General features: G+C 44.6%; 6 protein-coding genes, 2 long non-coding RNA genes and 2 pseudogenes across 13 annotated transcripts in view; 2 read left to right on the top strand and 8 right to left on the bottom strand.

Moving 5' to 3' along the window:
* The window catches only part of LOC130200862 (histone H4-like), a 5,219-nt gene extending 4,937 nt beyond the window's left edge, over nucleotides 1-282 (bottom strand). The window contains exon 1 of the mRNA XM_056425437.1: nucleotides 3-282. Coding sequence (XP_056281412.1) covers nucleotides 3-282 — 280 coding nt within the window. The remainder of the gene's footprint in view (nucleotides 1-2) is intronic.
* Nucleotides 283-2,142: 1,860 nt separating this feature from the next.
* Nucleotides 2,143-2,517, bottom strand: LOC130200804 (histone H2B). Its single transcript, XM_056425346.1, has one exon. It carries the CDS (start codon nucleotides 2,515-2,517, stop codon nucleotides 2,143-2,145), a length of 375 nt encoding a protein of 124 aa, XP_056281321.1.
* A 14,601-nt stretch (nucleotides 2,518-17,118) lies between these two features.
* On the top strand, nucleotides 17,119-18,800 carry LOC130200664 (uncharacterized). Its single transcript, XR_008833056.1, has 3 exons — nucleotides 17,119-18,011; nucleotides 18,218-18,311; nucleotides 18,737-18,800. It is a non-coding gene; the product is annotated as an uncharacterized LOC130200664 (long non-coding RNA).
* Nucleotides 18,801-22,658: 3,858 nt separating this feature from the next.
* On the bottom strand, nucleotides 22,659-24,335 carry LOC130200567 (potassium voltage-gated channel subfamily A member 1). The gene has a single exon (XM_056424960.1). It carries the CDS (start codon nucleotides 24,333-24,335, stop codon nucleotides 22,659-22,661), a length of 1,677 nt encoding a protein of 558 aa, XP_056280935.1.
* Nucleotides 24,336-33,014: 8,679 nt separating this feature from the next.
* Nucleotides 33,015-34,499, bottom strand: LOC130200561 (potassium voltage-gated channel subfamily A member 1-like). Its single transcript, XM_056424952.1, has one exon. The coding sequence runs from the start codon at nucleotides 34,497-34,499 to the stop codon at nucleotides 33,015-33,017; it is 1,485 nt and encodes a 494-aa protein (XP_056280927.1).
* A 3,680-nt stretch (nucleotides 34,500-38,179) lies between these two features.
* Nucleotides 38,180-40,044, bottom strand: LOC130200861 (potassium voltage-gated channel subfamily A member 1-like; annotated as a pseudogene).
* Nucleotides 40,045-51,691: 11,647 nt separating this feature from the next.
* LOC130200859 (potassium voltage-gated channel subfamily A member 1-like) lies at nucleotides 51,692-52,982 on the bottom strand (annotated as a pseudogene).
* Nucleotides 52,983-63,037: 10,055 nt separating this feature from the next.
* Nucleotides 63,038-67,492, top strand: LOC130200245 (rho GTPase-activating protein 8-like). The gene is given in 12 exon segments (XM_056424319.1): nucleotides 63,038-63,194; nucleotides 63,389-63,430; nucleotides 64,003-64,122; nucleotides 64,269-64,356; nucleotides 64,496-64,828; nucleotides 65,628-65,726; nucleotides 65,829-65,939; nucleotides 66,124-66,197; nucleotides 66,316-66,393; nucleotides 66,485-66,613; nucleotides 66,684-66,787; nucleotides 66,994-67,492. Coding segments are annotated over 11 exon segments (1,398 nt in total). The 5' UTR covers nucleotides 63,038-63,194; nucleotides 63,389-63,390; the 3' UTR covers nucleotides 67,216-67,492.
* Nucleotides 67,493-67,582: 90 nt separating this feature from the next.
* On the bottom strand, nucleotides 67,583-124,491 carry phf21b (PHD finger protein 21B). Of its 6 annotated transcripts, none has more exons than XM_056424312.1 (15): nucleotides 123,250-124,465; nucleotides 122,591-122,650; nucleotides 95,532-95,576; nucleotides 92,292-92,507; nucleotides 90,460-90,564; nucleotides 74,366-74,692; nucleotides 74,117-74,224; nucleotides 73,989-74,040; nucleotides 73,787-73,863; nucleotides 73,637-73,691; nucleotides 73,458-73,480; nucleotides 71,814-71,972; nucleotides 71,550-71,616; nucleotides 70,902-71,005; nucleotides 67,583-70,081 (listed from the first exon to the last, which is right to left on the bottom strand). In XM_056424312.1, exons 1-15 carry the CDS (start codon nucleotides 123,301-123,303, stop codon nucleotides 69,818-69,820), a joined length of 1,716 nt encoding a protein of 571 aa, XP_056280287.1. In that variant the 5' UTR covers nucleotides 123,304-124,465; the 3' UTR covers nucleotides 67,583-69,817. The 6 variants fall into 6 exon arrangements, with proteins under 6 accessions (XP_056280287.1, XP_056280288.1, XP_056280289.1 ...); XM_056424313.1 differs by having other exon boundaries at nucleotides 90,472-90,564; XM_056424314.1 differs by lacking the exon at nucleotides 123,250-124,465 and adding an exon at nucleotides 122,807-123,241.
* On the bottom strand, nucleotides 110,843-111,791 carry LOC130200246 (uncharacterized). The gene is made up of 2 exons (XR_008832966.1): nucleotides 111,541-111,791; nucleotides 110,843-111,187 (listed from the first exon to the last, which is right to left on the bottom strand). It is a non-coding gene; the product is annotated as an uncharacterized LOC130200246 (long non-coding RNA).
* Nucleotides 124,492-128,912: the final 4,421 nt, after the last annotated feature.

Raw genomic sequence — 128,912 nt, 5'->3', positions numbered from 1 at the left:
CTGCCTCTTCAGAGCGTACACCACGTCCATGGCGGTCACAGTCTTCCTCTTGGCGTGCTCGGTGTACGTGACGGCGTCCCGGATCACGTTCTCCAAGAAGACCTTGAGCACCCCGCGGGTCTCCTCGTAGATCAGACCGGAGATACGCTTCACTCCGCCGCGGCGAGCCAGACGGCGAATCGCAGGCTTGGTGATGCCCTGGATGTTATCACGGAGAACCTTCCGGTGGCGCTTGGCGCCTCCTTTCCCGAGTCCTTTGCCTCCTTTGCCGCGTCCACTCATGTTGTCAGAGTCTAGTTGGGTAAACTAATGATCAAGGAGCGCAGAGCGTCGGATTTTAAAGATCACATGCGGACGTAGTTGAAGACAGCCCGCCCTTTTCACGATCCCTTTCCTCCGTGCTGCTGCATTTCCGGTTACGATAAAACCCTTTAAAATGAAATAAAACACTTATTGTATGCATTTGCCTCTGATTTCATTACATTGCCATTAACAATGTCTAATTCTCAAGTATTTATTATTACAGCTGGTACTTTGTATTTGAATAAATTATTTTTAATAAAACTGTTTTATTCTTCACACAATGTAAAGAGAACCGTTTCATGTTTCACAATAAATAAACATGATTATTTACATTACAATAATGTCTAATACTGATACTCTCTGATAGTTTAAATACACCATATTAAAAACACGCCTCCAGCTCTTAACTCTATATATTCTGTTACTATTATAATAAATATAGTAAGTATTATTATTCATTTGAGTATTACAATCACACATGTTGTCTCCTTCCCATTTCCAACACTTGGTCTACTTAGTATTATAAGGTCTGTTGGCTCAGTTAGGCGAAATAAAACAACAATAACTGCTATATTATATAAACCCCGGTTCGTATGGATGTGAATGAATGTTGGTGGTGGTCGGAGGGGATTTAGGCGCTGAATGGCAGCCACGCTTCCGTCAGTCTGCCCCAGGGCAGCTGTGGCTACTGATGTAGCTTACCACCACCGGTATGACTGTGTGTATGACTACTGGACTCTGGACTGTAAAGCGACTTTGGGTATTTAGAAAAGCGCTATATAAAATTGAATGTTATTATTATTATTATTAAGTTGCCTCATGTAAACGAAATTAAAACCTAGCTTACTGCTAATATTTATATATGGGCATCCAGTGCATGCGCTTTCAACTTTACCCAAAATATTCATTAAACTATTGATGAACAAAGATACCAAGAACAACCACACACTTTATCCTATTGGAAATTCTCTTTAGTCACTGCCTTGTGTATAGATTTGGTTTTGTCTGTATATTTTCTATTTTAGTATTAGTATTGTTATTGTGTTTTATTTTTATCTTTTATTCATGCTCTAATGTGCTGTGATCCTGAAATGTACCTGGACTAATAAAGCAATATCTAATCTAAAAACACCGGGCCAATCAAGGTACTCACATTCTTACACGAATCTAGTTCCTGGTTACTAAACTAAATAAAACAACTTATTCATTTACAACATTTCATTCAACTTGGACTTCCGATCCACCCACCTGCAAACTGCACAAACACATGGGACATCAGGTTGTTCTTTCTTGGCATAAAGAATGTTCATTCAACAGATTATGAGAGCTCTATCTTCTGTTAATAAATCCATTTTTATCGAAGGACACAATAGATGGCAAAGCACGTCCACAAATCACTCGTCTTAATGTCTGGTTCATTGTAAAATAAGACTCAACGCCGCCCTCTGCTGGTTAGAAAACAGAATGGTATGGCCCGTCAGTCAGTTATCAGTGCGCATGCGTAATAACATGTATGCTACAATTCATCACGCAATTGTTGGGCGTCACACAATATATTATGAATACTATAGACTCAATAGCAAGAAGTGCAAATATTTCTGCTGCCAACCATAGAAACATAAATCATCTTTATGAATTATTTAATTGTACTTATGAATTAAGAGCCGTTGTCTCGCGTCAGTAAGTTCATACAGACAAGTACTACTGAAACCACCCTGAGAAACATGGCGGGAGGAGAGTTTCTCTAACAGGAAATGGGATTAGAATCAGTTTTTTCAGAATAAAGTGCGTGGCTCTTAAAAGAGCCGTTGGATTGTTGAATGTCGGCAGCGGGACGTTTTACTTGGAGCTCGTGTACTTGGTCACGGCCTTGGTGCCCTCGGACACGGCGTGCTTGGCCAGCTCCCCGGGCAGCAGCAGGCGGACGGCGGTCTGGATCTCCCTGGAGGTGATGGTGGAGCGCTTGTTGTAGTGAGCCAGACGGGAGGCCTCGCCGGCGATGCGCTCAAAGATGTCGCTCACGAAGCAATTCATGATGCCCATGGCCTTGGAGGAGATGCCGGTGTCGGGGTGGACCTGCTTCATCACCTTGTACACGTAGATTGCGTAGCTCTCCTTCCTGGACTTGCGCCTCTTCTTACCGGTCTTTCCGGCGATCTTGGTTACCGCTTTCTTGGAGCCCTTCTTGGGCGCTGGTTTGGCGGTTTCAGGCATTTTTACGGTTCTGAAGTCTTCAGAGGGAATGAGGACTGACTGGAGGCGGCGCTGCTTTCTGTTAAACCCAGCGGCATGCAAATGAGGCTGCGCTGTCCCCCCTCTGCCATTGGCTGATCGTCAGTGAAGTCGGTACATGCTACTCTTCCAGATTTTAAACTTGTTCTGTTTAAATTCTCATTCGTACATTGATTTATTAACCCTCATTACGAGTTACATAATAAATATGTACTATATGACGCCTCTCATTCAGGTATGATCACCTTTTTATGTTTATTTATGATGACAGTTTAATTATAGGACATTCTACCAAGTGAACTCAACACAATATTAATGTTTTATAGATGTATTCAGTTATGGCAAAATAAGAACATTGTTCTCACACCTCATACCCTGTAGATATACCTGTATTTGTGAATGTATTTATTTATATTTTCTACTTAGTTTCTTTTATTTATCTATTTAAAATCTTCCTAATTTTACATTTAGCTACAAACTTAAATTAAACAATTTTTGAACCTAAACTGAAACTAACCCTGTCATATTAATTATTTTATTATATTTCTGAATTTGGAGAAGTGACAACAGAACACTTTGAACACAACAATCATGTTTTACCAGAATAAATAGTGTATTCATTCATCTTTACCATGTACATGTTTAAGCATGTCAACTTAATTTGCATTAAATTGATTAAACACACATTTATTTACAAAGATACACCATGTGTGTGAAATATCAACTAATTTAATTAACAGTTTTATACTCTATTGGGCTAAATTTCCAAATGTTTACGGAGGGAAATTTACATTATTTTTATTTTCTCTAAAGATCCAAAAACTGACTTTAAAAATAAACATTTTGACCACTGTAATGTTATTTTGTTATCTGCTTTACACTCACATTAAGATTAAAATGCAATTAATAAAATCACTTTTTTTCCTCCTGAAAGATTTTATATATATTATTTTTAGAAGAAAATTATATATATAAATATATATAAAATAATGTTTTGTTTTTTAGGCTTTCTTTTAATTGTTGACATTTTTCTTATGAATTGCTGTATACTTTGATTTCCTCAGGTTGAATGAAACAAAAGAAAATTAAGAAATGTATATTATTTTGATAGAATTCAACTGATAAATGAATATAATTAATAATAATTTCACGGTATATTGTAATAAAGCGTTTGTGACATAATGAAGGTGCATATAAGTAAATACTGTAATAGATTTAAAGTAGGGCTGTCAATCAATTAAAAAAAATTTAACTAATTAATCGCACATTTTGAAATTCGTGAATCGCGATTAAAAGTTTTTTTTCCTTCTTTTTCAAGATAAAACTTCACACAGAGCTGTGTTTTCAAAGAGGCTCCTACCTATAAAGTGCCAGCGAGGTATTTAATATTGTGGATGATAAATTGTTTCTTCAGTGAAACATCCAGATTAGTAAAAAAAAAATATATATTGAGACACATTGGTCCTGTCATCTTTAACACTGAACAGCAGAACCAGTGGCCTTGGGAACTGACTGACATTCACATATGTCCTGTTAACCCTCTGGAGGCTGGGCTCATGTCTCCATTTTACAAAAAAATTAGGGCTGGGCACGTTAACGCGTTAATCTTGTGTTAACGCAGCACTTAATTAACACCGACAATTATTTTATCGCGCATTAACGCTGTTTTTTTTTTTTTTTTTTACTAATTTTTTTAGACAAAAGACAATACATAGACATAACACCTGGAGGACTATAAACAATGCAGACGACAAAACAATGGACATAACATCATAAAGTCAGAGTATTTGTGGGGGAAAAAGAATCTCAACAAATGACGGCAGGTATGAGACGCCCTCAAGACACACGTCACACGGAGAATACACGAGTTGTATGAAAAGGAGAGGACTGCAAAAGCGACAGCTTCACAACGTGCACCCTGTTGCTCTCATGGGGACGACTGGACATCGGGTGACCAGACGTCCAGTTTTCCCCGGACATGTCCTGCTTTTGAGCCCTAAAAAATGCGTCCGGCAGGGATTCCAAAAACGTCCGGGATTTTGCTTCGTCGGATATTTGTTTTTCTCTGGGTTTTCATAAACTCGTATTTACCCCTGACAAGTTTTGGAAATGGTATCTCCCTTCTTACGTGAGCTCTGACTGTAGAGAGGACAGTCATTGGTCGACTGATCTCAGGGTTGCCAGATACACGATAATTATCCTCCAAATACAACCATTTTGAGCCTTTGGTACGATACTTCACCATCTCCAATCTGGCAACACGGAGCACCTCGCCGCCTCCACTAGTTCATTGTTGTTTGTGCGGCATGCTATACACTACAACCAGCGTCGCCGCTCCCATAATGCACTACGCGCTGTGGTAGGGCACAAAGTCCTGAGGGGGCTCCACAAATTAGGCAACTAAAAAATCCTCATAGTTATAATAATTATAATGCCGATATTATTTCAGTCTAGAAATATTAGGCACCTTTTAGGCATGTATATCACAAAACAGGCAGAACAAGAGAGATGTTTAATCTCAGCCCCCGCCCCCCCCCCCAAGACGAAGTGTCCTCTTTTTCACAAACTCAAATCTGGTCACCCTACTGGACATCACTCTGTAACCACAATGACCTCGGAGTGACTGTGCATTATATTGATGAGAAGTGGGCGCTGCATTCACACGCCCTGACTGATGAAAACAGAGGAGACACATGATGCTGAAACGTGCGCGGGACACTTTACTGAAGTTGCACAGCAGTGGAATGTGTCAGATAAAGTCACCACACTGAGCAGATAGAGCACCAGAGATGATCGCTGCTGCGAGACGACTGCCTTTGATCATGTCCCTGCTTCAGTCTCCAGCGTTCTGTCACAGTGTCTCTGCATAACAGTGCATTTGACAATGTCCTGACAGATTTTATGGCACTTTAGTTCATATGGCAGAACATTTAAAATAAGTGTCAAGTTCTAGGAATTGACAAACTGCACTGAAAGTGTTTTCTGGTGTCTCACTCTAACAGGGACAACACATGTTATGGCACTTTCATTCATATGGCAGAACATTTCAAATAGAAGTGCGCTATACACTACTTTTGAATGAATTATTGGATTTTGCGTATACAAATGCGATTAATCGCGATTAATCGTGATTAATCAGGGAAATCATGCGATTAATCGCGATTAAAAATTGTAATCGTTGCCCAGCCCTAAAAAAAATGTTAATTCACCTTTTAAAGGCGTTTGCATATGACACATCCCCACGTGTTCTACATCAAACATTCCAGAACAATCTCAGCTCTATATAATGAGGCTCAATTGTCCTCCTTCTTCTTCTTCTTCAATTGTCCTCGCGTCGTGTTCTCTGGTTCTCTGACTGACAGGCTGCTCATGAGCCTGACCTGTGAGGTGGGAGGTCCTTTGTGATTTACTGAGTGTTCATTGGTTGTTTTTTCGCAAAATGTTGACAGACAAACGGATTGACCAATCACGGTGAAGGTTTCGTGTGACGAGTTCTTTCCGCGCCGCGTCACCCGACACGTCGCCCCTCGGTTCCTCTGTGTATCAGAGGAGGAGACGGAGGAAGGAGGAGCAGGAGGAAACCCGACTGATTCATCCACGAGTTAAACTGATTTATGATCCTTATTTTCGCGGAGAAATAATTGTTTTAAAAACGGAAACAGTGTTAAACCGTACTGCCGCGGTTTGACACTCAGGGGAGTGAAAAAACTTCAACGCACACCGGAAGTAAACAAAGTTGCTTTAATTGCGTTAACGCGGCCAAATTAATCGCATAGATTAACGCGTTAACGCTGACAGCCCTAATTTAAAGATAAATGGCAACAAACGAAACGCAACCAGCTGACATCTGAGTATGTTTCAGTTTATTTCATAACTCTTCTGCATATATTATCAACAGTTTAACAAACAGGATTTATTTTCTGTTAAAAACACAATGTAACATTGAGGGGATGAGGTTTAACATGTGAAACACTTAAACCACGATACACGGACACTTTTGGCTTCGTCAGACCAATTTGGCAGCGTTGTTTTGGGGTCAGGGAGAAGGGAAGAGCTTCACGACTGTTGGCAGAACACAGCACCCTGAGGATGGATATGAACGTCCACTCAAAACCATGCATTTACAAAGGAAATATATATATTTTATAAATATACACTCTGACGTTTTCAAGAAAAACTTGTTTGATTTGGTTCAAACAAAAAGGACCACGAGCTTCAGTTTGTGCCTCTGAGGTAAACAGATTCCATGAAGAACAGTTCAAGAAATACAACTCTACATCTACTGAAAGCCACCACGAGGAACTTGGTTCTGCTGCCCCCTGTGGACTAAAGTGGTAGTGTTGGTTCTTCCCCCTGTGGACGAAAGTGGTACTGTTGGTTCTGGCGCCCCCTGTGGACTAAAGTGGTACTGTTGGTTCTGGTGCCCCCTGTGGACTAAGGTGGTAGTGTTGGTTCTGCTGCCCCCTGTGGACTAAAGTGGTAGTGTTGGTTCTGCCCCCTGTGGACTAAAGTGGTAGTGTTGGTTCTGCCCCCTGTGGACTAAAGTGGTAGTGTTGGTTCTGGTGCCCCCTGTGGACTAAAGTGGTAGTGATGTTCTGGTGCCCCCAGTGGACTAAAGTGGTAGTGTTGGTTCTGGTGCCCCCTGTGGACTAAAGTGGTAGTGATGGTTCTGGCGCCCCCTGTGGACTAAAGTGGTAGTGTTGGTTCTGGTGCCCCCTGTGGACTAAAGTGGTAGTGTTGGTTCTGGCGCCCCCTGTGGACTAAAGTGGTAGTGTTGGTTCTGGCGCCCCCTGTGGACTAAAGTGGTAGTGTTGGTTCTGGTGCCCCCTGTGGACTAAAGTGGTAGTCTTGGTTCTGGCGCCCCCTGTGGACTAAAGTGGTAGTGTTGGTTCTGCTCCCTGTGGACTTAAGTGGTAGTGTTGGTTCTGGTGCCCCCTGTGGACTAAAGTGGTAGTGTTGGTTCTGCCCCCTGTGGACTAAAGTGGTAGTGTTGGTTCTGCCCCCTGTGGACTAAAGTGGTAGTATCTCTGAGCACCAGGGTCCCTTTAGAAAATCTCATTTTACTCCACAGTGGACTCTGCTGGATCTGGGTCTGTCAGCGGTGGACTGATCTTTGGAGGCCCCGCTGGAGTCTGTGCTGAAGAGGTTCTGGTGAACCTGAATGACGTCATCTGGTTTCACCAGAACCCGACCCGTTGGCTCCGATGGAGAAGAACTTTATAGAACCAGACCATCGACTATCAAGGACCAGGACGACCTGGAGGTCTCTAGAGGACCAGGATTACACTGAGGTCTATAGAGGACCAGGACTAGACTGAGGTCTATAGAGGACCAGGACTAGACTGAGGTCTATAGAGGACCAGGACTACACTGAGGTCTATAGAGGACCAGGACTACACTGAGGTCTCTAGAGGACCAGGACTACACTGAGGTCTATAGAGGACCAGGACTACACTGAGGTCTATAGAGGACCAGGACCAGGTAAAGTTCCTCATGGTGACTGGACAGTTCCAAAGAGCCCGTTGGTTCCCCCAGAGGCCCAAGAAGCTGTGAGGTTGAGCTCAAGGAGGTTCTGAGGCCTCCAGGATAGAATAGAATATACACTTTTATTAATCCCCAAGGGGAAATTAGTTCTCTGCATTTAACCCATCCTTAGTTATTAAGGAGCAGGGGGCTGCGGTGAAGCGCCCGGGAAGCAACTGGGGGTTCAGTGCCTTGCTCAAGGACACTTCGACTTGCAACTAATGGGGAGAGCGGGGATCGAACCCACAACCCTGCGGTTGCAGGACGGCCCTCTTACCCCACTGAGCTAAAGCCGCCCCAAGATAAGGCAGGAGGTCTCCGGTCTGCACGGGGCAGCAGCTTCAAGGGGACACCAAACATTTCACAGGACGGAAACACTGAAGACGCTCCAACAGCAGCCCGAGTTTAGAAGTAAATAAAGTTATTTGATTGTTTCAGTCACAAGTTTTCCTCTCTTGTTCTTTCACATTAAAAGCCTTCCAGTTGTCCAGCGATCAGAACCACTTCAACTTCCATTCAAAGGCTTTTATTGTGAAATATGGAGTTTTCGTTTTTTATTACCAGCAGCGATAAAAGCACAAAATGATTAAGTATAAATATATATTTTTTACTTTTGCATCAGTCTTCCATCTTAAAGTGTATTCACTTTATCTCGTTTCCAAAAGTTCAAGATAATTTCTTACGTTTCCATTTTTTTCTCACAAGTTTGTGAACGACGGCTACACTAGATCTTCCGTTAGCTAAGCTACTAGCATCTGCTATTAGCATCCGCTAACAAGGCACAAATCTAACGTTGAATTATTAGACGGGTAAATGCTTCCTTCTCGTCGCCCAACGATTGGACGGTGAAGACGGTAAAGACCTACGACTTCTTCGTAACGTAAACCTAACGAATGTGTTTTAACCAGTGACTTCATACAGGAAGTGGACGTCTTCACGGGGAAGTCGCTCGTCGGTTTGTGAACCGATATTAGGAAGACGGGTTTGGTGGTTTTTGCCGTCGCCATCTTGGATTACAGCCGGCGCCGAGTTGTCTTCTTTTTTTTTTGCATCCGAAGAACAGGAAGTGACCAGGTGGACTGAGGAGGAGTCGCTGGTGTCTACAGGGCAGTAGCGGCGGTAACTCCCACTGGACTGTGAAGGCATCACATGATATCCACGGCCCAACGATTGGTGGAAAATACAAAATTCATTTGGCGTCAGAAACCTCGAGTCATGGAGTCAGAGGGAGTTCTCAGCGGGCTTCCGTTTGGACGCCTAACCTCTACGGCCTTCTCTGTCCTCTCCGGTAGGTCCCTGAAGACTCATTCAGGCTTCTACTTGAGCGTCCACAGTGTTCCCACACACACACACACACACACACACACACAATGTTCTCACGTTCTCATGTAGCTCGAGTCGCTTGATATGTAGAGGTACAAAAGAACAAAAGAACCGCAGCAAACACTTCCTGAACAACAGCTGAGACGTCGGCCCGGGCGGTGAGACCCTGAATGCATCGTGCTGAGATAGACTATGGCTTTGGCTCCGTCAGAGCTGGGGGGGGGGGGGGGGGGTAGTCCAGGGGAAACTAAAGGTAGACGAAGTCAGCAGCAACCAAGCGTCCTCTTTCCTTTGAAAGTAGTGTGTCCTTAGTTCTTGTTTCCTCCGCTCATCTGTGCTTCATCGTTTTAGAAAAATAGAAATCAGGAAAAAAAACATTGTTACAAAAATAAACCCAAAAGTTGGTCCAAAGTCTAAATCCACGGGACAACTTCACGTACAGGAGGACGGATATTGCACAGAGAGGGATTTCCTTCTGATGTGAAGTGAAATCAGAACACACGTTGTAGAAAAACAAAAAGTCACAACGTTAAGATCCTCAGTTTGTATTTCCTGGCCGCAGCTCGATGAGGAGGCCCGCTGCTGAGTCCTGGTGAAGGCACAGAGCGCCAACAAGAGGAGGCGGATGCTGATTGGTTGAGGTGTGTGTGTGTGAGTCCTGGAGGGCGGAGACTCTCCTGATGATGGGAGTCGACTCTGTGGGGACACAAAAAAACGATTACTGACAGCAACGTGTCTTTGTACAACGTGTCTTTGTACAATGTGTCTTTGTACAACGTGTCTTTGTACAACGTGTCTGTGTACAACGTGTCTTTGTACAACGTGTCTGTGTACAACGTGTCTGTGTACAACGTGTCTTTGTACAACGTGTCTGTGTACAACGTGTCTGTGTACAACGTGTCTTTGTACAACGTGTCTTTGTACAACGTGTCTGTGTACAACGTGTCTTTGTACAACGTGTCTTTGTACAACGTGTCTTTGTACAACGTGTCTTTGTACAACGTGTCTTTGTACAACGTGTCTGTGTACAACGTGTCTTTGTACAACGTGTCTGTGTACAACGTGTCTTTGTACAACGTGTCTTTGTACAACGTGTCTTTGTACAACGTGTCTGTGTACAACGTGTCTTTGTACAACGTGTCTGTGTACAACGTGTCTTTGTACAACGTGTCTTTGTACAACGTGTCTTTGTACAATGTGTCTGTGTACAACGTGTCTTTGTACAACGTGTCTGTGTACAACGTGTCTTTGTACAACGTGTCTGTGTACAACGTGTCTTTGTACAACGTGTCTTTGTACAACGTGTCTTTGTACAACGTGTCTGTGTACAACGTGTCTTTGTACAACGTGTCTTTGTACAACGTGTCTTTGTACAACGTGTCTTTGTACAACGTGTCTTTGTACAACGTGTCTTTGTACAACGTGTCTTTGTACATCGTGTCTTTGTACAACGTGTCTGTGTACAACGTGTCTTTGTACAACGTGTCTTTGTACATCGTGTCTTTGTACAACGTGTCTTTGTACAACGTGTCTGTGTACAACGTGTCTGTGTACAACGTGTCTTTGTACAACGTGTCTTTGTACAACGTGTCTTTGTACATCGTGTCTTTGTACAACGTGTCTTTGTACAACGTGTCTTTGTACAACGTGTCTTTGTACAACGTGTCTGTGTACAACGTGTCTTTGTACAACGTGTCTTTGTACAACGTGTCTGTGTACAACGTGTCTGTGTACAACGTGTCTGTGTACAACGTGTCTTTGTACAACGTGTCTGTGTACAACGTGTCTTTGTACAACGTGTCTGTGTACAACGTGTCTGTGTACAACGTGTCTTTGTACAACGTGTCTGTGTACAACGTGTCTGTGTACAACGTGTCTGTGTACAACGTGTCTGTGTACAACGTGTCTTTGTACAACGTGTCTGTGTACAACGTGTCTGTGTACAACGTGTCTTTGTACAACGTGTCTGTGTACAACGTGTCTTTGTACGTCGACCTGCTGAATACGAGCTGAAGTTGAGACGTGAGTTCGATCCCTTTTAAAGGAGCAGTGCAACATCTTCCCGAGGTTAATCCCGCGTGGCAGATGGCCGCTGCTGAACGATTGCGTGGCAGCATGACGGGATCAGCATACGGACGCCACGGCGGCAGGAGAACGTCCTGCTTCACTTCCCGCCAGACGCCCTGTGAGGACGCCACGAGGGGAGGACGTTGTGACGCACACACACAATGTGTGTGAAGTACACAAAGAGCTACACAGGACCTGCTCCCGCTGCGTCCTCATCAGAATTCCAACAGGAAGGACTCTTAGAGCACGAGCACTTCCTGTTCCGTCGTGTGGACGTCGAGGTGTTTTACGTGTTTGGTGGAATGAGGTCCGAGCTCAACAACACGGTTAGGGTCCTCTGTGACATGAGCCCCACAGAGACCCTTTATTCACATCAAAGAGATCACCATGGAGAATATATACAAGTCCCATTGCAGCATGAGAACCATGAGAACCACGAGGACCATTACACCACGAGAACCATGAGAACCACGAGGACCATTACACCACGAGAACCATGAGAACCACGAGGACCATTACACTATGAGAACCATGAGGACCATTACACCATGAGAACCACGAGGACCATTACACCACGAGGACCATTACACCATGAGAACCATGAGAACCACGAGGACCATTACACCATGAGAACCACGAGGAACATTACACCATGAGAACCACGAGAACCACTACACCATGAGAACCACGAGGACCATTACACCATGAGAACCACGAGGACCATTACACCATGAGAACCACGAGAACCACAAGGACCATTACACCATGAGAACCACGAGGACCATTACACCATGAGAACCACGAGGACCATTACACCATGAGAACCACGAGGACCATTACACCATGAGAACCACGAGGACCATTACACCATGAGAACCAAAAGGACCATTACACCATGAGAACCACGAGGACCATTACACCATGAGAACCACGAGGACCATTACACCATGAGAACCACGAGGACCATTACACCATGAGAACCACGAGGACCATTACACCATGAGAACCAAAAGGACCATTACACCATGAGAACCACGAGGACCATTACACCATGAGAACCACGAGGACCATTACACCATGAGAACCATGAGGACCATGAGAACCATTAGAGACAATCGCAAACACCCGAATAGCCCACTGAACTAGATGAGTAGAGTTGTGCTGGTTGTAGGAGGGGGGTCAGTTGATGGTCAGTGGGGGGTCAGTTGGGGGTCAGTTGGGGGTCAGTTGATGGTCAGTTGGGGGTCAGTTGGGGGTCAGTTGATGGTCAGTGGGGGGTCAGTTGCAGTTGGGGGTCAGTGGGGGGTCAGTTGCAGTTGATGGTCAGTTGGGGGTCAGTTGATGGTCAGTGGGGGGTCAGTTGATGGTCAGTTGATGGTCAGTTGGGGGTCAGTTGATGGTCAGTGGGGGGTCAGTTGCAGTTGATGGTCAGTTGATGGTCAGTGGGGGGTCAGTTGCAGTTGATGGTCAGTGGGGGTCAGTTGGGGGTCAGTTGATGGTCAGTGGGGGGGTCAGTTGGGGGTCAGTTGCAGTTGATGGTCAGTTGGGGGTCAGTTGATGGTCAGTGGAGGATCAGTTGATGGTCAGTTGGGGGTCAGTTGATGGTCAGTTGATGGTCAGTGGAGGGTCAGTTGGGGGTCAGTTGATGGTCAGTTGATGGTCAGTTGCAGTTGATGGTCAGTGGGGGTCAGTTGATGGTCAGTTGGGGGTCAGTTGAGGGTCAGTCTCAGGACCGTCTCTACTTGGACTGAAGACAACCGTCCATGTGACCCACAGTGCAGACTGTCAACATGTGTGGATCGTGTATATAGTGTGTATATATAGTGTGTACATATAGTGTATGTATAGTGTTTATATATATAGTGTGTACATAGTGTGTATATCATACCTGCAAACTTGTCACCATTCGGTGAAATTCACCATTTTGAAATCAAAATAGGTCATCCACGTGAATCGTGTAGATCCGAAGAGTTTTTGTTTTGGGGTAGGGGGGGGGGGGTCAACTGGGGGGGGGGGTCCAATGCGCGCAGACCGGCGTCGGAGCTCTGCAGCGGAACAATCGATCGGCGTATTGAGCACCCCTGCATTCAAGCATTAAATAGCCGAGAGGTTTTTTCAGCGTGAGGAATTCGATGTGTGGCGGGAGTGCGTGAGATAAGACCGAAATGCGTGAGTCTCACGCTCAATGCGTGAGACTTGAGAGCCCTGGTATGAAGCGACAGAAGGAGCTGTTTGCCGAGCTTAGCATAACAACTAATAACACATAAACAACCCTCGCCCACTTAAAAGTTGTTTCTTGGTGTAAAAAATATGAACGATGAAGCTTCAGTAAGCTAGCGGAGCACGAAGATTTGAGGCGGGGAGAAACAGCTGTAGAGAGAGAAGGTATTAATGTAACGTCCGCTCGCTTTGGGGTGCTGTGTGTTGATAGTTATTACGTGTGTAGGAGTTAAACAGAAAACAGTTCAGGCTCGCGCCGTTTAGCTGGCGGATGTCGCGCGCTCGCGGACAAGACATTCTCCGTGACGTCACTGAGTCACCATGGAAACATTGTCTGCGCTTTGATGCCGTGACGTCGCTCGTAGTCGTGACGTCACGGAGCAGAGTTAGTGTAAATAGCAGTGATTTCCAGCAGAGCAGCACCGTGATGTGACGCCCTCAGGAGGAGTGGGGGGGTGGTCCCCTCATACCAGCGGAGTAAAACTGAGTAAGTCTTGTGGCGAGTCACCTCGTGTGACTCTCCGACACTCAGCTGCATCGCTTGGATGGGGGGGATCCTGGCGGGTTACTCACAGAAAGCGGTGGGAATGACTTGTGGATCCCACAGAAGGAGCGGGGGGGGTCGGCCCCCCCTCCCGGGATGGGGCGGTTTGGTGGGAGTCACCTCGTGTGATTCTCCTACACCTCATCCCGGGGTGGGGTTCACAGAAGAGGGCGGATCGGCAGAGCCGATCATTCAACAAAAGCAGCCTGAACCCAGATTATATATATATATAATATATATGTGTGTATGTATGTATATATATATAGTGTGTGTGTGTGTGTGTGTGTGTGTGTGTGTGTGTGTGTGTGTGTGTGTGTGTGTGTGTGTGTGTGTGTGTGTGTGTGTGTGTGTGTGTGTGTGTGTGTGTGTGTGTGTGTGTGTGAAAGCCAAGGGGGTTTCACCTCAAACACACATCTTTAAAGTGATGTAACTCTATAATTGCTCACACTGAATTCTGGTCTCGTGGTAGTATCATGATATGGCAGGTATTGTGTCAAAGATCGTGACAACAACCAGGTGGAGGCAGAACAGACTCAAGGAACAGACTCGAGGAACAGACTCAAGGAACAGACTCAAGGAACAGACTCGAGGCTCAGCAGAGCACAAGACTTGAAGACTTGTTCAGGCCAAAAAGTTGGTTCATGAATCACCATATTATATATAATGACAATTTGTATGTATTACTATTATTATAGGGCCCGATCACTGACTTAGTGAGAATGGTGGACCTATTGTTCTCTTAAAATGTTTATTTTTATGTAGATTTGTGGTCAGAACAATCAAATGACCGTAGTTCATACATGTGGCGACAAAAAAGTCACCAGCACACTCTCCCCCCCCCCCCCCCCTTGTCACCTTTTTCACTCCTCGTGAGTTTGCAGGCATGGTATATAGTGTGGATCTTCACAGCGGGGTGAGGTGTGGGTCTTCAGGGTGTAAAGCTTTGTTGCCTCATGCACTGTAAACCCGAACGTCCAAATTAATCAAATAGATTAAGTAGTGTATACTCAAAGTTTTAGAGAAAGTTCTACTAACTTAAATATGTCAAGTTGGTGTAACATGTTCTTCTTTTTGAGTAATTTTAACTAATATTTTTTTATTAAATGGAACTATTTTGTAAAACATAACGTACGCCCAACGTAATAGAATTTAGTAATTATATGCTGCTAATGATAAAGTCCTGTTATTTCTATTGTTTTAAATATGGATGATTTAAAAATAAACCTAAATCACATGCTAAAATACAATAAAAGTGTAAAATACACAGTAAAATGTGCTTTTAGTTGTTTTTTAGTCAGTATCATAAAAGACTATTGAAGTTGTCATGATAATACAAAATAACTAGTAACATATCAATGACAAATAAAATGTTACGCTGAAAATTCACATTCAACTTGTAGTGTAAATCAACTTGGAGTCATCATGTGTTTTGGCCGTTATCAAAGTGCATTATGGGGATTTCGCGGGAGTCGTTACTTTACTTTCGCACGAGGCTGTGGTGTCATCGTCGACTCGGACTGTTTTCAAGGTGAGTGAGATCTTAAGTGTTTTTATATATACGTTGATATGTGTAATGTGTTTAGTTACATGATGTTACAATCAGCCAGTTGCCAAACCTCGAAAAACTAAAACTTTAAATAATTTCCTAGACTTTGCGAGAGACATTACGAGCTAGCTACGTCTGCTTCACCCCGAGACTCCAGTCCTCTCCCGAGTCTGTCTCTCAACTTCAGCAGTGGCTGGTTTGAGCTCAGAGACACAAGTGGCGGCTAACGTTGGCTAACGTACGCTCCTCGTGTACTAAGGTACTATAGCTAACGCACGTCGGTTCGCGCAAGCTAACGTAACTTTTCGTACCAGCGGTGGAGCACGAGGTGTTCCACTAAACTACCTTGTTCGACTGAGAACATCGTGGCTAACGTCGCTAGCTAACGTAACTTGACAGTGATCTCGGTGCTTCTCTGTTGGTTCACGGGCAGCGCTGTTTATGCTTGACTATTCACGTCACTCGCATCTCTGGCATTTCTTTTGTTTTTGTGCACGTCAAATAAAAACCACGTTATTGTTAGACCCTGTATGGCAAATCCTAGATAGATAGTGTTTTACGGTGGTGTTATTGAGACTTGCATGTAAGCTGCATAAATGAAATGTTTAGATATGCCACCAACAAATTATGTATTGACAACTATGTTTGTCAGTGCATTATACCAGCGGTTCCTAACCTGGGTGTCAGGACCTCACAGGCTGTAGCATGGGAATCACAACGTGTTGTGGGAAGAGTCCTTAAGAAAGAAATATCAAAGAACAGCACAGAAAAATCTTGTTTGAAGAAATAAAATGAAATAATTGACAGTAATTGTACTATGGCAGAGCATTTGCATCAACATATCTCCACTAAAAAAAAGTCTTCCTGAAAAGGTGGCCAACCAGTAAAATATTTTTGGACTCATTTAAAGGTTGAGAACCACACATTATATATTTTTAGAATGAGAAAAATTGTACAAAGAATGTGTTTGTAATAGCATTCAAAACTCAGTCTTTCCTTTTCTTCTCTTCTCTGATGAATAGGGTAACAGTTACCGGTCCTTTTTTAGTCAGTGTTCTTTCAAATCAAATATTTACTTTTAGTTTTACATCGCATACAAAAATGGAAAACATGCAATTTTAAAGCAGTGTTAGCTGTAGTCCATGATCATGTTTTGGTAAGCTAATAGTAATTAACTTGTTATATTAATTAGTAAGTAATAGTAATTCTGTTTTTAAAGTTTTAGATGTTGGTCTAAACTTTGTCATTTTTCTTTGCCTTTTAGGTTGCTGGTTCCAAAATAATCTGGAAGTGTAAGTGCGCAGCTTCTTGCACCTCCAGAATACAGTTATTTAGACACTGTAGGCTGCAGTACAGCCACTTTTCCAGAATCAGCCCTCTTCCATGCCTCTACACCGATTGCATTTGCACGTTTCAGACACTTAATTCACTGAGTACTCATTTATCAAGATATCATACAGCACAACCTAGCAGTTGTACAGAGCAGAGTCAGGGGCCTGTGTTATTCAAATGCCCCTTATGCACATTTCAGCAACCCTTTTCTAATTCAGCCGTTTTCAGTCATCTCAGAAAGCATTTGAAAAATCATGAAACGGTGACATGCCCATATAAGGATTGTAGCTATATCACAAATGTGTACTCCTCGTTCAATTCTCATAAAAGTAGAGAACACCAAGCAGGTCTTGCATCTGACTTTCAAACTGATATTGTCAGTGAGGATCCCCATATACTTCAAGCCAGTATTTCTGAGGAAACTAGTGATTCGCATGAAGAATGCCCAGACCAGAGCAGAGAAGTGGGGAACGGTGATCAGTGTGACACTGGCAGTCTAAGAAATCAACTTAAAACAAATTTACAAATTTAGCTTCTTTATTTCTAAAGATGCAGGCTATCCTTCATGTCTCGAACACAGCTATTCAGGAAATAGTAGACCACTTGAATCAGATCTTCTGAGGTAATATGGATCATCTCTCTTTAAGTGAAAATTGTGATTCTTATTCATTTGACCGCTATTGTCGGCTTAATAAATGTGCTAGATTCTTCAAATTGAATGTTTTTTTATTTGTTGCTGTTATTTCAATGTAGTTGTATGCAGAGTTCCAGAGGATAACCAATCAGAACCTGCCCAACCGATTCTATGCTGAGCTTGACCGCCATCTTCCACGACTAATGACTTTATTTAGGCAGAAGGCATCAAGAACTGGAAAGACAGCAGATGCTCTGGCTGAAATTTTAAAAATCCACGATGAACAGGTAAATAGATTATTACACACTTCATAGGTTTAACTGGTGGAACTTCGAACAGGTTCAATGACTCAAATGAGCTTTGTGAATTTTGCAATGAGTCCACTTTGTGTTTGACGTTTGTTTGATTGCATTAAAGATGTGAACAGGTTATTTGTGGCCATATGTTCTGAATGGATTATTTTAAATGTACAAATGTGTTTTTATCTGAATAGGAAAACCAGGACATACACACCAAACGTACGACTGTTCTCCACGGCCTTCCTGTCTATCTGCGAGGATGTATCTGGATTCTTCAGAACCTGCACAGTGAGTCTTCTTAAGTCACTAACAGATTCTACGTGTGCATGATGTAAACAGTTCATCAAAATACTAATATCTTTTAGGACTTACCTTTGTTTAGTCTACCCATACACTTTTCGGGTATAGTCTGTTTTCGCCTCACTACAAAGGAACTGTATTGGCAAGTGAGAAGATGTTCAGTAAAACATGTTCCTGTAAATGTCCTTTAGCTTGGTTTCAGTCTCTCACCACTTGGATTCTCTGGTAATTTGGTTGATTTGTGTGTGCAGAACATGGATCTTATGTTGTTCCCCTCTTACAATGAGACACAGGTCTCCCTTGTAAAAGAGGCCTTGGTTTTCATTAGGACTTGGTTAAAGAAAGAAACGTATGTCATATGTTCTATTCCGTGTGTTAGTTTGTGATGAGCGTCTCGTTTTTCATTCATTCAGGATGAGTCTGATGAGCCAGAGCTCGATGGTGTTGCAGTGGGCCTCCTGACCGTCATCAGTGACCATGACACAAGTCCAGTTCACTACCTCCTGAGCATCTTCGTCGTCATTGAATGTGATGCCACGGTCAGATTTGGCGATGCCTTCCTGGTAATCTTTGGACTAATCTATGCACAACACCTCAGCTATCCCAAAGTACTGACCAACACTTTTGAATTCACTCAAAAGATTTCACTTTACTGTTCTACAAAGTGGTAAACTGTCACCCAAGTTGCAGACCCTCAAGAATGACTTGATGATGTATAATGTCATCTTAATGAAGGCTGCAGGGTAAAGCATTATAAAAGGTTCAAACTTTGAAGTGAAAGTATTCTTACAGTCTATTGCTTTTTTGTATTTAATCTGAATTGCTGCCCTGTTGTCTTACTCAGGAAGCCCAAAGTGTTTTTTCTTTTATAGCTGTATAATAATTCCATTTTGTTTTTTTATTACACCGATTACTATTTGTTTTAAGCTCTACAATTTATTAAAGTATATTTTCAATTTTTTTCTTTTTTCTATTTATTATTTCTATTCAATTTTAATATTGCAGTGTGCTAAAAGGGAGCATGCAAGAAAATACTGCGGATGTTCATGACTTTTAAATGCATTGAGTTTGTTGAACTCAATGTAATTGAGGCAATCGATTGCCTCAAACATTTTACGTTTTGAGTCGCATCTTTTTAAGTAAACTAATTCAATATTTTTGACCAATGTGTACTTAAAACAATGACAATGCAAACTAATAAACATTGAGTTTGGTTAACATGAAATGGTGTGGTTGTGTACTTTATTTTTTTAAGTTCTGTGAACTTATTCCAGTTGTTTGAAAACTAGAACATTTTAAGTACTAATAACTGAAAACAATTGAGTTGAGCTAAATGAACACTTTAATTTAGCTGTAATCAAAAGGTACAAGTAGCAAGTCATCAAACTTTTTAAGTTCTGCAAAATCAAATAAAAAAGTTCATTAACTCAAAAAATTTGAGGCAATATATTGCCTCAAATTTTTTGAGTTCTGTTGACTTATTCGGGTTTACAGTGTGTATGAACGCTATAAATACCCCAGTGCATTGTGGGCCTTAGTTTCACGGCCCTCTGCTGCCACGGGCCACGTCTGACATACATCACGGTCACATCTGCCTCTCCTGCAGGAGCCGGGCTGAGGGCCGGGAGTCGCACCCTCCACGCGCCCCGCTCCACGCCCCCCGCTCCACGCCCCCCGCTCCACGCCCCCCTTTCCACTCCTCCACGCGCCCCGCTCCACGCCCCCTTTCCACTCCCCCCCGCTCCACGCCCTCCGCTCCACGCTCCCCGCCCCCTTTATCTGAATATAAAAAGTTGTTCCTGGTTTACGATGCATTAAATTAAATGTCTGTACACCAGGGTGTCCGCGGGTCCTTAAAAAGTCTTAAAAGGTCTTAAATTGCTTTTCCTAAAAATAAGGCCTTAAAAAGTCTTAAATTGTCTTAAATTTAGATTGGATTGGTCTTCAATTTTTTGGGTGTCATGTCATTACGAATATGAGGCAATCTGTTCCGCCAGGTCCGTATTTTGCTCCGGTCGCTCTGCGGTGTCTCTGGTGTCACCGGGGCCACGCCCCTTCTCTTAAAGGGGCCCCGCGTATTCGGTCCCATCAATCCCCTACAACGTGAAGCATCGGCTAGTTTAGAAAACATGTGGGGGATGCAAGTTCAACAACGGCTTGAAAAGAACGAGTGTTTCTGGTCACGGTGGGTGAAATGCTTCTGAAGCTGCGTTATGTGTCGGGAGACTTTCCAGCGGTGGAATCTCACGAGCAGAGCAAGAAGCACAGAGACTAGCGAAGGCCGCCAGCAGCCTGCGGGGCTAGCTCCTGCTCTGCCTCGAGCTCCTGCTCCGCCGCAACGACGTCAACTACAACGATGGAGGTCACCGGAGGAAATCCAGCGCCGTGAAACGAAGAGCTCATCACCAAAGTCCAACAGGGCGCCGTGTTCTTCATTCTGTTCCACGAGACTCTGGACCAGACCACCGCGAGCAGACAGCTGGACTTCATGTGCGCTCTTGGTGAAATGACCACGTCCCGTCAGGATCCTGTGGAGCTCATGGGCCATGACACCAGGACCTACTTCAGCACCTCAAAGTAAGTCTAACATAAATATATGTATTAACTAACCTCTTGTATATGAGTATGTGTTTCATATAGTTAAGCTTTACTCATGTGTCAAGTTAATAACAGCTATGCATAGGCGCACTACACATTAATTAGACTAATTAAAAATAGTTTTAGAATGGTAGTAAGTAGAGTGGTGTTTACCTGTCAATATGTCTACATAGTGTTCACTAGGCTCAAGGGATGGCTCACGTTGCTTAATTTGTAAAAATAGTATTCATTCCTATTTATCCAGTCTGACATTAATCTGAAGTGGTGGTGTCATAAGAGATGTGGTGACTGTTGTTTGGCTAATGTCTGCCTTTTTTCTTTCTTTTTTCCAGGAGAATGGACCAAATGTCAACTGGAAGTTTTTGTATTCATATAGTGTGAAAAGGATTGTTTTCCTAGTATATTCACAAAAGCTCAGGAGTAGACATGAACCTGTGACAAACATCCATCACATAGAGACATGAGAACTCACTCACTCACTCACACACACACACACACACACACACACACATATATTATGTAAATGTTTTTGCATTTTAAAAGCAGCTGGAAATGTTATTTATGTTATTTTATAGATTTTTTTGTTCAAAAGGAACTATGTTCCACGTATTTTAAAAATATATTTACTTGATTTTATAGACATTTGTTCATGGGACCTAAATGTTCTGAAAATGTTGTATTAATAAATATAATTTACAACAGCAATGACATTTGTGTTATCCTTTTGCATTACACCATACTGTTAATTTTGAACAGACATCAGTGTGTTTACTTTGAATTAATTATTTTAGATTAATGTATATTTCCTTCGTACGTTAGGTCTTAAATTTTATTTAGACGTGGTCTTAAAAAGTCTTAAAAAGTCTTAAATTTCACTGGTTTATTCCTGTAGACACCCTGGTACACACACACAATGTAAAGGAGGAAAGCACGTTATAAGCTGCTTTGAAAGATTCCCACTTGTCATCCGGTCAAAGGTCAAAGACGAGACCAGACACGTTGACCAGCGCTGAGGGTCAAAGGTCAAATGTGGTGTGCAACCTGAACACAACCAGACCCCGAGCGGAGGGTCAGCGTCTCGTTTGAGGACTGCAAACTTCACACCAGGAGCTTTAGTGCTTTGTGTGCTTTGTTATTTTGACGTGTGTAGAATGTAAAAAAACAAGTAAACGACTCGTCACTGTGACACATGAGCTCAAAGTGTTGTGTTCAGGACCGATTCATGTGCACGCTGCTCACGGGGAATTGAAGCTGCAATGTACGTGTTCCACAAACGCACCACTTCATTCACATAGACATCACTGGGAGAATGTGTGTGCGTGCGTGTGCGTGTGTGTGTGTGTGTGGAGGAGCTGTTCTTTCAGCACCTCCTCACTGACCTGGGGTCTGCTGCTGGTCCTCCAGACGCTCTCTGATTGGCTGTCGCTCCTCTGTACTTTGTTGTTCGTCTTCTGTGGTCCCGTGTCATCTGAGGCAGGCGGACCTGTCCCGGCCCCCTGGACACCTCGTAAACATCATGACGCGTTTCTCACTACAGAAGACGGACTGTTTGTTGTTGTTGTTGTGCAGCGTTAATCCTGCTGGTCGTTATTGCTGCTCGTCACGTGACCCGCTGCTCTTAAAGTCCAGAGGAGCTCGTGAGGATTAAAATGTGCTTTTTATAAACCAACTTTTCAGGACTGAAAGTGTTGATCCTCCAACTGTCTGGTGGACGCCTGATGGAGGTCTGGGGGGGGTCTAGAGGTCCGTCTCGCGCGTGTCCAGGCAGAACGCGTAGAGGCTCCTCTTGAAGTCCAGGCGGCTGTTCGCCTTCATGTTGGCCTTCTCCAGCGGAGCGGGCGCCTCGCCGCTCTCTGGCGGCTCCGGGCTCTCGCGCGGCGGCTCATCCTTCAGCGAGGACTGGTCCTGGTCCGTCTCGCGGTGGTAGAAGTAGTTGAAGTTGGACACGATGACCGGCACCGGCAGCGCGATGGTGAGCACGCCGGCGATGGCGCACAGCGAGCCCACGATCTTCCCCCCCACGGTCACCGGCCTCATGTCTCCGTAGCCCACCGTCGTCATGGTAACCACGGCCCACCAGAACGCGTCCGGGATGCTGGAGAAGTGGGACTCCGGTTCGTCGGCCTCCGCGAAGAACACGGCGCTGGAGAAGAGGATGACTCCGATGAAGAGGAAGAAGATGAGCAGGCCCAGCTCCCGCATGCTGGCCTTGAGGGTCTGCCCGAGGATCTGGAGCCCCTTGGAGTGCCGCGACAGCTTGAAGATCCGGAAGACCCGCACCAGGCGGATGACGCGCAGGATGGCCAGCGACGTGGCCTGCTCGCCGTTCTGCTGCTCCGCCAGCTCCAGGCCCAGCGTGATGAAGTACGGCATGATGGACATGATGTCGATGATGTTCATCACCGTCTTGGAGAACTCCGACTTGCTCGGGCACGCGAAGAAGCGCACGAACAGCTCGAAGGTGAACCAGATGACGCACGTGGTCTCGATGATGAAGAAGGGGTCCGTGAAGGTGAGCGAGGGCCGCGGCGCCGTGCTGTTGGCCGCCCGGTTGCTCGCCGGAAGCTCCCGCTCGTCCCTGAACTCCGGCAGCGTCTCCAGGCAGAAGGTGATGATGGAGATGAGGATGACGATCACGGACACGATGGCGATGCCGCGCGCCGGGATGGAGCTCTCCGGGTACTGGAAGATAAGCCAGACCTGCTTCTGGAACTCGTTCTGGGGCAGCGGCTTCTCCTCCTCCTTGATGAAGCCCTCGTCCTCGCGGAACCGCTCCATGGCCTCCTCCCCCAGCTGGTAGAACCGGATCTCGTCCGCGAACACGTCGATGGACACGTTGACGGGCCGGCGCACCTTGCCGCCGGACTGGTAGAAGTACAGGATCCCGTCGAAGCTCGGCCGGTTGCGGTCGAAGAAGTACTCGTTCCGGAGCGGGTCGAAGTACTTGATCCTCTTGTCGGGGTCCCCCAGCAGGGTGTCCGGGAACTGGTTCAGGGTCGCCAGCTGCGTCTCGTACCGGAGCCCCGCGATGTTGATGAGCACGCGCTCGCCGCCGTCCGCGTCGGCGTCCAGCTGCTCCTCGTCGAACAGGTGCGGGCTGTAGTCCGTGCGTAAAAGCGCGTCCATGGTGTTCTCGCTGCAGCTCAGCGTGTTGTTCATGTCGTTGATTCTCCAGGAGCTCTGTTGATGAAGAGGAGGAGGATGAAGATGAGGAGGAGGAGGATGAGGGCTCCCCCGGGTGTTCAGCTCTTTCCCGAAGTCCTCTCCAAGTCCGGTTTGAACGAAGCCCGGCTGAGGGACATCCAGCGCGTTCCGGCAGCTCTCCTCGGCATAGTTTCCTCCTCCTCCTCCTCCACCACCTCCTCCGCTCCCTTTGGCGTTGCCGTTATCAAAGCTCACCAAGGCTATCTCCATCCCGCGGCCATCCGGTTAACGGGAGAACCCCCGGTGCGCCGCGTCGAACATCTCCCCGTCGCACAGGAAGTTGAAGCGGATGAAATCCGGAGAGCTGAGTGCGCGTGGCTGCTCTGCGCGTGCACGCTCCTGGTGTTGCCGCCGCCGTCGTCAGGGCTCTAAGCCGCGGCTGCTGTGGATGGAGTATATATTAAAGCCCCCAGAGAGGAGAGCGAGAGGACCCGGATGAGAGAGAGAGAGAGAGAGAGAATCACTGACGTCAAAAGAGTCTCTGTGCGCGTAAAACAGGCAGTCAGAGGTACAATATATATATATATATATATATATATAAACTAGGGCTGTCAATCGATTACAAAAAAATTACTAATTAATCGCACATTTTTAAATTCATTAATCGCGATTAATTAATTATTTTTCTTCTTCTTTTTAAAGACCAAACTTCACACAGCTGTGTTTTCAAAAAGGCTCCTACCTATAAAGTGCCAGCAAGGTATTTAATATTGTGGATGATAAATTGTTTCTTCAGTGAAACATCCAGATTAGTAAAAAAATAAGCAAAACATCCTAACATTACATTCCGTGACTCAACAACAACAGTATTTATAAAAAGTCAACCGTCAGTGGTTTATTTTCTCCTCCGCTATTGTTTCCGGTTGCTGGTGAAATGCATTCTGGGATATCTGCTGGTCAGAGTACACACAAGTCTCCTCTGATGCATTCTGGGTAAAGTGGGAGGATCAAGTCACATCCGGGTGTTTTGACCGTGCTTTGCGAGAAGCGAACTTTGAATGTGAACATGTACCCGGGCTGCGACTGATGACGAGACACGAGGACAGAAGTAGAGGCAAGTACACACAAGTACGCATATTGAGAAACGCCGTCTGTGAATCGGAGGAGCAGACGGGAGGAAGGAGGAGCAGATGGGAGGAAGGAGGAGCAGACGGGAGGAAGGAGGAGCAGACGGGAGGAAGGAGGAGCAGGAGGAAACCCGACTGATTCATCCACGAGTTAAACTCATTTCTGCTCCTTATTTTCGTGGAGAAATAATTGTTTTAAAAACGGAAACAGTGTTAAACCGTACTGCCGCGGTTTGACACTCGGTTTGAGTGTAAAAACTTCAACGAACACCGGAAGTAAACAAAGTTGCGTTAATTTCGTTAAAATATTTTAGTGCGTTAACGCGGCCAAATTAATCGCATAGATTAACGCGTTAACGCTGACAGCCGTCCTGTCGTCACTCGTCACATGACTCACTTCCTGGTGTTGCGTAATGTCTAGGAGGGTCACAAAGAGCTTCACATGAAGACCCCATGGTCCTCTCGTGGCCCCGGGGCCTGCTCTGGGCCTCTGTTGGGCGTGTCTCTGGCGTCACGGCTCCGCCTCCTCCATGTGCACATGTTCTCTGAGCACATCAACCACACCTTCTTATTCTGATTGAAGTCACAATAAATGAGTTTATTATTGAACTGATTGTTCTGGACGAACTGGATTTACTTGTTTTAAATGAATTAAATATGATTGTGTTAAAAATCCAACTGGTGCTGAGCTTCAGCTTTATGTGGTTAGCCTAGCGTAGCATAGCATAGCTAACGACGCACTTTCTACTTCCTGTTTGGTGATTTCTTTATTTGAGTGACTGAACCACAACTCAGACCGGCTCGCACAAAAGGACAACACACACACTCATACTCACACACACACACACAAACACACACACACACACCCTCACACAGCTAGTGGACACGGCGTGGTCTAAAAGAAGGTGACCTATTCAAAGGTTACTCTTCTCCCTGAGGCTCCTCGTGTAACGACGGAGCAGCTCGCCACCAAGGAAGGAGGAGACAAGGGAGCAAGTGTTGGTTCAGAGATGGAGATTCTTTATATGTTCGTATATATAGAGATATATATATATATTCTCTGGTTGTATAGAAGTCTATGCTTCATGTGCATTCTCTCTCCTGGCCATCAGGGGGCGACTCCTCTGGTTGTATAGAAGATGATGTCAGTTCATCAATCACTTAACAAACAAATGTAGAAAGAGTTCAGATAAAGTGTGTGTGTGTGTGTGTTTCTAGTTACACAGGGAGACGGTAACCATAACAACAGCATCCACAACGACGTGGCTCACAGATGTGTTTAATGAGCTCGTTAACGATCAGCTGATCAACAACATGAAGCCTCCAGATAACAAGGCACGCTTCTAGTGGTTGTTGTTGTTGTCACAGTTTAGTTTTTTTATCTAAGCAAAATAAACACGAGTACAAAGATGTTGAGGCTCTTAGGTCAAAGTTACAGGATGAAAATGATACGTCTGTTGTTCATAGAGAGGACCAGAAGCCACAGAGCCAGGCTAGCTGTTTGCACCCATTCCCAGTGACTATGCTAAGCTACGCTAACGACACGAGAGTGGCGTCCATCTGACTCATCTTTCAGACAAAATGATGTCTGAGATCTTCTCTGTGTTGTTGTGTGTGTGTGTGTGTGTGTGTACAGTCGCATTAAAACGTTAGATTTAGTGCATGTGAGGAGACAAGCTGACAGGAGGCCTGAGTCAGACCCTCAACACCTGAGGGACATCGTGTGTGTGTGTGTGTGTGTGTGTGTGTGTGTGTGTGTGTGTGTGTGTGTGTGTGTGTGTGTGTGTGTGTGTGTGTGTGTGTGTGTGTGTGTGTGTGTGTGTGTGTGTGTGTGTGTGTGTGTGTGTGTGTGTGTGTGTGTGTGTGTGTGTGTGTGTGTGTGTGTGTGTGGGCTCAGGGCTGTGTGGAGTTTAAGAAGTCTTGACAGCAGATGCCTGCATAATAACACACAGGTATGTGACACCATGTCATGTGACACTCACTTACAGCAACAGTTCCCTCACAAAGATTAGAAAACAGGCAGATTGTGCGGACAAAAGGCTGCAGATGATAAATGGATTTAAGAACGAGCGAAATATAGACAAGGATTTAAAAGTGTTTGGAGGAGGAGGAGGAGGAGCAAACACACATTCACACAATCTGATGTTCAGCTCGTTAAAAATTCACATTCTCCTTCTCATTGCAACTTTGTTGTGTGTGTGTGTGTGTGTAGGTGTGTGTGTGTGTGTGTGTGTGTACTAAATGAGCACTGAACTGGAAAATAATTGCAACTGGAGGAACCGTGAGCCAATCATTGGCCTCCACTGGTCACGAATCAAACCTCCAGCTTTAACATGCATCCCCACACACAAACACACACACAGACACAAACACACACACAGACACACACCTCCTCCATCCGTGTGTGTGTGTGTGTGTGTGTGTGTGTGTGTGTGTGTGTGTGTGTGTGTGTGTGTGTGTGTGTGTGTGTGTGTGTGTGTGTGTGTGTGTGTGTGTGTGTGTGTGTGTGCCCTCAGGAACCCAGATCACCAGAAAAAAAATCTCTGCTTGTTCACAGTGGCCTACAGAGGATATTAACAACACACTCTCACACACACATAAACACTCACACACACACACACACTCACACGCACACAATAACTGAACGGAGACTGAAGGGGGAGAGAGGGGATTACAGCCTCGGAGAAATAAAAACAGCTCTGTTCTCAACACACACACACACACACACACACTGTGGGGGAGGGGGGTGCAGGTGGGGGAGGTAGAGAGTGAATGTGCAGGGGAGGGATGTCGTCTGATGAGAGGTGGATTGTGTCGAGGGATTGTAATTGACAGCTGTTCAAATCTCCAGACAGATCATCTCTCTGTCTGTCTGCCTGTCTGTCTCTCTTTATATTTTATATTTTATATTTTACATTTTACATTTTACATTTTAAATTTTAGATTTTATTATATTTATATTTCATATTTCATATTAAGATTTCATATTTCTCTATAATATGTTATACCTTTTATATATTATTTTACTTTAATTGTATTTAATAGTATTTAATTTAATTTCATAATATAATCACATAAAACAATGTGACACGCGAGCTTCCGGCTCATAAACGTGACGTCATCAGCGCTTGGAGAACTCTACACTCTCGGATGTTGTGTTCGAGACCGTCGTGAAGTTTATTTATACGCACTAACACTGCTCATCACGGTGCCGCCTTCGGGGGGTCCCAGTGGGTATATCCAGCGCCCCCCGGGGCCTCGGGAGCTTGCCCTACTTCCTCTCTCGCCGGCTCACGCGTCACGTGACTCACCGTCTGAGGACCAGTGATTCCATCCCATAATCATCTCTGAACAGGGATCAAAAAATCTGAAGGGTGACGTCATCGTGGCCCATGTTCTCATGTATTTATTTTCTCACATCTCTTCACCGGTTGCCGTGGCGACGTGGTGTAGTACTGCTGTGTGGCCACCAGGTGGAGCCAGAGGCCCGTTAATGACATCAGGGTTGTGAGAAAGAAAGAAAGAAAGTGCGTGTGTGTGGGGGGGGGGGGCGTGTGTGCGTGCGTGTGTGTGCGTGTGTGTTCCATCCATCATTTAACGGGCTGCTTTGTTTGGTATCAATCATTCTGTCGACTTTCCTCTTCCTGAAAACAGACCAGGACTCTGCTGCTGGACTCATGAGGAGGACTCTGCTGCTGGACTCATGAGGAGGACTCTGCTGGCGGAACATCTTTTCCTCTCCTGTCTCCCTGTGGCCCAGAAGAGGCGGGGCTAAGAAGCAGTTTAGCCGATTACAGATGAAAGATATAAATGAGTGAGATACAATTCAGCCAATCAGTGGCCTCCAATAGGTTCAGCTCTGCGCCGACATGACGACTGCGTGGCTACTTTAATAATAACGTACTTTAATAATAACGTACTTTAATACTAACGTACTTTAAAAATAACATACTTTAATAATAACGTACTTTAATAATAACGTACTTTAATAATAACGTACTTTAATAATAACATACTTTAATAATAACGTACTTTATTAATAACGTACTTTAATACTAACGTACTTTCATAATAACGTACTTTAATAATAACATCCTTTAATAATAACGTACTTTAATGCTAACACACCTCGTTATCTCCTAATACGTTAATGATGACAACCACACAGTACCTCTCAGAGTTTATTGGCTGTGACATGATGACCTCTGACCTCGTGGCCCTGCAGAGGTCTGAAGAGAACATTGAATATTGTTGTTGTTGTTGTTGTTTATCTCTTGAGATGACGTTAGTCTGAACACCGTGGCTCTATGGATTCACGTATCACAGGTACTACTGAATGTTCATGTCATGTGGCATTCCCCTTCCTCTTCATCATCCTCATCGTCACACTGTGAAACAATGCAGAATTTCTCACCTCGTTCTATTCTCATCTTCCTGTAACATGACTCCTCGGGACCAGAATAGATTCAACTAATCGGCTGGAACTCCGATGTCTTCACTAATGTTCAGACAGAACCCCTCAGAACCACTCAGAACCACTCAGAAACGCTCAGAACCCCTCAGAACACTCTGGATCCCTCAGAACCACTCAGAACCGCTCAGAACCCCTCAGAACACTCTGGACCCCTCAGAACCGCTCAGAACCACTCAGAACACTCTGGACCCCTCAGAACCACTCAGAATCACTCAGAACACTCTGGACCGGGCCAACATGTGTGACCTCAAACTAGTTCAGAACTGGTCATTACATCTCGTTCTTCATCTTGTTTGTATCAAAATGTAATGTAAACATTACATTATGTAATGTTATGTAATGTTAAAAATGTTACAAAATGTAGCATTACATAAGGTAATGGAACGGAATGTAAAGTTAATGATACATTTTGTTACATTTTGTTACATAGTGTAACGTAATGTAACATTTATGTAACGTTACAATATGTAACGTTGAATTACGTAATCTAACGTAAATAATGTTACATTTATTTAACATTACATTATGTTACATTTATATAACATAATGTAACGTTACATAAATGTTACATTTATTTAACAGTACATTATGTAGCATTATGCAACTATACGGATATTTAAAATGTAGTCATTTACTGTGAAGAGCTCACCGCCCTCCTGGACTGTGAGATATTTAAATCTAAAGCTGAACATTTCATATCTTGATATTTAAAGTGTGTACAATGACTCAGCAGATCTCTGCAGGTCAGATTTATTTAGAACAACAATCAGTAGAGAAGTTATAAGATGCGTCCTGGAGGCTGAGGAACTCTTTCCATGTCACAAATCATTTGAGATGCAGCTCCGTCTGTAAATTAACTTCTTTTGGCAGTTTGAAGCTCCGAACAATAAACTATAAAAGTGACTTGCGTCCTCGTCGCTGCTTATCGAACAAAAAGATTAAACCGTAACAAACGTCCACAAAGACGTTTATTGATCCGATGAAATGAAAACTAGAAAACCTCCTTTTGGTCCCTTGGGTGCAGAACGTGTTCCACCAGCTGCCCTGAAGAGTAACATTATACTATTCTCTGTTGTTTTAGGGGATTCATCCTTCAAAATAAAGGCGCATGAGGTTATAATAACTCCCTCCGTGTTTCTGTGTGACTGAAGCGCTGTGGCCACGCCTCCATGATGACGCACGGCTGCAACCCACACACATGGAGGTATTCACCTCCCCAGACCCTCGAGAGCACACGCTGCTGGGTGTTTTACTCGAAGCGGGAACATTAGCTGGATATTAATGAGCCTCGTAAACAGAAGGAACAAGATTCAACCGTTTCCCCTGAATGCGTCTCGCTGGTTCATTCAGGGCCTCCACGGCGTCATGTGACCAGGAGGACCATGAGGACCAGGAGGACCAGGAGGACCTGAGCTTGTGGTCCTCCTGGTCCCATGAGGACTTCGAAACTCAACACGAGGGAAGACGCGCAGGACTCATCGGGTTTACAGGAAGCGACCGTAGAGGACGGATTGGGTTCAGACCGGCAGTGTTTGAGTCCTCTGACATGTTGGATGCTGCATTCAGCGACAATCGGAGGGGTCGTGACCTTGGTCGGTTCCAAACCGTGTTGTACTTTATTGTGACATCCTGTCTTCTAAACTTTGTAAAGAAGGAGTCACCCGTGACTGCGTTGGAGATGTTTCTATCGGTTGGCTTTAAAGGGGAAATCGTGTCAAAGGAACTTGTTGGTTTGCTAGTTTAGCTAACGCAACATGTTCCGTTAGCCGCAGCAGATCAAAAGCGCCAGAACACTGAAGCCCGTCAGCGTGTCGGTCCATTGAGCGCTGCAGCCGCGTGTCATGTGACCCAAAGTGTGGCCCCGGATTGCGTAATAGCTGCCGATCCAACGGGTCTGGCCCTCTGGAGCGTCTTTATGGCAGGAGGAGACGAGCTCTGGGCTCTGCATCGCATCGGGAGGCACTTCAGTCAGATCCAGAATGAGACGGGTTCAAGGCACTAGAAACACTAATGTCAGTTATTATATGAAATGTGTTTAAATACTTCCCTTCTTCAAACTCCCGATGCGAAGAGAGAAATGATCCAGTGCACTCGCCATCGAGGTCCAAGCTTCAGAGGACGAGACGCGTTGCTTCTGAAGGTCATCAGAAACGTCTCTTTGAGCTTTTTTACCCCTTTTAGTTTTAGTTTTTTTAGCAGATTTGTCCCCTCTGGTAGTTATCACCGTCATGCACCGCATCCATGACGATAATGAGGACCACCATCATCATCACCATCATCATCATCACCAGCAGCAGCAGCAGCTCCTCCCCCACATAAGCACTGTAACACGAGTCATGCATTGAGTCTACGTCGCCGGCCCGTTGCGGCGGAGCGCTCCAGTATTTTGGACATGCCGAGATCGTCCTGTTCCCTTAAAGCGTAACATTCAACACGCTAATGCTTCAACATGATCATAAATCATAGTAATTAATAGCCAGTGCACTTTTGGTGAAAACAAATGAGAGAAAATATTCCAGGAGGAGAGAAAGCAAATGTAAAATGTGAAAGTGAAGATGAGGTAACGTCTGGCGCATGCCGAGAGAGAAGAGCCTCCGCATGCTGTTTGGTACAAAGGAGCTGGCGTCATACGGGAACCTGCACCGCGGAGCACCCAGTCCTCCACGAGGCGGATCCTTAGGGTGCCCAGAGCACCCAGTCCTCCACGAGGCGGATCCTTAGGGTGCCTGGAAAACATCCCTTGAGTTCCAAATAAAAAGTAAATCCTGGACGTGCCGCAAAGGAACGAATAAAAGCCACAAACTTGTAATCCAGTCGTGAAAGGTGACGTTCTCCTCAGAGTTCCTCTGGTTCTAGGTGTCAGTGAGTCGATCGTTCCCTCGTGCTCTACAAATACATCGCTCTGAATTGACATATTCAACAGTTTGGACCTTTCCTTCAAACTGTTTAATCTTTTGAGGCATATTACTTCCCTCTAATTTACTAAATCTTGCTCTTGTGTCCATGAAAAAGCCCCAAAATCTTGATTGATTTCATCTCAATTCCATAAGTTCCTCTGAGGGGAGGGAGGGTTTAGTTTAGTGTCGCCCTTCTGTGAGGAATGAGCAAGAGATATTCTCATTAAAGAACCTCGGGGGGCCGGAGACGCTGAGGCGACTTCCTGGTAGGGGCCGTTGGCGACTTCCTGTCTGGTGAACGTCTCGCAAACTACAAATCTCCCAGAAACGAGTGAATGAAGTATGAAAACCTTTCCCCCCCGACGCCCGGCCACGAGTCCGCCCTTGCCTCCTGAGCTCTTCGAGTCTCACGCGCCGAATGAATCCGATAACGATGGGTACGTGACGGAGTTCACACGTCGGTGAGCAGCTTCCCCGTGTTCACGCAGTTCTGGACGGGCGGCGTGCAGTTGGCGGTCCGGAGGTTGGCCTCCCTGAAGTTGTCGATGCTGTTGTTCAAGTCCTCGTCGATCTCCATGTACTCCGACTTGCTGACGGCCGACGAGCTGCGGCGGCTGGAGTCGGACTCGGACGCCAGGTTCTGGTTGCTGACGTTCAGCAGCTGCGCCTGCTCCTCGCCCTCCGTCTCGCGGTGGTAGAAGTAGTTGAAGTTGGACACGATGACCGGCACCGGCAGCGCGATGGTGAGCACGCCGGCGATGGCGCACAGCGAGCCCACGATCTTCCCCCCGATGGTCACGGGGTACATGTCCCCGTAGCCCACCGTCGTCATGGAGACCACGGCCCACCAGAACGCGTCCGGGATGCTGGTGAAGAACGACTCCTTCTCCTCGACCTCGGCGAAGTAGACGGCGCTGGAGAAGAGGATGACTCCGATGAAGAGGAAGAAGATGAGCAGGCCCAGCTCCCGCATGCTGGCCTTGAGGGTCTGCCCGAGGATCTGGAGCCCCTTGGAGTGCCGCGACAGCTTGAAGATCCGGAAGACCCGCACCAGGCGGATGACGCGCAGGATGGCCAGCGACGTGGCCTGCTCGCCGCCCCCCTTGCTCTCCTTGCCGTCCTGGTCGTCGGCCAGCTCCGTGCCCAGCGTGATGAAGTACGGGATGATGGCCACGATGTCGATGGAGTTCATCATGTTCTTGAAGAACGCCGCCTTGCTGGGACAAGCGAAGAACCGGACGATCAACTCGAAGGAGAACCAGATGATGCAGAGCGTCTCCACCAGGAAGAAGGGGTCGGTGAGGACGTTGGGCTTGTAGTACACCGTGACGTTCCCCACCACGCGCATCCGCTGGTTGGGGTCCTCCTTCAGCTCCGGCAGCGTCTCCAGACAGAAGATGACGATGGAGATGAGGATGACCATCACCGAGACGATGGCGATGCCCCGGGCCGGCCCCGAGCTCTCCGGGTGCTCGAAGAGGAGCCAGATCTGCCGCTGGAACTCCTTCTCCGGTAAGGGGCGCTCCTCCTCGCGGATGAACCCTTCGTCCTCGCGGAACTTCTCCATGGCCTCCGCGCCCAGCTCGTAGAACTTGATCTCCTCCGAGAACATGTCCAGCGGCACGTTGACCGGCCGCCTCAGCCGCCCGCCGGACTGGTAGTAGTACAAGATGGCGTCGAAACTCGGCCGGTTGCGGTCGAAGAAGTACTCGTTCCTCAGCGGGTCGAAGTAGCGCATCCTCTTCTTGGGGTTCCCGAGGAGGGTCTCCGGGAACTGGGCCAGGGTCTTCAGCTGGGTCTCAAAGCGCAGCCCCGAGATGTTGATGACCACCCGCTCGCAGCAGTCGTGGTCGGCGGCGTCGGGCGGGTACGGGTCCTGCGGGTGCCCCGGCAGGCCGGAGGCGTCGTCCATGTTCTCCGTGGACACCACGGTCATCCTGCCTGGAGGGCGGCGCTGGGCGGGAAGAGGGAGCGGCGTGAAGGAGAAGGACAGCAGGTCGAAGGAGGAGGAGCCTCTAGTGAGGCCGCGCGCTGTGCAGAGCCTTCTCCTTCATCGTCACCATCATCATCATCACCATCATCTTCTTCTCTCGCCTCGTCACCTGAGAGCAGAAACACGTCTCAGCGGCTTCCTCAGAAAAGATTCAGCCCCGAAGATTCACTTCCGACCAGAGACACCAGTGTTCAGGTCTACTGCTGCCTCCTCTCCCGCTCTCACTCTCTTTTCTCCTCCCTCTTTCTCTCTCTCTCTCCCTCTCTGTCTCTCTCTCTCCCATCCTCACCCTCTTTCTCTCTCTCTCCCTCTCTCTTTCTCTCTCTCTCCCTCCCTCTCTCTCTTTTTCTCCCTCCCTCTCTTTCTTTCTCTCTCTCTCTCCCTCTCTGTCTCTCTCTCTCTCCCTTCCTCACCCTATTTCTCTCTCTCCCTCTCTTTCTCTCTCTCCTTCCTCACCCTCTTTCTCTCTCCCTCTCTCTCTCTCTCCCTCTCTCTCTTTCTCCCACCCTCTCTTTCTTTCTCTCTCTCTTTCTCTCTCTCTCCCTTCCTCTCCCTCTCTCTCTTTCTCCCTCCCTCTCTTTCTCTCTCTCTCTCTCTCTCTCTTTCTCCCTCCCTCTCTTTCTCTCTCTCTCCCTCTCTCTCCCCCTCTCTCTCCCTCTCCCTCTCTCTCTCTCTGCACCACTACCAGTTCTTAACATTTAACACGTTATAACAACATGAATGAGAACATTAATATTAATAAACATATGAAGCAGCAGATGGAGATGACCCCCCCCCCCCCCACACACACACACACACACACACCTTTCCCCAACTTGGGGATCAGGACCGACCTCCGCAGAACGAGTCCACTATGTGGTCCTGGTCCACATCCGGATCCTCGTGGAGGCTCCAGACGGTTCCGACCCGCGGCTCCGAGGCAAGAATCGAGAGTGAGCCTTCAGGAGCATGACGGAGACCACAGGGGGAACCAAGGTCCGAGGCGCGCTCAGGGACGACTGGAGGACTGGACCCTGCAGCATCAGCGTCTCTCTCGTGTCTTGTTGTATGCTGCCGTGAAAAAGGAAAACCCACCGCGGAGGAGAACCCGGTCCAGGGTCCCGGTTCAGGGTCCCGCGCTGAAAAGGACGCGTCTCCGGTAATTTGGAAGCGTATTGCAGGATTCCATGGAGAGGGGGGGGGGGCAGGGAGGGGTTAGGAGAGAGGGAGTGAGGGGAGAGGATAGGAGAGGAGGAGGGGGGGGGGGGGGTTCGACGCAATGCAGACTGTGAAATACCGGATCTGCACACCAGCAGCTCCGGTACCGACCGGCAGGTCCACACTGCTCCGGTCCTCCCGGCTCTGGATCAACACGTTGTAAAGCCCGTTACATAACAGCGTGCTGGTCCTGGTCCTGGTCCTGGTCCCGGTCCTCCTGACTGGAGGAATCCGCAGGAAGCGGCTGAAGGAGCTTTTTTTTTTTTTTACGTTTCATATGCACGTAATTGGCTGCTGAGCTGCTCGCGTGCGTCGGTGTAAATACCCGGTGTTGCCATGGCAACAGGGTGAAGCGGCTTCATGTTATTATTCATTTATAATAAACCACATCAGTCTTCAATGTTATGTTTTCCTGTGTTATCAATGTGTTTGAATACAATCACGATTATTAATTATTATTGGGTAAAACATTTAGTTAAAATAGTTTAATAGAGTTTTTACTAAGTCAAAATAAAGATTTATTATTTAAGAAGGATTACGAGATGCCAATTTAACATGAAATGTAAGATGTGAGACAATAAAATAATAATGTAATATGATGACTCTGAATTAAATATACAAAATCCAAATTAAAATCAAATAATTCAACAAAACGTTTTTTATTCAAAACATTTAAAGTTTATTCGCAAAATTAAGAAATTATTAATTATTCTAAATTAAATATATTCAATAAATCAATTATGATGTTTACTTTTTTTTTTTAATCTAATAACTCTGATAAATCAATTCAACTAAATAATTGTAAGATAATGAATCAGAATGAATAGAAAGCTCCAAATATGTTGTATATATATATTATACATATATGTTCTATTTATATGTTGTGCCTAAATAAATAAAAGTTAGTTATTAAGATAGAATTGTGTTGCTTTTTTCAAAATAAAACAATGCAAATCATCAAAATGCAAAATACAAATAAAAAGCCACCACAAGAGCAACAAAATCAAACTCATGAGCACAGACCCAGATGAAGAGCTGCAGGTGTGTTGATCCCTCTCACAGGAAGGTGAGCAGCTCCTGTGAGTCCTGACTGAGGGATCACCGACACGCAGGGCTGCATCCGACACGAGACACGTCATGTGTACGAGAGGCCTGTGACCTTTGACCCCGGAGAGGACCGTAGTCCAGCGTGACTGAACACCACTTTCATCAGGCAGGTCCATGTTCTACTGTAAAGATGCTGGTGAAGTGCATTGTGGGATTTGTAGGATCCAGTGCTTTGACGGGGAGTTAAAGTCGGGACGTCTCCGTCTAGATCTAACCATTTTATTTTGGACTGAAATGTGTGTGACGCAACAGAGTGACATCATCAAAGTGACGTCATCAAAGTATTTCAGTTCCTTTGTTTGGGACGGCCATGTTGGAAACAAGCTAAGCCCCGCCCCCCCGGACTGAGCCTCTTGTATCTCAGATTGATGTAAACAAACGGAAACCAGAAGCACACACACACACAGACACACACACAGACACAGAGACACACACACAGACACAGAGACACACACACACACACACTGACACACACACACAGACACAGACACAGAGACACACACACAGAGACACACACACACAGACACAGAGACACACACACAGACACAGAGACACACACACAGACACAGAGACACACACACAGACACACAGACACACACAGACACAGAGACACACACACAGACACAGACACACAGACACACACACACAGACACAGAGACACACTATGGGTGAGTGGGTAGCAGGTCCGTCTTTCCATCAGGGGGTTGGAGGTTCAATCCCCACCCTAGTCAATGTGTCCTTGAGCAAGGCACTTAACCCTGAGTGTCTCCCTGTAGCTGCTCTACAGTGAATGAATGTAACAGGACTGTAAGTCGCTTTGGATAAAAGCGTCAGCCAAATGACATGTAATGTAATGTAACACACACACACAGACACACACACGTTGACAGATGCCAGTCTCATGATTTCATCCTCTGCTGTTAGTCGACACCGGCGGGCACAAAGGACTAAAACCGGCCCGGCGGGTTTCCACCGCTTCACTGAAACTGAAGATGGAAGACTCCCCCCCCCCCGCCCCCCCGCCCACCATCCTTCTCTGGAAAAAGTTGAATGTGCACTTGAACTTCTGAGGATGTTCGTCCTCTGTGAGTCGGGGTCGCTGCGTTCTGCAGTGTGAGGCGACCGGGAGGAAGAGGTCACTAGAGGTCACTGGAGGTCACTAGAGGTCTAGTCTAGTTTCTCATGACCTCCCACCTCGCCTTCATCTACGTATTTGATTCAGGATGTATTCTAAAAGTGGACACACCTGTACTGAGCTGTCAGACGCTCTGCAGCGGTGAGTCACGAGGCGACGCCATCTTGTCTGTCTCGTGAGGTCTTCAGGAGCCCGAGATAGCAGGGATGTAGGACGGGGGGGGGGGGGCTCCATCCCTCCTCCTGCTGTTGGGAAGAGGCTGGAGAATTACATCTCATACTTATTCACTTTTTCTCAGTGGTGGAAACAAAAGCTGCATTCTCTCCTCCGACCACCAGGGGGCGACTCCTCTGGTTGATAGAAGTCTACGAGAACATTACTCTTACTTCTCTCAGATTTCATGTTTATATGAACATGAAATCATCTCTCCATCATCCAGTCACTAGAATACAAACACAGTATCATGTTTACACACATATATATATATATATATATATGTGTATATATGTATGTGTGTGTGTTTATGAAGACACGCCCCTCTAAATGACGCTCATGAACGTAAACAGACAACATGGCCGCTTTAGTCCACAGAGTCATAACTAATAATAACTTGTGTATTAATAGAGTTTTAGATAACTGGACTATTTGTATCTTCTTCATGTAAAATCTCAACATGTTCAGTGAAGAGTGAACAGCAGCTGCAGTGAGGATATGAATGAGTACCCCCCCATTCATAAACACACAGGAAGCTTACTGTCATGATCTGGAGTTTGTGTCTCGTTTTGTGCCTTGTTTTGAAGTCCTTGTGTCGTCTGTCTCCCTGTGATTGGCTGCCCTGGCCCTGATTGTTTCCTTCTATGTGATTGCTGGCCCCGCCCTCATTGTGTCCACCTGTGTCTCGTTCCCCGTTGTCCAATAAACCTCTTCCTGCCTGTGTATGTAAACCCTGTTCGCCTCATTCCCAGTGTGGCTTCGTACTGTTTGGTCTGCGTTTTTGTTGTTCCTGTCTGGTCTGGTCTGGTCTGTGATTTTGGGAATTAAATATTAGTTTGTGCAGTAATGTCGGCATTTGGGTCCTGCTTTTTGAGTCGTGACACTTACATAATGACCCGAGGATCTGGAGCCCTTGGAGTGCCGCGACAGCTTGAAGATCCGGAAGACCCGCACCAGGCGGATGACGCGCAGGATGGCCAGCGACGCGGCCTGCTCGCCGCCCCTTGCTCTCCTTGCCGCCCTGGTCGCCGGCCAGCTCCGTGCCCAGCGTGATGAAGTACGGGATGATGGCCACGATGTCGATGGAGTTCATCATGTTCTTGAAGAACGCCGCCTTGCTGGGACAAGCGAAGAACCGGACGATCAACTCCAAGGAGAACCAGATGATGCAGAGCGTCTCCACCAGGAAGAAGGGGTCGGTGAGGACGTTGGGCTTGTAGTACACCGTGACGTTCCCCACCACGCGCATCCGCTGGTTGGGGTCCTCCTTCAGCTCCGGCAGCGTCTCCAGACAGAAGATGACGATGGAGATGAGGATGACCATCACCGAGACGATGGCGATGCCCCGGGCCGGCCCCGAGCTCTCCGGGTGCTCGAAGAGGAGCCAGATCTGCCGCTGGAACTCCTTCTCCGGTAAGGGGCGCTCCTCCTCGCGGATGAACCCTTCGTCCTCGCGGAACTTCTCCATGGCCTCCGCGCCCAGCTCGTAGAACTTGATCTCCTCCGAGAACATGTCCAGCGGCACGTTGACCGGCCGCCTCAGCCGCCCGCCGGACTGGTAGTAGTACAAGATGGCGTCGAAACTCGGCCGGTTGCGGTCGAAGAAGTACTGCTCCTCAGCGGGTCGAAGTAGCGCATCCTCTTCTTGAGGTTCCCGAGGAGGGTCTCCGGGAACTGGGCCAGGGTCTTCAGCTGGGTCTCAAAGCGCAGCCCCGAGATGTTGATGACCACCCGCTCGCAGCAGTCGTGGTCGGCGGCGTCGGGCGGGTACGGGTCCTGCGGGTGCCCCGGCAGGCCGGAGGCGTCGTCCATGTTCTCCGTGGACACCACGGTCATCCTGCCTGGAGGGCGGCGCTGGGCGGGAAGAGGGAGCGGCGTGAAGGAGAAGGACAGCAGGTCGAAGGAGGAGGAGCCTCTAGTGAGGCCGCGCGCTGTGCAGAGCCTTCTCCTTCATCGTCACCATCATCATCATCACCATCATCTTCTTCTCTCGCCTCGTCACCTGAGAGCAGAAACACGTCTCAGCGGCTTCCTCAGAAAAGATTCAGCCCCGAAGATTCACTTCCGACCAGAGACACCAGTGTTCAGGTCTACTGCTGCCTCCTCTCCCGCTCTCACTCTCTCTCTTTTTCTCCCTCCCTCTCTTTCTTTCTCTCTCTCTCTCCCTCTCTGTCTCTCTCTCTCCCATCCTCACCCTCTTTCTCTCTCTCTCTCTCTCTCTCTCTCCCTCCCTCTTTTTCTCCCTCCCTCTCTTTCTTTCTCTCTCTCTCTCCCTCTCTGTCTCTCTCTCTCCCTTCCTCACCCTCTTTCTCTCTCTCTCCCTCTCTCTCTCTCTCTCTCCCTTCCTCACCCTCTTTCTCTCTCCCTCTCTCTCTCTTTCTCCCTCTCTCCCCACCTCTCTTTCTTTCTCTCTCCCTCTATCTCTCCTTCCTCCTCTCTCTCTTCTCCTCCCTCTCTTCTCTCTCTCTCTCTCTCCTCCTCTCTCTCTCTCTCTCCTCTCTCTCTCCCTCTCTCCCTCTCCTCTCTCTCTGCACCACTACCAGTTCTTAACATTTAACACGTTATAACAACATGAATGAGAACATTAATATTAATAAACATATGAAGCAGCAGATGGAGATGAGCCCCCACACACACACACACACACACCTTTCCCCAACTTGGGGATCAGGACCGACCTCCGCAGAACGAGTCCACTATGTGGTCCTGGTCCACATCCGATCCTCGTGGAGGCTCCAGACGGTTCCGACCCGCGGCTCCGAGGCAAGAATCGAGTGAGCCTTCAGGAGCATGACGGAGACCACAGGGGAACCAAGGTCCGAGGCGCGCTCAGGGACGACTGAGGACTGGACCCTGCAGCATCAGCGTCTCTCTCGTGTCTTGTTGTATGCTGCCGTGAAAAGGAAAACCCACTGCGGAGGAGAACCCGGTCCAGGGTCCCGGTTCAGGGTCCCGCGCTGAAAAGGACGCGTCTCCGGTAATTTGGAAGCGTATTGCAGGATTCCATGGAGAGGGGGGGGGGGCAGGGAGGGGTTAGGAGAGAGGGAGTGAGGGGAGAGGATAGGAGAGGAGGAGGGGGGGGGGGGGGGGTTCGACGCAATGCAGACTGTGAAATACCGGATCTGCACACCAGCAGCTCCGGTACCGACCGGCAGGTCCACACTGCTCCGGTCCTCCCGGCTCTGGATCAACACGTTGTAAAGCCCGTTACATAACAGCGTGCTGGTCCTGGTCCTGGTCCTGGTCCCGGTCCTGGTCCTGGTCCCGGTCCTCCTGACTGGAGGAATCCGCAGGAAGCGGCTGAAGGAGCTTTTTTTTTTTTTTACGTTTCATATGCACGTAATTGGCTGCTGAGCTGCTCGCGTGCGTCGGTGTAAATACCCGGTGTTGCCATGGCAACAGGGTGAAGCGGCTTCATGTTATTATTCATTTATAATAAACCACATCAGTCTTCAATGTTATGTTTTCCTGTGTTATCAATGTGTTTGAATACAATCACGATTATTAATTATTATTGGGTAAAACATTTAGTTAAAATAGTTTAATAGAGTTTTTACTAAGTCAAAATAAAGATTTATTATTTAAGAAGGATTACGAGATGCCAATTTAACATGAAATGTAAGATGTGAGACAATAAAATAATAATGTAATATGATGACTCTGAATTAAATATACAAAATCCAAATTAAAATCAAATAATTCAACAAAACGTTTTTTATTCAAAACATTTAAAGTTTATTCGCAAAATTAAGAAATTATTAATTATTCTAAATTAAATATATTCAATAAATCAATTATGATGTTTACTTTTTTTTTTTTTATCTAATAACTCTGATAAATCAATTCAACTAAATAATTGTAAGATAATGAATCAGAATGAATAGAAAGCTCCAAATATGTTGTATATATATATTATACATATATGTTCTATTTATATGTTGTGCCTAAATAAATAAAAGTTAGTTATTAAGATAGAATTGTGTTGCTTTTTTCAAAATAAAACAATGCAAATCATCAAAATGCAAAATACAAATAAAAAGCCACCACAAGAGCAACAAAATCAAACTCATGAGCACAGACCCAGATGAAGAGCTGCAGGTGTGTTGATCCCTCTCACAGGAAGGTGAGCAGCTCCTGTGAGTCCTGACTGAGGGATCATCGACACGCAGGGCTGCATCCGACACGAGACACGTCATGTGTACGAGAGGCCTGTGACCTTTGACCCCGGAGAGGACCGTAGTCCAGCGTGACTGAACACCACTTTCATCAGGCAGGTCCATGTTCTACTGTAAAGATGCTGGTGAAGTGCATTGTGGGATTTGTAGGATCCAGTGCTTTGACGGGGAGTTAAAGTCGGGACGTCTCCGTCTAGATCTAACCATTTTATTTTGGACTGAAATGTGTGACGCAACAGAGTGACATCATCAAAGTGACGTCATCAAAGTATTTCAGTTCCTTTGTTTGGGACGGCCATGTTGGAAACAAGCTAAGCCCCGCCCCCCCGGACTGAGCCTCTTGTATCTCAGATTGATGTAAACAAACGGAAACCAGAAGCACACACACACACAGACACACACACAGACACAGAGACACACACACAGACACAGAGACACACACACACACACACACACTGACACACACACACAGACACACACACAGACACAGAGACACACACACACAGACACAGAGACACACACAGACACAGAGACACACACAGAGACAGACACACACACAGACACAGAGACACACACAGACACAGAGACACACACACAGACACACAGACACACACAGACACAGACACACACAGACAGACACACACACACAGACACAGAGACACACTATGGGTGAGTGGGTAGCAGGTCCGTCTTTCCATCAGGGGGTTGGAGGTTCAATCCCCACCCTAGTCAATGTGTCCTTGAGCAAGGCACTTAACCCTGAGTGTCTCCCTGTAGCTGCTCTACAGTGAATGAATGTAACAGGACTGTAAGTCGCTTTGGATAAAAGCGTCAGCCAAATGACATGTAATGTAATGTAACACACACACACAGACACACACACGTTGACAGATGCCAGTCTCATGATTTCATCCTCTGCTGTTAGTCGACACCGGCGGGCACAAAGGACTAAAACCGGCCCGGCGTTGGGTTTCCACCGCTTCACTGAAACTGAAGATGGAAGACTCCCCCCCCCCCGCCCCCCCGCCCACCATCCTTCTCTGGAAAAAGTTGAATGTGCACTTGAACTTCTGAGGATGTTCGTCCTCTGTGAGTCGGGGTCGCTGCGTTCTGCAGTGTGAGGCGACCGGGAGGAAGAGGTCACTAGAGGTCACTGGAGGTCACTAGAGGTCTAGTCTAGTTTCTCATGACCTCCCACCTCGCCTTCATCTACGTATTTGATTCAGGATGTATTCTAAAAGTGGACACACCTGTACTGAGCTGTCAGACGCTCTGCAGCGGTGAGTCACGAGGCGACGCCATCTTGTCTGTCTCGTGAGGTCTTCAGGAGCCCGAGATAGCAGGGATGTAGGACGGGGGGGGGGGCTCCATCCCTCCTCCTGCTGTTGGGAAGAGGCTGGAGAATTACATCTCATACTTATTCACTTTTTCTCAGTGGTGGAAACAAAAGCTGCATTCTCTCCTCCGACCACCAGGGGGCGACTCCTCTGGTTGATAGAAGTCTACGAGAACATTACTCTTACTTCTCTCAGATTTCATGTTTATATGAACATGAAATCATCTCTCCATCATCCAGTCACTAGAATACAAACACAGTATCATGTTTACACACATATATATATATATATATATATGTGTATATATGTATGTGTGTGTGTTTATGAAGACACGCCCCTCTAAATGACGCTCATGAACGTAAACAGACAACATGGCCGCTTTAGTCCACAGAGTCATAACTAATAATAACTTGTGTATTAATAGAGTTTTAGATAACTGGACTATTTGTATCTTCTTCATGTAAAATCTCAACATGTTCAGTGAAGAGTGAACAGCAGCTGCAGTGAGGATATGAATGAGTACCCCCCCATTCATAAACACACAGGAAGCTTACTGTCATGATCTGGAGTTTGTGTCTCGTTTTGTGCCTTGTTTTGAAGTCCTTGTGTCGTCTGTCTCCCTGTGATTGGCTGCCCTGGCCCTGATTGTTTCCTTCTATGTGATTGCTGGCCCCGCCCTCATTGTGTCCACCTGTGTCTCGTTCCCCGTTGTCCAATCACCTCTTCCTGCCTGTGTATGTAAACCCTGTTCGCCTCATTCCCAGTGTGGCTTCGTACTGTTTGGTCCGCGTTTTTGTCGTTCCTGTCTGGTCTGGTCTGGTCTGTGATTTTTGGAATTAAATATTAGTTTGTGCAGTAATGTCGGCATTTGGGTCCTGCTTTTTGAGTCGTGACACTTACATAATGACCCCCCCCCTCTCCGTCCAGAGCTATTTATAAGCCCGATAGCATGCTGGGAAAAGAGTGTGACCTTCAAGACCAATAATATATATATATATATATATATATTAATGTCTGCAAAATAAACATTCAGAAATAAAAATTAATGAACAAAAATCTCAAACATGTTCTGCTCCTCCACGTGTTGATTTCATCACCTTCAGGGAATCCCAGCATGCATCATGTGTGTGTGTGTGCGTGTGTGTGTGTGTGTGTGTGTGAGCTATTTTTAGAACGCTCCTCTTTCTTTGAGGTTTCTGGCTGAAGGTCTGTCAGTCTGCACCACTACCCACCCAGAGGGGCGGCACGGTCTCCCAATAAATATACGTCATTAATGTCTTTATATGAGCACCCTAACATCATTAATGTCTTTATATGAGCACCTTAACATCATTAATGTCTTTATATGAGCACCCTAACATCATTGTCTTTATATGAGCACCTTAACATCATTAATGTCTTTATATGAGCACCCTAACATCATTAATGTCTATATATGAGCACCTTAACATCATTAATGTCTTTATATGAGCACCCTAACATCATTAATGTCTATATATGAGCACCTTAACATCATTAATGTCTTTATATGAGCACCCTAACATCATTAATGTCTATATATGAGCACCTTAACATCATTAATGTCTATATGAGCACCTTAACATCATTAATGTCTTTATATGAGCACCCTAACATCATTAATGTCTATATATGAGCACCCTAACATCATTAATGTCTATATATGAGCACCTTAACATCATTAATGTCTTTATATGAGCACCTTAACATCATTAATGTCTTTATATGAGCACCCTAACATCATTAATGTCTATATATGAGCACCTTAACATCATTATTGTCTTTATATGAGCACCCTAACATCATTAATGTCTATATATGAGCACCTTAACATCATTAATGTCTTTATATGAGCACCTTAACATCATTAATGTCTTTATATGAGCACCCTAACATCATTAATGTCTTTATATGAGCACCTTAACATCATTAATGTCTTTATATGAGCACCCTAACATCATTAATGTCTTTATATGAGCACCCTAACATCATTAATGTCTATATATGAGCACCTTAACATCATTAATGTCTTTTATGAGCACCTTAACATCATTAATGTCTTTATATGAGCACCCTAACATCATTAATGTCTTTATATGAGCACCCTAACATCATTAATGTCTATATATGAGCACCTTAACATCATTAATGTCTTTATATGAGCACCTTAACATCATTAATGTCTTTATATGAGCACCTTAACATCATTAATGTCTTTATGAGCACCCTAACATCATTAATGTCTTTATTTGAGCACCTTAACATCATTAATGTCTTTATATGAGCACCTTAACATCATTAATGTCTTTATATGAGCACCCTAACATCATTAATGTCTATATATGAGCACATTAACATCATTAATGTCTTTATATGAGCACCCTAACATCATTAATGTCTTTATATGAGCACCCTAACATCATTAATGTCTTTATATAAGCACCTTAACATCATTAATGTCTTTATATGAGCACCCTAACATCATTAATGTCTTTATATGAGCACCTTAACATCATTAATGTCTTTATATGAGCACCCTAACATCATTAATGTCTTTATATGAGCACCTTAACATCATTAATGTCTTTATATGAGCACCTTAACATCATTAATGTCTTTATATGAGCACCTTAACATCATTAATGTCTTTATATGAGCACCCTAACATCATTAATGTCTATATATGAGCACCTTAACATCATTAATGTCTTTATATGAGCACCTTAACATCATTAATGTCTTTATATGATGTTCTTCTGTTCATAATTCATTATTAATAACTTAATAACTTCACGTTACATTATTTCCAAAACAAATACATGTTTACTGGACAACAGATATTGTTTATTATCTTTTTTAATCTTCTCTTTTATGATTACAAATAGCCACAAATAAATGGACACATTAGCTTCATTCTCAGTATTATAAGATATAAGATATAAAACAGATTAAACTATTTGGACCAATAAAAAAACAATTATGTGTTCAAGTTTATGGATTCAGGTAAATATTCATTCTTTATGTTCGACGGAGAAACATTCAGATATGATGCTAAATACATAAATATACAATCAATATAAAGAGAGATGAGCAGGACATATACTATAATTAATATAATATATACACACATGTACAAACACACACATGTACACACACACACATGTACACACACATGTACACACACACACACATGTACGCACACACATGTACACACACATGTACACACACATGTACACACACATGTACACACACACACACACACAGGAACAAGAGGACCAACAAAGTGTTCTGAGGATCTTTATCTGAAACACATGAAGATTGAAACTGATGAGAATAAAATATTTATTTTATCAAAAATAGATCACAGTTGAAAATTGTCAAATAAACAAAGAGTGGAAATAAAAAGATACGACAAATAAGTGTTTACGTTCCCACGGTAACCAATCACAGGGCTGCGTTCCCTCTGATGTTGACATGGAAACGCAGACGAGACAGGAAGTGACCTCCAGCCTCCAGCCTGACTGACCGGGTCACTGTGACCCACACTCTTCAGACAGAACCAGACAGAACCCTCTGGGCTGTTCTACGTCTGCTGAACCACACACTGAGAGTCTGGAGTCTCCTGGAGGCTCACGACGCTTCATGTTCATCTTCAGTCAGAAGAGAACAGTTTGCCTTTAGCCTAGCTTAGCACAAAGACTGGCCACAGATGGAAACTGTTAGCTTAGCACAAAGACTGTTAGCATAGCGTAGCTCCGGGACATTTATGTCCCTTATTTATTTATTTATCTGAGACATTTGACCAACGGAAGAACTCGTACTTTCTATTTCATTGCCTTAAACATTCACTCACTTCTGATCCACTTCACCAATAAATTAAAATGTGCAAAAATTAATCCAGCTGGTCAGTTAATGAATATGCTTTTATTTCTAAGTATCTTGTATATAACTTATACATAAGTATCTTATATAAAAAAGTTATATACAAGTATCTTAAGTTATATTTGTGTTTGACACATGGTTCTTTGGATCCATAACGAGGGCGATCAATACATTCTGATCACTTTAGTTTTTGGTCTTTTTCCCCCAAACAAACATTTTATTTATTTATTGTTTCATTTTGTTTCTACTGAACAAAATAAATGAAGAATAAATAAATAAAAACACACGTTAGAAATGTAAAAAAAATCCACAAAACAATTAAACGATTCCTTATAAAACACAAAGATACTTAAAAATATAGATTTAAACTGAAGTAGTGATGAGCTGTTGTTGTTGTCATTGTTGTTGTTGTTGTTGTTGTTGTTGTTCTGGGTGAGTCCAAACATGCACTACAGGCTATGATCTCTATTAGTTATTATACATGTGGAGCGACGTCTACCTCACTGAAGCTCTCCTCTTCACCAGAGGAGGAGCAGGAGAAACCAGGAGGAAGAAGAACCAGGAGGAGGAGGAAAAGGAGGTGCTCATCTTTCTTCACCTGGAAGATGAAGAGGAAAAATCAAAGTTTAATTCTTTACATTCAGAAACTGAAAGATTAATAAAAGACACAAAACAAGCTGCTATACACTTAGTTATGATGAGTATTGTGTTATATATATATATATTATATATATTTGTATATAAAGAATATATATATATATATATATTTTCATTCTTAATTTAGATTTTTTTTTCAAGTATATATTTCTTTTTTTTAATTATTATTATTCATGTTCTACTTTTTTATTATTATACACAACTTAGTTATGATTAGTATTGTGTTATATCAATATATATATTTAAAAAATATATATATATTCTAAATTTTTCATTTTTTTCTTCTTTCGTTTTTCGTTTTTTTATTTAATTTTGTTAGTTTTTCATTATTAAATTTTATTTAAAAGAATTCATTCTTCATTTATTTATGTATAGAAATATATTCTTTCATTATTCAATATTATTATTTTTCTTTTTTTTATTCTTCCTTTTTTTCCATTTTTCATTTTTCATTTTATATTTTATATATTATATTTTTCATATTGAATTTTTTTTAAATTCTCCAGCAGTAGATACAACAACAACAACCCCACCTCTCCGTGATGCCACGGTGGTTAATTGCCGCTGTAACTGGTTAAGTGCAAGTGACATCGGGCCTTTGAGTAACGCTGACCTCTGACCTCTGACCTGCTCCGTGTCCTGTGATGCCTCTGAACCACAACATGACACATTCTTATATATTGAGTTATTTCTTTTATTATTAATCTTTCATTATTTAAGTCTCATAACTTCTTGAATTCTGAAACATGTTTTCATCTCATGATCTTAGTGAGTCCTCGTTAGTGAGTACAATATTATATATATATTATACAAAATATATACACTACCGTTCAAAAGTTTGGGGTCATCCAGACAATTTCGTGTCTTCCATGAAAACTCACTTTTATTTATCAAATGAATTGAAAATATAGTCAAGACATTGACAAGGTTAGAAATAATGATTAATATTTGAAGTATTCATTTTGTTCTTCAAACTTCAAGCTCAAAGGAAGGCCAGTTGTATAGCTTATATCACCAGCATAACTGTTTTCAGCTGTGCTAACATAATTGCACGGGTTTTCTAATCAGACATTAGTCTTCTAAGGCGATTAGCAAACACAATGTACCATTAGAACACTGGAGTGATTGTTGATGGAAATGGGCCTCTATACACCTGGAGATATGTCATTAGAAACCAGACGTTTCCACCTAGAATAGTCATTTACCACATTAACAATGTATAGAGTGTATTTCAGATTAATGTTATCTTTATTGAAAAAACTGTGCTTTTCTTTGAAAAATAAAGACATTTCTAAGTGACCCCAAACTTTTGAACGGTAGTGTATATATATATATATGATATACAATATTAAACGATATTATATACATATTATATACAATATTATACATATATATATATTATACGATATTATACAGTATATATATATATATATATATGTATATATATATTATACACAATATATATATATATATTATATACGATATTATATATGTTATTTATGGTATTATATATATTAAAGTTATATACATTTCACGGTATGAATACATATATAATATCGTGTATCTTATTTCTTACATCTCTGTAATAGCAGTTTATTATTTGAGAACATTTCTGAGTTCTGAATTGATCCCAGAGCTCCTGCAGCCGCTGCTGCCCCCTGCAGGCTGCGAGCTGAACTGCAGCCTGAGAGAACCAGGAACATTTCAAAAGGAGACTCTTGTTATTTTGTTATTTAACTCCACCTGTTTTCTGGAAAATAATGTAATCAAATTAAATTATATATATATATATATTATATTATTTATTTATTATAAAATAACAATATATATTGTTATTGTTATTTTATTAAAAATAAATAATATAATATATATATATTGTTATATTGTTATTTTATTAAAAATAAATCATATAATATATATATATATATATAAATAAATATATATATATATAATACCAAAACTCACCTCTCAGTGTGACCAGCACTCCGGTGTTGTGAATCTGTTGGTCGATGACTCAGCAGGTAAACTCCACCAGACCTCCATTAGACCTCCACGAGATCTCCACCAGGTCTCCACAATCCTCCTCTGATAATCCAACAGTCTCTCTGTTTCCTTCCATGTGAGTTTCAACTCGTTGTTTCACTGATCAATCAATAACTGATCAGTTTGATTAATAAGCATCAGGATGAAATGTCTCAACTGATTGTTGTATTTAAAGTACTAACGTCAGAACGTTGGAAAACAAATGTTATTAAAAAACACGTTTTGTGATAATGCTTGTAAACTTGGCTGGTGGACAAAATAAACATGAAATAAATAAATATAAATATTGCATCAGAAAAAACATTCAACATCTGTTTCTCTTCCTTCTTCCTCACTGGGCTGTAATGTGTTTCTGCTCCACGTTCAACGCCACCACGTCTCTGTGTGACGTCAGAGATCAAGTGGTCACGTGACGTCTGTTGAACAGCTTCAGCTGGTGAACAACACGGAGGCGTCCACAACATGGTGGGCTCCTCGGCTCCTCGGGGCAGACAAGACAAGAGAAGTCTGGGTGGTTGCTATAGCAACAGGACCCATGTGGAGAGCTGCAGGGCTCCTCCCCCTCCACAAGGTGGCGCTGCCGGTTCAGGAAGCAACAAGATAATACAAAATCATCTGATTCATAGAAAGAGTTTCATCGGAGCGGAATGTCCTTCAGCCGACTGCTCTCTGTGCGCGTGCGCGCCTGCGTGAGCGCGTATTTGTGTGCGTGTGCGTGTATGTGTGTGTTTCATTGGTCCTCTCTCTGCTTTACACAGGGGGAAAAAGAAAATATAAACTTTAAATCTGCATAATTATGATTCTAATGTCGGCAATAAGTTACTCAGATAATTATTATTATTGATCATAAAGGTGATAAGGTGCTGATCCTCTCCCGCGGCGCGTAACGGAAGACCGGGTCCTGTGATGGAGGCGGGTCCTGGGGGTTACACGCAGGGATGGATTAACCAAGGGGCCTACCGGGCCCAGGCCCAGGGGCCCATGAGCTCAGGGGGCCCCTGGGCCTGAGCCTCCTCGCGTGACGTCGCTGTGATTAACATTGTATTGATATGAATATGATGATATGACACGATGCGCCGTAGCCGGTATATGCTGGGCTGAAGTCATTCATGTCAGTAACAGGGCCCCAATAGTCCTACTGAGGGATGGATTACCGAACGAGCCTACCGGCACCAGGGGCCCATGAGCTCAGGGGGCCCCTAAGCCCAGGGGCCCATGAGCTTAGGGGCCCCTGTTCCATACGGACTGTTTTGTTAGCGATGTTTAAAAAAAAAAAAAGATGTAAATTGTTATTTATTTTTTTGCGGGTGGGGGGGGGGGGCCTTGACACGTCCAGGCCCAGGGGCCCGTGGTTTCTTAATCCGTCCATGGTTACACGTCGGTGTGCGCGTGGCGCGGGCTGTAGTTGGTGAACTTGAAGGAGTCCGGGTCCTCGGACTGGTTCAGGGACAGCTTGCTGCCCCCGAACCGTGGCTGCAGGCCGCAGGTCACGTGCGTGTACCGGAACTGCTCCTCGCCCTCCGTCTCGCGGTGGTAGAAGTAGTTGAAGTTGGACACGATGACCGGCACCGGCAGCGCGATGGTGAGCACGCCGGCGATGGCGCACAGCGAGCCCACCACCTTCCCCCCGATGGTCACCGGGCACATGTCCCCGTAGCCCACCGTCGTCATGGAGACCACGGCCCACCAGAACGCGTCCGGGATGCTGGAGAACCCCGAGTCCGGGTCGTCGGTCTCGGCGGCGCTGGAGAAGAGGATGACTCCGATGAAGAGGAAGAAGATGAGCAGGCCCAGCTCCCGCATGCTGGCCTTGAGGGTCTGCCCGAGGATCTGGAGCCCCTTGGAGTGCCGCGACAGCTTGAAGATCCGGAAGACCCGCACCAGGCGGATGACGCGCAGGATGGCCAGCGACGTGGCCTGCTGGCCGTTCTGCTGCTCCGCCAGCTCCAGGCCCAGCGTGATGAAGTACGGCATGATGCCACGATGTCGATGGAGTTCATGAGGTTCTTGAAGAACGCGGGCTTGCTCGGGCACGCGAGGAACCGGACAAGCAGCTCGAAGGAGAACCAGATGATGCACAAGGTCTCCACGATGAAGAACGGGTCCGTGAAGGGGTTCGGCTCCTGTGCGCGCGCGTCTCCAGGCAGAAGATGACGATGGAGATGGGAATGACCAGCACGGACACGATGGCGATGGCCCGGGCCGGTCCGGAGCTCTCCGGGTACTCGAACAGGAGCCAGACCTGGCGCTGGAAGTCCCGCTACGGCAGCGCGCGCTGCTCCTCCTGGATGAAGCCCTCGTCCTCCTTGAAATGCTCCACCACGTCCTCCCCCAGCTCGTAGAACTTGATCTCCTCCATGAAGATGTCCACGGGCATGTGGACGGGTCTCCGGAGCCGCCCCCCGGACTGGTAGTAGTACAGGATGGCGTCGAAGCTGGGTCGGTTCCGGTCGAAGAAGTACTCGTTCCGGAGCGGGTCGAAGAAGCGCATCCTCTTCGTGGGGTCCCCCAGCAGCGAGCCGGGGAACTGGGCCAGGGTCTTCAGCTGGGTCTCGAAGCGCAGCCCTGAGATGTTGACCACCAGCCGCTCGCAGCAGTCCTGGTCCTGGTCCTGGTCCCGGACTCGCTCCGGGTCGTGCGCGTCACACGCGGCCACACTCAAAAAAACGATTCAAGCCCTTCTTAGAGGTGACACATTTAAATATTGTTTGATACATTTAAATAAATCAATTACAAAAATAGATATTTATATTTGGGTGTAACACAAAATGTATGAATACTTTCATTTATTAGATTTATTTAGGTTAGATGGTGTGCATATCAACTCAAAATAAATGTGTTTCATTGAGGACTACCCTTTGCGCATGCGCCAGCTGAAAATCAGTTGTTTACACTTTCAGGGCTGTACGGTGGTGTAGTGGCTAGCACTGTCGCCTCACAGCCAGAGGGCCGTGGGTTCAATTACCACTCGGGGTGTTCCTTCTGTGTGGAGTTTGCATATTTTTTTAGTTAGTTACCTTTGCATTGAAAATGCGGAAGGTTATGTTTTGATCGCCGTGTATTTATTTATTTATTTATTTGTATGCGTGTTATTCGCAAAACTCAAAAAGTATTGAACCGAATCGCATGAAATTTGGTGGGATGATTGTTTATTATCCGGGGACCAGTTGATTCGATGTTGGGATCGATCGGGTCAAAGGTCAAAGGTCATGAACAGGTCAAAATCTTTCGCAGAACTCAAAAAGTATTGAACCGAATCGCATGAAATTTGGTGGGATGATTGTTTATTATCCGGGGACCAGTTGATTAGATTTTGGGATCGATCGGGTCAAAGGTCATGAACAGGTCAAAATCTTTCGCAGAACTCAAAAAGTATTGAACCGAATCGCATGAAATTTGGTGGGATGATTGTTTATTATCCGGGGACCAGTTGATTAGATTTTGGGATCGATCGGGTCAAAGGTCAAGGTCAAAGGTCATGAACAGGTCAAAATGTTCTTGAATCGCATGAAATTTGGTGGGATGATTGTTTATTATCCGGGGACCATTTGATTAGATTTTGGGATCAATCGGGTCAAAGGTCAAGGTCATGGAAAGGTCAAACTCCTTTTTACCATAGCACGATACATTTTGTCCAATTGGCATGCAACTAATGCCAAAATGTTCATAATTCAATTCCCAATCTTGTGATATGTTGCGGTATCGGTTATGTATTATTTTATTTATATTTATTTATGTTTTTTGTTATTAAAAAAAAAAAAAAGTATTGAACGAATGAATTTTGATTTTTGGATGATTGCATTAGATTAGGGACCAGTTGATTGATTTTGGGATCGATCGATTTATTTATTTATTTATTGTATATGTGTTATTCGCGTCAACTCAAAAAAAGTATTGACCGAATCGCATGAAATTTGGTGGGATGATTGTTTTGTCCAATTGGCATGCAACTAATGCCAAAATGTTCATAATTCAATGCCCAATCTTGTGATATGCGAAGGTATGCACTCTACCGAGTACCCATTCTAGTTTTAGATGTATTTGATACAAATGAGTTGGACTAACTTAATTACATTGTATTGCACTGATGTGCGAAATTTGAGTTGGAGTTGCATATAATTATTAGATGGAAAACCTGCCAACAATTTAATTGAGTTCATCCAATGAGTCATTTCTTTGAGTGCACACACACACACACACACACCACCACCACGCGCTCACCTTCCCGTCCACGCGCCGCTCCGGACGGTCACTGCATCTTAAGCAGGCTCGTGTGTGTGTGCTCCTTATGAATCTAATCCGCTCTTTGACAACACGCGTGCACATGAGCCTCGGAACGCCGTGCGCGTGCGTAATGAACCTGTTGCTCAAGGTGACCACGAGCTGCCGTTAACGGGGACATGTGTGCACGCGCATGTCACGGAGGCAGTTTTAAGGCGTAAGCACGTGCAACGCGCGAGACATGTGACGTTCAGGCTCCGCAGGGGAAACGGAGGATACCCGCGGCAGCCGCCGGAGCCTGAACGCGGCGCGGCTCCACAAGTTGGGCTCGATCTGCAACTGGTCGAGAGAGAGGAAGATGATGAAGATGATGATGATGATGGTGATGATGAAGAAGATGATGAAGAGTTCCTGGCTGCAGCTCAAGTCTTGACGTGTTTTCCTAAAATAGCAGAATTCCTCTCAGGGCCGCAGGAAAAGTTTATTTTCCCATGAAACGGAGGAGGAGGAGGAGGAGGAGGAGGTGGAGAGAAGAAGAAGAAGAAGAAGAACAAGAAGAAGAACAAGAACAAGAAGTCCTCCAGACCTTCAGACTATTGGACCATGAGGAACAACGTCAGGCTCATAATTCATGCTTCATAAAACCACAGAAGAAGAAGCTGCGTTGACTCATGAAGGACCAGCCGCTTCCTGAGTGGAGTGAAGAAGAGGAGTGAAGAAGAGGAGTGAAGAAGAGGAGTGAGCAGGAGGAGTGAAGAAGAAGAGTGAAGAAGAGGAGTGATGAAGAAGAGTGAAGAAGAGTGATGGAGAAGAGTGATGAAGAAGAGTGATGAAGAAGAGTGATGGAGAAGAGTGATGAAGAAGAGTGATGGAGAAGAGTGATGAAGAAGAGTGATGGAGAAGAGTGATGAAGAAGAGTGAAGAAGAAGAGTGAACAAGAGGAGTGAAGAAGAAGAGTGAAGAAGAGGAGTGAACATGAAGGGTGAAGAAGAGGAGTGAAGAAGAAGAGTGAACAAGAGGAGTGAAGAAGAAGAGTGAACAAGAGGAGTGAAGAAGAGGAGTGAAGAAGAAGAGGGAAGAAGAGGAGTGAACATGAAGAGTGAAGAAGAGGAGTGAACAAGAGGAGTGAACATGAAGAGTGAAGAAGAGGAGTGAAGAAGAGGAATGAAGAAGAGGAGTGAGCTGCAGGAGCCTCTCATGAAACATCTCCACCTCCTTTAAATCCCCATAATGTAGTTTTTCCCTTTTAGCGCCCCTTCAGTTTTGGAGGTATATAACGTTTACTTCAGTGTCGTAAATACCCAGTTACGATAGATGCAGCCTTGCATACACTTGTATTGATGACCAGACGAAGTCAGAAACCAAGAAATGATGTCAACCGATAAGCTAAGAATATTCAAAGATTTTACATAAATATGACTGCATAGTTTTATCATTGTGATACGGAGATGAATGCTAACATAACCAAAAGAATGACAACATTTAGTTTAGATGAAATATCGATCCCGTTTTCAGCCTATATACGTTGTTTTCTAAATGTTTGAGTGTGGAGTACGTGTGATCGAATACAATATTGTTGACAACACCAAAAAGCTACATAAAAAAGCTCCCCTTATACTGGAGCTGCGGGCGTGGAGTGGCACTATATGACATTGCGTAATCACTGCCAGAAAGCAGGTTGAAGTCCATCCGCCCCGGAGCGGGCGGCTCCAGAATCCTACATAGCGGAGTTATTTCCCCACAGACCCCCGATGGCGGAGCCGCAAATCGCCATATTAAAAGTCATTGTAGCGGCACAATTTTTTTCAAGCTGTTATTTTAAGGTACAATTGTTACATAATGTTACTTTAATATCATCACATGACAAGGAGGGAGGAGGAGAGACATGTTTATGGCCTCCACACACACTCTCACACACACACTCACACACACACACTCAGGTTGATTACTGCAGGTGGAGACCTGCTTCATATTACAGACACGTGCAGACTTCTATACAACCAGAGGAGTCGCCCCCTGGTGGTCAGGAGAGGGAACACACAGGTGGACTCAGGGATCAGGGGCCGACCTAGAGGCCCCCGTCCCCATCAGGCCTCATGCAGGAGGACAGATGGCGACAACAACAACAACAACAACATGTGAACACAGCAACACGTCCTGCAGGTCGAGGAGGGAACAGGACAGACGGGTCAGCAGCAGGCGACGGAGCAAGGAGAACTACTGATGCATCATGGGTAATTTAAATCCCTTTAAAAACCAGGACACTATCCTCATATTGTAGGAATGCTGGTTGCCAGGAAACCAGCACTCACAAAGCGGAGGGCGAGCAGGTGGCGGGAGGCGAGGGGCGGCTCTCATTGGTCAGCGGGGCTATTTTTACCACCGAGCCACTCCCATGAAGAAGAACCCGGCCTGGAGGTCAAAGGTCAGGAACCGCCCACCGTGAGAGCGTCTGACCGACAGCTGCAGCACGACGCCCCGAAGATAAGGAAGGTGTGTTCACACCGCTTTGGTTTCAATTAGGGGGAAACACTGCATTCTCTCTCCTGACCACCAGGGGGAGACTCCTCTGGTTGTATAGAAGTCTATCCGTCTGTACCAGTGGCGGTGCGTCCATAGAGGCTAGGGCGCCGCCCCTCTTAACATTTTTAGATGGAAAAAAAAGATGAAGAAAAAATAAACATGTTAAAAAACATCATATACCAAATAATATAAACAATAAATAAAGTGTGTTGTGTGGGAGACCGTCAGCCTGTCAACAACCACTTGAGTTAAATGTGAACGTGAGTCTACGGCAGCGAGCAAACGTTTCACGGTCGTTGCGGCAAGGACGGCTTCTGATTGGCCGAGCTGCCGATCTAGGACCATCACTGGGTCTGGTGGAGGTCTTGTAGAGGACCAGGACTCAAGTGAATCCTCCTCTGATGGAGGCCCTCCGGTGGTTTTGATAGATGATGCGTCCTTCTACACGGACTGTGATCCCCCATCAGGACCCCCATCAGGACCCCCATCAGGACCATCATCAGGACCCCCATCAGGACCATCATCAGGACCCCCATCAGGACAATCATCAGGACCCCCATCAGGACCATCATCAGGCGCTGTCAGAGGAGCCGAGTGGGGTCTCTATTGAGCCTCCTCGGGGACGCAGCATGACTGATGTTCAAGGTCAAAGGTCAATGCCTCCGCCTTTCGTTCACCTGCTGGTCTCTAAGGGGGGATACATATATATATATAAATACATATATATATAAATAAATACATATATATATATATGTATTTATAGATATATTATATATATATAAATACATATGTATATATAAATATATATGTATTTATATATATATAAATATATGTATATATACTAGGGCTGTGAAATGATTAAAATTTTTAATCAGATTAATCCCAGGTTTCTGTGGATTAATCATGATTAATCACATATATACATTCAGGGTTTTTCTTGGGTCAAAATGGGTCTTCGGTGCTCCAAAATATTCATTAAGTGAGTGATCAGCAGCTGGCCACTCGATCCATTCGCGCACCTCACAGTTGCGTATTGATCAGACAAGAAGACACGCTTATCAACTCCAGTGTTTCCCCTCCTATTATAACAGGGGAAATCTCCACCCGTCACCCTGTATTTTGCGTCTACCCCCGTCAACAATTCTCGGCTCGCGCGCCGGCATCGAAGCTCTGCGGCGACCGCGATCGACATATTGAGCACCCCTGCATTAAAACATTAAAGAGCCGAGAGTTTTTTTCAGCGTGAGAAATACGATGTGTGGCGGGAGTGCGTGAGTTAAGACCGAAATGCGTGAGTCTCACGCTCAATGCGTGACACTTGAGAGCCCTGCATTGCTCACCAGTGCGCGCACCAGCATCGGAGCTCTGCTGCGCGAGCCGAGAGAAGAGTTGTTGACTTTGTTGACAAGTGACTTTCTTTCGTCCCGATGTGCGCGCACACGCCGGCATCCGAGCTCTGCGGCGCGCGAGACGGAGCTCTGAGTCGTGTTAACGCGACACTAGAGACAGAATGACACGCTGCTGGAGAGACGACCAACAACAGACGGACTGGAAGCTCATTCTGCGCATGCGTTAAATGCGTTACAAAAAAAAAAACTAGTTAAACCTGTAATTTAATTAACTGAGTTAACGCGTTATTTTTCACAGCACTAATATATACATATATATATGAATACATATATATATGTATTTATATATATATGTATATATAAATACATATATAAATATATAAATTAGGGCTGTCAGCGTTAACGCGTTAATCTATGCGATTAATTTGGCCACGTTAACGCACTAAAATATTTTAACGCAATTAACGCAACTTTGTTTACTTCCGGTGTTCGTTGAAGTTTTTACACTCAAACCAAGTGTCAAACCGCGGCAGTATGGTTTAACACTGTTTCCGTTTTTAAAACAATTATTTCTCCGCGAAAATAAGGAGCATTAATCAGTTTAACTCGTGGATGAATCAGTCGGGTTTCCTCCTGCTCCTCCTTCCTCCGTCTCCCCCTCTGAGACACAGAGGAACGGAGGGGCGACGTGTCGGGGGACGCGGCGCGGAAAGAACTCGTCACACGAAACCTTCAACGTGATTGGTCAATCCGTTTGTCTGTCAACATTTTGGGGAAAAAACAACCAATGAACACTCAGTAAATCACAAAGGACCTCCCACCTCACAGGTGAGGCTCATTAGCAGCCTGTCAGTCAGAGAGCAGAGAACACGGCACCAGGACAACTGAGCCTCATTGAATAGAGCTGAGATTGTTCTGGAATGTTTGATGTATAACACGTGGGGGTGTGTCATATGCAAACGCCTTTAAAAGGTGAATTTACATGTTTGTGTAAAATGTATAAAATGCCCCCAGCCTCCAGAGGGTTAACGTGACATATGTGAATGTCAGTCAGTCACCAAGGCCACTGGTTCTGCTGTTCAGTGGTAAAGATGACAGGACCAATGGGGTCTCAATATACTTCTTTTTTTTTACTAATCTGATGTTTCACTGAAGAAACAATTTATCATCCACAATATTAAATCCCTCGCTGGCACTTTATAGGTAGGAGCCTCTTTGAAAACACAGCTCTGTGTGAAGTTTGGTCTTTAAAAAGAATGAACTTTTAACTTTTAACTTTTAATTGCGATTTTAATTTCAAAATGTGCGATTAATTAGTTACTTTTTTTTAATCGATTGACAGCCCTAATATAAATACATATATATATATTTATATAAATATATATATATACATATATATGTATTTATATATATATATAAATATATATATGTATATATACATATATATATATAAATACAAAATGTTTCCCATAAATCAAAGCGATGCCTTTAAATGGGCGTGAGCCATTATGTGTGTGTGAGTGCGTGAGTGTGTTGTGTCTGTGTGTGTGATGTTAATGTGTCAGTGTTGTTATGGTGCAGTGTGTCTTCAGGTCACTTATTAATAGACAAATAAATTGGTCCATTTATTAATTGGTTCTTATGTTAATTGATTAATTGACCCGGTCATGTGACCTCTTGAATCGTCCTCTTCCTCCCCTGAGGACCATGCACCTCCACAAGGGAACTGGTCTGTGAGGGGAAAACACCTCTCAGGTTATTATGGTCTGTATGTGGATGTCTGTCCACTGCAGAGGTCACTGAGCCCTCTGAGCATCCAACAGCACTTAGCTCTCTGCTGCCCCCGCAGGCTTCATCATGTGGAATCATGTCGAAATCCGGTTTAAATCATGTCGAAGTCATGTCTAAATTATGTCTAAATTATGTCTAAATCATGTCGAAGTCATGTCTAAATTATGTCTAAATCATGTCTAAATTATGTCTAAATTATGTCTAAATTATGTTTAAATCATATCTAAATTATGTCTAAATCATGTCGAAGTCACGTCTAAATTATGTCTAAATTATGTCTAAATCTTGTCCAAATTATGTCTAAATCATGTCTAAATCATGTCTAAATTATGTCTAAATTATGTCTAAATTATGTTTAAATTATGTTTAAATCATATCTAAACTAGAACGGGCACTCGGTAGAGCGCATACCTTCGCATATCACACGATTGGGCATTGAATTATGAACATTTTGGCATTAGTTGCATGCCAATTGGACAAAAATGTATCGTGCTATGGTAAAAAAAAAGATTTTGACCTTTCCATGACCTTGACCTTGACCTTTGACCCGATTGATCCCAAAATCTAATCAAATGGTCCCCGGATAATAACCAATCATCCCACCAAATTCCATGTGATTCAAGAAGATTTGACCTGTTCATGACCTTTGATCTTGACCTTTGACCCAATCGATCCCAGAATCGAATCAACTGGTCCCCGGATAATAAACAATCATCCCACCAAATTTCATGCGATTCGGTTCAATACTTTTTGAGTTCTGCGAAAGATTTGGACCTGTTCATGACCTTTGACCTTGACCTTTGACCCGATCGATCCCAAAATCTAATCAACTGGTCCCCGGATAATAAACAATCATCCCACCAAATTTCATGCGATTCGGTTCAATACTTTTTGAGTTTTGCGAATAACACGCATACAAATAAATAAATAAATAAATAAATACACAGCGATCAAAACATAACCTTCCGGCATTTTCAATGCGAAGGTAATTATGTCTAAATTATGTTTAAATTATGTTTAAATCATGTCTAAATTATGTCTAAATCATATCTAAATTATGTCTAACTTATATCTAAATTATGTCTAAATTATGTCTAAATCATATCTAAATTATGTCTAAATTATGTCTAAATTATATCTAAATTATGTCTAAATTATGTCTAAATCATGTCTAAATTATATCTAAATTATGTTTAAATTATATTTAAATCATATCTAAATTGTCTAAATTATGTTTAAATCATGTCTAAATTATGTCTAAATCATATCTAAATTATGTCTAAATTATATCTAAATTGTCTAAATTATATCTAAATCATGTCTAAATCATGTCTAAATCATGTCTAAATTATATCTAAATTATGTTTAAATCATGTCTAAATTATGTCTAAATCATATCTAAATTATGTCTAAATTATGTCTAAATTATATCTAAATTATGTCCAAATCATGTCTAAATTATGTCTAAATCATGTCTAAATCATGTCTAAACTAGAACGGGCACTCGGTAGAGCGCATACCTTCGCATATCACAAGATTGGGCATTGAATTATGAACATTTTGGCATTAGTTGCATGCCAATTGGACAAAAATGTATCGTGCTATGGTAAAAAAAAGAGTTTGACCTTTCCATGACCTTGACCTTTGACCCGATTGATCCCAAAATCTAATCAAATGGTCCCCGGATAATAACCAATCATCCCACCAAATTTAATGCGATTCGGTTCAATACTTTTTGAGTTCTGCGAAAGATTTTGACCTGTTCATGACCTTTGACCTTTGACCCGATCGATCCCAAAATCTAATCAACTGGTCCCCGGATAATAAACAATCATCCCACCAAATTTCATGCGATTCGGTTCAATACTTTCTGAGTTCTGCGAAAGATTTTGACCTGTTCATGACCTTTGACCTTTGACCCGATCGATCCCAAAATCTAATCAACTGGTCCCCGGATAATAAACAATCATCCCACCAAATTTCATGCGATTCGGTTCAATACTTTTTGAGATTTGCGAATAACACGCATACAAATAAATAAATAAATAAATAAATACACGGCGATCAAAACATAACCTTCCGGCATTTTCAATGCGAAGGTAATTATATCTAAATGTCTAAATTATGTTTAAATCATGTCTAAATTATATCTAAATTATGTCTAAATGTTTAAATCATGTCTAAATCATATCTAAATTATGTCTAAATTATATCCAAATTATGTCTAAATTATGTCTAAATCATGTCTAAATCATGGCTAAATCATGTCTAAATTATATCTAAATTATGTCTAAATTATGTTTAAATGTCTAAATTATGTCTAAATTATGTTTATATTATGTTTAAAACATGTTTAAATTATGTCTAAATCATATCTAAATCATGTCTATATCGTCTTGTTCTATCTTCAGACTTATGATCTCATCTTCAGGGTTCTTCATATTTGGGTCACGTCGCTCCTCATTTGCATAAACACACGTTTCCTCCAGTCAGATATGTGCAGCGCCACCGGCGACCAGCAGGGGGCAGCACTCACAGCGGTATGTAGATGATCGGTACAAATTTACATTATTAATACAGAATATGATCAACTAATTAATTATGAACAATGAAAAGTGACACATTAATATAATATAACGGAGTACTATTACTTTATTTTACTTTTATTAACAGTATATAATATATGTTGATGAAAATACTTTAACGAAAGTAAAATACTGAATGCAGAACTTCTTCTTCTCCTTCTTCTTCTTCTATTACTTCTTCTTCTTCTACTACTTCTTCTTCTTCTACTACTCTTCTTCTGCTTCTTCTTCTTCTTCTAATACTCTTCTTCTTCTTCTTCTGTTAATTTGTAGTATTTCTGGTCAAATAAACACTAGTCAGGCGGAGCGTAGACTGCTCATGCGCATGCGCAGTGAGCCTCGGTTGTTGTAGAAGTTTCATAAACTTTCTACCTGCGGGTCGTAACGAGCTCTCCGCGGCGACAGGTGAGTGTCGGACGTCTCGCGCTGCTTCTGGTCTCCTCGAGGACATTACGTCACACGACTAGAAGCCTCTACAGGGGTGAAATATGATATTCAACCAGCTTCAGAGCGCGCGACGCTGATTTAATGAACCAGGTGTGCTAATTAGAGCTAACTGTGTGTGTGTGTGTGTGTGTGTGCGTGTGTGCGCACATCAGAAATGACCTCTACATCAGATCTGGAGCAGTTGGCAGAAATAGGTAAGTAGGTATTTATTCTTTATTTCACTTCCTCCTTTAAGATGATTCGTTCATGACATCATGAGTGACTCATCACTGTCTCCATGGCAGCAGATTAAATCTGTTAACAACAACATCACTTAAAAGTTGAGCAGTTTGTTTCTATTATTCCGTCCACCCCAGTTTCATCACTGCGGGTGGACAGAATAATAGAAACACCTTCTGCCTCCTTAATGATCCACAACCAGACCTTTTCAGGGTGGTATTGTTAGTTCCTTAATAAGCTGGCAACTTTGAAATAAGGCATTAAATGCAGTCCAACTTTGTTTAAACGGTAAATTTAGTTGTTGTCAGAATGAAGGTGTGTCTTCCGGCCTCCAGTCAGAAGATCATTTCCTCTTTGTTATCAACATGTTGATTTTAACTTCCCTCAGGACCTCGTTACAGGAAATATATATACGGAATCATGTGTATATATATATATATTTGTATTTAAAAATAAATGTCTATTTATTTATATATATATATATATGACATATCATTTTTAATACATTCATTTATATATAAATATCTATTTCCCTCTTCTGTGGCAGAGCTTCATGATGATGATGATGATGGTGATGAAGGTCAGAGGTCGGTTCCTCTCAGCAGATCATCTGATTCTTCTCATCCGTTTTATGACGTGGCTCGACACGGAATCATACAGGTCTCAGGTCAGTTTGGATCATACAGATCTCAGGTCAGTTTGGATCATACAGGTCTCAGATCAGTTTGGATCATACAGGTCTCAGATCAGTTTGGATCATACAGGTCCAGCAGCTGAAGACCTCTAGACCTCTAAACTGTGGTTCCTCTCCAGGTGACGATCGGTACGGCAGGAAGCTGATCACCTTCAGCAGCTGCTGTTTGCCTCCATCTCACCAGCTGGACCACCGACGCCTGCTGGAGTGAGTCCAGCTGGACCCCCGAGAGACCTGAACACACCGTGTGGACCAGGTGGTCCTGAACACACCGTGTGGACCTGAACACACCGTGTGGACCAGGTGGCCCTGCAGTCATAAACCTGTTGCACGGTTCCCCCTGCAGGTACCTGAAGTTCACGCTTGACCAGTACGTGGAGATGGACTACATCCTGGTCTACTTCCACTTCGGGCTGAGGAGCAGCAACAAGCCGTCGGTTGCCTGGTTACGAGAAGCTCACAAGGAGTTCGACAGGAAGTGAGAAGCCTTCGGTTCTCCAGGCCTTGAAGTTCATTTAAGGTTCCTGACGTCAGAACAAAGAACCTCTAGAACCTGTTTTTAATTCATGAAGCTTCTTACTTTAACATTCAGATACAAGAAGAACCTGAAGAACCTTTACGTGGTTCACCCCACCAACTTCATCCGGATCGTCTGGAACCTCTTCAGACCTCTGATCAGGTGACCGGTTCTCCATTAAAGGTTCTCTATCGGTGGTAAAGGTTCTCTATCAATGGTAAAGGTTCTCTATCGACGGTAAAGGTTCTCTATCGGTGGTAAAGGTTCTCTATCGGTGGTAAAGGTTCTCTATCAATGGTAAAGGTTCTCTATCGGTGGTAAAGGTTCTCTATCAATGGTAAAGGTTCTCTATCGACGGTAAAGGTTCTCTATCGACGGTAAAGGTTCTCTATCGGCGGTAAAGGTTCTCTATCGGCGGTAAAGGTTCTCTATCGGCGGTAAAGGTTCTCTATCAATGGTAAAGGTTCTCTATCAATGGTAAATGTTCTTTATCGGTGGTAAAGGTTCTCTATCAATGGTAAAGTTTCTCTATCGGTGGTAAAGGTTCTCTATCAATGGTAAAGGTTCTCTATCGGCGGTAAAGGTTCTCTATCAATGGTAAAGGTTCTCTATCGATGGTAAAGGTTCTCTCGGTGGTAAAGGTTCTCTATCGACGGTAAAGGTTCTCTATCGACGGTAAAGGTTCTCTATCGACGGTAAAGGTTCTCTATCGGCGGTAAAGGTTCTCTATCGACGGTAAAGGTTCTCTATCGGCGGTAAAGGTTCTCTATCGACGGTAAAGGTTCTCTATCGGTGGTAAAGGTTCTCTATCGGTGGTAAAGGTTCTCTATCAATGGTAAAGGTTCTCTATCGACGGTAAAGGTTCTCTATCGGTGGTAAAGGTTCTCTATCGATGGTAAAGGTTCTCTATCGGTGGTAAAGGTTCTCTCAATGCTAACGGTTCTCCACGGTTCTCCTTCAGTCAAAAGTTCGGGAAGAAGCTGACGTACGTGAACTACCTGACGGAACTCGGAGAACACCTGAACTACGAGCAGCTCGTCATCCCTCCTGCGGTGCTCAGGTACTTCCAGGTGGGGGGGCCCCCAGGACCCGTGACTAAAGGAGACCTGGTCCCAAAGTACCTGAGTACTGATGTGGTCCTGAGTTGTTGTTGTTTTCTCAGACACGATGAAAAGCTGCAAGCGGCTCAGAAAGGAGGCCCCGCCCCCCTAGTGAAGACCCCCCCTCCCCGCCCCCCCCTCCCAACGCAGCAGTTTGGAGTCAGTCTGCAGTAGTGAGTTCACCGACGCTCAGCGAACGCCCCATGTTTACATGTTGACATGTTTACGTGTGTGTTTACATGTTGACGTGTGTGTTTACATGTTGACGTGTGTGTTTACATGTTGACGTGTTTACATGTTTACGTGTTGATGTGTTTACGTGTTGACGTGTTTACATGTTGACGTGTGTGTTGGCAGCATCCGGCTGAAGAGCCGCGGGGCGCCCCTCCCCCCCGTGCTGCAGCAGACGGTGACGTACCTGACGCAGAACGGTGAGCTGCGTGTCTGAAGCTCGGTTCTCTTTAAGCGTCTCCTCAGTTGATGTGAAGGTTCTAGATGTGGTTCTGAGTCCCTGTGGTTCTGGTTCTGGGGGACCGGCTCTGGCTGCAGGTCTCCGGACCGAGGGGATCTTCAGGCGCTCGGCTCGGGTCCAGATCATCAAGGACGTCCAGAGGCTCTATAACCTGGGTAAACGGGGTCTCCCTCTCTCAGCGGCAGGGGCCAGGAAGTGGAGATGGATCACGCTCCGGTGTGTTGACACAGTTTGTGATGCCTTCAGGGAAACCCGTAAACTTTGACGACTACGCAGACGTCCACGTTCCCGCTGTGGTCCTCAAGACGTTCCTCAGGGAGCTGCCGGAGCCGCTGCTCACCTTCAGGCTCTACGGCCAGGTGCAGGCGCTGCTCGGTGAGGGGGGAGGGGGGCTGTGTTGTTGTTGTTGTTGTTGTTGTTGTTGACACTGAGCCTCCTGTCTCAGGCGTGGAGAGCAGTCTGAGGGTCAGCAGATGTAAACAGATGATGGAAAATCTTCCTGAACATAATTTCATCGTCACCAAATTTCTGATGAGTTTCCTCCATTTGGTAAGATCAATAATCATGTCATCAGATATATATATATATATAAAAATATATGTATATTTTATATAAATTTATATAAAATATATTTGACATAAATAAAATATATATATAATTCATATATTTTTGTATATATATATATAAAAAATCATATTTATTTTGTATATATATTGTTAAGATGTGTCTCTACCTCGCGAGTCCTCTGCCTGCAGGTGTCCCAGCACAGCCTCCAGAACAGGATGAGCTGCTCCAGCCTGGCCTGTGTGTTCGGGGTCAGTCTGCTGCGGCCGCCGGCCGGCCCGCTGCCTCTGGAGCACCTGGACCAGATCAACCTGTTCACCCAGATCCTGCTGGAGCACTTCCACCCCGTGTTCGGGTCCCGCTGCCCCCCTGAACATGTAGACCGCCACACACCTGTACAGGTAACCCCCTGAACCTGTAGACCAGGATGACATTGATGGGCCCCAGACTCTGGCGCCCCCTTCAGGACGGAGTCGACTTCTCTTCAGATTAGTGTTTACTTTATTTGCCTGTTTATTAAATATTCACTGTGCATACATATTTATTTTATCTAGATATATTATATATCTAGATAAAATATATATATATTTTATATATTAAATAACTATATATTGTATATATAAATGTGTAAATATAACCTGTAACCTCCTCTGAAAGTCTTTTTAAACCTGAATAAAAGGTGAAGTTGAACATTAGCCTTGACCCGTAGAGAGACGACATAGCGGTTGCCACGGCGATGATCTTTATTGATGGCACACACAAGTGAAATCAGACACTCTGAACCTTTGAGTAGTTTTAATGTTTTTTCGTAAGAAGTCGGTACAAAAGGTGAGACTAGTTGACCTTTGATGTAAAGAAGAAGCTACACAAACACGTCTAGACCTACACGTTCCTCAAGACCAGCAGAACCAGAGCCGGTTCTGGTTCTCTTGATGAAAGTATATAAAATGTTCCGTGTCGTGTATTAAAATAGATTCTTAAGCACTGCACAGTTTCTCCCGGAGAAGAGTTCTAGAGACGCATGAGGAGGTTCTGATATGGGTCCTGTGGTTCCGCGTGCACATTCTGATCAGGATTCATTCTTGTGAAAGGCAAGCGGGCTCTGAGCCGGAGAACCGGGGGAACCGTCGGTTCATCTGCAGGTTCTACGGCACCATGTGGAGAACCGACGACCACGTTCTTCGAGAACACGTCTGCATTTAGATATGATTTGTTCTTTTGGTCTCGTACTTCTGAGTGTCACATCCGAGTGGAGCTCCGTGACTACAACCTCCTCCTCCTCCGGTTTAATATGGACTACATTAAACTGCAGGAGACTCAGGTGGATATTTAAAATATTTGGAAGTACTTTTAAGGAGCTTCCCTCTATTTGAAGTTTAAGTTGGGTTTATTATTTTCGTATCCATGGCGACATCAGTTACTTGAGCTCTTAAAGAGTAAATATACACAAATACTTGTTCAGTGAGGCGAGCCCAAACCTTTGATCTCGGAGACTTCCAGGACGTTTATTTGAATAAGTTCCGCCTGAAGTTTACTTTATTTAAGGAATAAATTAGTTTGTAATTTGAGGGGAAATTGAACAAACTTCCCCTCAGCTCGGTGTTCAGGTAAAGTACTGATATGTATATTTATGTATATAAATACACACGTATGCACTTGTGGCTCAGCGGAACAGAAGTGAAGTGTTTGTCGTACTTCTGAAGGTTTAACTTTAGAGGATTTAACTCTTCAAAGTGAAGCGTCTTGTCAGAACCGTGATGCATTCAGGTTCCCCGTATTGTTCGTGTGTTCCGGGACTTTCATCTTCTCCCGTTTCGCTCTTTTGTTCGTGTTTGTGCATCAAAGGATAAAAAACAAACTGACTTATAAAACCATGTCGCCGCCGCGGGGCGTTCATGAACCGCGGGACGTATGAAACCGGCAGGAAGAGGAAATAAAAAATGATCCCAGTACAAAAACAAAGAAAAAGGTTTTTGGCATATTTTCTATACTGGTGTAAAGGGGAGGGTGAGGCATTCGAGTGCAGCTGGGAACAAAGAGCCCTTTTGACCCCTTGGCTTCTGCCACGGCAACATGATTATTATGGGATGTTCGACGGAAACTTTTTTCATACCGTTTCCTCGTTTCAGTCGTTTCCAGATCCTCTTAAAGGGCCAGCGCGCTCCTCGTTCCAGAGGCTCTAAGGTGGAACATCGTCAGGAGCTCTGGACACGTTCCACGATTCTCTTGATATTCAAAGAAAAGTCCCGTTAATCTTTTCTCATGTGATATGTTCTGGTCTTCTAGGGCATTGTGGGTAATTATTGTGGTCCGTTGCCGTGGAGCAGAAGACCAACGTGAACAGGAAGTGTTCCAGCCTCCTGCATGATAATCAGAATAATACGACTTCTGTACACGACCTCTGACCTCCATTGATCAACAGGCATCGGCATGAAAATACTAACCTCAACCCTGGAAACGCGTCTGTAGTTTATCTTAAATACTTTTTCTTTGACTTTAACTCTATTAATACTGAAGAAAAGTAATTCTCTGTTTGACGGCTCGTCTGAGTTCACGCGGAGAAACGTTCCTGAATTATTATTATGGCGAAAACATTGTTCATCGAGAACGAGACGCCGGAGTATCAGTCCACCGCTGGCGCTAACGCTACGCTAACACCACTGCTAGCGCCACGACCGACACCGCTAGCGCTACTGCTAGCACTGACGATACCGCTACTGCTAGCGCCAACACTAGCGCCGCCGCTGCGTTCTCTCGCCGCCGAACAAGACGCCACCTCAACGTCTTCTGGCCGCCGCAGGAAGTCGTCGTGTTCCCGCGGCGCGCTAATCTAACGTTTTGTAATAAATACATTAAGGCCAAGAACATTAATAAATAGAAAAGAACATAAAAAAGAAATCTCGTAAGCACTGTAGGTGTTGGGTTTAAAAAATACTTGAATGTGTGAAAATCTTTGTTCAGTTCTTTGTTTCAGCTCCTCAGAAGACGTTCAAAAGGAATCCTCCGGCGCCGCGGCTAGTCGCCGTCGTCCCGGCTGTGGGCGTGGCTCTTCTGCGGCGGGGGCGTGGCCGAGGGGCCCGGGGCGGCGGCGGCGGCGCTGCTGGGTTTGATCCAGGACTGGGAGAGCAGGGAGGCGGCGGCGATGGAGGCGGTGGTCGTCATGGTGACCTGGATGAGCTGGTCGCGTTGGATCAGGCGGACCAGAGACCGGAGGCGCTCCAGAGACGCCTGAGTGTCTCTCTGCTGCCCCAGCAGGCGCTCCCTCAGGTCCATGCAGTGCTGCGGACACACGGAACCATCACCACACCGCAGAACCTCACGGCCGGAGAACCACACGGCCGGAGAACCACACTACCAGAGAACCACACTACCAGAGAACCAGACTACCAGAGAACCAGACTACCGGAGAACCAGACTACCGGAGAACCAGACTACCAGAGAACCAGACTACCGGAGAACCAGACTACCAGACTACCAGAGAACCAGACTACCAGAGAACCAGACTACCAGAGAACCAGACTACCGGAGAACCAGACTACCGGAGAACCAGACTACCAGAGAACCAGACTACCGGAGAACCAGACTACCAGAGAACCAGACTGCCAGAGAACCAGACTACCAGAGAACCAGACTACCGGAGAACCAGACTACCAGAGAACCAGACTACCGGAGAACCAGACTACCGGAGAACCAGACTACCAGACTACCGGAGAACCAGACTACCAGAGAACCAGAATACCAGAGAACCAGACTACCAGAGAACCAGACTACCGGAGGTCTACGCTAGAACGCTACGGGAAATATGTTTAAACTTTACGTTAGCTGCTACGTTAGCTGTCTTTTTTTTATTACCAACTTTATTGAAATACAAACTATTACAAAAGTGGAAAAAGTCTTTGAAGGTTCCAGAACTAAGTCAACATGAATAAAACCGTTGTGCGTGTCTTTATAAATATATAAACATCTTCCCCTGTTTGACGCAGCTGCAAATAGACTCTAAACACAGGGAGATGCTAGGCTAGCTGTCGCTAAGCTAACTAGCCTCAGCTTGCTCTCCGGCGTGACGCCGTGAGGTGAGTGAATGAAGCGCTCCCCTCACTTTGAGCGTGTCGCTCAGCTTCTCGTCTTGTTCCTCCAGGTGAGAACATTCCTTCTTCAGCTCCACGTTCCGCCTCAGCAGCCGCCGCTTCTCCTCCTGCCGCACTGCTCACACACACACACACACACACACACACACACAGTGCATTAGTACAGCTTTGACCCACACACACACACACACACACACAGTGCATTAGTACAGCTTTGACCCACACACACACACACACACACACAGTGCATTAGTACAGCTTTGACCCACACACACACACACACACACACACAGTGCATTAGTACAGCTTTGACCCACACACACACACACACACACACACACAGTGCATTAGTACAGCTTTGACCCACACACACACACAGTGCATTAGTACAGCTTTGACCCACACACACACACACACACACACACACACAGTGCATTAGTACAGCTTTGACCCACACACACACACACACACACACACACAGTGCATTAGTACAGCTTTGACCCACACACACACACACAGTGCATTAGTACAGCTTTGACCCACACACACACACACACACACACACACACACACAGTGCATTAGTACAGCTTTGACCCACACACACACACACACACACACACAGTGCATTAGTACAGCTTTGACCCACACACACTCTCACCCGTCTTGTGTGTGACGTAGGACTGGACAAAGTTCTGAGGCCACGACATGTTTTCTTTATTCAGGACCTGGAGATCAAAGTTATGGATTGATATTAAAACAGAAACACAAATTCAATGTATAAATATATTATGTTTATAATAAATAAAAAGAGAAAAAATATGTCTTTTTATATATATAGAAAAAGATAATATATATTATATAAAAATCTCCATATTTTTTCTCTGTTTTTCTCTCTAACTATGCAGCTGGTTCTGGTTCTGACCTTCTTCTGGCACTTGGGGCAGTACCAGGCGCCCCGGGGGGGCGTCTTGAGGGCCGGCTGCAGGCAGTCTGGGTGGAAGGCTCGGGGGCAGTTGTGGCAGGGCTGCAGCTCCCCGTCCTCCTGACAGACGGCGCAGTGGGCGTCATGCTGCACGTCCTCCTGAGGCACAGGGACAGGTTCTACTGACGGGTTCTACCGACATGTTCCACAGGACATGTTCTACCGACGTGTTCTACAGGATGTGTTCTACCTCTACAGGACGTGTTCTACAGACGTGTTCTACCGACGTGTTCCACAGGACGTGTTCTACAGACGTGTTCTACAGGACGTGTTCTACCGACATGTTCCACAGGACATGTTCTACAGACGTGTTCTACAGACGTGTTCTACAGACGTGTTCTACAGACGTGTTCTACCTCTACAGGACATGTTCTACAGGACGTGTTCTACAGGACGTGTTCTACAGACGTGTTCTACCTCTACAGGACGTGTTCTACAGACGTGTTCTACCTCTACAGGACGTGTTCTACAGGACGTGTTCTACAGGACGTGTTCTACAGATGTGTTCTACCTCTACAGGACGTGTTCTACAGGACGTGTTCTACAGGACGTGTTCTACAGGACGTGTTCTACAGGACGTGTTCTACAGACGTGTTCTACCTCTACAGGACGTGTTCTACAGGACGTGTTCTACAGGACGTGTTCTACAGGACGTGTTCTACCTCTACAGGACGTGTTCTACAGGACGTGTTCTACAGGACGTGTTCTACCTCTACAGGACGTGTTCTACAGACGTGTTCTACAGACGTGTTCTACCTCTACAGGACGTGTTCTACAGGACGTGTTCTACAGACGTGTTCTACCTCTACAGGACGTGTTCTACAGGACGTGTTCTACAGGACGTGTTCTACAGGACGTGTTCTACAGGACGTGTTCTACAGGACGTGTTCTACAGACGTGTTCTACCTCTACAGGACGTGTTCTACAGGACGTGTTCTACAGGACGTGTTCTACAGGACGTGTTCTACAGACGTGTTCTACCTCTACAGGACGTGTTCTACAGGACGTGTTCTACAGGACGTGTTCTACAGACGTGTTCTACAGACGTGTTCTACAGACGTGTTCTACAGGACGTGTTCTACAGGACGTGTTCTACAGACGTGTTCTACGGACGTGTTCTACAGACGTGTTCTACAGACGTGTTCTACAGGACGTGTTCTACAGACGTGTTCTACAGGACGTGTTCTACAGGACGTGTTCTACCTCTACAGGACGTGTTCTACAGACGTGTTCTACAGACGTGTTCTACAGACGTGTTCTACAGACGTGTTCTACAGGACGTGTTCTACAGGACGTGTTCTACAGGACGTGTTCTACAGACGTGTTCTACGGACGTGTTCTACAGACGTGTTCTACAGACGTGTTCTACGGACGTGTTCTACAGGATGTGTTCTACAGGATGTGTTCTACCTCCATAGAACATGTTCTACTATATTTGTGGTCAACTGTTGGTCTTATTTGATTTATTTTTAAATACATCTTTAAAATGTTCAAGATTAAAGTCATAAATATACAAAAGAACATGTAATCAATGTTGTTTAGAAACCAGTGATGTCACACACACACTCACGTCATGTGACCTACCTTCCAGCAGAGATCCTCAGAGTCTAGCGTGTGATGGACAGAGCAGAGTGTTAGTGGACACACAGGGAGCAGAAGCCATGCAGCCGTTAGCTTAGCATAACGCCACATGCTGCAACGCGCGGTAACGTTGGCGATGAAGAGTCGGTCATACGTGTGTTCGCCGTGTTTAACGTGTTTACCTCGGGCCGACAGGAAGAGGGAGCTGTTCAGGTAGTGAGACGCCAGACGCTTACGCTGAGGAGGAGGAGAAGAGGAGGAGTCACAAGCTGCACTGAGGAATAGGAGGAGTCACAAGCTGCACTGAGGAGGACGAAGAGGAGGGCTCTGACCTCCGGCTCGAACAGGCCGCTGTACGCCGGGTTGGCCGTGCTCCTCCTCTTCCTCTCCTGTCTCTTCGTCTGGATCTCTGCTCACACAAAAACATCCAGTGTCAACATGTTGAGACGCGTTCTGATAATAATACACAAGTATGTGTGTATAGATCTATATATATATATATAGATCTATATATATATGATAAACACTCAGCACCTTCCAGATGGTCTGTGGTCACCAGGCCCAGAGCCACCATGAAGGCCACCTTCTGTAGAGGAGGAGGAGGAGACGTTAGTCCTCACATGAATGAAGAACTAAACATATTCTTATAGATCTTTTCTCACCTCGGGGTCCTCATCCTCCTTCTGTGGTTTGGGTGACTTTGGGGTGGGCGTGGCCTCAGCTCCAGCCCCCTCCATGCTGCAGGGGGCTGGAGGCTGGATGATGATCACCTGGTGGAACGGATTCATTAAAGTTTCAGAAGCGAACAACTTTATAAACAAACATTTATATATAAATGTACAGATATGTATATCTAATAAATATCTGTACATTTATATATAGATATGAATCCACATGTCTAGCGCCTGCACCTTGATGGCCTCGCTGATGGCCGACACCCCGTTGCTGGCGGCGGGCGAGGCGGCGATGATGGCGAACGCCACGCCGGGCCCTGCGGAGGCCAGCTGGACGGGGCCGCCGGCGCCCCCCGCCTGGCCGTGGGGGGGCAGTGCGGGCGGCGAGGCGGCGCTCGTGCCTTTGGGCGGCTGCTCGGGGCTGAAGGTGCTGTTGGCGGTGGGCAAGGTGGGGCCCTGGCCCCGGGGACTGACCACGGCGGTGGCCCTCTGGAGGCCCAGAGGCTGCAGCTCCTCACACGGACTCTGGGGGAGGCTGTCGGGGATCTGGGTCTTAGGCCGGACCTGCAGGACCACAACCAGAACCCGGTCACACCCGGTCACACTTGGTCACACCTGGTCACACCCGGTCACACCCGGTCACACCCGGTCACACCCGGTCACACCTGCAGGGTTTTTCCTGGGTCAAAATGGGTCTTCGGTGCTCCCAAAAAATGTGTGTCACCGTCTGTTGGTGCACGTCGGGTCGTTGAGTGAGTGATCAGCAGCTGGCCGCTCGGTCCATTCGCGCACCTCACAGTTGCGTATTGATCAGACAAGAAGACACGCTTATCAACTCCAGTGTTTCCCCTCCTATTATAACAGGGGGAATCTCCACCCGTCACCCTGTAATTTTCGTCTGATCACAGTATTCATATTTAGGGAGCTTCTCTGTTTCTGTTTATATTATTATATTATTTCTGTATATATATATATACGCACACATATGTATGTGTATATATATATATATATATTAGTACTGTGAAAAATAATGCGTTATGATTAAATTACAGGATTCATTAGTTAATTTTTTTTAACGCATGCGCAGAATGAGCTTCCAATACGTCTGCTGTTGGTCGTCTCTCCAGCAGCATGTCATTCTGTCTCTACGTGTCGCGTTAACACGACTCCGATCTCCGGCTCGCGCGCTGCAGAGCTCGGATGCCGGCGTGTGCGCGCACATCGGGACGAAAGAAAGTCACTTGCGCGCGAGACGGAGAGCCGAGAAGAGTGATCGACACGTGGAGACAGAATGACATGCTGCTGTAGAGACGACCAACAACAGACGTTTAGTTTAATAAAGAACAAAGACGTCTTGAAGGAAAGAACCGTACATTACTTCTGCTGGAGAGACGACCAACAACAGACGTTTAGTTTAATAAAGAACAAAGACGTCTCTAAGGAAAGAACCGTACATTACTTCTGCTGGAGACGACCAACAACAGACGTTTAGTTTAATAAAGAACAAAGACGTCTCAAAGGAAAGAACCGTACATTACTTCTGCTGGAGAGACGACCAACAACAGACGTTTAGTTTAATAAAGAACAAAGACGTCTTTAAGGAAAGAACCGTACATTACTTCTGCTGGAGACGACCAACAACAGACGTTTAGTTTAATAAAGAACAAAGACGTCTCTAAGGAAAGAACCGTACATTACTTCTGCTGGAGAGACGACCAACAACAGACGTTTAGTTTAATAAAGAACAAAGACGTCTCTAAGGAAAGGACCGTACATTACTTCTGCTGTAGACGACCAACAACAGACGTTTAGTTTAATAAAGAACAAAGACGTCTCTAAGGAAAGAACCGTACATTACTTCAGCTGGAGACGACCAACAACAGACGTTTAGTTTAATAAAGAACAAAGACGTCTCTAAGGAAAGAACCGTACATTACTTCTGCTGGAGAGACGACCAACAACAGACGTTTAGTTTAATAAAGAACAAACGCGTCTCTAAGGAAAGAACCGTACATTACTTCTGCTGGAGAGACGACCAACAACAGACGTTTAGTTTAATAAAGAACAAAGACGTCTCTAAGGAAAGAACCATACATTACATCTGCTGGAGACGACCAACAACAGACGTTTAGTTTAATAAAGAACAAAGACGTCTCTAAGGAAAGAACCGTACATTACTTCTGCTGGAGACGACCAACAACAGACGTTTAGTTTAATAAAGAACAAAGACGTCTCTAAGGAAAGAACCGTACATTACTTCTGCTGGAGGCGACCAACAACAGACGTTTAGTTTAATAAAGAACAAAGACGTCTCTAAGGAAAGAACCGTACATTACTTCTGCTGGAGGCGACCAACAACAGACGTTTAGTTTAATAAAGAACAAAGACGTCTCAAGGAAAGAACCGTACATTACTTCTGCTGGAGACGACCAACAACAGACGTTTAGTTTTATAAAGAACAAAGACGTCTCAAGGAAAGAACCGTACATTACTTCTGCTGGAGACGACCAACAACAGACGTTTAGTTTAATAAAGAACAACGACGTCTCTAAGGAAAGAACCGTACATTACTTCTGCTGGAGGCGACCAACAACAGACGTTTAGTTTAATAAAGAACAAAGACGTCTCTAAGGAAAGAACCGTACATTACTTCTGCTGGAGACGACCAACAACAGACGTTTAGTTTAATAAAGAACAAAGACGTCTCTAAGGAAAGAACCGTACATTACTTCTGCTGGAGAGCGACCAACAACAGACGTTTAGTTTAATAAAGAACAAAGACGTCTCTAAGGAAAGAACCGTACATTACTTCTGCTGGAGGCGACCAACAACAGACGTTTAGTTTAATAAAGAACAAAGACGTCTCTAAGGAAAGAACCGTACATTACTTCTGCTGAGAGACGACCAACAACAGACGTTTAGTTTAATAAAGAACAAAGACGTCTCTAAGGAAAGAACCGTACATTACTTCTGCTGGAGACGACCAACAACAGACGTTTAGTTTAATAAAGAACAAAGACGTCTCTAAGGAAAGAACCGTACATTACTTCTGCTGGAGACGACCAACAACAGACGTTTAGTTTAATAAAGAACAAAGACGTCTCTAAGGAAAGAACCGTACATTACTTCTGCTGGAGAGACGACCAACAACAGACGTTTAGTTTAATAAAGAACAAAGACGTCTCTAAGGAAAGAACCGTACATTACTTCTGCTGAGAGCGACCAACAACAGACGTTTAGTTTAATAAAGAACAAAGACGTCTCTAAGGAAAGAACCGTACATTACTTCTGCTGTAGAGACGACCAACAACAGACGTTTAGTTTAATAAAGAACAAAGACGTCTCTAAGGAAAGAACCGTACATTACTTCTGCTGGAGAGCCGACCAACAACAGACGTTTAGTTTAATAAAGAACAAAGACGTCTCTAAGGAAAGAACCGTACATTACTTCTGCTGGAGGCGACCAACAACAGACGTTTAGTTTAATAAAGAACAAAGACGTCTCTATGGAAAGAACCGTACATTACTTCTGCTGGAGACGACCAACAACAGACGTTTAGTTTAATAAAGAACAAAGACGTCTCTAAGGAAAGAACCGTACATTACTTCTGCTGGAGGCGACCAACAACAGACGTTTAGTTTAATAAAGAACAAAGACGTCTCTAAGGAAGGAACCGTACATTACTTCTGCTGGAGACGACCAACAACAGACGTTTAGTTTAATAAAGAACAAAGACGTCTCTAAGGAAAGAACCGTACATTACTTCTGCTGGAGACGACCAACAACAGACGTTTAGTTTAATAAAGAACAAAGACGTCTCTAAGGAAAGAACCGTACATTACTTCTGCTGGGAGACCAACAACAGACGTTTAGTTTAATAAAGAACAAAGACGTCTCTAAGGAAAGAACCGTACATTACTTCTGCTGGAGAGACGACCAACAACAGACGTTTAGTTTAATAAAGAACAAAGACGTCTCTAAGGAAAGAACCGTACATTACTTCTGCTGGAGGCGACCAACAACAGACGTTTAGTTTAATAAAGAACAAAGACGTCTCTAAGGAAAGAACCGTACATTACTTCTGCTGGAGGCGACCAACAACAGACGTTTAGTTTAATAAAGAACAAAGACGTCTCTAAGGAAAGAACCGTACATTACTTCTGCTGGAGAGCGACCAACAACAGACGTTTAGTTTAATAAAGAACAAAGACGTCTCTAAGGAAAGAACCGTACATTACTTCTGCTGGAGACGACCAACAACAGACGTTTAGTTTAATAAAGAACAAAGACGTCTCTAAGGAAAGAACCGTACATTACTTCTGCTGGAGGCGACCAACAACAGGACGTTAGTTTAATAAAGAACAAAGACGTCTCTAAGGAAAGAACCGTACATTACTTCTGCTGGAGCGACCAACAACAGACGTTAGTTTAATAAAGAACAAAGACGTCTCTAAGGAAAGAACCGTACATTACTTCTGCTGGAGACGACCAACAACAGACGTTAGTTTAATAAAGAACAAAGACGTCTCTAAGGAAAGAACCGTACATTACTTCTGCTGGAGGCGACCAACAACAGACGTTTAGTTTAATAAAGAACAAAGACGCTCTAAGGAAAGAACCGTACATTACTTCTGCTGGAGACGACCAACAACAGACGTTTAGTTTAATAAAGAACAAAGACGTCTCTAAGGAAAGAACCGTACATTACTTCTGCTGGAGACGACCAACAACAGACGTTAGTTTAATAAAGAACAAAGACGTCTCTAAGGAAAGAACCGTACATTACTTCTGCTGGAGACGACCAACAACAGACGTTTAGTTTAATAAAGAACAAAGACGTCTCTAAGGAAAGAACCGTACATTACTTCTGCTGGAGACGACCAACAACAGACGTCTAGTTTAATAAAGAACAAAGACGTCTCTAAGGAACGAACCGTACATTACTACTGCTGGAGAGACGACCAACAACAGACGTTAAGTATTATAAAGAACAAAGACGTCTCTAAGGAAAGAACCGACATTACTTCTGCTGGAGAGACCAACAACAGACGTTTAGTTTAATAAAGAACAAAGAGGTCTCTAAGGAAAGAACTGACATTACTTCTGCTGGAGACGACCAACAACAGACGTTAGTTTAATAAAGAACAAAGACGTCTCTAAGGAAAGAACCGTACATTACTTCTGCTGGAGACGACCAACAACAGACGTTTAGTTTAATAAAGAACAAAGACGTCTCTAAGGAAAGAACCGTACATTACTTCTGCTGGAGACGACCAACAACAGACGTTTAGTTTAATAAAGAACAAAGACGTCTCTAAGGAAAGAACCGTACATTACTTCTGCTGGAGACGACCAACAACAGACGTTTAGTTTAATAAAGAACAAAGACGTCTCTAAGGAAAGAACCGTACATTACTTCTGCTGGAGACGACCAACAACAGACGTTTAGTTTAATAAAGAACAAAGACGTCTCTAAGGAAAGAACCGTACATTACTTCTGCTGGAGAGACGACCAACAACAGACGTTTAGTTTAATAAAGAACAAAGACGTCTCTAAGGAAAGAACCGTACATTACTTCTGCTGGAGAGCGACCAACAACAGACGTTTAGTTTAATAAAGAACAAAGACGTCTCTAAGGAAAGAACCGTACATTACTTCTGCTGGAGACGACCAACAACAGACGTTTAGTTTAATAAAGAACAAAGACGTCTCTAAGGAAAGAACCGTACATTACTTCTGCTGGAGACGACCAACAACAGACGTTTAGTTTAATAAAGAACAAAGACGTCTCTAAGGAAAGAACCGTACATTACTTCTGCTGCAGAGACGACCAACAACAGACGTTTAGTTTAATAAAGAACAAAGACGTCTCTAAGGAAAGAACCGTACATTACTTCTGCTGCAGAGACGACCAACAACAGACGTTTAGTTTAATAAAGAACAAAGACGTCTCTAAGGAAAGAACCGTACATTACTTCTGCTGGAGACGACCAACAACAGACGTTTAGTTTAATAAAGAACAAAGACGTCTCTAAGGAAAGAACCGTACATTACTTCTGCTGGAGAGACGACCAACAACAGACGTTTAGTTTAATAAAGAACAAAGACGTCTCTAAGGAAAGAACCGTACATTACTTCTGCTGGAGGCGACCAACAACAGACGTTTAGTTTAATAAAGAACAAAGACGTCTCTAAGGAAAGAACCGTACATTACTTCTGCTGGAGACGACCAACAACAGACGTTTAGTTTAATAAAGAACAAAGACGTCTCTAAGGAAAGAACCGTACATTACTTCTGCTGGAGAGACCAACAACAGACGCTTAGTTTAATAAAGAACAAAGACGTCTCTAAGGAAAGAACCGTACATTACTTCTGCTGGAGGCGACCAACAACAGACGTTTAGTTTAATAAAGAACAAAGACGTCTCTAAGGAAAGAACCGTACATTACTTCTGCTGGAGGGACGACCAACAACAGACGTTTAGTTTAATAAAGAACAAAGACGTCTAAGGAAAGAACCGTACATTACTTCTGCTGGAGACGACCAACAACAGACGTTTAGTTTAATAAAGAACAAAGACGTCTCTAAGGAAAGAACCGTACATTACTTCTGCTGGAGAGACGACCAACAACAGACGTTTAGTTTAATAAAGAACAAAGACGTCTCTAAGGAAAGAACCGTACATTACTTCTGCTGGAGACGACCAACAACAGACGTTTAGTTTAATAAAGAACAAAGACGTCTAAGGAAAGAACCGTACATTACTTCTGCTGGAGACGACCAACAACAGACGTTTAGTTTAATAAAGAACAAAGACGTCTCTAAGGAAAGAACCGTACATTACTTCTGCTGGAGACGACCAACAACAGACGTTTAGTTTAATAAAGAACAAAGACGTCTCTAAGGAAAGAACCGACATTACTTCTGCTGGAGACGACCAACAACAGACGTTTAGTTTAATAAAGAACAAAGACGTCTCTAAGGAAAGAACCGTACATTACTTCTGCTGGAGACGACCAACAACAGACGTTTAGTTTAATAAAGAACAAAGACGTCTCTAAGGGAAGAACCGTACATTACTTCTGCTGGAGAGGCGACCAACAACAGACGTTTAGTTTAATAAAGAACAAAGACGTCTCTAAGGAAAGAACCGTACATTACTTCTGCTGTAGGCGACCAACAACAGACGTTTAGTTTAATAAAGAACAAAGACGCTCTAAGGAAAGAACCGTACATTACTTCTGCTGGAGACGACCAACAACAGACGTTTAGTTTAATAAAGAACAAAGACGTCTCTAAGGAAAGAACCGTACATTACTTCTGCTGGAGACGACCAACAACAGACGTTTAGTTTAATAAAGAACAAAGACGCTCTAAGGAAAGAACCGTACATTACTTCTGCTGGAGACGACCAACAACAGACGTTTAGTTTAATAAAGAACAAAGACGTCTCTAAGGAAAGAACCGTACATTACTTCTGCTGGAGCGACGTCCAACAACAGACGTTTAGTTTAATAAAGAACAAAGACGTCTCTAAGGAAAGAACCGTACATTACTTCTGCTGGAGGCGACCAACAACAGACGTTTAGTTTAATAAAGAACAAAGACGTCTCTAAGGAAAGAACCGTACATTACTTCTGCTGGAGAGACGACCAACAACAGACGTTTAGTTTAATAAAGAACAAAGACGTCTCTAAGGAAAGAACCGTACATTACTTCTGCTGGAGACGACCAACAACAGACGTTTAGTTTAATAAAGAACAAAGACGTCTCTAAGGAAAGAACCGTACATTACTTCTGCTGGAGACGACCAACAACAGACGTTAGTTTAATAAAGAAAAAAAACGCCTCTAAGGATAGAACCGTACATTACTTCTGCTGGAGAGGCGACCAACAACAGACGTTTAGTTTAATAAAGAACAAAGACGTCTCTAAGGAAAGAACCGTACATTACTTCTGCTGGAGGCGACCAACAACAGACGTTTAGTTTAATAAAGAACAAAGACGTCTAAGGAAAGAACCGTACATTACTTCTGCTGGAGACGACCAACAACAGACGTTTAGTTTAATAAAGAACAAAGACGTCTCTAAGGAAAGAACGTACATTACTTCTGCTGGAGAGACCAACAACAGACGCGTTTAGTTTAATAAAGAACAAAGACGTCTCTAAGGAAAGAACCGTACATTACTTCTGCTGCAGAGACGACCAACAACAGACGTTTAGTTTAATAAAGAACAAAGACGTCTCTAAGGAAAGAACCGTACATTACTTCTGCTGGAGACGACCAACAACAGACATTTAGTTTAATAAAGAACAAAGACGTCTCTAAGGAAAGAACCGTACATTACTTCTGCTGGAGAGACCAACAACAGACGTTTAGTTTAATAAAGAACAAAGACGTCTCTAAGGAAAGAACCGTACATTACTTCTGCTGGAGACGACCAACAACAGACGTTTAGTTTAATAAAGAACAAAGACGTCTCTAAGGAAAGAACCGTACATTACTTCTGCTGGAGGCGACCAACAACAGACGTTTAGTTTAATAAAGAACAAAGGCGTCTCTAAGGAAAGAACCGTACATTACTTCTGCTGGAGAGCGACCAACAACAGACGTTTAGTTTAATAAAGAACAAAGACGTCTCTAAAGGAAAGAACCGTACATTACTTCTGCTGGAGAGGACCAACAACTGGCGTTTAGTTTAATAAAGAACAAAGACGTCTCTAAGGAAAGAACCGTACATTACTTCTGCTGGAGAGACGACCAACAACAGACGTTTAGTTTAATAAAGAACAAAGACGTCTCAAAGGAAAGCACCGTACATTACTTCTGCTGGAGGCGACCAACAACAGACGTTTAGTGTAATAAAGAACAAAGACGTCTCTAAAGGAAAGAACCGTACATTACTTCTGCTGTAGAGACGACCAACAACAGACGTTTAGTTTAATAAAGAACAAAGACGCGTCTCTAAGGAAAGAACCGTACATTACTTCTGCTGGAGACGACCAACAACAGACGTTTAGTTTAATAAAGAACAAAGACGTCTAAGGAAAGAACCGTACATTACTTCTGCTGGAGAGCGACCAACAACAGACGTTTAGTTTAATAAAGAACAAAGACGTCTCTAAGGAAAGAACCGTACATTACTTCTGCTGGAGACGACCAACAACAGACGTTTAGTTTAATAAAGAACAAAGACGTCTCTAAGGAAAGAACCGTACATTACTTCTGCTGGAGACGACCAACAACAGACGTTTAGTTTAATAAAGAACAAAGACGTCTCTAAGGAAAGAACCGTACATTACTTCTGCTGTAGAGACGACCAACAACAGACGTTTAGTTTAATAAAGAACAAAGACGTCTCTAAGGAAAGAACCGTACATTACTTCTGCTGTAGATGACCAACAACAGACGTTTAGTTTAATAAAGAACAAAGACGTCTCTAAGGAAAGAACCGTACATTACTTCTGCTGTAGAGATGACCAACAACAGACGTTTAGTTTAATAAAGAACAAAGACGTCTCTAAGGAAAGAACCGTACATTACTTCTGCTGTAGAGACGACCAACAACAGACGTTTAGTTTAATAAAGAACAAAGACGTCTCTAAGGAAAGAACCGTACATTACTTCTGCTGTAGAGACGACCAACAACAGACGTTTAGTTTTATAAAGAACAAAGACGTCTTGAAGGAAAGAACCGTACATTACTTCTGCTGTAATCTGGCGCTTAGAGAACATGACAGGGGGGCGGGGCCTCACCCTGATAGAATGGTGGGGGAAACACTGGGATGTGTCACATGCAAAAGACTTTAAAAGGTGAATTTACATGTTTAGTAAAATGGAGTAAATGCCCCCAGCCTCCAGAGGGTTAACATGACATATGTGTCAGTTCCCAAGTTCACTGGTTCTGCTGTTCTCTGTTAAAGATGACAGGACCAATGGGGTCTCTAATGCACCTTGTTCACTAATCTGATGTTTCACTGAAGAAACTATTTATCATCCACGATATTAAATACCTCGCTGGCCCTTTATAGGTAGGACCCTCTTTGAAAACACAGCTCTGTGTGAAGTTTGGTCTTTAAAAAAGAATACAATTAAACAAGTGTCTAAAATACACGCCGTCTGAAGGGATTACTCGTTCATTTAGAAGATTTAGTCTTTTGAAGAAAAAAAAACTTTTAATCGCGATTAATGAATTTCAAAATGTGCGATTAATTAGTTAATTTTTTTTAATCGATTGACAGCCCAAATATATACACATACATACATATATATATGTATATATATAGATGTGTATATATATACATACATGTATGTATGTATATATATACATGTATGTATGTCCTCTTCTGATGTGTCTGTGCTGCCACCTGGTGGACGTCTCAGGAAGCGACTTATATCATTGTTTTATTCATTAAAAACATTCAGACGACTGATACCTGAGCTGTTACCTGAGGTAGTAGTTACCTGAGGTAGTTGTTACCTGAGCTGTTACCTGAGGTAGTAGTTACCTGAGTAGTTACCTGAGGTAGTAGTTACCTGAGCAGTTACCTGAGGTAGTAGTTACCTGAGCAGTTACCTGAGGTAGTAGTTACCTGAGCAGTTACCTGAGGTAGTAGTTACCTGAGCAGTTACCTGAGGTAGTAGTTACCTGAGGTAGTAGTTACCTGAGGTAGTAGTTACCTGAGCAGTTACCTGAGGTAGTAGTTACCTGAGCAGTTACCTGAGGTAGTAGTTACCTGAGGTAGTAGTTACCTGAGGTAGTAGTTACCTGAGCAGTAACCTGAGGTAGTAGTTACCTGAGCAGTTACCTGAGTAGTTACCTGAGGTAGTAGTTACCTGAGCAGTTACCTGAGGTAGTAGTTACCTGAGCAGTTACCTGAGGTAGTAGTTACCTGAGGTAGTAGTTACCTGAGCAGTTACCTGAGGTAGTAGTTACCTGAGGTAGTAGTTACCTGAGGTAGCAGTTACCTGAGGTAGTAGTTACCTGAGCAGTTACCTGAGGTAGTAGTTACCTGAGCAGTTACCTGAGGTAGTAGTTACCTGAGGTAGTAGTTACCTGAGGTAGTAGTTACCTGAGGTAGTAGTTACCTGAGGTAGTAGTTACCTGAGCTGTTACCTGAGGTAGTAGTTACCTGAGCAGTTACCTGAGGTAGTAGTTACCTGAGCAGTTACCTGAGGTAGTAGTTACCTGAGCTGTTACCTGAGGTAGTAGTTACCTGAGCAGTTACCTGAGGTAGTAGTTACCTGAGGTAGTAGTTACCTGAGCAGTTACCTGAGGTAGTAGTTACCTGAGGTAGTAGTTACCTGAGCAGTTACCTGAGGTAGTAGTTACCTGAGCAGTTACCTGAGGTAGTAGTTAGCTGAGGTAGTAGTTACCTGAGCAGTTACCTGAGGTAGTAGTTACCTGAGCAGTTACCTGAGGTAGTAGTTACCTGAGGTAGTAGTTACCTGAGGCAGTAGTTACCTGAGGCAGTAGCTACCTGAGCTGTTACCTGAGGTAGTAGTTACCTGAGGTAGTAGTTACCTGAGGTAGTAGTTACCTGAGTAGTTACCTGAGGTAGTAGTTACCTGAGGTAGTAGTTACCTGAGGCAGTAGTTACCTGAGGTAGTAGTTACCTGAGGTAGTAGTTACCTGAGCTGTTACCTGAGGTAGTAGTTACCTGAGATAGTAGTTACCTGAGCAGTTACCTGAGGTAGTAGTTACCTGAGCTGTTACCTGAGGTAGTAGTTACCTGAGCAGTTACCTGAGGTAGTAGTTACCTGAGGTAGTAGTTACCTGAGCAGTTACCTGAGGTAGTAGTTACCTGAGGTAGTAGTTACCTGAGCAGTTACCTGAGGTAGTAGTTAGCTGAGGCAGTTACTGAGCAGTTACCTGAGCAGTTACCTGAGGTAGTAGTTACCTGAGCAGTTACCTGAGGTAGTAGTTACCTGAGGTAGTAGCTACCTGAGCAGTTACCTGAGGCAGTAGTTACCTGAGGCAGTAGCTACCTGAGCTGTTACCTGAGGTAGTAGTTACCTGAGGTAGTAGTTACCTGAGGTAGTAGTTACCTGAGCTGTTACCTGAGATAGTAGTTACCTGAGTAGTTACCTGAGGTAGTAGTTACCTGAGTAGTTACCTGAGGTAGTAGTTACCTGAGGTAGTAGTTACCTGAGGCAGTAGTTACCTGAGGTAGTAGTTACCTGAGGTAGTAGTTACCTGAGCTGTTACCTGAGGTAGTAGTTACCTGAGGTAGTAGTTACCTGAGGCAGTAGTTACCTGAGGTAGTAGTTACCTGAGGTAGTAGTTACCTGAGCTGTTACCTGAGGTAGTAGTTACCTGAGCTGTTACCTGAGATAGTAGTTACCTGAGCAGTTACCTGAGGTAGTAGTTACCTGAGCTGTTACCTGAGGTAGTAGTTACCTGAGCAGTTACCTGAGGTAGTAGTTACCTGAGCAGTTACCTGAGGTAGTAGTTACCTGAGCTGTTACCTGAGGTAGTAGTTACCTGAGCAGTTACCTGAGGTAGTAGTTACCTGAGGTAGTAGTTACCTGAGCAGTTACCTGAGGTAGTAGTTACCTGAGGTAGTAGTTACCTGAGCAGTTACCTGAGGTAGTAGTTACCTGAGCAGTTACCTGAGGTAGTAGTTAGCTGAGGTAGTAGTTACCTGAGCAGTTACCTGAGCAGTTACCTGAGGTAGTAGTTACCTGAGCAGTTACCTGAGGTAGTAGTTACCTGAGGTAGTAGTTACCTGAGGTAGTAGTTACCTGAGGCAGTAGTTACCTGAGGCAGTAGCTACCTGAGCTGTTACCTGAGGTAGTAGTTACCTGAGGTAGTAGTTACCTGAGGTAGTAGTTACCTGAGCTGTTACCTGAGATAGTAGTTACCTGAGTAGTTACCTGAGGTAGTAGTTACCTGAGTAGTTACCTGAGGTAGTAGTTACCTGAGGTAGTAGTTACCTGAGGCAGTAGTTACCTGAGGCAGTAGTTACCTGAGCTGTTACCTGAGATAGTAGTTACCTGAGCTGTTACCTGAGGTAGTAGTTACCTGAGTAGTTACCTGAGGTAGTAGTTACCTGAGGCAGTAGTTACCTGAGGCAGTAGTTACCTGAGGTAGTAGTTACCTGAGGTAGTAGTTACCTGAGCTGTTACCTGAGATAGTAGTTACCTGAGGTAGTAGTTACCTGAGCTGTTACCTGAGATAGTAGTTACCTGAGTAGTTACCTGAGGTAGTAGTTACCTGAGGTAGTAGTTACCTGCATACCTGCAAACTCATGAGGGGTGAAAAAGGTGACAACGGGGGGGGGGGGGGGGGTGCAGGTGACTTCTTTTGTTTTTTTGTCACCACACCACATCCACGTTGTTTGAAGCCTCAAAGCTTTTAGAACCACAACTACAGTCATTTTATTGTTCTGACCACAAATCTAAATCGTGATAATAAACAGTTTAAGAACAAAAGGTCCTCCGCTCTGACTCAGCCCTATAATGATAGTAATAACAAATATACATTGTCATTATATATAATATGGTTAAAGTCATTCATGAACCAACTTCCTTTTGCCTGAACAGTCCTCATGGACTTCTCCCTGAATCTGTTCTGTCTCTACCTGTTTGTCACGATACTCATATTATAACTTCTATACATATTACATACCTGCCATAAATATCATGATACCCGATACCAGAATTCAATACACCATACAAACAATATGGTACCATAATTACGAGACTGGTATATTTATCTATAATAGTAATAAATAAAACATCTGTATGGTTCACTTTTTAACAACTTTTTCAACACTTAACAAATGTCAGTAATATTAGTATTAATACAGCAAGATATGAATGAAACTACATGGAGCCATCATAGCATTGATGATACACTATGAGGCCGTTAGTCTCTGACCAGATGATACACAGTTCATCAGGATGAGCAGCTGGAGAGTTTCACAACTTTACAGACTGAAACATTTCACTTCTGGCATCTTTTTATTTGTTAAGCCGAAGTCTCTAAGCTCCGCCTCTTCTCTCGCTGTGAGCTGCGCAGCGCAGTGTGCGCAGACAGCTCGACACGGAGCAGCGCGTGCGCTCTGATCGCTCTCTTAATGAAGTATCGATACTAAAGATATGCTAAATCACATCGTGTTTAACGTACGGGTACTTTGTTAGCATCGCTACACCGTGCAGCGTGACAGGAGCAGATGTAGCGGGCTAACATTCAAGCTAACCTGAACCCCCAAGCGATGTCGACATCTGAACGCTGATTGGCCGAGACGCGACACGTCCCATCAAAGATGTTTTATTGCGAAGAGCAACACTTCACACTTTTCTCCGAGTCTCACTGCAATCTCAACGGCAGCGGGCCAGGTGAACCCCCCCCAAAAACAAAAACTCTTCGGATCTCCACGATTCACGTGGATGACCTATTTTGAGTTCAAAACGGTGAATTTCACCGAAAGGTGACAAGTTTGCAGGTATGTACCTGAGGCAGTAGTTACCTGAGTAGTTACCTGAGGCAGTAGTTACCTGAGCTGTTACCTGAGATAGTAGTTACCTGAGTAGTTACCTGAGGTAGTAGTTACCTGAGTAGTTACCTGAGCAGTTACCTGAGGTAGTAGTTACCTGAGCAGTTACCTGAGGTAGTAGTTACCTGAGCTGTTACCTGAGGTAGTAGTTACCTGAGCAGTTACCTGAGGTAGTAGTTACCTGAGGTAGTAGTTACCTGAGGTAGTAGTTACCTGAGCTGTTACCTGAGGTAGTAGTTACCTGAGCAGTTACCTGAGGTAGTAGTTACCTGAGCAGTTACCTGAGCAGTTACCTGAGGTAGTAGTTACCTGAGGTAGTAGTTACCTGAGCAGTTACCTGAGGTAGTAGTTACCTGAGTAGTTACCTGAGGTAGTAGTTACCTGAGGTAGTAGTTACCTGAGGTAGTAGTTACCTGAGTAGTTACCTGAGGTAGTAGTTACCTGAGGTAGTAGTTACCTGAGGTAGTAGTTACCTGAGGTAGTAGTTACCTGAGTAGTTACCTGAGTTAGTAGTTACCTGAGGTAGTAGTTACCTGAGTTAGTAGTTACCTGAGGTAGTAGTTACCTGAGCAGTTACCTGAGGTAGTAGTTACCTGAGGTAGTAGTTACCTGAGGTAGTAGTTACCTGAGTAGTTACCTGAGGTAGTAGTTACCTGAGGTAGTAGTTACCTGAGCAGTTACCTGAGGTAGTAGTTACCTGAGGTAGTAGTTACCTGAGCAGTTACCTGAGGTAGTAGTTACCTGAGCAGTTACCTGAGCAGTTACCTGAGGTAGTAGTTACCTGAGGTAGTAGTTACCTGAGGTAGTAGTTACCTGAGGTAGTAGTTACCTGAGTAGTTACCTGAGGTAGTAGTTACCTGAGGTAGTAGTTACCTGAGTTAGTAGTTACCTGAGGTAGTAGTTACCTGAGCAGTTACCTGAGGTAGTAGTTACCTGAGGTAGTAGTTACCTGAGGTAGTAGTTACCTGAGTAGTTACCTGAGGTAGTAGTTACCTGAGGTAGTAGTTACCTGAGTAGTTACCTGAGGTAGTAGTTACCTGAGGTAGTAGTTACCTGAGCAGTTACCTGAGGTAGTAGTTACCTGAGGTAGTAGTTACCTGAGTAGTTACCTGAGGTAGTAGTTACCTGAGGTAGTAGTTACCTGAGTAGTTACCTGAGGTAGTAGTTACCTGAGGTAGTAGTTACCTGAGTAGTTACCTGAGTTAGTAGTTACCTGAGGTAGTAGTTACCTGAGTAGTTACCTGAGTTAGTAGTTACCTGAGTTAGTAGTTACCTGAGGTAGTAGTTACCTGAGGTAGTAGTTACCTGAGCAGTTACCTGAGGTAGTAGTTACCTGAGGTAGTAGTTACCTGAGGTAGTAGTTACCTGAGTTAGTAGTTACCTGAGTTAGTAGTTACCTGAGGTAGTAGTTACCTGAGGTAGTAGTTACCTGAGCAGTTACCTGAGGTAGTAGTTACCTGAGGTAGTAGTTACCTGAGGTAGTAGTTACCTGAGCAGTTACCTGAGGTAGTAGTTACCTGAGCAGTTACCTGAGGTAGTAGTTACCTGAGCAGTTACCTGAGGTAGTAGTTACCTGAGCAGTTACCTGAGGTAGTAGTTACCTGAGCAGTTACCTGAGGTAGTAGTTACCTGAGCAGTTACCTGAGGTAGTAGTTACCTGAGCAGTTACCTGAGGTAGTAGTTACCTGAGCAGTTACCTGAGGTAGTAGTTACCTGAGCAGTTACCTGAGGTAGTAGTTACCTGAGCAGTTACCTGAGGTAGTAGTTACCTGAGCAGTTACCTGAGGTAGTAGTTACCTGAGCAGTTACCTGAGGTAGTAGTTACCTGAGCAGTTACCTGAGGTAGCACGGTGGCTGCTTGTCCTGCCAGCCGGTGCAGGGAGCTGACTTGAGGCACCTTGATGGGCACAGCACTGAGAGTTCCCAGCATCTGGAAGGTACACAAATGAATCAAATCATTGAAGATTAAAAAGGTAAATAAATGAAGTTCTAAGCAAACCGTTTGATGTTCTTTACGGTTCTGTCTGTTTCCTGCATTGCATTGTGGGACAATTGTGTCCCTCAGAGCATCTTTTAGTGGAAATGGAAACTTATTGTGTTTCAGATGTTGTTGTAATAACAACATCTGACCACTAGAGGAGCTCATAATACACCACACACAGCAATACTCCAGATGCATGCTGGGAAGTCCACATTGATCAGTTTTTAATTAAAATTAAAATTAAATCTATTAATTTAGGATTGTTCCCTCTGAAGCCACCAGTTGTTTCCAGATTGTGACCTGTTGTTGTTGTTGTTGTTGTTATTATTGTAATAAAATACATAAATACATATAAATAATACAGTGTTATCTTATACACTTGTCATTATTTTCTATCTTGTATTGAATTAGCATATGAATAAACGTGAGCCGGTAAATAAACCACAGAAGAAGAAGATTCAAATCTCCTCTCAGCTGAGAGAGAGAAAGAAAATGGGAAAGTTTCCTCCTCCCCTCCTCCTTTCTTCATTTGTGAAAATCCCTTCGTTCCATTGTATTGTGCTGCAGAGAGGAGGAGAAGGAGGAGACCCAGGCCTGTTCCCATGGCAACTGCAGAGATGAAAATTCTTGCAGTGCTAGGGCTTTCATTTTGGTAATTGCTTCCTCTTTTCTCCAAACCTAAGCACCTTCCCTTTAGGTTCCTCCTCCTCCTGCTCTGGCTCCTCCTGCTCTGGCTCCTCCTGCTCTCCAGTGTGAGGAGTCAACACAACCAGGTTTTATTTGTATTTGTTATGATTTCTTTTGTGACAGTAGATGTTGTTTTATGTTATTTAAAACCTTCAGTCAATAATTTAACCACAAAAAACTTTTCATTTCTGTAAAGTTCAAGAAAAGCTTTTGTGTGTGTGTGTGTGTGTGTGTGTGTGTGCTCATGCAGAGCAGCATTCCTATTACACCTCATTATTGATCTTCAAATTACAGGCCAGGTGGCATGATGACCCCTCCCCCCGGCAGCCTCTCTGATTGGCTGAGCCCGACTGATTGATAAAGAAGAGGGTGTGTTTCTTTTCATGGCCTGGAGCAGGCAGCTGGGTGGAGAGCGGAACAATGCAGCGTTCAAGGGCCTGGAGACAATCCTGCTGCCTGACCCTCACCTCCACCAGGGGGAGGAGCCTGAGCCCCTCCACAGTGACACTCTGATGAAGCACAGTAACCGTCTCAGACCTGCTCTTAATCTCAAGAACAGACTCATCAGGTGCAGCGAGTCGGCCAATCAGAGGCCTCGGGGGGGAATGGGGGGCGGAGTCCAGATCCTGACGTGACTCGACAAATCTTCTGGGGAACCGAAGCCCGTCTCCACGTCCGTCACGCTGAGCTGACTTCACCTGTGTCTCGACTTTTGTTGTTTTTGTTTATTGTTTATTAACTTGTCAATAATCCTGATAGTGATCTGTTTAAATATAAATGTTATTATAAAGTTCTTTTGAATGTAAATTATAAATGTGTTCTTCCTTTAAACAACGTTTCTATCTGCTAACAGACTTCAGGGCCCTGAGGCTCCGCCCTCCTCTCTATGGGGCCCTGAGGCTCCGCCCTCCTCTCTACGGGGCCCTGAGGCTCCGCCCTCCTCTCTATGGGGCCCTGTAGCCAAGATGGCGACGGCCTGGTGATCTCACCTGGGAGGGAGGCGACTCTCCGGCTCTCCTGCTGCTAAAGGCGTGGCCGCCGCCGCCGGGCGCCGCCCTGCCGCCCGTCTGCAGGTTGATGGCGGTCGTCTGCAGCGCGTCCGAACTCGCCACCTTCTGTCCGTTGATGCGTGCGGTCACCATGGAGACAGGACCCTTGGAGATGCCCTGGCTGGGAGGCGGCTTGATGAGGGACAGAGCCAGCTTCTAGAGTACACAGAGAGGGTACTTATACACACGGCCAGCTTCTAGAGTACACAGAGAGGGTACTTATACACACGGCCAGCTTCTAGAGTACACAGAGAGGGTACTTATACACACGGCCAGCTTCTAGAGTACACAGAGAGGGTACTTATACACACGGCCAGCTTCTAGAGTACACAGAGAGGTACTTTATAAACGTTCTGCTTTAGTTTATAAACATTTATGAACCTTCTGTTCTCTAACCTGTGGTTCTTCTCATCAGAGGAACCATCAGAGGAACCAACAGAGGAACCATCAGAGGAACCATCAGAGGAACCAACAGAGGAACCATCAGAGGAACCAATAGAGGAACCAACAGAGGAACCAAGAGAGGAACCAACAGAGGAACCATCAGAGGAACCAACAGAGGAACCATCAGAGGAACCAACAGAGGAACCATCAGAGGAACCAACAGAGGAACCATCAGAGGAACCATCAGAGGAACCAACAGAGGAACCATCAGAGGAACCAACAGAGGAACCATCAGAGGAACCAACAGAGGAACCATCAGAGGAACCAACAGAGGAACCAACAGAGGAACCATCAGAGGAACCATCAGAGGAACCATCAGAGGAACCAACAGAGGAACCATCAGAGGAACCAACAGAGGAACCATCAGAGGAACCAACAGAGGAACCAACAGAGGAACCATCAGAGGAACCAACAGAGGAACCATCAGAGGAACCATCAGAGGAACCATCAGAGGAACCAACAGAGGAACCATCAGAGGAACCAACAGAGGAACTATCAGAGGAACCATCAGAGGAACCAACAGAGGAACCATCAGAGGAACCAACAGAGGAACCATCAGAGGAACCATCAGAGGAACCATCAGAGGAACCAACAGAGGAACCATCAGAGGAACCAACAGAGGAACCATCAGAGGAACCAACAGAGGAACCATCAGAGGAACCAACAGAGGAACCATCAGAGGAACCAACAGAGGAACCATCAGAGGAACCATCAGAGGAACCATCAGAGGAACCATCAGAGGAACCATCAGAGGAACCAACAGAGGAACCATCAGAGGAACCATCAGAGGAACCATCAGAGGAACCAACAGAGGAACCATCAGAGGAACCAACAGAGGAACCATCAGAGGAACCAACAGAGGAACCAACAGAGGAACATCAGAGGAACCAACAGAGGAACTATCAGAGGAACCAACAGAGGAACTATCAGAGGAACCATCAGAGGAACCAACAGAGGAACCATCAGAGGAACCAACAGAGGAACCATCAGAGGAACCATCAGAGGAACCATCAGAGGAACCATCAGAGGAACCTCTTCAGTCTAGAGTTAAGTTGGATATTTATCTGGAACATGAACCAGAAGCAGAAGCTGGTCTGGGAGGTTTCTGAGCAGGAGGAGGAGCAAGAGGAGCAGTGAGGAGGAGGAGGAGGAGAAAGAGGAGCAGGAGGAAGAGCAAGAGGAGCAGGAGCAGAAGCAGGGAGGAGCAGGAGGCCAGCTGTCTCTCCTGGAGCCCAGAGAGGAGGTGGGGGAGGAGCGATGCAGCTCCACAGCGCTGCAGTTCAGCTGCCGGCCACCAGGGCAGAGATCAATGACTCCTGATGGTGATGAAACCGTCTGTGTGTCTTTCACCTCCAGAGCACTGCAGCGGGGGGGCGGTCGGTTTGTTTGTTTGTTTGTCTTTAGTTTCCTCTGAATACATCAAACATATTCACAACAAAGAGTCATTCTTGTAAAAGCGTTTATGACGTTGACGTCTGACATGAATATGTAACAAGCATGTGAACTCACAGCGTGTTGACTCAGTGAGGCGTGTTGTTTGTGATTCATTGTAAACATCGTCACTCATCAAGTCTAAAAGGTTTAAAAAGTTAGTGTTCTTAAATCCCCATAATGTAGTTTTTCCCTTTTAGCGCCCCTTCAGTTTTGGAGGTATATAACGTTTACTTCAGTGTCGTAAATACCCAGTTACGATAGATGCAGCCTTGCATACACTTGTATTGATGACCAGACGAAGTCAGAAACCAAGAAATGATGTCAACCGATAAGCTAAGAATATTCAAAGATTTTACATAAATATGACTGCATAGTTTTATCATTGTGATACGGAGATGAATGCTAACATAACCAAAAGAATGACAACATTTAGTTTAGATGAAATATCGATCCCGTTTTCAGCCTATATCGTTGTTTTCTAAATGTTTGAGTGGAGTACGTGTGATCGAATACAATATTGTTGACGACACCAAAAAGCTACATAAAAAAGCTCCCCTTATACTGGAGCTGCGGGCGTGGAGTGGCACTATATGACATTGCGTAATCACTGCCAGAAAGCAGGTTGAAGTCCATCCGCCCCGGAGCGGGCGGCTCCAGAATCCTACATAGCGGAGTTATTTCCCCACAGACCCCCGATGGCGGAGCCGCAAATCGCCATATTAAAAGTCATTGTAGCGGCACAATTTTTTTCAAGCTGTTATTTTAAGGTACAATTGTTACATAATGTTACTTTAATATGAAGTGAAGCAGGTTGAGCCTTCAAGTGAACAAAGGAGGTCTCCCCCTCCCCCTCCTCCAGGAGGAGACCTCCCACACAGAGGGGGCGGAGCCTCGTGGTCACATGATGGTGCTCGTCTCAAAGGGGAGGAGCCAACACGAGTGTCCCAGAGCCGGTAGAGACGACTCCAGAGGACCTCTAACATGTTACTGTCTCTTTAAATACATAGGAACCACTACTGTGCATGAGGAGGAGGAGGCTTTGAGAATTTGTTTTCAAGTGTTTCGGGAAGATGATCAGAGATGGAAAGTACATCTATGAAGTACTTTAGTACTTTGAATATGAGGTACTTTACTTTCTATGTCATGTAACCTGATGCTGAGAGTACTGCTGTACTTCTACTGCATGAAGCTGAGAATACTTTACTCATGAATAGTTATTCCACGGCTGAAGATGATGGTTCAACTCCGTACATCAAGCAGGAAGTATGCTTTTCAAAATAAAAGCCGGTGGTCGTAGCTCACCTGTCCGTTCTGCAGCTCGTTGAGGCCTTTACACAGCGTCTGGTTCTGAAACACAACAACAACAACAACCGGTTCAGAGGAAGCTGAGACATACACACCCTTCACAATAAAGGCCTGAGGTCAAAGTATTCAGATCCTTTTCTCCAGTAGAAGTACTACGACCAGTCTAAAGTACAACAACAAGTACTGTCAGCAGGGTGTAAAGTATCCAGAGTACTCTTCATGCTCCTTTTATGGAATAGTCATTCACATCATAAATGATGCAACGCAGTACAAGTACACATCGTACTTAAGTACACAGGATGCATGTTCTGGGGTTCAGAGGTTAAAGAAGTATTATTTATGTATTTATTGACATTGTTTTGTCTCCTGATCCCAATAACACCTCTGGAGAACCAGAGAGAACCAGAGAGGGAGAACCAGAGAGAACCTTTAACATGCCAAGCTTTTCAAGAGCTTTCAGTTGAGGGTTCTCCTCAAACAGAGAACCCTTTAATATCTACACAATGAACTCAACATGTTCCTTCAGAGTTCTGTGACTTGAGCTCAACAACATCAATAATATAAATATGTTGGATGCATTTGAGGTTAAATACTGAAACGACTTAAAGAGGAGGAGGAGGAGGAAGAGGAAGAGGAGAGGAGGAGTAGGAGGAGGGATGGGTATCGTTTGGGTTTTTTCCGACGCCGGTGCTAAACCGGTACCTTTTTTTTTTAAACGCACAATGAGGACATTAAAAACCTCTTTGGCCATATTCCCTGTAGAAGCCGTTATCAAACAACGGATATCAGACTGTTTACACACACAATATATGTTCTCCATTATATGATATGTGTGTGTATGTATATATATATTAGGGCTGTCAATCGATTTAAAAAAATTAACTAATTAATCGCACATTTTGAAATTCATTAATCGCGATTAAAAGTGTTTTTTCCTTCTTTTTAAAGACCAAACTTCACACAGAGCTGTGTTTTCAAAGAGGCTCCTACCTATAAAGTGCCAGCGAGGGATTTAATATCGTGGATGATAAATTGTTTCTTCAGTGAAACATCAGATTAGTAAAAAAAAAAAAGTATATTGAGACCCCATTGGTCCTGTCATCTTTACCACTGAACAGCAGAACCAGTGGCCTTGGTGACTGACTGACATTCACATATGTCACGTTAACCCTCTGGAGGCTGGGGGCATTTTATACATTTTACAAAAACATGTAAATTCACCTTTTAAAGGCGTTTTCATATGACACACCCCCACGTGTTATACATCAAACATTCCAGAACAATCTCAGCTCTATATATGAGGCACATTGTCCTGTTGCAGTGTTCTCTGCTCTCTGACTGACAGGCTGCTAATGAGCCTCACCTGTGAGGTGGGAGGTCCTTTGTGATTTACTGAGTGTTCATTGGTTGTTTTTTCCCCAAAATGTTGACAGACAAACGGATTGACCAATCACGGTGAAAGTTTCGTGTGACGAGTTCTTTCCGCGCCGCGTCCCCCGACACGTCGCCCCTCCGTTCCTCTGTGTGTCAGAGGGGGAGACGGAGGAAGGAGCAGCAGGAGGAAACCCGACTGATTCATCCACGAGTTTAAAATGATTTCTGCTTCTTATTTTCGCGGAAAAATAATTGTTTTAAAAACGGAAACAGTGTTAAACCGTACTGCCGCGGTTTGACACTCGGTTTGAGTGTAAAAACTTAAACGAACACCGGAAGTAAACAAAGTTGCGTTAATTGCGTTAAAATATTTTAGTGCGTTAACGCGGCCAAATTAATCGCATAGATTAACGCGTTAACGCTGACAGCCCTAATATATACATATATATTGTCATGTGCAGACTTTATAGGGTTAATCATGTCACTGTTTTGATGGGCAAAGAGAACAACCAATCAGAGGGACTGAAGATGACACGTGACAAATAAAGTGTTGCTTCTGACAGCGAGAGTTACCCTGAAACAAAGTGACGCCCCACGGTCTTTATTCCTCCGTCATTATATTCCCGGTAACACCGGGTAAACAGCCGGGACCGCTGGACACCAACACATCTGCTAGCAGACTGTCACGCTCGTAGCTCGTAGCTAGCGCTAGCTACGAGCTAGCTTAAACATGGTTATAATGGCTAATTTATTATTTCTTGGCCTACTTTTATGAATGCAAGACTTCTACTAATCTGAGTTCCGGCTGCTCGTCATCATCGGTCTCCCCGTGTTCAGGGGGACCGGTGACGTCTCCCCGTAGCGCCCAGCCTGACGCTGGTGTGCTCCACACGGGCTCACAGTCACACAGGCCACGCCTCCTCTCAGAGTTACATATGAGAGGCTCGCAACCTGCTGACAGGGCGGAGTCACCAGAGAAGTTCACAACAATAGTTTTTTTCAATTTCAATCGGTTCAGACACCGGAAGGAAGCACCGGAATGTGCGTTGCGTTTCGGTCCGGGTAATACCGGTTGTATTGGAACCGGTACCATATTGGCACCGGTTTCCGGTACCCAACCCTAAGGAGGACAGGAGGAGGGGAGGAGGAGGAAAGGAGGAGGAGCTAGAACGCTTCACTGCACCTACAGTAACACAATGGCTGTGTCTACCGGACCCTTGAGGCCTTGGATGCCTTTCAGTGCTTCGGGCGCCACACTGACCACCAGCAGCATGCAGAGCACTGAAAGGACCCGCATGGCGCTCTGCAAACGGGCAAAACATGTAAAACGATGGACACTACTGGCCCTCAACGGGCGCCATCTTGGCTACGTAGCGGAAGAGGAGGAGCCCTTTCGCCAGCTTTTCACTTTATTTCTAAAACAATGGCGGACGAGATGCTACGGTAGCACAAGCGGTCGACCACGGAGGCTCCTGCCGCGATGGTGGAGGTATCGCAGTTTCCACATGGGGTGGAGAAAGGGGTAAACAAGGGACACAAAGAGGGCAGGAAGTGCTTCATTTGGTCACTTTAAGTTTCACGGGTATCGCAAGCAGATTTGCATACGTCACTCCCGGTTTAATTTCGCGGGTGCCGTGAACAGATTTGCGTCCGTCACTTCCGCCAAGTGGTGAACGTAAGTGTTCCATTTGAGACTCACAGCCACGCAGGGCACTAAGATGTCAGGGCTCTGGATTGCAGTGCACTGCGTAAAGTGTCCGGTAGTAGACACAGCCAAAGAGTGGCCGTTAGCAACACGTGAATGTGTGTGAGTGTGTGTGTGTGTGTGCGTGTGTGTGTGTAGACGGGGTTCCTCAGGGCTCGATCCTCGGCCTCCTCAACATTTACTCTTCCGTTCTGTGTCACAGAACTCTGAGTCAAGTGAAGTAAAGTGAATATTAAATGAGCGTCTCTTTTTATTTCTGTCTGATCTGAGGTCTGCAGCAAGAGAAGATATCACGCTGCATCATGGGAAATGTAGGCCTGACAGCTCTACGGAGATCAATCTCTCCTGGTGGAAGATTAAACCGCTGCGTCCTCATTGGTGGAGAGAGACGGCAGAGGTCACCGTGGAAACGGGCGCGATGCAGCGTTCAGGGAGCGGAGGGTAATACAAATGTTGGTTTGTGTGCTGAAGAGATCACAGAGATCACAGTCAGCATGTTGCTACGGTAACGTGATTTAAAGCTTCTTCTGAAGCGCCCAAAGAGCACCAACGAAGAAGAAAAGAGGCTCATTGTCCTCATCAAGCAGCTTCCTCTGACCGAGGATCGAGAGCAGGGACACGCGGAACCTCAGAACATACGAGGAACCTAGGAACATACGCGGGTTCCTCAGAACATACGCGGAACCTCAGAACATACGAGGAACCTCGGAACATACGAGGAACCTCGGAACATACGCGGGTTCCTCAGAACATACGAGGAACCTAGGAACATACGCGGGTTCCTCAGAACATACGCGGAACCTCAGAACATACGAGGAACCTCAGAACATACGAGGAACCTCAGAACATACGAGGAACCTAGGAACATACGCGGGTTCCTCAGAACATACGAGGAACCTAGGCACATACGAGGAACCTAGGAACATACGCGGGTTCCTCAGAACATACGCGGAACCTCAGAACATACGAGGAACCTCAGAACATACGAGGAACCTAGGAACATACGCGGGTTCCTCAGAACATACGAGGAACCTAGGAACATACGAGGAACCTAGGAACATACGCGGGTTCCTCAGAACATACGAGGAACCTAGGAACATAAGTGGAACCTCAGAACATACGCGGGTTCCTCAGAACATACGAGGAACCTAGGAACATACGTGGGTTCCTCAGAACATACGAGGAACCTAGGAACATACGTGGGTTCCTCAGAACATACGAGGAACCTAGGAACATACGCGGGTTCCTCAGAACATACGAGGAACCTAGGAACATACGTGGGTTCCTCAGAACATACGAGGAACCTAGGAACATACGCGGGTTCCTCAGAACATACGTGGAACCTCAGAACATACGAGGAACCTCAGAACATACGAGGAACCTAGGAACATAGGCGGGTTCCTCAGAACATACGAGGAACCTAGGCACATACGAGGAACCTAGGAACATACGCGGGTTCCTCAGAACATCTGAACCTCAGAACATCGAGGAACCTCAGAACATACGAGGAACCTCGGAACATATGAGGAACCTAGGAACAGGTTCCTCAGAACATCTGAGGAACCTAGGAACATACGAGGAACCTAGGAACATGGTTCCTCAGAACATCTGAGACCTAGGAACATAAGTGGAACCTCAGAACATGGTTCCTCAGAACATCTGAGGAACCTAGGAACATCGTGGGTTCCTCAGAACACGAGGAACCTAGGAACATCGTGGGTTCCTCAGAACATCTGAGGAACCTAGGAACGGGTTCCTCAGAACAGAGGAACCTAGGAGTGGGTTCCTCAGAACATCTGAGGAACCTAGGAACATACGGGTTCCTCAGAACATCTGTGGAACCTCAGAACATAACCTCAGAAACGAGGAACCTCGGAACATATGAGGAACCTAGAACAGGTTCCTCAGAACATCGAGGAACCTAGGAGGGTTCCTCAGAACATATGAGGAACCTAGGAACATCTGCGGGTTCCTCAGAACATCTGAGGAACCTAGGAACATAAGTGGAACCTCAGAACATGGTTCCTCAGAACATCTGAGGAACCTAGGAACATACGAGGAACCTAGGAACATGGGTTCCTCAGAACATACGAGGAACCTAGGAACGGTTCCTCAGAACATCTGAGGAACCTAGGAACAGGTTCCTCAGAACACAAGGAACCTAAGGAACATACACGGGTTCCTCAGAACATCTGAGGAACCTAGGAACATACGGGTTCCTCAGAACATTCCTCAGAACATACGAGGAACCTAGGAACATAAGTGGAACCTCAGAACAAACCTAGGAACATCAGGAACCTAGGTTCCTCAGAACAGAGGAACCTAGGAACAGGTTCCTCAGAACATCTGTGGAACCTCAGAACATACGAGGAACCTCAGAACATCTGCGGAACCTCAGAACATACGAGGAACCTAGGAACATCGTGGGTTCCTCAGAACATCTGAGGAACCTAGGAACATACGCGGTTCCTCAGAACATCTGAGGAACCTAGGAACAGGTTCCTCAGAACATAGAACCTCAGAACATACGAGGAACCTCAGAACATACGAGGAACCTAGGAACATACGTCGGTTCCTCAGAACATACGAGGAACCTAGGAACATACGCGGGTTCCTCAGAACATCTGAGGAACCTAGGAACATACGGGTTCCTCAGAGCATCTGAGAACCTAGGAACACGCGGGTTCCTCAGAACATACAAGGAACCTAGGAACATACGCGGGTTCCTCAGAACATACAAGGAACCTAGGAACATACGCGGGTTCCTCAGAACATACAAGGAACCTAGGAACATATGCAAGTTCCCCAGAACATAAGTGGAACCTCAGAACATACGCGGGTTCCTCAGAACATACGAGGAACCTAGGAACATACGTGGGTTCCTCAGAACATACGAGGAACCTAGGAACATACGCGGGTTCCTCAGAACATATGCGGAACCTCAGAACATACGAGGAACCTCAGAACATACGAGGAACCTAGGAACATACGTGGGTTCCTCAGAACATACGAGGAACCTAGGAACATACGCGGGTTCCTCAGAACATCTGAGGAACATAGGAACATGGTTCCTCAGAACATCTGAGGAACCAAGGAACATCGCGGGTTCCTCAGAACATACAAGGAACCTAGGAACATCTGGGTTCCTCAGAACATACGAGGAACCTAGGAACATATGCGGGTTCCTCAGAACAGGAACCTAGGAACAAGTTCCTCAGAACATCTGAGGAACCTAGGAACATTTCCTCAGAACATACAAGGAACCTAGGAACATGTTCCCCAGAACATAAGTGGAACCTCAGAACATGGATCCTCAGAACATAAGTGGAACCTCAGAACATGGTTCCTCAGAACATAAGTGGAACCTCAGAACATAGGTTCCTCAGAACATACAAGGAACCTAGGAACACGGGTTCCCCAGAACATAAGTGGAACCTCAGAACACGGGATCCTCAGAACATAAGTGGAACCTCAGAACGGGTTCCTCAGAACATAAGTGGAACCTCAGAACAGGGTTTCTCAGAACATAAGTGGAACCTCAGAACATGGTTCCTCAGAACATAAGTGGAACCTCAGAACGCGGGTTCCTCAGAACATAAGTGGAACCTCAGAACATACGCGGGTTCCTCAGAACATAAGTGGAACCTCAGAACATACGCGGGTTCCTCAGAACATACAAGGAACCTAGGAACATACGCGAGTTCCCCAGAACATAAGTGGAACCTCAGAACAGGATCCTCAGAACATAAGTGGAACCTCAGAACATGGTTCCTCAGAACATAAGTGGAACCTCAGAACCGGGTTCCTCAGAACATAAGTGGAACCTCAGAATTCCTCAGAACATACAAGGAACCTAGGAACATACGCGAGTTCCCCAGAACATAAGTGGAACCTCAGAACATACGCGGGATCCTCAGAACATAAGTGGAACCTCAGAACATACGTGGGTTCCTCAGAACATATGAGGAACCTAGGAACATACGCGGGTTCCTCAGAACATACGAGGAACCAAGGAATATATGCGGGTTCCTCAGAACATACAAGGAACCTAGGAACATACGCGGGTTCCTCAGAACATACGAGGAACCTAGGAACATACGCGGGTTCCTCAGAACATACAAGGAACCTAGGAACATACGCGAGTTCCTCAGAACATACGAGGAACCTAGGAACATACGCGGGTTCCTCAGAACATACAAGGAACCTAGGAACATACGCGAGTTCCTCAGAACATACGAGGAACCTAGGAACATACGCGGGTTCCTCAGAACATACAAGGAACCTAGGAACATACGCGAGTTCCCCAGAACATAAGTGGAACCTCAGAACATACGCGGGATCCTCAGAACATAAGTGGAACCTCAGAACATACGCGGGTTCCTCAGAACATAAGTGGAACCTCAGAACATACGCGGGTTCCTCAGAACATAAGTGGAACCTCAGAACATACGCGGGTTCCTCAGAACATACAAGGAACCTAGGAACATACGCGGGTTCCTCATAACCCACACAGGGTTCTTCAGAACCGACTCAAGGTCCCTCCTCCTCCTCCTCCTGTGTTTCATAGGACGTGATGAGGAAGAGTTTACAGGAGTATATACAGTTCCTGTCTTCCTCTCGTTTCAGATCATTGGTCATGTGACCAAACTACAGGGAACTACATTTCCGCTGGAGTTTCATATCTTCTGACTACATCACCCATAAGCCTCGTCTGCCGGTTGCCATGGAGATCCCCCCTCCCTTTTTTTGGTGCGTTCCTGTGCCGTCACACAAAAACTGAAATGTGACATCAGATGATGGCTCAGATTAAAGGTGTGTTATTAGTTGTAAAGACAAGATGTCTGAATGCTGCATTCAGGGACACGTTTGAGTGTCAGGATAAAGATATTAAATCCATATGTATTGATTTTATTGGGAGTCTTTGAAGAGCTTCTTCAGGAAGGAGAACAGAAGAACACTTGGATGTGAAAACAGAAGAAGTTATTCTATTATTAATCTGACTTGTTTTATGAAGTCCAAGGACGTGTTGCATTGTGGGTGTTGAGTTTGGTTACCAGGCAACATGAGGAGAGTTCCTAGTCCTTCAAAGAAACAGGAAGTCACTTTGTGAGAAATCACACCCGACTACAGCAGGAACCCCTGTGTGTGTGTGTGTGTGTGTGTGTGTGTGTGTGTGTGTGTGTGTGTGTGTGTGTGTGTGTGTGTGTGTGTGTGTGTGTGTGTGTGTGTGTGTGTGTGTGTGTGTGTGCAGTTTATTTACAGTATCCCTTAAGAACCACACAGGATATTAATAGAGCAGAAAGAAGACCAGGCGAGACCATGATCCAGAGGACAAGAGGACTAGAGGAGGACAAGAGGACTAGAGGACCAGAGGAGGACTAGAGGAGGACTAGAGAACTAGAGGAGGACAAGAGGACTAGAGGACCAGAGGAGGACAAGAGGAGGACTAGAGGACCAGAGGACTAGAGGAGGACTAGAGGACCAGAGGAGGACTAGAGGACGACAAGAGGAGGACTAGAGGACCAGAGGAGGACTAGAGGAGGACAAGAGGAGGACTAGAGGACCAGAGGAGGACTAGAGGAGGACAAGAGGAGGACCAGAGGAGGACTAGAGGAGGACAAGAGGAGGACTAGAGGACCAGAGGAGGACAAGAGGAGGACCAGAGGAGGACCAGAGGAGGACAAGAGGAGGACTAGAGGACCAGAGGAGGACAAGAGGAGGACCAGAGGAGGACAAAAGGAGGACCAGAGGAGGACTAGAGGACCAGAGGAGGACTAGAGGAGGACTAGAGGACCAGAGGAGGACAAGAGGAGGACCAGAGGAGGACCAGAGGAGGACAAGAGGAGGACCAGAGGAGGACCAGAGGAGGACCAGAGGAGGACTAGAGGACCAGAGGAGGACCAGAGGAGGACTAGAGGACCAGAGGAGGACTAGAGGAGGACAAGAGGAGGACTAGAGGACCAGAGGAGGACCAGAGGAGGACTAGAGGAGGACTAGAGGACCAGAGGAGGACAAGAGGAGGACTAGAGGACCAGAGGAGGACCAGAGGAGGACTAGAGGAGGACTAGAGGAGGACTAGAGGACTAGAGGAGGACTAGAGGAGGACTAGAGGAGGACTAGAAGAGGACTAGAGGAGGACTAGAGGAGGACTAGAGGACTAGAAGAGGACTAGAGGAGGACTAGAAGAGGACTAGAGGAGGACTAGAGGAGGACAGTGGGCCTGACCCCACAGGGTTAATGCTCTGCTGGTCAACATGAAGTTTCTCTTGTTCCCTGATGAAGAGAACCACATGAAACCACCTGATCAGGTCTTCAAAGGGTCTTTGAAGGCCTCTTCCTCAATAAATCCTTAGCAACAGAAAGCAAGGCATTGTAGGATGCTGGCCTACAAGGAGTATGCAAATGAGGGCCAGGAAGCAGAGGCTCCTCCCACACTGATTTAAATAAACAGGTTCAAGTTGTGTGACTCATCTGGACCGAGAGTGGTCCAATCAGAGGCCGGCGGTGAACAGCAGTCCAATCAGAGGCCGGCGGTGAACAGCAGTCCAATCAGAGGAGGGCGGTGGACAGCAGTCCAATCAGAGGAGGGCGGTGGACAGCAGTCCAATCAGAGGAGGGCGGTGGACAGCAGTCCAATCAGAGGAGGGCGGTGGACAGCAGTCCAATCAGAGGCCAGCGGTGGACAGCAGTCCAATCAGAGGAGGGCGGTGGACAGCAGTCCAATCAGCTGGCTGACCCCCTACACTCACACACACACACAAATACATACACACACACACTCACACACAAATACATACACACACTCATACTCACACAAATACATACACACACAAATACATACACACACACACTCACACACAAATACATACACACTCATACTCACACAAATACATACACACACACGTCTCCAGCCTGGAGAGGAGGAGGCTGGACAGCTGCTGGATAAACAGACAAAAGCATTCCTCTCTCCACGCAGACAAAGACACACACACTCCTGCTCCTCTTCCCCCGAACTTTATGACTTCAGTATTTGATATATCAAACTGCTTTATTTGACTTTCAGTGATCCAGAGTAGCAGCACTTTAACTGTATACTTGTACCTGTAACTCCTTCTTAAAACACAACTTTTGCTCATGACACGTCCTTCTGCGATTGGCCACGCCCCTGATGGAGGACCAGGAAGCGTTCATCAAAACAAAAAGCGTACATTTCATTAAGAAAGTTTTATTCTACGTTTCATTTAAAATCTCTTTAAATAATCTGTTTCCTTTGTTTACTTTATTTAGATTGTGTTCAAAACAAAAAATGATGAGCTAGAAACTATGACGTCATGATGAGCAACAGTCATGTGACAACATGAGGACTATGACGTCATGATAACAAGATGAGGACGATGACATCATGATGACAAGATGAGGACTATGACATCATGATGAGCAACAGTCATGTGACAACATGAGGACTATGACGTCATGATAACAAGATGAGGACGATGACATCATGATGAGAACATGAGGACGATGACATCATGATAACAAGATGAGGACTATGACATCATGATGAGCAACAGTCATGTGACAACATGAGGACTATGACGTCATGATAACAAGATGAGGACGATGACATCATGATGAGAACATGAGGACGATGACATCATGATAACAAGATGAGGACTATGACATCATGATGAGCAACAGTCATGTGACAACATGAGGACTATGACGTCATGATAACAAGATGAGGACAATGACATCATGATGAGAACATGAGGACGATGACATCATGATAACAAGATGAGGACTATGACATCATGATGAGCAACAGTCATGTGACAACATGAGGACTATGACGTCATGATAACAAGATGAGGACGATGACATCATGATGAGAACATGAGGACGATGACATCATGATAACAAGATGAGGACTATGACATCATGATGAGCAACAGTCATGTGACAACATGAGGACTATGACGTCATGATAACAAGATGAGGACGATGACATCATGATGAGAACATGAGGACGATGACATCATGATGAGAACATGAGGACGATGACATCATGATAACAAGATGAGGACTATGACATCATGATGAGCAACAGTCATGTGACAAGATGAGGACTATGAAATCATGATGAGCAACAGTCATGTGACAACATGAGGACTATGACGTCATGATAACAAGATGAGGACGATGACATCATGATGACATCATGATGACAACATGAGGACTATGACATCATGACAAGATGAGGACGATGACATCATGATGACAAGATGAGGACTATGACATCATGATGACAACATGAGGACGATGACATCATGATGACAACATGAGGACTATGACATCATGATGACAAGATGAGGACTAGGACATCATGATGACAACATGAGGACTATGACGTCATGATAAAACATGAGGACTATGATGTCATGATAACAACATGAGGACTATGACACATACCTGCAAACTCATGAGGGGTGAAAAAGGTGACAACGGGGGGGGGTGCAGGTGACTTTTTTTTGTTGTCACCACACCACATCCACGTTGTTTGAAGCCTCAAAGCTTTTAGAACCACAACTACAGTCATTTTATTGTTCTGACCACAAATCTAAATCGTGATAATAAACAGTTTAAGAACAAAAGGTCCTCCGCTCTGACTCAGCCCTATAATGATGGTAATAACAAATATACATTGTCATTATATATAATATGGTTAAAGTCATTCATGAACCAACTTCCTTTTTTTTGCCTGAACAGTCCTCATGGACTTCTCCCTGAATCTGTTCTGTCTCTACCTGTTTGTCACGATACTCATATTATAACTTCTATACATATTACATACCTGCCATAAATATCATGATACCCGATACCAGAATTCAATACACCATACAAACAATATGGTACCATAATTACGAGACTGGTATATTTATCTATAATAGTAATAAATAAAACATCTGTATGGTTCACTTTTTACCAACTTTTTCAACACTTAACAAATGACAGTAATATGAGTATTCATACAGCCAGATATGAATGAAACTACATGGTTCCATCATAGCATTGATGATCCACTATGAGGCCGTTAGTCTCTGACCAGATGATACAGAGTTCATCAGGATGAGCAGCTGGAGAGTTTCACAACTTTACAGACTGAAACATTTCACTTCTGGCATCTTTTTATTTGTTAAGCCGAAGTCTCTAAGCTCCGCCTCTTCTCTCGCTGTGAGCTGCGCAGCGCAGTGTGCGCAGACAGCTCGACACGGAGCAGCGCGTGCGCTCTGATCGCTCTCTTAATGAAGTATCGATACTAAAAATATGCTAAATCACATCGTGTTTAACGTACGGGTACTTTGTTAGCATCGCTACACCGTGCAGCGTGACAGGAGCAGATGTAGCGGGCTAACATTCAAGCTAACCTGAACCCCCAAACGATGTGGACATCTGAACGCTGATTGGCCGAGACGCGACACGTCCCATCAAAGATGTTTTATTGCGAAGAGCAACACTTCACACTTTTCTCCGCGTCTCACTGCAATCTCAACGGCAGCGGGCCAGGTGAACCCCCCCCAAAAACAAAAACTCTTCGGATCTCCACGATTCACGTGGATGACCTATTTTGAGTTCAAAACGGTGAATTTCACCGAAAGGTGACAAGTTTGCAGGTATGATGACATCATGATGACAACATGAGGACTATGACGTCATGATAACAATATGAGGACGATGACATCATGATGACAATATGAGGACGATGACATCATGAGGACTATGACATCATGATGACAACATGAGGACGATGACATCATGATGACAATATGAAGACGATGACAACATGAGGACGATGACATCATGAGGACTATGACATCATGATGACAACATGAGGACTATGACATCATGATGACATCATGAGGACTATGACGTCATGATAACAACATGAGGACTATGACATCATGAAGACTATGACGTCATGATGACAAGATGAGGACGATGACATCATGACAACATGAGGACTATGACGTCATGATAACAAGATGAGGACGATGACATCATGATGACATCATGATGACAACATGAAGACGATGACAACATGAGGACTATGACATCATGATGACAACATGAGGACTATGACGTCATGATGACAACATGAGGACGATGACATCATGAAGACTATGACGTCATGATGACAACATGAGGACGATGACATCATGATAACAAGATGAGGACGATGACATCATGATGACAACATGAGGACTATGATGTCATGATAACAAGATGAGGACGATGACAACATGAGGACTATGACGTCATGATAACAAGATGAGGACGATGACATCATGATGACAACATGAGGAAGTAAAGAAGACTCTCCTGCTGCCGAAGAATCAGTGGGAGGAATATGAACAGATTATTAATTTGAAGAACTTCTTTCATGATAAAACTAAATAAAGTAACCAAGTAGATTGACTCAAGTACTTTAATAAAGTACAACTACTTGAGTATTCTGTTACTTTCCACTTCTTCTCCTTTGTCTTTTTAACTGCATTATTTATCTGAATGATGATTGATTATTAAAGATGATATAATCAATAATTATTATAGAATCATACAATATATGTAGCATTCTACTTTAAGTACATGTGAATGTATTTGTACTGGTAACATTGGCTGGTTTAATACCAGCAGACCATAATATATCAGGTGTAGAGTACTCCAGATGAAGAGGAGGAGACAGGAGGAGGTGAACAGCATTCTGGGAGCAGCCACACACCCACTTCCTGTTCAAAGGGAAGACACAGCTTTTATTGTGAAGGTCACGTCTGACTTCAGGTGGTCGGGTGTATTTATGATGTCATGTCTGTCAGGCTGCTTTAGGCTCCTCCCACTCTGAAGAACGACAACAAGTGACCTGAAGGTCACCACTCCAGCCTCACAAGAACGAAGTTCACAGAGTTCCTCCTAACGGAACAACAACAACAACGTGTAACCCAGGAGGGTTCCCTCAGGGTTCAGAGGGAACCCTGAGGGAACCCTCTTCACTGGGTCAGTGGTGGCTGTTCTGAGACTAAGGAACATCTCACATTTACCACAAGAGGAATTCACTCTGAGTATGTATGTCCTACTGCACTCTTAAAATGCTTTTATTCTGACAGGCTACCTGTTCCTGTACTTCTATTCTTGTACACACACACACACACGGCGTGATGGAGGCGTTGCTATGATACGGGTGAGGCCGGTGAGTACGAGCAGCTTTTGTTCCGCTGCAGCTCGACTCACATTCACCGACCGGCTCCTGAACGCACCACGCAAGCGCTGCCTCTTTAAATACTCGTGAACACTGAGAACCGCACATCAGCATCTGCAGAGTTTCATCTTTCCGACGGTCTTTGAACATATCATGTGATGAGCAAGTCAGAAAAAAATAAAACAAAGCTGAAATTATATTTATTTATATCGTTTCAAAATGTCGAGAAATTCATCAACATTTTGTTCTTTCTCATCATTTAGTGTCAGTAATAATAACTGAGTTCTTATATTGTTGTGTTGACTGTGAACACACTCGATACACACACAGCTTTTAGAGATTTAACCCATAAGTTACTAATATAACTCAACAGGTTGTGAATCTTCACCTTTAACCCTCAGGGACGCTTCACAAGACTCCCTAAATACCACATAGAGTTCAGGAGGAGGAGGAAGAACAAGAACAAGAAATGTTCCTACATGATGACTTTAACTCAGTAAATGTTCCTACATGACTTTAACCCAGTAAATGTTCCTACATGATGACTTTAACCCAGTAAATGTTCCTACATGATGACTTTAACCCAGTAAATGTTCCTACATGATGACTTTAACTCAGTAAATGTTCCTACATGATGACTTTAACCCAGTAAATGTTCCTACATGATGACTTTAACTCAGTAAATGTTCCTACATGATGACTTTAACTCAGTAAATGTTCCTACTTGATGACTAACTCAGTAAATGTTCCTACATGATGACTTTAACCCAGTAAATATATATATATATATACACAGGGTGTCTACAGGAATAAACCAGTGAAATTTAAGACTTTTTAAGACCACGTCTGAATAAAATTTAAGACCTAATTTACGATGGAAATATACATTAATCTAAATTAATGAATTCAAAGTAAACACACTGATGTCTGTTCAAAATTAACAGTATGGTGTAATGCAAAAGGATAACACAAATGTCATTGCTGTTGTAAATTATATTTATTAATACATTTTCAGAATATTTAAGTCCCATGAACAAATGTCTCTAAAATTAAGTAAATATATTTTAAAAATACATGCAACATAGTTCCTTTTGAACAAAAAAAATCCATAAAATAACAAATAACATTTCCAGCTGCTTTTAAAAGGCAAATTCAATTACATAATAGAATGTATGTGTGTGTGTGTTCTTATGTCTCTATGTGATGGATGTTTGTGCACAGGTTCATACGTCTACTCCTGAGCTTTTGTGAATATACTAGGAAAACAATCCTTTTCAAACTGTATTAATATAAAAACTTCCAGTTGACATTTGGTCCATTCTCCTGGAAAAAAGAAAGAAAAAAGGCAGACATTAGCCAAACAACAGTCACCACATCTCTTATGACACCACCACTTCAGATTAATGTCAGACTGGATCAATATGAATGAATACTATTTTTACAAATTAAGCAACGTGAGCCATCCCTTGAGCCTAGTGAACACTATGTAGACATATTGACAGGTAAACACCACTCTACTTACTACCATTCTAAAACTATTTTTAATTAGTCTAATTAATGTGTAGTGCGCCTATGCATAGCTGTTATTAACTTGACACATGAGTAAAGCTTAACTATATGAAACACATACTCATATACAAGAGGATAGTTAATACATATATTTATGTTAGACTTACTTTGAGGTGCTGAAGTAGGTCCTGGTGTCATGGCCCATGAGCTCCACAGGATCCTGACGGGACGTGGTCATTTCACCAAGAGCGCACATGAAGTCCAGCTGTCTGCTCGCGGTGGTCTGGTCCAGAGTCTCGTGGAACAGAATGAAGAACGCACTGCAGCGTTGGTCTTCGGTGATGAGCTCTTTGTTGCACGGCGCTGGATTTCCTCCGGTGACCTCCAGCGTTGTAGTTGACGTCGTTGCGGGCGGAGCAGCAGCTAGCGGCGGAGCAGGAGCTCGCGGCGGAGCAGCAGCTAGCGGCGGAGCAGCAGCTAGTGGCGGAGCAGCAGCTCGCGGCGGAGCAGCAGCTAGCGGCGGAGCAGGAGCTCGCGGCGGAGCAGCAGCTAGCGGCGGAGCAGGAGCTCGCGGCGGAGCAGGAGCTAGCCCCGCGGGCTGCTGGCGGCCTTCGCTAGTCTCTGTGCTTCTTGCTCTGCTCGTGAGATTCCACCGCTGGATGTCTCGCGACACATAACGCAGCTTCAGAAGCATTTCACCCACCGTGACCAGAAACACTCGTTCTTTTCAAGCCGTTGTTGAACTTGCATCCTGCCATGTTTTCTAAAGTAGCCGATGCTTCACGTTGTAGGGCAGGGGTGTCAAACTCATTTTCACCGAGGGCCACATCCGCCTCATGGCGGCCCTCAAAGGGCCGGTTGTCACTAACACGGTATAATTCTAACTACTCCAGAACATATTGTTAAATAACTGTCTTTGCATTTGTTTATTGTTTATTTAGGTGTACTTATATAAATGTATAACTATATATGCAAATGTATTTAATATTATAAAATACATCTATTTAATTTCATTATATTTATTTTAACCCACATTACTTTATCAAAGATCAAACAAAGATTATTACATTAACTTTGTTAAAAGCTTTGTCACAGTTGAGACAGGTGGTTCTCTCCTGGTCTGGGTAGTGGTTCTCTACTGGTCTGGGTAGTGGTTCTCCACTGGTCTGGGTAGTGGTTCTCCACTGGTCTGGGTAGTGGTTCTCCACTGTCTGGGTAGTGGTTCTCCACTGTCTGGGTAGTGGTTCTCCACTGGTCTGGGTAGTGGTTCTCTACTGGTCTGGGTAGTGGTTCTATACTGGTCTGGGTAGTGGTTCTCCACTGGTCTGGGCAGTGGTTCTCTACTGGTCTGGGTAGTGGTTCTCCACTGGTCTGGGGCAGTGGTTCTCCACTGGTCTGGGGCTGTGGTTCTCCACTGGTCTGGCTTTGGGATGCACTATCACCCCTGAATGACAAGCTATGACCTAAATCGAGTGACATTTTTAACTTCTCAAATGTATTTTGTGAAAAGATGGTGCAGTTTGAACCTGAGTTCAGAATATCACAGTATGCACAACAAAACTATTTAGTAATATTCCCTTTTACAGTCAATTATGAACCAACAAGTGAATCTTAAGGACACAAGGTAATACAACATACATTAGTACTCAGTAACTTCAGACTTTAAAACATGTCTAAACAGTGCTTTCATGCATAAACATGAAATAAAAAAGTCTGGTTTTAAAAAGCCTCAAAAGATGTAATTCATGTCTCACTCACTGAACCTATGACACATAAAGCTGCTCTACAAGTCAGAGTCTTGAGGAGCAGCTTTTATACACAAACTCTAAATAAATTAAACAAGGGTAATTAAAAAAGATTCACATATTCAACATTAACTTTTCTTCTGACTATATTATAAATACTGAACAACATGAAGCAGCACTCACTTCAACCTTAGTGACCACTGACATGACCTGATGGAGGAATTCATAATAGGGGAACTGGGGATGTTTGTTAATACAAAGTCAATGTGGTCACACACGCACGCACGCGTCTGGATGTCCGCCGGGCGCGTGAATGACAGGACGCGAAAAATGCGCCTCATTCGGGCTGATTTTTTAAACTCGGGCGGTAAAAGTAGGTGAGACTGTTGAAATGCTCCGCGTGACGTCACTGACGTCATCCCGTTGAATCAGAACCTCCGGAGGATATCGACCGTCTGGAAGCGGCCGTCATCCAGACGCAGCCCCTGGAGAAGCTGCGAGCGGCTACGGATAATATAATATGTAATATTAATATTATTAACCCAAACTCGAGGGCTTGATGGTCCGACGTGTGTGGGACTTCCTCAACGGAACAAAGAGTGTGTATTTCTTCCGTGGTGGACGGTGGTAACGAACTGTTATGCCACGATAAGCCACGCCCCCTCTCCGGCGCGAGTGAAGAAAACCTGACAAATAGTCCGGCGACTGAACTCACGCGAGTACATTTAGGAAAGCAACGCAAGGGTTCGCCTCTCCTCTGGCTGAACGCAGCATGAAGGAGCGTGAACAGACCGCAGTCCACTGCAAAAAAAATGACCTTCAAAATAAAAGCACAAGATTTTTTTTTCTCCCTTTTTTAAGAAAATGCATCATATTTATTTCATGCCGTCGCGGGCCACATAAAATGACGTGGCGGGCCACATTTGGCCCGCGGGCCATGAGTTTGACACATGTGTTGTAGGGGATTGATGGGACCGAATACGCGGTGCTCACCCGTGTGCGCGCATCACGGCAGAGCTTCGATGCCGGCGCGCACATCGCTCTGTCGCGCGAGCCGAGAATTGTTTGCGGGGGGGGGATTTCACCCTGTTAGAGGGGAAACACTGGAGTTGATAAGCGTGTCTTCTTGTCTGATCAATACGCAACTGTGAGGTGCGCGAATGGACCGAGCGGCCAGCTGCTGATCACTCAACAGCCCGACCTGCACAAATAGACGGTGCGCGCGCAGCGCGCCAACATATTTTTTGGGAGCACCGAAGACCCATTTTGACCCAGGAAAACCCCTGGACATGACACCCAAAAAATTTAAGACCAATCCAATATGAATTTAAGACAATTTAAGACTTTTTAAGGCCTTATTTTTAGGAAAAGCAATTTAAGACTTTTTAAGACTTTTTAAGGACCCGCGGACACCCTGTATATATATCTTTATTCCAGACTCATGGGTCCATAAAACAACAAACACAAATACAACAACAATATATAAAATACAATACGAGGACACCAGTCCAGCCATTGCAGCCAAAAAAAATCACTCGGGATTGAAAAACATACAAACATTTGTTCCATTGCTTCCAGAAACCAGAGGAATACCTGGTATCACTCAGTGCTGGGTCAGCCAAGGCTTTTATAACGACATTCTCCGAGAGATTTAGTCGACATTTAAATTTATACATAAAATTCCTCAAAACAGCATGAAAAGTGGGAACATTCCGGCTCACAAACATCTGACTTGCACTTGTCCATCTCGGAAGCTTGAGCAGGATCCTGAAGGCATCATTGAAAGCCACCTGCATCTTTTTCATTGTCCCTTTACTATAACTGCACCACAGGTGGGCTGTATAGAGGAGAGCAGTCGGCTCCAAACAGAGCGGTTTGAACGTCTTCTGTCCACATGTGACATTACGTGCCAGCATGTTGGCTTGTGCATACAGTTTGCAACACTGCCGCTGCACATCGTCATCATCACTGAGGTCCTTCCTGATCATGTGACCCAAATACCTGTATTTTTGAACCACATTTAGCTCCTGGTCTCCCAAAAAGAATGAAGGAAAATGTAGCTTCTGATCCTCCCTGGTTTTTGCTATCATGATAACACTCTTTTTATAGTTGAACTCGATATCATAGTGCACCCCATACCTTGAGCACACTCTGAGCAGTTGCTGTAAGCCAGCACTATAGGGTGACAGGACCACCAAGTCGTCAGCGTAGAGGAGATGATTAATGAGACTTTCTCCCACCACACATCCTGTCTTACACTTTTTTAACTCCTTAGAGAGGTCATCCATATAGAGATTAAACAGTGCAGGGGACAGTATTCCACCTTGTCGGACACCATTTGTCACTAGGAAGGGTGCAGATACACTCTGACCCCATCTCACTCGCATGGTTTGACGCGCATACCAAAAGTGCAAAATCCTAATCAAATATGGTGGCACCCTACGCTCTTGTAATTTGACAAACAATTTGGAATGATTAATTCGATCAAAAGCTTTAGATGCATCCAGGAAACACATAAATACTGTGGTGTTATGTCTCCTGTACTTACTAACATCTTCCTTCAGTGCATATATACATAAGTCTGTGCTATGTTTACTTTTAAAACCAAATTGATTATCAGTGGTTAAGATGTAATCTTGAAGCCTAACTAAGAGGATTCATTCTAATACTTTAGAAAGTATACTGGCCAGAGCAATTGGTCGATAATTGTCAATGCTAGATATTTTACCGGTTTTATTTTTGATTACTGGCACTAACAACACAGTGAGCATAGAATCAGGAAGTACGCCGTGCATTAAAAAACCAGAAAAACATACAGCAAGTAACACTGACAGCCTGTTGCTAGCATGCCTCAGATGTTCTGCTGTTATTTGGTCAAGGCCACATGCTTTGTTCAATGACACTCTTTCAATAGCATACAACACGTCATCAGGTCTAATACACACACCAGCATCATTAGGAACATTACCAATATTAAATGTGTCACTCTTAACACTATTGAAAATGTCCCGATAGTGTTTACTCCACAGATCTGCAATACTGTCCGAACCAACTGCCCCATCAATACTGGATGGCAGAGCGTCTTCATGTTATTGGCAACTTTAACTTCTTTCCAGAAGTCAAGGGCATTATTCTGCTGAAAATGTTTGGCCATGGAGTTTGCCCTCATGTTCATTTCTTTTAATGAAGCGCACAGCATATTTAAATCGTGCATTTGTGTGTTTCTTGTGTTCGCACTCTGGACCATGTCTTGCTTTTCCTGATAAAACCCAGTTTTTAAAAGCTTCTCTTGCTTCTCTATGGAGTTCAGACACATATTCATTCCATCCTGGCCTAAGATTATGTTGTTTAGCCTTTTTTTTACAAAATGATTTGCTTATATTATTTAGACAATTCACAATGTTATCATACATTACACAGATTATTATTGTGGTTTTGATTTTTACAGTTGATGTTGCCACACAGAATCGCATCAAGCGGTATATCAATATTTCTGAGGCTCTTATCAGTTTGTGAATTGTAATACAATAAATCATCTTCTGTGAGCTTTGACCAATCTACTTTAAATTGGTGTTCATGGTTATCATCATTACTGGTCAACTCAGGTAGACTCAACATGCAGTGTCATAGAGACAGGTATGTGATCTGCTGTAGCTCATACAAGATGCAACATCCTGGAGACATCATGAGCATCAGCTGGACACAGTGATGCAGCCAAGACGCGGTACGCCTGCTTCACTGGGAGACGTGGAGCTATTTACTGGCAAGAGCACTTTGCTGGAAAGAACCAACTTATTATCGTGACAAAATTGCATTAGGTGTTGACCAAACAGGGAGATATTATCTGAAATATCAGCGTTCATATCCCCCAAAATAAATATATTTGTATATGCACTTTCTTTGACAAAAGAACTAATAAAAGCGAGCCTATGAAGGTATTCATCCTCGTTTTGGTTACTTTCATAAGGGGTGTAAACATTTTAAATGACAAAAACAGTCTTATTATGCACAACTTTAATTGCTATGCACCAGTCCACCTCCAGCCTAATCACACGGATCAGGGATCATACTCTTTATGCCACAGGATGGCGACCCCACCCGGTATTCTGCCACGCACTATTCTCTGGCTTAGGTCTGTTGTGGATTCTCCTGCCCCATGAAAGTCTGTATTGATAGAATTAAGTTTATCCAGGTCTTGTTTGGCTAAAAAAGTCTCCTGTATACACAATATATCAGCACTCTCCATTAAAGTGTCAATAACAATGCGTCGCGCTTTATCCCCGGCGGACTGTCCTAGGCGCAAGCCACGAGTTATAGGACACAACTCTGATACTCATGTTTTCACCATCATAACTGCATGGCAGCAGATGTCCCGACCTCAGCATGTCCCTTAAATGTTCCTACATGATGACTTTAACCCAGTAAATGTTCCTACATGATGACTTTAACCCAGTAAATGTTCCTACATGATGACTTTAACCCAGTAAATGTTCCTACATGATGACTTTAACCCAGTAAATGTTCCTACATGATTACTTTAACCCAGTAAATGTTCCTACATGATGACTTTAACTCAGTAAATGTTCCTACATGATGACTTTAACCCAGTAAATGTTCCTACATGATGACTTTAACTCAGTAAATGTTCCTACATGATGACTTTAACCCAGTAAATGTTTCTACATGACTTTAACCCAGTAAATGTTCCTACATGATGACTTTAACCCAGTAAATGTTCCTACATGATGACTTTAACCCAGTAAATGTTCCTACATGATGACTTTAACCCAGTAAATGTTCCTACATGATGACTTTAACTCAGTAAATGTTCCTACATGATGACTTTAACCCAGTAAATGTTCCTACATGATGACTTTAACCCAGTAAATGTTCCTGCATGATGACTTTAACCCAGTAAATGTTCCTACATGATGACTTTAACCCAGTAAATGTTCCTACATGATGACTTTAACCCAGTAAATGTTCCTGCATGATGACTTTAACCCAGTAAATGTTCCTACATGATGACTTTAACCCAGTAAATGTTCCTACATGATGACTTTAACCCAGTAAATGTTCCTACATGATGACTTTAACCCAGTAAATGTTCCTACATGATGACTTTAACCCAGTAAATGTTCCTACGTGATGACTTTAACCCAGTAAATGTTCCTACATGATGACTTTAACTCAGTAAATGTTCCTACATGATGACTTTAACTCAGTAAATGTTCCTACATGATGACTTTAACCCAGTAAATGTTCCTGCATGATGACTTTAACCCAGTAAATGTTCCTACGTGATGACTTTAACCCAGTAAATGTTCCTACATGATGACTTTAACCCAGTAAATGTTCCTACATGATGACTTTAACTCAGTAAATGTTCCTACATGATGACTTTAACCCAGTAAATGTTCCTGCATGATGACTTTAACCCAGTAAATGTTCCTACATGATGACTTTAACCCAGTAAATGTTCCTACGTGATGACTTTAACCCAGTAAATGTTCCTACATGATGACTTTAACCCAGTAAATGTTCCTACATGATGACTTTAACCCAGTAAATGTTCCTACATGATGACTTTAACTCAGTAAATGTTCCTACGTGATGACTTTAACCCAGTAACTCACGTCATGAACTCGAGGATTCAGACGTTTTGACTTTTAATGAAACATTCCAGTGTCTCCAGACAAGCTGGAGTCCCTGAAGCTTCCTCACCAGACTCAGATGATGGAAAGTTCAGGAACACTCAGACATGTCCAGGTGTTCATCCTCCAGGTGTTTAATACACACTAACAACATGCAGCACCTCCACACTCTGACGCCGTTTCAGGTGTTCATGACCTTGTGACCCCAGAGGAGACGGAGTCCACACAGGAAGCCTTCACAATAAAACCAGAAGATGCAGCCATGACGTCACAGCATCCTTCAGACTTCTGGGGCCTTCGTATCTGCTCGTTTATCCTCAGAGCGTCACAGGAGACGCACAGCGTCACCGTGACCTTTGACCCTGGACATCCAGAGAACCTCATTACACCGAGATTAGAAGGCACTTTACTTTAGCCCATTAAGACATAACGCATTGATTTATTTCAGGTGTCTAACCAGAACCCCATTGAAACAATAGTATTTATTTCAGGCCTCTCACTGAACCCCTTTCTGCCGAGGGACCCGGTTCAAAGCTCCCATGAGCCTCTGCTGCACGCCTGGAGGAGCAGACGGAGGCCTTCACACCGGCTTCACCAGAGTCAACAATAACAACAACAGCTTCAAGTGCTGGATATGAAATTAAGTCCTGAAAGTTACCGAAGCCTCGAGCAGGCGTCTCCATGGTTACCGATGCTGCCTTCAGTGTCATGAAGGTGAATAAACATCCCAGCACAGGGCTCCAGACTGCGACCAAATGGTCGCATTTTGCGCCTAAAATTAGACAAAGTGCGAGTAAATTTTTCATCAACTCGCGCATGCGCGACCAGTAAATTAGCAGATTTTTTATTTTTTTGTTATTAAATATTTTTGTTGCTGACAAACTTGTTCTACATTATAGTTAGCGGTAATGCCTGAATGACTGGTTTGCTAACCGACATTAACTCCAGAAGAAGAAGAAAGGAGACGAAAATAGAAGAAGAAGAAGGCTGGCCTGTGTGTGAGCGCGGGGGGGGGGTGGGGGGGGGTGACCACGGTTATAGGCTAATGTGTGAAAAGAGGCGGGTCTTGGGGGTTATCGTGCGAATCCAAAGCGGTGTCTCCTGTAAACAATGGACAATGGCGAAGCGGACTATCAGTTCGTACTTTCTTCCTAAACCTCATGATATAGAGAAGACAAATCCCGAGAATGAGTCCGACTCAGATTGTGAGGAAACGGTCGTGGCGAAAAAAGGCAGGAAATTCAGCTTTGGCGATGAGTGGCTGCGAGTTCACCTGGCTGAGGTATTTCAGGGAGAGCAACTCAATGAACTGTACATTCTGCTGTCGATTCCCACAACATGCGGGGAACACGACATGTGCTGATAAGACTGGCACTACACAATTAAAACACGACACGCTGATCAAACACAACGCCAGTCTGAAACATAAAATGTGCCGCGACCTGTGCAATGAAAGCTCCACTCCCAGTCCATTGAGAAGACAAGAGGCTAACCAGTGCGCCGAGGAGGCCGAATGCAGGGCTCTCAAGTGTCACGCATTGAGCGTGACACTCACGCATTTCGGTCTTACGTCACGCACTCCCGCCACACATCGTATTTCTCACGCTGAAAAAAAGTCTCGGCTATTTAATGTTTTAATGTGCCGCAGCGCGCCAACATGAGCTGGCCGCGCTGCCCTCACCGTGGAGGAATCAAGCGCTCCCCTGGAGTTCTGCTGTGAGGAGCCACTTATCAGCCAATCAAAAAAAAGAAATGGGCTACACAATAGCCAATCAGAAAACAACCCGTATCTGGGTAAGATTCAATCCAGCAACCAATGAAAATATAGCATCCTGGAATTGCACGCGACTGACTAATATCCGAAAATTGCGTTCTGGGGGGGGGGGGGGGGGGTATTTATCAGTAATACAGTAAAAATGATGGGAACACTTTGCAAGTCGATTTATAGTGTGCGCCCCTAAATGTTCTGCTTGCGCCCCTAAAATTTTAAGTTAGGGGCCACTGTGCTCCTAGTAAAAAACGTTAGTCTGGAGCCCTGCAGCAGATGAATCCGCTGCGTCCTCCAGAAGCTGCAGGCGGGCGACGCTCTGCCCCGGCTTTATTAGTTTTATTATTAATCAAACAGTCGTCTCCACCTGAGAAGGTGTCGTCACGGCGATGAGGATAAAGGAAGGCCTTCATCATTCATGTATTTATGAATCCCTCCTCACTTCTTTCAGCCTCTCTGATAAACGGCTATTGGAACACAACTCAAGAGCGTTGACAACGAGTCCCGTCAACAGGAAGTAAATAAAGGTGACCATGAAATGACCTCCAGGCTCAAACTGCCGTCGACCAGAGGTCAGGGGGGTCGTCCTGAGGGCACCGCGGTGTGGACGAGGACCCCCTTAGACCGGTCCTCCTGTGAGCAGCGCTTCTTACATATATATAAATATACTAGATAAATATTATAAGCAGGGGGAGTGAAAGGTCACATGTTGCAGCTGAATAAGAAGAATTAATCAGCGCGGTGATTAAAAGCGTCGCTGTGCTGACGGGCTCTCCATCCGAACCAAAAACAGCATCAAAGCAATCAAAATGGTAATGTTAGGCATGAATGGGGCCCATCCCCCCCCCCCTCCTCCTCCTCCTCCTCCTCCTCCTGCATGAAACTCTGCAGACTTTTCCCCTCTCCCTGTGAGGGGGGGGGGACACCACCCCCATTTCTCTCTCAAAATGGAAGCTTCCACTACCAACAGTCACACAACACAAACAAGGCTTCAGATTCAGGATTCAAGACCAGCAGCAGACCAGAAGGGGGTCTAACATATGGGGGGGGGGGGGGGTCTGTGACACTTCAGATTAAACACAAGCAGCAGCTGTGTGTCTTTTATTTTGAAAAACAAAAGCCCACTTGTGTTTGTTTAACTTTACAGGAGTTGAGTAAGAGTCGAAATGAAGAGTATTTATTGTAGGGGGTCTCACACACGCACACGCATGCGCGTTAGGACGAGCCGTGACGCCATGTTTCTGTTCGGACGGACCGTGTGTTCACGCAGACCGGGCCGCCGCTGCCCGCCGTCACATTACGGGCTTCTGAACGCGTTTCTAACCATCGGCGTTCCGGTACACCGGAGCCTCTGGACCCGTCGGGCACCCCGCTATGAGAGCTGGGACCGACCGGCGGGGCGGTGCTACGCGAGCGAAGGGAGGGCGAGGAGGAGAGGAGCTGGCCGCGGTGCTGAACGCGGCTGCCCGGCTCCCTCTCCTCTCGGTACCCATCGGCACCTGCTGCCCGACGGAGGAGAAGAAATACAGAGATAGAAAAGAGGAGAAAGAGAAGGAGAGGAGGAGATGAGGAAAAAAGTGAAAGTGGGCGAATCAAGTGCACCGCTGCGGTCACGTGACCCCCCGAGAAGCAGTAACACCAGCAGAAGTGTAAAGTAGCCAAACAACCCGTTTAAGACGTTAAAAAGCGGATTGACGGTCAACTTCATGACGACGTTAACGGTCAACCGGCGGAAACTTTCACCGTGAACGTTTCCCGCCGCCGGATAGTCCCCCCCCCCCCCCACATACACCCCCCCCCCCTTCTTCTCTCCACAAACACGTCGACCTGCTCAAAATGGACGCGAACATTTTTCACACAACTTTGAGATGCCGAGACAAGACGACAGTTAGGCCACATAGAGGAAGAGGAGGAGGAAGAAGAGGAGAGGGCTAATGCTGTTCACTTTTCTCTCTCCTTTCTTTTTGGAACAATCCTCCATGTTTGTTATGGCTACTTGAAGATGGACCCCACACACACATAGCGCATAAAGAAAGATGAAGCCGCTCACTTGCTTGTCGCTCAGGGCCGTTACTCTCCGGTCGAGGATCTGTCTCCGCAGCTCTCCGTCCTTTGGACCGGGAACAAGTCACCATTAATACCGCCGAACACACCGACACATTTCAGCGGAGTCACGACGGCAAACTGCAGATTTATGCTGATAAAGTTTCTCACACACCCTCGGAGCCCTGATATATAAATAAATATATATTTAAATACATTGTACCTGTGGGTCTTGCTTCATCTGTGCAACTAGTTTAGTATTTAAGGTAAAAAAATAAAAACAACAACCGCTAAAAAAAAAGACTCAGAAAGTGTCCTCAAGTTAGTCGAGCAGAGCCGGAGGAACAAAGCGGCTCTTTGGCGGCTCATAAATATGCAGGTCGCGTCCGGATCGCCGCCTCACCGCATTATTATTACAGCTAACCGGGAAATACTCCCGGTTGTTTGCTCCGCTGGGGCAGCGCGAGAGAGACACCACACACCGACGGCAATTAGCTGGAAGAAAGTAGCGGTGGAAAAGTGCACTTAAATCGGACTTGTTGGCGGACGTCGTGTCGCCGTTCTAAGCGTCCTCCTCTCGGAAGTGTTCGCCTCCTCGCCTCGCCTCCTCGCCTCCTCCCTCCTCGCTCACATAACCGTTAGAAATAACATCGATGCTCCGTTTACCTGATGACATTGGATTTCTACTTTCAGCGCCTCGTGCAGGCCCTGTAGTTCCATGTTCCGGCCGGAAAACCACTTTTCTCCCACTTTTCGACCCCAAGTTTAAGTGATTTTTTTTTAAAGAACGATTTTTTGTTTTTTTGTCACAAAGCGACAATAACAAGTGGAAAGAAAGAACTACTCGTGCTGCCACAACAACAAAAAAGCAAGTTCTCGCTTCTTCTTTTTTTCCAGGGCTAGGGACTCATCACCCACTTTCCGCCCGTCTTCAAAAGTGCTCCAAACCCGGCGGAAAGAGCTCCGGCCCCGGACGGGTCCTCTCCAGATTAACGGCCAAACGTCGAGGGGTCCGACGGGGGAGCGGGTCAGTTTTTCTTTCGCTAATTTGAAGTTGAAAAACGGGGACTATATTTTGGCCGAGTCCGCGGCTTGATTTCACTTTGCCTGGGGAAAAGTTGCGCTTCGGCTGTCAATGGTAAATCTGAAGTTCCCGGATGGAGCAGAGAAAGACATGCGCAGTGAGCCGGGGGGAGCTACAACTACTTCAAGGAGTATTTAGAATAATTAAGAAATAAAACACTTGTTTATATTGCACGTTTCCAAACAGATACTACAAAGTGCATCACAAGACAATACAAGAAGAAAAATTAACAAAAATAAAAACTTATTTTATTAATGCGAGAACATATTTTTTCTTTTGATATTGTTTATGTTATTACCGTCTGTTTTACTTCTGTGTGTTTTATTTCCATTTTGACATTTTTTAAATTGTCTTTTATTTAACTGCCATCCTGAAATGTTTTTTTTCTATTCCTGTTTTCATCATGAAGCACATTGTAACTTTATCTATTAAAATATAAAACTACACAAACATAAAGTTAACACCAAGCTAGAAGATAAATAAAAGCATTCACCAATAGAATCCTTCATTACTCCTTTAATTACAGTGTAAGCAGCCGAAATAGAATACTAACCTATGTTTTAATAATCATAAAATAATCATCTATGGTGGAAGAAGTACTCAGATCTTGTACTTAAATAAAAATAAATACCAATACTAAAGTGTAAAATGACTACAAGAAAAAGGCATCACATTAGCATTGTAAAAATACTCAATTATACATATCACAATTATTCATGCATTAATGTTGCAGATGGTAAAGGTGGTCATATTAATTACTCTATACTAGCAGGTAGGTAAATGTTTAATGTTACATCATCATGTATTAGTTATTTTTAATAAATGATCTGAATCCTTTTTGTGACCCACAGTTTCTCCACCTATTCATGAACATGTCTGCTTCTTTGACTCTAACTTCAGATGTTTCTTCCAGAAGTGAAGCTAAAGATGGCTGTTAGAATGTCATGCAGCAGCAGCTCGTCCTCTCTGAGTGAGGCAGACAGGAGCATGAGGGATTAGCGAACACGGAATATGTCGATGCGCATGCAGCCTCCAACCAAATCTGCCCGCTTGTAGTTTTCTTCCAACACAAAGAGGCCAAATGTGGCCGTTTACTTCCCAGAAATCCAGCCTCTTTCCCCCCGTGGCTGTCAGGCTGACCCCCGCCGCCTGCTCCTCCCGCCCCTTCTGGACACAACACACATCGCCATTGGTCCAAACCGCTGCTTCAGAGTTAGGGGCGGGAAGGGCGAGCCAATCGGGAGTTGTACATCTTAAGGGGTGGCGCGGGGAACCAATCAGAAGCAGAGCAGGGAGGGGAGGGGCGGCTATGTGATCGGAGAGTTGATGAGAGCAGAGATGGCAGTTAGTGATTGAATTTTTTGTCAACTCGACAGCGAACAACTTCGCCTCAGCTTTCAAGCTCAAATTAACACGACGTGAACAAAATGGCGGCGATGTGCGTGTGCGCGCGTGTGTTTTTGATTCTTTGAAGGCACGAGCAGACATTTTGACGGGTGGATCAGAGAGTAGCAGCACCATGGACAGAGGCAGGAGGGGGAGGGGGCGACTCAGCGCTACGAGTCTCCATTTTGTTTATTAACTCCGAGCCTTCCTGAAGCCTCCGCCGAGAACGGGACATGAAACCCGGCAGGAAAGTTGTAGTAGTGTAGTAGAAAGTAGTCCGGCCCTCCATGGTAGGGAGGTTGACAGAAAGTAGTCCGGCCTCCGCCCCTCCCCCACCAGGCTGCTCCATCAGCTGCTCCTCTCCACCTTTATTATCTGTTAGTTGAAGTCTTAATAAGTCCCTCCAGTGATGCTCATTAAATATGTATTTAAAAGTCCTAACGTAGTGCAAAATACAATAATGGATTACATATAACACTCCAAATATAAAGCACAAGGTAGATGTAGTGAATGCATATGCATGGTAAATATGTGCACGTATATATTTATAGAGAGAAAGTAGAAGTATATAAAATGCAGTTGTACTCTTTAGTAATTATGTATTTAAATGGTGTATTTTAGATTCCAGTACTGTACTTATTACGTGTACTCCCCTACATCAGAGGAACATATTGTACACTGCTGCTAGTTTAATCCACATCAACACATCCATCTGAAGGCACCAGAGCAGAAGTACTTGAGTAAAAGTACTTAGTTACTTAGCAGTGGAGCTCTCACACTGATCTGAGATCAGCTGGACGGTGGTTTTATGTCATGGGGTACCAGGACCATCTGTCAAGACTGGATCCTGGACCCGGAGCGGATCTTCACTCCCATGAAGTCTGCAAAACAAACAGCACCTTCACTGGGCTTTTATTTTGGCGGGTCAGGAGCCAGATGTCAGCTGCAGATACACAGACGTCCCTGAACGCAACACGACATGATGGAGTTTTCTCAGCTCCATGCACTAAAAGAACTGCAGTAAAAGTACAGCAGCATTTTATTGTTTATATACATATATACAAATACACATATATATATATATATATATACACACACACATATATAAATATACACACACACATATATATATATATATATATATATATATATGAGTTTCAGTAGTGCTTGTTGACAGAGTAGTATTTAAATTAGTACTTGAGCCTGATATCCACAACAACAACAACAGTCCGTGACCCAGTTCAACTGTTGTAAATAAACAACAGTTGTTTTATTATTATGTGAGTGTGTGTGTATGTGTGTGTGTGTGTGTGTGTGTGTGTGTTTGTCTGTGTGTGTGTGTGTGTGTGTCTGTGTGTATGTGTGTGTGTGTTTGTCTGTGTGTGTGTGTGAGTGTGTGTCTCTGTGTGCAAAGCTAATCAATACCCATCCAAACTAAGATAAGAGTTTATGAAGCTAACAACATGAGCACAGAGCTACCAACTCTCACGCTTTTGCATGTTTTCACGCTCTCACGCCACAGAACCAATAAATCACGGCAAAATAAATTCTGATTTGGGGTCGAGGCACGTTGGTTAATTTTCAAACTCCGCGACGATAGATGGCGCTAAGGAGCGCATCTATAAACCTATTCGCTGCATAGACATCCTATTTACCCCAAAGAGTCCCGAAGTTAGCAACAGAAGAAGATGTTCAAACAGACACAACGAGCAGAGACTACGGTGTGTTAATGCAGGGCTCTCAAGTGTCACGCATTGAGCGGGACAGTCACGCATTTCGGTCTTACGTCACGCACTCCCGCCACACATCGTAAACTTTAAATCTTTAAATAATGTGTTGTGTTTGTGCGTGTGATTTTGTGTGGTGATGTAAACTCAGCTGTCATAACAAGCAGCAGGAGAGCACCTTGTTAACCTCTTGGTATACTGCACGCTCAACACATCAGAGCATTGTGTGTTAAGGCTGCCCACAGAGCATTTATCACTTTATTTGCAGGCCTAGGAAAAGGACCCTCTCAAAAATTTTCAAAACAGCTCTTTGAACAAGTAGCCTAAGATGTATTATGAAGAATTTAACATAAAGACAGGACATTTGTGCAATAGAATTAGGCATGTTTTTGTAAATGAGAGTAGAGTTATTAAAAAACATTTTAATTATTTAAGGTAGCAAAGATGCCTCATAAAAGACCTTTGCCAGGCCAGAATGCAGGGAACAACATGGGGACAACATGGGTACAACATGGGGACAACATGGGTACAACATGGGTACAACATGGGGACAACATGAGGACAACATGGGTACAACATGGGTACAACATGGGGACAACATGGGTACAACATGGGGACAACATGGATACAACATGAGGACAACATGGGGACAACATGGGGACAACATGGGTACAACATGGGTACAACATGGGTACAACATGGGTACAACATGGGTACAACATGGGGACAACATGGGTACAACATGGGGACAACATGGGGACAACATGGGACAACATGGGGACAACATGGGGACAACATGGGGACAACATGGGTACAACATGGGGACAACATGGGGACAACATGGGGACAACATGGGACAACATGGGACAACATGGGGACAACATGGGGACAACATGAAGACAACATGGTGACAACATGGTGACAACATGGGTACAACATGGGTACAACATGAGGACAACATGAGGACAACATGAGGACAACATGGGGACAACATGAGGACAACATGGGGACAACATGAGGACAACATGGGTACAACATGGGGACAACATGGGTACAGCATGGGACAACATGGGACAACATGGGAACATGGACAACATGGGACAACATGGGGACAACATGGGACAACATGGGACAACATGGGGACAACATGGGACAACATGGGACAACATGGGACAACATGGGGACAACATGGGACAACATGGGGACAACATGGGACAGCATGGGGACAACATGAGGACAACATGGGACAACATGGGTACAACATGGGGACAACATGGGACAACATGGGGACAACATGGGACAACATGGGGACAACATGGGACAACATGGGACAACATGGGGACAACATGGGACAACATGGGGACAACATGGGACAACATGGGGACAACATGGGTACAACATGGGGACAACATGGGGACAACATGGGACAACATGGGGACAACATGGGACAACATGGGTACAACATGGGACAACATGGGGACAACATGGGACAACATGGGACAACATGGGGACAACATGGGACAACATGGGACAACATGGGTACAACATGGGGACAACATGGGACAACATGGGACAACATGGGGACAACATGGGGACAACATGGGACAACATGGGGACAACATGGGACAACATGGGGACAACATGGGACAACATGGGGACAACATGGGGACAACATGGGACAACATGGGACAACATGGGGACAACATGGGGACAACATGGGACAACATGGGACAACATGGGGACAACATGGGACAACATGGGACAACATGGGGACAACATGGGACAACATGGGACAACATGGGACAACATGGGGACAACATGGGACAACATGGGGACAACATGGGACAACATGGGGACAACATGGGACAACATGGGACAACATGGGGACAACATGGGGACAACATGGGACAACATGGGGACAACATGGGGACAACATGGGACAACATGGGGACAACATGGGACAACATGGGACAACATGGGACAACATGGGACAACATGGGGACAACATGGGACAACATGGGACAACATGGGACAACATGGACAACATGGGACAACATGGGGACAACATGGGACAACATGGGACAACATGGGGACAACATGGGGACAACATGGGACAACATGGGACAACATGG

The sequence above is a fragment of the Pseudoliparis swirei genome, chromosome 10, assembly GCF_029220125.1.
Source record: "Pseudoliparis swirei isolate HS2019 ecotype Mariana Trench chromosome 10, NWPU_hadal_v1, whole genome shotgun sequence".
NCBI lineage: Eukaryota > Metazoa > Chordata > Actinopteri > Perciformes > Liparidae > Pseudoliparis > Pseudoliparis swirei.
The sequence above is the reverse complement of the archived record's forward strand: the minus strand, read 5'-3'. Positions and strand labels throughout refer to the sequence as shown.

What these genes read in the sequence shown, in the direction of transcription:
- LOC130200804 (XM_056425346.1), bottom strand. Translation starts at nt 2,517, where the DNA reads ATGCCTGAAACCGCCAAACCAGCGCCCAAGAAGGGCTCCAAGAAAGCG.
- phf21b (XM_056424312.1), bottom strand. Translation starts at nt 123,303, where the DNA reads ATGGAACTACAGGGCCTGCACGAGGCGCTGAAAGTAGAAATCCAATGT. An exon ending in CGGCCCTGAGCGACAAGCAA is followed by an intron (nt 95,577 to 122,590) that starts GTGAGCGGCTTC and finishes GTTGTGTTTCAG; the next exon opens with AACCAGACGCTGTGTAAAGG. An exon ending in GCCCCAAGTGCCAGAAGAAG is followed by an intron (nt 71,617 to 71,813) that starts GTCAGAACCAGA and finishes TTTGATCTCCAG; the next exon opens with GTCCTGAATAAAGAAAACAT.
- LOC130200561 (XM_056424952.1), bottom strand. Translation starts at nt 34,499, where the DNA reads ATGACCGTGGTGTCCACGGAGAACATGGACGACGCCTCCGGCCTGCCG.
- LOC130200567 (XM_056424960.1), bottom strand. Translation starts at nt 24,335, where the DNA reads ATGGAGATAGCCTTGGTGAGCTTTGATAACGGCAACGCCAAAGGGAGC.